General features: G+C 37.0%; 3 protein-coding genes across 7 annotated transcripts; 1 reads left to right on the top strand and 2 right to left on the bottom strand.

Moving 5' to 3' along the window:
• Positions 1-28,708: 28,708 nt before the first annotated feature.
• Positions 28,709-62,638, bottom strand: GABPA (GA binding protein transcription factor subunit alpha). 4 transcript variants are annotated; one of them, XM_081302867.1, is made up of 11 exons: positions 58,845-59,328; positions 52,818-52,920; positions 49,276-49,420; positions 47,850-47,934; positions 45,514-45,759; positions 39,977-40,171; positions 35,268-35,321; positions 34,035-34,175; positions 33,623-33,815; positions 31,266-31,342; positions 29,701-29,799 (listed from the first exon to the last, which is right to left on the bottom strand). In XM_081302867.1, exons 2-10 carry the CDS (start codon positions 52,892-52,894, stop codon positions 31,282-31,284), a joined length of 1,197 nt encoding a protein of 398 aa, XP_081158993.1. In that variant the 5' UTR covers positions 52,895-52,920; positions 58,845-59,328; the 3' UTR covers positions 29,701-29,799; positions 31,266-31,281. The 4 variants fall into 4 exon arrangements, with proteins under 4 accessions (XP_081158991.1, XP_081158990.1, XP_081158992.1 ...); XM_081302865.1 differs by lacking the exons at positions 31,266-31,342; positions 58,845-59,328 and adding an exon at positions 59,344-62,638 and having other exon boundaries at positions 28,709-29,799; XM_081302864.1 differs by lacking the exon at positions 31,266-31,342 and having other exon boundaries at positions 28,709-29,799; positions 58,845-59,326.
• A 127-nt stretch (positions 62,639-62,765) lies between these two features.
• Positions 62,766-67,470, top strand: ATP5PF (ATP synthase peripheral stalk subunit F6). The gene is made up of 3 exons (XM_081302868.1): positions 62,766-62,973; positions 66,129-66,253; positions 67,292-67,470. Exons 1-3 carry the CDS (start codon positions 62,810-62,812, stop codon positions 67,327-67,329), a joined length of 327 nt encoding a protein of 108 aa, XP_081158994.1. The 5' UTR covers positions 62,766-62,809; the 3' UTR covers positions 67,330-67,470.
• Positions 67,471-74,425: 6,955 nt separating this feature from the next.
• JAM2 (junctional adhesion molecule 2) lies at positions 74,426-126,978 on the bottom strand. Of its 2 annotated transcripts, XM_081302876.1 has the most exons (10): positions 126,117-126,976; positions 98,497-98,562; positions 92,451-92,558; positions 90,200-90,352; positions 88,075-88,277; positions 84,842-84,941; positions 81,368-81,475; positions 79,487-79,502; positions 76,578-76,620; positions 74,426-75,069 (listed from the first exon to the last, which is right to left on the bottom strand). In XM_081302876.1, exons 1-10 carry the CDS (start codon positions 126,181-126,183, stop codon positions 75,037-75,039), a joined length of 897 nt encoding a protein of 298 aa, XP_081159002.1. In that variant the 5' UTR covers positions 126,184-126,976; the 3' UTR covers positions 74,426-75,036. The 2 variants fall into 2 exon arrangements, with proteins under 2 accessions (XP_081159002.1, XP_081159003.1); XM_081302877.1 differs by lacking the exons at positions 74,426-75,069; positions 76,578-76,620 and adding an exon at positions 76,749-77,433 and having other exon boundaries at positions 126,117-126,978.
• Positions 126,979-144,179: the final 17,201 nt, after the last annotated feature.

The following is a 144,179-nucleotide window of genomic DNA, read 5'->3' as shown; positions in this document are numbered from 1 at the left end:
TAAAGGAGAGAGTTTGAATTTGGATTGGACCCTCTCATGGGGATTTTGCAAACTTCTCTGCACCTGCATTTTTCTCACCTGTATAATGAAGATGATTCCGGACCCGGAGGTGTCAATATTCTTTGACCAATGACAAACCCAGGAACTACAAGATGTAAGCTATTCGGAAAAAAATATGTAGGAGGATGTATGGATAGGAGAACAATGTTTCAAAGCGAGTTGAATGCAATGTAAACTAGACATCCAGAAAGACCTGGGCTTGTTACCTTCCTAAGAAAAGCAGCTTAGCTTTTTCAGGCCCAACACATTCCCACACAGTGTCTGAGCAATAGTGACATTTACAGTCATCATCACAGCAGCCTCGCGTCAAGTATTATAATGTCACAGGCAGGGAAACCAAGCCCTGGTGAATCTACCTCCAGGTATATAGGAACAAAATCAGTTTTCCATTTGTTAAAGCCCATTATTTGGCAGTATTCTCATTCCTCTAAAAAGCCAAAACTAAGTGATATAGTAATGTAATATCCTATATTTTCTAAAACCGACCTTATGCAGTCTACATGCTTCTTACCTTTCTTCCAAAAAAGAAAGAAAAAAAGAAATGCCTAGATTTCGTTCAACTAAGCAGTTTTTGCAAGTCTCGGGCCATGCTGAACTTTCACTTTTTTGATGCTGTTTCCAGTGGTAGCTCTCTGTCTTTTCTCTATGTCCTTTTTACTCGTGATCTGTAAAAGCAATAAACTTATTTATATCCTGCCCCATTTGGAAGTGGATAGGAGGCATCTGCTTAAAGATCTTAGACAATTTCATACTCAAGGAATCAAATATGCCTTGCTTGAGTCTTAGCCATGTCTGATCTCAGTATGTGGGTAGTCAGTGTTATTCCAAAGCTTTCTATGAGAGCAGGTTCAGCCAACTTGCTTAGTAATGAGTTCACCTGCCAAACCAGATATTTAGTTTTTTTTAAAACCATTATTTTATGACAGTTTTGGATCCACAGGAGAATAGCAATGATGCAAAGAGTACAGACTTCCACATGCCTCATACCCAGTTTCTCCTACTATTACCATCTTACATAAGTATGGTCCATTGGTCACTAAAATTTTTCAAGAGATGGGACCTTGCTGTGTTGCCCAGGCGGCTCCCGGACTCAGCCATCCTCCTGCCTCACCCTTTTGAGTAGCTGGGAATACAGATTCAAACCACTGGGACCAGTCATCTGCCACAATTATTAAACAAGTGGTGATACTCTATTATTAACTGAAGTTCAGCTTTTTATTTCATCCATTTCCTCTCTTGATTTCCTATTTCCCATTAAAATGATTTCTGCTCTAGTATTTATAATATTCTACCTGTATGCTTCAGCCTTAAATTATTCTTTCTCTAGTTTCCTAAGATGGAAGTTTAGATTGAAGAACTAGATATTTAGATATCTCTTTGCTTCTCATGTTGCATTTATTTCCCTCCAAGAAGAGCTTTCCCTGTAACCCACACACTTTGATAATTGTATTTATTTAGTTCAAAATATTTTTAGTACCTCTCAAGACTTCATCTCCAACCCATGAGTTATTTAGGAATATGTTAATTTCTAAACATTTTGGATTTCCAGGTCTATTTCTGTTATATATTTCTAGTTTAATTTTGTTATGATTTTAAAGCATGATTTTTATTTCAAAAAAAATTTCCAGGTGTGCGCCAAGATCCATGCTTGGTATGTATTACACCCTTATAAGGTTGGTGTGTGTTCCATGGAAGAAGAATTACCAATTAGATACAGCTGACAGACATTCAGATCACCTAAATCTTGACTGACTTTCTGAACTATCAATTATTCAGACGACTGATAAAGTCTCCATCTATATTAATAGATTTGTCTGTCCTCACATTTATATCAGTTTTTACCACATGTATTTTACCATTTGGCTGATAGGTGCATAAATGACGGTTTTGTCTGCTTGGAGAATTTCCACTTTATTGTTATACAATGTCCCAGTTTATCCCCAACATTCTAGACCAGCCTCCATCTAGCATGGTGGCTGGGTTCCAACTGTGCAAATATGCAAGCCGCTGCTTCTCTGGAGACCTAAGTCTGGACCTGGCACCCCGCATCCCTTGGACCACATTCCATTGGTCAAAGCACATCCAAGGGCAGCTCAAGTTCAAAGGAAATGGAAATAAACTGCTCTTCTCCATGGGAAGGTGGCATGCACACACAGGGATGGCAGGAGTTTTCGTGGGGATGTTTGTAGACAAGACCGCCTCAGCATGCTTAGGTATTCAACAGTGTTTTCTTTTCAGCGAGGAGTAGGACATTATTGGTTCAGTCCAGGCCTTTGAGTACTATTTGTACACTTTGGTTTTGAATTATGAGTTGTTTATAGAGAAAACTGCTGCGAACATTTTGAGCCAGAGCCAAATTGAGCAGCAGCTGAACATGATCATGTTGCCCATTTCACCTCCTTCCTTAGCATACAAAGGATATTTCTAATTTTTAAATGTTTGCTCTAAAGTACAGTACACATTTTTAACTAATCTAAGTCTACTGTCAGTGAACACTATACCACCTTACATGTAACGCAGGTATCTTATTATAGAGTATCCCTAATTCCTCCCTCTCTTCCCTTGTGATATATTTGTCATTCGCTATAATTATTTCAGTAATTGCTAAATTTATTGTTACTGTTATTACTTAAACCAAATTATTTCTTTTAGCTCAAGAATGTGAAAAATAAAAAATTTAATTTTACCTTCATTTATTCCTTCTCTGATAATCTTCCTTCTTTATGTCGATCTGAGTTTCTGACTTAATTTTCCTTTTCCCTAAAGAACTTTTTTAAACATTTCTTCCAGGGAAGATCTGCTGGCTATAAATCCTCTTAGGTTTTGTTTGTCTAATGTTAAAAAAAAAATGTAGGAGACCATTACTTTGGACTAAGCTCCTGCACCAGGAGACCCAGCCAACTAGACTAAAACTCAAGGAGGGTTGGGGGTATAGCTAAGTGGTACAGCATTTGCCTAGCACGCAGGAAGCCCTGGGTTTGGTCTCCAGCACCAGGATAATAAATCAAAAATGAAAATGGAGTCACCCATGCTGAAGTTCCATAACACCAAACCCAAGCTAACTTGTTATCTAACCGTCCAACCAATCAGGATTAGAGAGAGAACCGACAAATGTCATGAATTTTAGAAAACACAAGTATCAATTAGCATGATGATAAAGTTGCCTTTGCCTTAATCCTGGCACACACAAAAATAACCAAAGGTCACTTGATGCTACCCAATCAATTATTTTTCTATTCTGTCTCCCTGTTCCTGCCTTACAAGGAAAGTACTTTGAAACGACCATAATATACTTCTTCTTCTTGGTCTCTGCTTTTTTCAGGCCTTCCCTGTCTATAAAACCAACCTTCTTGCTTGATTCTTTGGAACATTTATTCTCTTTAATAGAATGAAGTATTGATTGAGTCTAGAATGAAAAATATAGCCAGTTAAGGGGCTGGGGGCATAGTTCAGTGGTACAATACCTGCTTAGCATGTTCCTAATTCCAACCCTAGCACCACAAAAAATCCACACACACACACACACACACACACACACACACACACACACATAGCATCTAGCAAGTTAAGATCTTTAAACTACATTATTATAACTTCTGACTTTTGCCATTGAAAAAAGTCTTTATTTCTCAGTCATTTTTGAGGAATAATTTTGTGATCAAAAACAATTCTAGGTTGGTGAATTTTTTTTCTCTTGATAAATTAAATATTTCACTCAAAGTCCACTATAATTCTGCTTCTTGTTCCTCTATAGGTGAAGCTCTTTTGTTTGAAGTCAGGATTCTTTCAAAATTTCCTCTTTGTTTTTGGTTTTCTGTTGTGTGAATACGACATTTCCTATAGAGATTTTGGGGGGGAATTTATACAGCTGGTGTTCTCTGAACTTCCCAGGTCTGTGGTTTTGTGTCTGTCATGAATTTTAGAAAATTTTTCTTTTTTTCTTCTGGTATTCTAGTTATGTGTATTTATAACTTTCAAAGTTGTTCTGCAGTTGTTAGATGTTCTTCATTAAATTCAATTTTTTTCCTTCTTGATTTTCAGTTTGAAAAGTTTATATTGACAGATCGTCAAGCTCCCTGATTCTTTCCTTGGCCATTTTCAGTTCTTGATAAGCTCCTCTGCATTATTGTTACAGTGAGTTTTTTTGGTTTGTTTGTTTTTTGTTCTCCAATCTGGGGGATTGAACACAGGAATGCTCTATTACTGACCTATATTCCCAGTCTTTTTAATTTTTTTAAAATTTTAAGACAGGGTCTTGCTAAGTTGCTGTGGCTGGCCTTGAATTTATGATCTTCCTATCTCGGCTTCTTGTTCAGCTGGGATTGTAGATGTGAGCCATGACACTGAGTTATTACACTAATTTTATTCCTAGCATTTATTTTTCATCCTTTCTTAGAGTTTCCAACTCTCTGTTACATTATACAGCTGTTGCTGAATATTGTTTACTTTTTCCATTACAGCCCTTCACATATTCAAAAGTCATTTTAAATTACTTGAGTAATAATTCCAAAATTTGTTTATCTAAATTTGGATCTGACACTTTTTTTCCTTTTAGCTTGTCTGGAAACTTTTTTTGTTGTTGAAAGCTGGCCACAATGTGCTAGATAATAAAAATTGAGATAGTAGGGCTTTAGGGTGAGTTTCTAAGTTGATGTAACCAGAAATTGAGCGGTATCTAATGTGTCTAATGTTTGCTGTAACTGTATGTACAAAAAACTTCAAACTCCTCCAGTGTCCTGTAAACTTTGGGTTTCTCTTGTAATGGGGACTGAGAGCACTGGCTCTTCACTTGGGTCTGCAGATGCCCAAAAGGTAACGAAAAGCAGAATAAAATCTTGCCTTCATTTTGCATCTCTCTGTCTTGCTACCTTAAACTTTTTTGGGGTTAGATCCTGCTCAGCTCTGCAGGTAGCCTTGTTAATCACTTAAGACATCTTCATTTAAACCTGTCGATCCTGCCCTTCAATACATCAAGATAAGACTAACTGAGGTATTTTCAAGATTTACAGGGACATCATAAGGATCAGCTTTTAGATTTCCATTCCAGATCACCTAAACAGTGCCTAGATATCTTCAGTCATTGACCTGGAACTGAAAATATCTTGCCCTTGTGTCTTGTCATTGTCCTTTTCAGTCACCCTGGATTCCAGGGGACAAGAATCAAAATTACCCCTAGGCAGGAGAAACTTCGTTTTTATTTTATTTTTTGGTGGTGCTGGGGATTGAACCCAGTGCCTCATACATGCTAGACAAGCACTCTACCACGGAGCTGTAGTCCAGCTCTTTTTATTTTATTTGAATTATTGTTATTATTTTTTTTAATCTCAGTCCTTTTTAAATTGTATTTTGAGACATGGTCTCCCTCAAGTGCCTAGACTGATCTCAACCTTGCAATTTGTCCTCAGCCTCTCAAGTAGTTTGGATTTCAGGTGTGCACCACCATACACAGCTCAGTGGTATTTCTCACCACTGATAAGACTCCAATGGCCGCCCTGAGATAATGATCAACTAGGCAACATAGCTATGCATACTTATTCCCATCCTCCTGCTTTTGTTCTTCCTATATAACTGCAAAGCTCTTGTTAGTTCCTTAAGGAACTAGGGATTCTCGGTCCCTTTGGTCCTTCCCAGTATGGTTATACTGAATAAATTCCTTTCCTACTTTACCATCATTCTTTCCATTTGGCTTTTTTGGGGGATAGTTGGAAATCAAAATCTGCAATCCACTGTTACTGTATTGGAGGTTATCGGTGTGGGGAAGAGAAGCTGTGTATAACCTTCTGATTAAATCAGGATTTTAGTGACCCTGTCCCTGGGCTGTCACCTCCACCAGTGTTCTTTTTAACCCCCTTCTGAAATAAAAAGTCCAGAAGGAGCTGGCGTGGAAGAAATGCCTTTCCCCAGTTGAGATAAGGCTCTGATAAAGACCTTCCACTTGCTTTGTTAAGGAGAATGTGAGAGAGGGCCTAGTCACTGACCTAACAAACACCATTTCATCCCTCTCTGATGACTCCATTTGTTTCGCAACTTTTATTTTTTTCCTTTTAAGCTATGTCTTTCTGCAAGTTACTCTGGATCTCAGGAACAACTGGACTGCTTGATAAGCATCTTTATGATAAGGGACTGAAACTACCCCTAACCAATGGTGAGTCTGGCAGAACCGGTCACCCCATGAGATTTTCCCCTTAAGCAGGAGCAGTCATCTCAGGACAGGAACCAAATCATCCCCTCAAGCACCCAGAGCTCCACAGAACCAGTCCTGGGGTAGTGACCAAGCAGACCATGGCCAGACCAGCATGACTTACTCTGCCAGCTATGCAAAGCCCCCAAACTTTGCCTTTCTTCCCCTTTCTACAACCTGACAGTTTTTGTCCGTCCCTTGAAGACAGATCTTTGGTCACTGTACCCTTCTATCTGTTCTTCCCAGAGTGCACACACTGACTAAAAGCTCCATTCTTGCCCTTCACCCCTGCTCACCTCTTTGATTGGCTTATTGGACTGGTGGCTGGGCTTGGTCTGTGGGGACCTCTGCCCAAGGGCTCCAGTAACAAATGTTCCAGGTTTGCTTCACAGCATGCTTCACAATGGTTGCTCTTTCTCTCCCTCTACCAGAACCCATGGGGGTTTTGTTCACTTTTCATCATAAGAACCTGATAAGATTCTTGGGGAAAAAACCTATGAAAGTGTGGGAGTCCCCATAAATTGGGCTCCAGAAGTTTTTCACTCAAGCTAGACCACAGGCAACCTTCAGCAGTTCATTGAAATTATCATATAAGTGTTCCTACCGTTTCCCGCTCTAACTGCTGTGTGAGTTGAGCAGATATTAGCTGTGACTCTGGATTCACTTGTTTCTCCGGATTTGGGGTGGTAATTTACCTTGTAACCTCAACTACTTGATGTTTCCAAGAAAAGTCATTGATATTTCAGTTTGTAGAAGTTTTCCTTGTTGCGGGGACAGGAGGGACAACTTTCAAACCCTTTACATGTCAGAGCTAAAACCAGAAGTCCCCCAGCTATTGATTTTAATTTCCACATTCTTCCAAGATCAAGAAGATGCCGCTGCAAATGTGACATAATATTCCCATAGTAATGATTTATCCCAAGTACAAGTAGAAATATTTTCAACTTGCCCTGGTACTGTACCAAAAAAATTAATGAAAATACATCACATCAGAATGCAGAAGTTTAGGGCAAGAACTTTATGCTGCCTGTAATTTTCTGATGTGATTGTCACATTTAGACTACTTGTTCTACCCCAAGGCTATAGTTATTCCTTTGCCCCTGCCTTCATTCCTCCAGAGCCAATGTTGAATATCACTGAGAAAGTTTATATATATATGCTGACAACTCTCAGAGTCATGAAGTACTTTTATGTGTCTTTTTGAACTTATTCCTACTGTGATATAAAAACCACATTGTTACATTTCTTACTCTACTTTCTTTGAAGTTCAACACTTAAAATTCCTTCTCTTATTGTAAAACAGGTCCTGGAACTTTTTAGAGTTAGGACTGATACTACAGTGTAAAATTTCCAGAGGCACTGAAAAACTCAGCGATTGAGAGAAAAAAATATTTTAGTGCTATATTTTTGGGTAATTAATGAAAAACTATTATAACAAAATATAATAGTTTTCAAGGTCCAGGATATAAGTCAGTGGTAGAGCACTTGCTAGTATGTGTGAGGAGACCCTGGGATCAATTTAAAGTACTGAAAAAAAAAGTTTTCAATAGCATCAGGATCAGTACATTATCTTGTCCAAAGATTACAGATCCTTCACACATGAGTCACACATGGAACCCGATCTTTTATTACAGCATAGCTGAGACAGTTTGAAGCCTTTAATTAGACTTTACTAAAGGTTCAGAGGTTATAGAAAGTAATTTCAAGGCAATACTCAGTGGTTTTATTTTAACTGTCAATGAAAATGGATACGGCTGCTTTCAAAGCTCTTCAGATAAAAAAGTTCTCTAGTGGGTATCTTAACCTAAACTGCATGAGGAAAGAGAGGGTCTTATTCTCCACCCATGATACCCTTGAACTTTTCTCCTGACATTGGTGTCCTGGGCTACCTGTGAACGAATTACATAGCAGAAAAGGCCTCTATCCAACTTCCTCCCTGCCAAGTCAGTACAAGGACTGAACTCTTAGTTCTAATTTTCTTTGGCATGACTTCCTTTCAGGGATGATTGATGGGAGACTAGCTTCTTGGTTCTGTTGTAGGGACAAACGAGGCAAGGCACCGAAGATAGCAGGAAACAGTTTTATTTGGCTGCAGCCAGGTTCAGAGGGCACAGCTTTTGCTGTAATCAATTAATCCCCTGAACCCCGAGTTCAGAGAGTTTCAGAATTTTATACCCAGCATGTAAGGGGAGGGGCTCAGAAGTTCACAGTCTGCAGAAGTTCACATAAAAGCAGCTTTTTCTTTTACTGTTCTGGGCAAGTTAACCCTTCAAGGACAACACCTGAGAAGGGGAGAGCTTCTTCTCCCCTTTCTTTCCTCCCCCTACCAGCTGTTACCATAAAGCCCATTTGTAACTTATCTTAAAAATGTAGACATCTCTGTGAAGTCCCAGCTCAAGGCCAGAGGCCTTATTTGCACATTTCTTCAAAGTACCATACTGGATATGTTTTGAAAAACTAGTAAGGGGGTGTCCAACACCTGGAGTGCTGGTATCTTCTCGGCCAGTGGCCAAGTAAACAGGGCCACGAAAATGGGAAGTTTATCTACATTGAACTCTTTTGCAGAGACTCTTTTGCTGACAGTCCTAAAATTAGTCTGGGTGAAGATTTCTGGAGAGACCCAGCTAAGATTTTTCAGTGGAGAAAGGGGGTGTCACTTCAGTTCAACAAAAACCTTCATTACAGGACTTTGGACTTGTAGGGGCTCAATTCGAAATCACATCCGAACATATTAATTCAACATCAAAGTGTTTCTCCAGGTATCAAGGATTCTGTTACAATAGCCCCACAAGCAGGAAATCAATGGTATAGATGAGGCTTGAGGCTGAATCCACCAGGGAAATTCCCATTCAAAGAAGAGCTGGCTGTTTCTACCAACATCTATGACTCAGCTCCTGATTGCTTATGGACAACTTCTGAAACACACCCACACACACCTCCAAAGAAAATCATCACTGATAGTGTAGTTTAAATCCAAAGAAATATGGTTTAACTGTACAATGCCATCCTACCTCTTTAATTCCCCCCACACCTCTCTGTCTCTCATTATTATCACATAGAGTCTTTGACCTTTCTAAGAGTTCCTCTTTCAGCTTAAGGTATCTATTTAATATATGCAAAGCTTAATAATCCCTCCTTTTGCAGAACAGAACCCTCAGGATATTTTTAGTTCTTCACCTCCTATAAGTTTTTCACCATCACAATGAAAGTTTTGAAAATACTGGAACCAAATTTTAGCTAGGACACTATGGTATAATCACTTTGTCCTTTATTTTGGAAGATCAGCACCTGTTACTAATAAAGATGTCAAGATTTTTGAGGTCCTAGAAATAAGGACAAATTTATGAGAGGTTTATAAAGTAAAATGTATTTGATTTTAAAGGATACTCCTTTATTCCTTGATTGGATCTTTATTACCTCTTTTTTAAAAAATAAACTGTTTTTATTAAATTATGATGATATCCTAAGTGGTCTTTTTAACTCTTGATTTGGCAAAATAAAAATTTTGAAACCACTGTTGTCTATTTAGCGTCATTGTTTTGTGGCTTGTTGTCTGCCAATGGATTGAGTTGTGTCCCCTCGTCCCGCAAAGTCATATGTTGAAGTCTTAACCCCAGTACCTCAGAACTTGACTCTATTCACAGAGCCAATTAAGTTGAAATGTGCTTTTGATAGTCGGCTCTAACCCAGTATAGCCAGTGTCCTTGTGAGAGGAGATCAGGACACACAGAAGGAAGAACATGTAAAGACACACAGAAGATGGCCATCCATGCACCACAGAGAAAGTCCTCCAGAGAACCTTGACCCCAGACTTCCAGTCTCCAGAATTATGAGGAAATGCTTCCATTGTTGGAGTCACCCAGTTCACGGTGCTTTGCTGGCAGACTTACAAAACCCAAACATTGTTGTTTTTGAAATTTTACCCTTCTATGAAATCCTTAAGTCTTGGGAATCTCACCTCAATCTATTATGGGTCAGTTTGTCTTGAAAATGGATGAGCAGGGGTCACATGTTCTTCTTTAGCATTTCTTAGCACAAAGTGGATGTTTAATCAATATTTATTGAAAGCCTAAGATATGGAAAAATTTCCCAGAAAGATCTCTGAGAAAATTCTAGATTAAGAAAGTGCTTCAACCCACACCCGGCAGACAGCAGACAAATTGGCTAGTGTCTTACTCCTAACACTAAAACCAAATTGGAAAAAGCAAGATTCATTTTGTCAGAATTTGCTTCACACGGACCATTTTTCTTTCTAGTGTTTATTCTGTGAACATGAATCAACATTTCCTTCCTTTTCCCCCCCCCATTCTTTATTCTACTCTTGTCATTACTACAGTCCTGCTAACCTGGGTGGGTGGGTGGGGGGGTTCCTCCCTGTCTCTTCCTTGGGATGAAATTATCTTGCATATCATTTTAGGTGATCATCTAAGGTCCAGAAAACCCATTCAAGGTCATTTACATTCATGTCCTAGTCAAGGCCACATGTCTACAGGTCTTCCATTCAGGGTTTTTGAAATACAGTTGATCTGCTGTATCCTAAGTTCCACATTAGAAGATTCAACTGAATCTGTAAATAGAAAATATTTGAAAAAACATTATACTTGTATTGAATCTTTTTTTCTTGTCATTATTCTCGAAACAATCAAGTATCACAACTATTAATACCTCATTTACATTGAATCAGGTATTAAAATCAATCTAGAGATGATTTAAAATATACAAGAGGATGAACATAGGTTACATGAAAATACTTTGCCATTTTATATAAGGGACTTGAGTGTCTGCGAGTTTGGGTATTTGTGGGAGGTTTGAAAACCAATTCCTGTGAATATCAGGGGAAACTGTACCTGTGGGAGTACTGAGACACTCATTTTCCCTCTTGCTGTCTATCTCAGACCTGAGTGCCCTCCCTGTAAATCCCCGTAAATTCTTTCTCACCACTGTCAGAACCGACCTCGTCCGCATAGTCCTTCAGCATTCAAAGTTGTTGGCAGAGAGGAAGGACTGAACATGCCTGGATTTCTCAGGCAGAATTTCAAATAAATGTTGTCCCTGTACTGATGGTTATTATTGGCTCCTAGGTTTAAAACAGAACAGAGATTCTTAGTTGACATGGTTTGAACTGACTGTAATACTGATGACATCTCACAGGCTTGCATGGAATTTCCTCCAGCTTTTTGAAATCTCCTCCACCCCCCCCCCACTTTCGCCTCCAGGAATCCAATATCTTTAACTTGGAAAACTGAAATTTTCCCTATTTAGGTGGGGGGGGGCGGGGGAATAGCCCTTTTGAACCCAGGGGTGCTTAACCACTGAGTAACACCACTACTCCTTTTTATATAGAGACAAATCTTGCTAAATTGCTGAGGTTCTTGCTGAATTGCTGAGGTTGGCTTTGAACTCGAAATTTTCCTCCTGGGATTATAGGAGTGCACCACTGTGCCCACAGGAATAGTCTTTTTTTTTTTTAATTTTTAAAACAAGGCTAAAAGGAAAATAGTGGGGAGTGATATTGGCCAAATTATATTGTTATATTATGTGTATGTATAAATATGTAACAAAATCCCACCATTATATACAAGTATAAGCACCAATGAAAAAAAAGTGAAAACAAGATTAAAATGTAAATTATCAATATGTTAATTAGAAAAATCACCTTTCACATAAAGTATGCCAACAGAAATGGTCTCAAATGAGATCCTCCTTGAAAGATCACAGTTCCATAGAGGCAGGTTTCATACCAGCAAACATTTGGTAACCTCAGTTCAGGCACTTTCCACTTGTGAATATTGCAATATACTCTGCAGGAGTGTTAATGAACACATCTGTTTGACGTATTGCACAGCTGAATAACATCTGAAAACAGATCTGCTTCTCCATTTCAGAAAAGTTCTTGCTGATGAACAATATTTAGTTACATAAGTTCCTTTGCCTTGCCATTTAAACAAACACTGAAAACATGAGTCCCTAAACAGCTCCTCTCACTCAAGGACATATTATTTACTTTGGAACCATAAAGTGTCCAGGAAGACATTTTTACTCTAACTTCTGTTAATTTTCAGACTCTCTGAACCATGTCTACTGCTTATAATAGGCAACCTGTCCTTGCTTTGCACTCCCTCTGTGATCTGTCCTGAGGTCCTGCAGGGAGAACCATAACACACTAGCCATGGCTGGAAATTTAGCTGAAGGGGTTCATTTACAACTTTCTACACAGCACAAAAGCAAGACAAAAGGCTATAATCGCTGTTACCTCCATGTACTGCTGCAAATCAGAATGCAGAAAGATTTACTGGCTATGTCATTGCATAGACAGAAATTTCAACAGCTTCCAAACTTATTATGACTTTGTGTTTATTTTGCTGACTCATACAAGATCAGGTAAATGCACTCACTCGGCCACTCTGATTCTTTCAGAGAATCCTGATGTCCTATCTTGTTTCCCTCACACATTGTGCTTCATCCCCCCCCCCCCAAGTACTGATGGGCGGATGATTTAGTGTTATAAATACCAAGGTGCCGCAAGAAATCAAACCCGTGCTGAAAAGTAGGTGAGCAAGGCAATCTTTCCTCCTGCCAGAGGGCAAGCTAAGGACCCTGGCTAGCAAGCAGCCTGGGCTGGTAGTCTGCCTGCTTTTATCCCTAATACAGCACTGCCCTTCATCCTCATTGGAGGAACTTAGGGTTAAAATCTACATGATTAGCTAATTTTAAAATTGGGGCATGCAAAGGGAAGGACTATAATTAAAATGGCTACAATTGGGTCTTACATCCCGACTAAGGCGAAATATTATATTCTGAAAATGGACCACCAGACTTTCTATTTCTCACATTGTCACATTAGTAAATTGTCTCCCCTGCCTTACTGTTTTATGTCTAATATTAGAGATACATTTCTGCCTCCCCCAGTACTATTTTTTGTCAGATATTTGAGATACCTTTGCCATAGTGACATCAACTGGAAAAAGTTGGAATTGGAATTTCCAAGCATCATGGAAACCCCCAAATTCATACTTTTTTTTTTTTTTTTTTTTTGCACACAAGTTCTGATAACCGTAGCCAGGCCAGGGAAACTTCCTGAATCCCAACTGGCCAAATAGACAATTAATACTTAATACTTTCTGAATTGAACTTTATTGGAATAGTCATTCATTTTTTAGGCAAATGTGCATTTTGAAATATAAATCTATTGATGAAAACACCAATAATGCACTGTAGTTAAGAAGCTTATACTGTAACAGTAGTCCACTTCATGCTTTGAATAGGGCCCTTGCTGCTCTGTCACTAAATTTTTTTTTAAAGGGACATGCTTCTTTCTCTTCCTCTCCCCTTCTTCCTCTTCCCTAATCTCTTCCTTTCTAGTCTTCTCCTAATGATACAGGTGTTGAGAATTATATTCGAGTCCCGTTCCTCTGGTGTTGAAGACTGAAAACCCGAGAAACACAGAGGCAAGCACAAAAAGTTTTATTTAAAGGATAGAACAGGGGAGGGGGAAATGAGGATAGGAATGGTAGTAGAATGAATTGGACATCAACTGGAAAAAGGTGGAATTGGAATCTCCAAGCATCATGGAAACCCCCAAATTCATACTTTTTTTTTTTTTGCACAAAAGTTCTGATAACAGTAACCAGGTACTAGAATGGTAGTAGAATAAATTACTACCCTATGTACACATATGATTACACAACCTGTACAATTCTACATTGTGTAACAACCGGAAGAATGAGAAATTATACTCCACTTATAAATGATGTGTCCAAATGCATTCTTCTGTCATGTATAGCTAATTAGAACTCATCTTTTTAAAATCAAGGAAAAATATAAGTCTTTTTTGTCAATTGGGTGGCTGGAGGTGCTGTTTACTGAGAAAACTGGGAAGAGCAGAAATGGGTTGGAAATGCAAGTATTATTTTTGCCAAATTTTAATTGAAATCTCCTATGATACACTCTTTTTTTTTTAAGAGAGAGAAAAATTTTTAATATTTATTTATTTTTTAGTTTTTGGCGGACACAACATTTTTGTTTGTATGTGGTGCTGAGGATCGAACCCGGGCCGCACACATACCAGGTGAGCGCGCTACCGCTTGAGCCACATCCCCAGCCAGTGATACACTCTTATAAGCAGTTAGAGATATTCTTGGAATCTGAGAAAGGTCAAAGCTGCATATTAAGACATTCAAGTTACATGCATGACTGATAAAGTTATACTCCTCTAATGAGAGGTGGAGGAAGGAAAGAAGGAAGCCTGGCCCTGAACCCCAAATTAGGGTCCAGTATGAGGTCGGAAGATCAGGTGAGCTAGTTCTAAAAACTGTGTGTTCATGGAGGGCCTGGCCAATTCACCATGGTAAAGGTGATGGAGGACCGAAGAGGCTGGACACCTGAGGAATTTTCAGGGAGCAGTTTTGTTGATTGCAGGATCCAGAGGGACTATCACCCAAAGCATTTTCTGGACCAAGAGTCTAGAAATTCTTGGGAATTTATACTCAATATATATATATATTTTTTTTTTTGGTGGGGGGCTTGGAGGTTTACATTTTGGCAGAATCTACATAAAAGTAATTTTTTTCTTTGAGTTTTCAGAAAATTTTGCTCTCTCTCTTTCTCTCTCTCTTGAATAATCAGAGGTTTTACACATTTTACCACAAAATCAGGAGTAAATCAGCAAGTCTAGGGTTAAACTTGGCTCTTGCATGGCAGAGCATTAGGAAATAGAAATTTCTAAACACACTGAGCTTTTTTTGCAGAAATCTTTGCTAATATTCTGTTAACAAGAATAATTATGGTGAGGGTCTTCTGGGTGGGGGTCTCTGGCCTGCTTCAAAGGAAGATAATTTGTGGAGGCAGAGACATGGGAGGAAAGAAAAGATGAAGACAAAGACACTTTCAATCAGAGGGAAGAGAACTGTCCCCAAAGATGGACTAATTTGATCTAGCTATCAACTCTTGAGGAATGAAGGAAACACAGAAAGATTTGTTTCAGGAAACATTAATTATCAATATTAACTCTTTCCAGTTTCTTAGATACTAGTAAGTAAGCAAAAACTGACTTTCCCAAAGGAGTATATGCATTATCCATACGGATCTAATTTATTCCCAGTAGGTCCCACAGGGTGATAACAAATTCAACCATAGTTCTCTGAGAGAGAACTGGAGGCAGAGATGTCGCTGCTGACTTGAGAACCAAAGAGCCACAGGAAATACTTGCATCTTCACAGATGAAATGTAAATGTCTTAACTTTGATTTATCTTCTCAGAGATACATGACATTGTTTGTTTCTCAGCAGGAATTAGATGTGCTATTTTTTCTTTTTTACACTAGAAGTAGGTCGAGAAACAACTTCTAAATAAATATCAGGGAGAGGTCCCCACCATACCCCAAAGGCATGAAAGTTTATCAAATATATTTCACGGACTATTTCAATCCCAAATCTACTCAGGCGAATGATTCTACCTTTGAAAGTTTACTGACTTGCCGTTTGCTTAATTCTTTTGAAGCTCACTGTTCCCAAATATTTCACTGATAGGTTTTTGTCCTGAGATTTTTGACAAGAACTTGTCATAAGAACTATTTTTGGCAGCTGCGTTTTTCAGCTTATGAAATAAGAAAGGTTGGTATAAATTTTGAGTCTTAGCTGGAGGGTAATCCTGCCCTTTCTAGAACTATATAACAAAAATCTTGACTCGAAAAATGAAATACCACAGGTGATCTGATCTTCACTTTTTCTAACCAAAGCATTGATATTAGTCAATATGTTCTCATAATGACATTTGGGATATGTAAGAAAAAGCTAGAACATAAAATAATTCCCATGAAGTAACTTCTTACTTTGATCTTATGCTATAATATATCAAAATCAATTATATTAGGGCTGGAGGTATAGTTCAGGAATAGAGTGCATAATTAGTGTTCAGAAGGGCCTAGACTCAATCCCCAGGACCAAAATAAATAAATATTTTATGACAAGGATTAAGCACTAGCCAGGTGTGGTGGTGCGTGCCTGTAATTCCAATGACTCAGGAGGCTGAGGCAGGAGGATCCTGAATTCAAAACAAGTCTTAGCAATTTAGCTAGGCCCTAAGCAATTTAGCGAGACCCTGTCTCAAAAGATAAAAAGGGCTGGGATGTGGCTCAGTGATTGAGTGCCCCTGAGTTCAATCCCTAGTATGTGTGAATAGATCGATCGATTAATCGATCAATCAAGGTCAGCATAGAGATACAAGCATACCCATGTTTATAGTGGTGCAATTCTCAATAGCCAAGTCATGGAACCAGGCTAGGTGTCTGCAAATGGGTGAATGGATAAAGAAAATCTGACACACACACACACACACACACACACACACACACACACACACACACAAAATGGAGTTTTACTCAGTCATAATGAAGAATGAAATTATGTCCTTTTCAGGAAAATGGGTGGAACTGGAGAGCTTCATGTTAAACAAAAGAAACCAGACTCAGAAAATCAAGGGGTGTATGTTTTCTCTCATATTTGGAACATAAAGAGAAAAAAAAAAAAAGAAAAAAGGTGATCTCGTAAAAACAGAAGAGAGATCTGTAGAGTAGAGGAAGGAGATTAGGGTGAGGGAGGAGGTGAGAAGGGAAGAAGTACTAGAATTTGAAACTGATCAAATTATGTTATGTGCATGTATGAACTTGCCACAATAAAATCTACTATTCTGTATAATTCTGTATGGCTTCAAACTTGTGATCCTTCTATCTCCCAAGTACCTGGGATTAGACGTGTGCACCACTGTACCCAGCTTTTTTCATTTGTTCTTTTTAGATATATATGATAGTAGAATGTATTTTCAATACATACTTGCAGTATAACCTCCCATTCTTATGGTTGTACATGATGTGGAATTATACTGGTCATGTACTCATATATGAACATAGGATATTTTTCATTTTTAAATGAAGTGAGACCAGTTTCAATGCACAAGACTGGATTCTTTGGAGGATACTTTTTTTCTTTCTCAGATCTTTGTGCCTATTTAGTGGTATATATTGTTAAGACGCTTACCCACAAACAAGCTTTACCTGATCCTCTCAACAGCCCTGCACGGTAGGCAAATGGATGGAGCTTAGAAAACAAAAAATGGAAGAACACAGAGGTTAATGACAAACCCCAAGTTTTTGCATTTGGTTAATGTCAAAACTACAACCACAGTTTGTTTCTGATCTTTCAGGATTGAAGGTGTGTAGTAAATGTTCTTTAATTAATTCATACATTTATGCCAACAAGACAGATTTTAATGATTAAACAATATCATTGAAAATAAAATGTCCTTTCTATTTTTGTGACCTCAGAGCTGAAGAAATAACCTTGTCATGGGGTTCTTAATGCCGAAAGTCCTTTCAACCATCCAGTGAAATTAACATTCTGGTTCAACCAACATCAATGTTAAGTTTATCAATGTACTAATAGGTATTGTAACCTTTCATCCATAAAGTAAAACCAAGAGTATAGATAGGAAAGCTGTATGGAGATTTTAAGAGCCAAACTTTTGCATAAATAGACTTATTAAGCAAGTGAAATAGTTATTATAGATGTATAATCAATAACTTATCCAAGTGTTTATTCCATTCATACATAATTACTGTGATGTCACCTATAAAAACAGCATAGGTGTTAATTGGGTGTCATTTGTATCAAAGAGTGAAAATACCAAAACTAACTAACTTGTTAGCAGACATGAGAAAGTAAATTCCTCAGATTACAGAGAAATTTTCAAAGAACAATGACATTGCCAAAATCAGTTAAAAAAGACATTCCTTGTTTGATGACAAACTATTTAAAGCAGCAAAGCCTGCCTGTGAACTGTGGTATATACACACAATGGAATATTACTCAGCAATAAAAAACAATACAATCATGGCATTTGCAGGTACATGGATGGAGTAGAAGATAATGCTAAGTGAAGTTAGCCAATCCCAAAAAACCAAATGCCGAACGTCTTCTCTGATATAAGGAGGCTGACTTATAGTGGGATAGGAAGGGGGAGCATGGGAGGAACAGGTGAACTCTAGATAGGACAGAGGGGTTGGAGGGGAAGGGAAGGGGCATGTGGTTAGAAATGATGGTGGAATGTGATGGTCATTATTACCCAAAGTATATGTAGAAGACATGAATTGGTATGAGTATACTTTGTATAGAACCAGAGATATAAAAAACTGTGCTCTATGTGAGTAATAAGAATTGTAATGCGAAAAGAACTTGAGGATTCCAACATGGTGGCAGGCCCAGAGAGATCAAGTCTCTGACCTCTTCAGCTGTGTGGGCATAGGGAGTCGTAAACAATCTAAATTCTGTTTGCTCAGGATCACTAGGCAATGCTGAGCTGACGTGGATCTGGGGCGATCAGTCTGGGCCTCTCAGAACACACACTGAGCCCGGATCGGCTGAATTCAAGCTCCCGTTGGCCTGCTTCCCGCAGACAAACAGCTGTGACTCAGCACTAATCCATCCGGCTGAAACAACTGGTCGGCCCTTCTGGCCTGCTTCCCGCAGACAAACAGCTGTGACTCAGCACTAATCCATTCGGCTGAAACAACTGGTCGGCCCTTCTGTTCCTACGGAGGTAAATGCCAACTGAGCCTTCATAGGTAGTGGCCACAGGTTTGAAACGGGGCTTGGGAGAGACAGTAAGGACCCACCCGTTGCATTGGTCACCCGGCAAAGGGAAACGAACTGTTGCCATTTGCAAGAGATACCACCATGGCAGAGAACTGACATCACCAGACTGTGGCGGAGGAGATAACTTCATTGAAACCTGCGGCTACAGGTGTGTAATTCCCTAGCCTTCCCTCTCCACACATCGGGGAAACCTTAAGGGCCCCTCCCAGCTCTCCCGTGAGCGCCATAGCCAGACTGAGGGAATCAGACGTGGCATGGGACCCGTGGTGCGGAACTCCCGGCTACCGCTCTCACCAGTGCTGACAACTGAGGTCTCTTGCACCAGCTACCGGGGGCGTGGCTACCGGAGGGCAAGTAAAATTCACTAAGGATTCTCAGCCCCAAGCTCTACAAACTTAGGGTCTGAGGGAATGGCAAACCGGAAGAGTGAGCCCAGTCGTCCATGAAAACAGGGCTCCTGGGAGCAGCAGACCTGGTGTGTAGCCAGTATTGTGGTGAGTGGCACCCATGAGAGGGGCCTGGCTAGAGGAAAAGTGGGGAAGTGACTAGACACAAGAGGAGGCCCTAGGCACTCAGGATTGGAGACTCGCCCACTGCTGCACAGTGATTGGTTCCCGCGTATTGACAGGAGAAACTTGGCCTGGTGGGCACAGCGCCACCTACTAGAAGAGAAGTTAATCAAACTGCATTTATTAATCAGACTGCATTTATTAGTTTTTTTTTTTCTTTTTTTCTTTTCTCTTTTTTTTGATTTGGGTTTTTCTTTCATTTTCATTTTTCTTTCTTGTTGTTTTTTTAAAATTTTTTTACACTTTTTTAAAAATTTTTTTTCTTCTAATTTTAATTTTAATTTTTTTATTATTTAAAAAAATTTTTTTCTTCTTTTATTTCCTATTTTTTTCTTCTTTTGTCTTTTCATTTCTTTTCAATTATCTTATCCCCCCTTCCTTGAATTCTACCTACTTACTCTCATTCTCTTTAGTGACTTCTTCCCTTCTCTTCTAATACCTTTCCTCCCAAGCATCAAATAAATTTATAGGAGTAAACAGTAACTCGGCAGTCAAACAGAACAAGAAGTAACATGAGCAGCTTCAAAAAGCAAGGAAGAAAAGGAGTACAAACAATGCAGGACAGCCTAAATACTCAGGAGGACCTAGAATCATCAGAAAAATGGTCATATAAAGAACTCAAGGAACACCTTAGACAGATGGAATGGAACCTTAAAGAGGATACAAGACAGCAAATTCAAGCAGTGAAAGAACACATTGAGAATGATTTACATAAACAGATAAAAGAAGAAGTTAAGCATCTTTATCAGGAGATAGAGATTATAAAAATAATCAAACGATAATTCTAGAAATGAAGGAAACAATAAATCAAATTAAAAACTCAATTGAGAGTATCACTAACAGAGTGGAGCAAGTAGAAGCCAGAACGTCAGATAATGAAGACAAAATATATCTTCTTGAAAACAGTCTAGCCAACTCAGAAAGGCTGGTAAAAAATCACGAGGAAAACATCCAAGAGTTATGGGATAACATAAAAAAAACAAACTTACGAGTCATCGGGATAGAAGAAGGTACAGAGAATCAAACCAAGGGAATGAGTAACCTGCTGAATGAAATAATTACAGAAAACTTTCCAGAAATAAAAAAGGAAACAGATATACAAATTGAAGATGCACACAGGACACCGAGCACACAAAATCACAGTAGACCAACGCCAAAACACATTGTTATGAAGATATCCAATATACAAAACAAAGAGAAAGTATTAAAAGCTACAAGAGAAAGGAGGCAGATTACATTCAGGGGTAAACCAATAAGGTTAACAACGGATTTTTCATCACAGACACTGAAAGCAAGAAGATCATGGAATAATGTATTTCAAACACTGAAAGACAATGGATGCCAAACAAGAATTCTGTATCCAGCAAAATTAAGCTTCAGGTATGACAACAAAATAAAAATCTTTCATGATAAACAAAAGTTAAAAGAATTTGCAGCCAGAAAACCAGCATTGCAAAGCATTTTGAGCAAAACACTACACGAGGAAGAAATGAAAAACAATAACCAAAACCATCAGTGGGAAGTGCCTCGGTAAAGACAGAGGGCGAGGGGAAAGATAATCATGGAGAAACAAACTAAATTTTTTTAAAAAAGGATAAATAATCAAACATGGCTGGAAGTACAAACCATATATCATTAGTAACTCTGAATGTTAATGGCTTAAACTCTCCAATAAAGCGACATAGGATGGTATCATGGATTAAAAAAACAAATCCAACAAAATGCTGCCTCCAGGAGACACATCCGATTGGAAAAGACATACACAGGCTGAAGGTGCAAGGATGGGAAAAAAATATACCACGCACACGGTCCTCGTAAGCAAGCAGGGGTGGCCATCCTCATATCAAATAAAATCGACTTCAAGATTAAGTTAATCAAAAGGGATAAAGAAGGACATTATATACTGTTAAAAGGAACCATCCACCAACAAGACATAACAATTGTCAATATTTATGCACCAAATAATGGTGCTGCGACATTCATAAAACAAATTCTCCTCAAGTTCAAGAATCAAATAGACCACAACACAATAATTATGGGTGACTTCAACACACCTCTCTCAACATTGGACAGATCCTCCAAACAAAAGTTGAATAAAGAAACTATAGAACTCAAGACCACAATCAATAACCTAGACTTAACTGACATATATAGAATATATCAACCATCATCAAATGGATATACTTTTTTCTCAGCAGCACATGGATCCTTCTCAAAAATAGACCATATATTATGCCATAGGGCAACCCTCAGTAAATATAAAGGGGTGGAGATAATACCATGCATTTTATCTGATCATACTGGAATGAAACTGGAAATCAATGATAAAAGAAGGAAGGAAAAATCGTACATCTCATGGAAAATGAACAATATGTTACTGAATGATCAATGGGTTACAGAAGACATAGAGGAGGAAATCAAAAAATTCTTAGAGATAAATGAAAATACAGACACAACATATCGGAATCTATGGGACACAATGAAAGCAGTTTTAAGAGGGAAATTCATCGCCTGGTGGTCATTCCTCAAAAAAAGAAAAAAACCAACAAATAAATGAGCTCACACTTCATCTCAAAGCCCTAGAAAAGGAAGAGCAAAACAACAGCAAATGTAGCAGAAGGCAAGAAATAATTAAAATCAGAACGGAAATCAATGAAATTGAAACAAAAGAAACTATTGAAAAAATTAACAAAACTAAAAGTTGGTTCTTCGAAAAAATAAATAAGATCAACAGACCTTTAGCCATGCTAACGAAAAGAAGAAGAGAGAGAACTCAAATTACTAACATACGGGATGAAAAAGGCAATATCACAACAGATGCTACAGAAATACAGAAGACAATTAGAAATTATTTTGAAAACCTATATTCCAATAAAATAGAAGATAGTGAAGTCATCGATAAATTTCTTAGGTCATTTGATTTGCCCAGACTGAGTCAGGAGGATACACACAATTTGAACAGACCAATATCAATGGATGAAATTGAAAAAGCAATCAAAAGATTACCAACCAAGAAAAGCCCAGGACCGGATGGGTATACAGCAGAGTTTTACAAAACCTTTAAAGAACAATTAATACCAATACTTTTCAAGTTATTTCAGGAAATAGAAAAAGAGGGAGCTCTTCCAAATTCATTCTATGAGGCCAACATCACCCTGATTCCGAAACCAGACAAAGACACCTCAAAGAAAGAAAACTACAGGCCAATATCTCTAATGAACCTAGATGCAAAAATCCTCAATAAAATTCTGGCGAATCGAATACAAAAACACATCAAAAAAATTGTGCACCATGATCAAGTAGGATTCATCCCTGGGATGCAAGGATGGTTCAATATACGGAAATCAATGTTATTCACCACATCAATAGAGTTAAAGAAAAGAAACATATGAACATCTCGATAGGCACAGAGAAAGCATTCGACAAAGTACAGCATCCCTTTATGTTCAAAACATTAGAAAAACTAGGGATAACAGGAACTTACCTTGACTTTGTAAAAGCTATGTATGCTAAGCCTCAGGCTAGCATCATTCTGAATGGACAAAAGTTGAAGGCATTCCCTCTAAAATCTGGAACAAGACAGGGATGCCCTCTCTCACCACTTCTATTTAATTTAGTCCTTGAAATACTAGCCAGAGCAATTAGACAGACAAAAGAAATTAAAGGCATAAAAATAGGAAAAGAAGAACTTAAATTATCACTATTTGCGGACAACATGATTCTATACCTAGAAGACCCAAAAGGGTCTACAAAGAAACTACTAGAACTAATAAATGAATTCAGCAAAGTGGCAGGATATAAAATCAACACGCATAAATCAAAGGCATTTCTGTATATCAGCGACAAAACTTCTGAAACGGAAATGAGGAAAAACACTCCATTCACAATATCCTCAAAAAAAATAAAATACTTAGGAATCAACCTAACAAAAGAGGTGAAAGATTTATACAATGAAAACTACAGAACCCTAAAGAAAGAAGTAGAAGATCTTAGAAGATGGAAAAATATACCCTGTTCATGGATAGGCAGAACTAACATTATCAAAATCGCGATATTACCAAAAGTTCTCTATAGGTTTAATGCAATGCCAATCAAAATCCCAATGGCATTTCTTGTAGAAATAGAGAAAGCAATCATGAAATTCATATGGAAAAATAAAAGACCCAGAATAGCAAAAGCAATTCTAAGCAGGAAGTATGAATCAGGCGGTATAGCAATACCAGATTTCAAACTATATTACAGAGCAATAGTGACAAAAACAGCATGGTACTGGTACCAAAACAGGCGGGTGGACCAATGGTATAGAATAGAGGACACAGAGACTAATCCTCAAAGTTACAACTATCTTATATTTGATAAAGAGGCTAAAAGCATGCAATGGAGGAAGGACAGCATCTTCAACAAATGGTGTTGGGAAAACTGGAAATCCATATGCAACAAAATGAAACTGAATCCCTTTCTCTCGCCATGCACAAAAGTTAACTCAAAATGGATCAAGGAGGGGGCTGGGGATGTGGCTCAGGCGGTAGCGCGCTGGCCTGGCATGCGTGCGGCCCGGGTTCGATCCTCAGCACCACATACCAACAAAGATGTTGTGTCCGCCTAGAACTAAAAAATAAATATTAAAAAAAATTCTCTCTCTCTCTCTCTCTCCTCTCTCACTCTCTCTTTAAAAAAAAATGGATCAAGGAGCTTGATATCAAATCAGAGACTCTGTGTCTGATAGAAGAAAAAGTTGGCTCAGATCTACATATTGTGGGGTCTGGCTCCAAATTCCTTAATAGGACACCCATAGCACAAGAGTTAATAACAAGAATAAACAAATGGGACTTACTTAAACTGAAAAGTTTTTTCTCAGCAAGAGAAACAATAGGAGAGGTAAATAGGGAGCCTACATCCTGGGAACAAATTTTTACTCCTCACACCTCAGATAGAGCCCTAATATCCAGAGTATACAAAGAACTCAAAAAAATTAGACAATAAGATAACAAATAACCCAATGAACAAATGGGCCAAGGACCTGAACAGACACTTCTCAGAGGAGGATATACAATCAATCAACAAGTACATGAAAAAATGCTCACCATCTCTAGCAGAGAAATGCAAATCAAAACCACCCTAAGATACCATCTCACTCCAGTAAGATTGGCAGCCACTATGAAGTCAAACAACATCAAGTGCTGGCGAGGATGTGGAGAAAAGGGTACACTTGTACATTGCTGGTGGGACTGCAAATTGGTGAGGCCAATTTGGAAAGCAGTTTGGAGATTCCTGGGAAAGCTGGGAATGGAACCACTATTTGACCCTGCTATTGCCCTTCTCGGACTATTCCCTGAAGACCTTAAAAGAGCATGCTAAAGGGATACTGCCATATCGATGTTCATAGCAGCACAATTTACAATAGCTAGACTGTGGAACCAACCCAGAGGCCCTTCAGTAGATGAATGGATAAAAAAATGTGGCATTTATACACCATGGAATATTACGCAGCACTAAAAAATGACAAAATCATGGAATTTGCAGAGAAATGGATGGCACTAGAGCAGACTACGCTTAGTGAAGCTAGCCAATCCCTAAAAAACAAATACCAAATGTCTTCTTTGATATAATGAGAGCAACTATGAACAGAGTAGGGAGGAAGAGCAGGAAGAAAAGATTAACTTTAAACAGAGACATGAGATGGGAGGGAAAGAGAGAAAAGGGAAATTGCATGGAAATGAAGGGAGACCGTCATTGCTATACAAAATTACATATAAGAGGTTGTGAGGGGAATGGGAAAATTAACAAGGAGAGAAATGAATTACAGTAGATGGGGTAGAGAGAGAAGATGTGAGGGAAGGGGAGGGGGGATAGTAGGGGATAGGAAAGGTAGCAGAATACAACAATTACTAATAGGGCATTATGTAAACTTGTGGATGTGTAACCGACGTGATTCTGCAATCTGCATTTCGGGTAAAATTGGGAGTTCATAACCCACTTCAATCTAATGTATGAAATACGATATGTCAAGAGCTTTGTAATGTTGTGAACAACCAATTAAAAAAATTTAAAAAAAAGAACTTCAAAAAAAAAGAATTGTAATGCATTCTGCTGTCATATATAAATAAAAAATTATTTTTAAAAAAGAGGTAAATAAGGACTAAAGTAAAGCTACTGACTTATGAACTCTTAAAAAAAGTGGTTCTTATCAACAAAAAGTTCTAAAAGCAATGTCCTAAAGCAACCAGTTTATTAGTAAAAAGCATTCTAAACATATTCTTGACCTGTAAATTATAACTGTAAAGCTATACACACCAAAAAATTAAGTCTTGGACAACAAATTTACCACATTGTCTTAGTTGATGATTTTCATCACTCCAAACTAGATAAATTAGATTGCATATTTTCAGACAATTTATTTCACAAAAATACTAGCTTCTTGTTTAAGCATGTCAAAGTTTGATCACTGTTTGATCATAAATAAAGGCACAAGTGATGTTCTCCTCTGAACCCTTCCCATTCCTCTATATTCTGGACGTGCCTGAAATATCCTATTGCTAGTCCGCCAACATGAACAAGTGATTTAAATTAAAAAAAAAAAAAAAACAAACTAAATTTGGGATTTACAGCTTAATAATCAACCTTCCTTTGGAAAAGTATTTAGTCTTATCAGTTCACTTGTTACTATTCCAAAACAGTTTGGCTTTCTGGATGAGATTTCACTCATTTTCTTAAAGACTACACACCTACTAACTAATTTCAGTGGAATCTGTTCTTCACAAATTGATAGTCCCCTTTCACGTCAGTATGTGCTTGCTGGGTGCTGGGTATCACCATACTCAAAGTTTTTAAGAAATATATTAGGAATCATACACACATCACATCAGAGGGACTATTAGACTTTCATCCAACCAAACATCCCAGGAATTTGAGACTATTGTTTTCATGAAAAAATATTTCAACAACACAGGAACATATTGTATAATAGTTTTATTTTTCTCATTTTACTATTTTTACATTTTATCCACAAATATTTATCTGAGTAAAAATAGAAAATAACTGTTTTATGTAAAATTACAAAAAAACCACAAAGAAATACATAATTGTTATTATGATAGTATAAGTGTCTATTTAAAGAGTAAAAATGTATGCAAAAATCTTCCTCCCTTTTACAAAAGATTGAGAATATTTTTTTCCTGGCAATAAGTGAAATATTGGAAGTGTTAATATTTTTATACCCTTTAGATCTGAAGACATTGTTAGTCACAGGTTTGCTTAGCAGTTATGAATTTTAAAACATTTTTGTGCTATTTCAAGGATATACCTGTTCTTTATATGAGGCAATAGCATAAAATGAATGCAAAAAATAGCAGACCTCACCAAAAATATTTAGAGGCACAACCCTTTAAAAGAATTTTATTAATGAATATCACCATTAATCTGGGGAGAAAACAACTAAAATTTTTTTCCTAACTAATTTACATGGATCAATATCAAATGGGTATGGGATCAGTTGACTCAACTGAAAATTCCACAGTTAGCAATTATGCTTAATTTGTTTGATTTTTCCAGCACCAACACATTAGACTTTCGGGCTTCAGGCTAGTAAGATACATATGAGAGTTGGCTCTATGCAAACCTCACATAGAATATAATTTTTTAAACACAAGTGAACATTATTCTTGTACTTTAATAAGGTACAGAAAAATGATCCAACAATTTTATGTCTTCCTTTGAATATATCTTACATATGAAAACTTCGTAAAATAAAGAATGAATAGCATGAATTCTATTTTATTTCATAAGTTGTTCTTTAACAGAGAAAAGACTACTTAATTGTTAACTTAATAAAGACAAAGGAATATTTTATATACAAGTTGACACAAGTAATGAAAGCTTCTTGAATCAGTTGGAGAAATCAGTCACATTACTTACGTTATGGTGCACAAAATGGTGCACAAAAAAGAAACAGCATCAGATCATGTATGAGACCTGTTCACATTATGATGAACAGTAAGAACTGCCAAAAGAAGACAGCAGATAGACTGTAGTTTTTAAACCCTAACCTCCAAATCTTATAGGAGACAAAAAATAAATCTGATTTTTGGGATCTAGAAAAATATATTTCCTGACTTTAAAACATACATATAAAAATGAGACATAAACAAAGTCCGTCCTCTTGGCTAAAAACTTTTAACATAATGTCTCAAAAATGTTTTAAATCTAAAAGTAAAGTTTTTAAGCTCCTAATTTAACAGAAGAGTATACTTTATATTTTTTTAAACAGTAAATGACTTGTCAACTCCCTAGGCTGTAAGACGAGACCTATTTGTTATCTGACATTAGGGCTTCTGTATTTCATTTTGTTATTCCACTCAGATATTCTTCAAATAATAGTATACAAATTGCAAGAATAACTTGTCAGTCTACTGTTTATAAAACAGTAAAAATGAAAGGTACAAATTTTACTATTTTTTAGGTATTTTTGCAGAATATTAAAGGACTTTAAACAAAATAAATGAATATGGGTTGCAGTCCTTTAAAACAGCTAAAATTGTGATTTAAGGTTACCAAAAAAGTAGAGCAAGAGATTTATCTTCCTGTCTCTAGGGTCCCTACTTCCTGACTCATTCCAAACCCTATGTAGTATTGGTAGTACCACCTGACCTGTTATTACCACAGCCCTTTCCCCCTCCTTTGTCAACAACAGATATTACGTGAGCTCTTCTGAGCCTATTTTGGGGGATGAATTTAAAGGAAATTTACAAGGAAGAAGGTGTATGAAGTATTTGAGGATCAACTTGCTCCAGTCAAAAAAGCTATTTGCCAGTCTCTCATATCATGATTCATGCATAATCCCTTAAAACAAACAACAAAAAGAAAAGAAAGGAGACTTTTCTAGCCATTTCTGTTTAGTGTTAGCCCATAGTAAGGAAAGATTTATTTAAACATTTTTAAATAAATTATTTAATAAATTCCCTTTTGAATATCTTTATGCCTTCATATACATGTGCATATGTCTAACGAAGTCAACTGGACATGTATATGGATATTTGTACATAACACACAAAAATTAAAAGTGGGAAGTTTCATTTTAAAGACTGCCTAAATAATGGAGGTTAAATTTTCCTTTTGTAACTATCTGCAAGTAATTTACTAACTTTTTAAAAGGTAAAGTACTGCTATCTGATTTAAAGTCTTCATTTCATCAAAAACACAGGAATATATAAGCTGCTTTACATAATAAATGAGCACTGTAGATTAATTAAAAAAAAAAAAAGAAAGTCACATCAAATCAAACTTTTATTTTCTGGTTGAGGTATACTTTCTCAGTTGTTTTAAATCTCTGACAGGAAAAACAGAGATCATTTCAGAATTTTTGTAAGAGTTGGTTTATTAGAATTAAATGCCTCCTTCAAAATAATTTAAATTCTTGGTCTGACATAATGAATAATCTATACAGAAAACCCTTAACAATGGCTTGAGTTAAGCCAGATTTAAACCTGGATCTCCTTCTTTAGCATTGCTCTTTGCTAGTCAACTTCCTATTGTCCTTTACTTGCAAATATATAAATTACCTTAATAACCTGATACTCTTAGCTTAGTAATTTATTAATATTATTATAATTTTATTTGATTTGAATATTTTAGCTCTGCTTGATTAGATGAAACAGGCACACATGCTTTAGCTGAGAAATCTATTTTCTGGTTCTATGTAAAGCAACATCTAAAGCAGCAGAGAGAGGAAACAGTTATATTTTCAAAAATAGTTAAGCCAGACTGCTTCCTGGAGTACTTCATTTATGTTTCATCTTCAGATGCTACTGGTTATTTTTGGTAGGGCTAGACATTAATACTGACCAGTTTAGCTTTCCTGTTAACAAACTATCCCACAATGAAGCTGCTTTCAAGCGTATAACATTGTGGTGATCCTTTAACATACACATATTCTAAAATATATGCTCAAAGTAAAAAGATCCAAATTCACAAGAGTATGAAATATTTATAAAAAAATCATGCATCAGATTGTACAATCTAGAAATAAAAGAAGATTCAAATTCAGTAATAAAGGTAAGAGCGATGCTTGCTCTAGATATTTAAGAAAGACCTTAGACTCCCAGAAGGTCCTGGGTCTCAGTTATCCTTTTCTGTTTGTAGAGAAGCAGCAGCCAGAGCTACTGCTGTGACTGGTTGGGCAATTCCATGGAGCTGCATCTTTGCAAGTTTCTTCTGTTCACATTCTGTGACCAAACGGTTCAATTCTGCTGCACTGTATCCAATAAGAGTCTTCAAGTCACAGACAAACTTGTACACAAATCTCTTTCCTTGAACTTTACAAATCATGTCCCCATCATAATAATACCTTTAAAAAGAGAGAAACACATTAGGACTATGAAAAAATGAAGAATTAAGACTTCTTCGAATTCACAGAATATTTCATAAGCAGAAGCCTAGAAGAGTTACTACACTTACCACAATAGTAGTTAACACTGAAGTAACACCAAACTTTCAAAGCAAATTTTCAACAACTGATCAAACACTGATTTAAATCAAACATAATTATTAAATACAACAAGAAAAACAAAGTCCTGTGAATGGCAGAAGATGCTAACAGGGTTTTTGAGTCAAAAATCAAGATTCAAAACCCAGCATTTGGACTTACTGCCTTTGGGACCACAGGAAAATCAAATTACCTCTAACTTTTTATTCCTCACATATAAAATGAGATTAAAAACAGTACTTACCGTAACAGAATTATTGAGGATTATGAGATAATCTTTGTTAAGTGCTTAGCACACAATGGCTGGCACATAGTTAGCCCTCTAAAAAATATATGCTATGTTAATAAGTAAGAATCCAGACAATTAAAAAACTGATTTACATATTCTACGGATTGTTGGATGTCCACTTCTCTTTTGTGAATTGTGTAAATTCTATTATAATGTAGATTTACCTTTAAATTTATCATTTTACTATACAAAGGCTTTCTCAATTTCAGAGAAATCATCCAAAACCAATAGGGGTTTCAAATGAATGAGTAAAAGGATTTGAAGATCAGAGAATACAGAAAAACAGGAAGTGAATATTATAAAGAAACAATGTTTCTAACCCCTTATATAAACAGATTTGAGGAAATCATTCTAGAAGTCTAGCTCACTGTTGCTTCCTATGGAGATGGAAAAAGGAGTGGATTTGTCTTTACTTTGGAAAACAAGACTTACCACTATGCACTGATAATCTGAACAACAGAGGGAAAAAAAAAAGAGAAGTCAAGCTCTTTTCTGGGCTGGCAGATTGTGAAGCCCTTATCTTAAAATTGCACTGCTCATTGACAAAGAACTATCAACAAAAGGAACAACTATTCGCAATGTACCTGTGACATAAGCTAATACAGTTAGCAGGATTTTATTCTAAAAGTCACTTAGGCTTAATTAATAATCCATTAATGAAAAGACTGATCTATATATAGCAAATTATGCCATCTCTCCCCAATTCCGGAATAGCAAGAGTGTAACAGTTAGCTTGATTTCCTAGTAAAAGATATTAACAGATTGGGCAAAGTCCTGTGTTTTCTTTTTTGTCATAGCATTAATACAGAATTTGGATCTCAGCCTACAAAACCACCAATTTCTTGTCATGCACTTTTAAATGCTGTAAGCATTTCAATTTAAGATAATTCCTACATTAATATACTAGGTTGCAATAACAGACACAGGAATAAAAGGAAAATCGAGAAGGAAAGTGGTTTCACCTAAGTGGAAAATGGAATTGATACCATATTTCCTAGAGGTTAAAGAAAACATGCACATGCACAGATTTTCATTTTACTTAATATTTCCTTTCTTCAATCTAGTTGATGCATCATAGAACTATATATAGTAGCATTCATTGCATTTGTTCTTTCCCTAAAACGAAAAAGTGGAAAGGTTCACAATACTTGTATTTTCACGGATGTGATTTTCTTTCTTTTTAAACTTGAGTTCTTTTTAAACCTTTTTAATTGTGAATTACATAACACAAAAGACACAAAGTTAATTGCTCAGTGATTTATTACAAAGTGAACATTCTATCAACCCAGTTCTAAACAAACAATAACAGCACCTAGAATCCCCCATGTGCTTTCCCAATAACCATCCCTCCTACTCTAAAAGGTAAACACAAGCCTGCTTCCTGAGAGTAATTTCACTGCTTATTTTTTTAATCACCTCAATATGTATCCCTAACTGTGATAGTTTACTTTAACTGTTTTTTTAAAACTGTACTAAATAAATGAGTTCATAAAGTATGGATTTCTTTTCTGAACATTATGTTTGTGAGTTTTTCAATATCACTCTAGCAGTAGTTCACTTTCATAAATGCACAGTACTTAATTGTATGAATATACTACAACTGATTTATCCCCTCTACTGCTGATAAGATATTTGGTTTATTTCTGATTTGGAAATATTCTAGCAAGCAGCTATAAGCATGTGTGAGGGCATTCATGAACACTTTTTTCAGGTATCTACTTGACAGACAGTGGTGGCTCAGTGGTAGAGTGCTTGCCTAGCATGTGTGAGGCACTGGATTCGATCCTCAGCACCACATAAAAATAAACAAACAAAATAAAGGTATTGTGTCCATCTACAACTTAAAAAAAAAAAAAAAAGCAACTGCTGGGTTATAGGTTATACATTCCTACCAAAGTGTGGCAGCATGCCCACTGCTCCATATCCTCATCAACACTTGGTACTGGTGATCTTAACTGTGACTATCCTGGCCCTAGAATGTGCTATACAATTTTATTGTGATTTCAAACCTCATTTCCACAATTACTAACAAAGTGGTGCATCTTTGCATGTATTTATTGGCCACCTGAATAATTTCTCAACTGAATTATCTCCTCAAATCTTTTGCCCATTTACAAAAAAATTTTCCTTATTGATTTTAAGATTCTTCAGATATTTCAGATATAATTCTTATGACACATACGAGTGGCTTGCTTTTTATACTCTTAATGATGGCTTTAAACAATTTTTTTTATAGTAGATGGACACGATACCTTTATTTTATTTTTATGTGGTGCTAAGGATCGAACCCAATGCTTCACACATGCTAGGCAAGCATTCTACCAAATGAGCTACAGTCCCAACTCTTAATAATGATGGCTTTTGATGACCAGAAATTCTTAATTTAAATATAGCCAAGTTTATTGATCTTTTCTCTTATGGTCAGGTCGGTGCTTTCAATTGTTTAAATATTTCTACCTGTTGCCTGCAATCATGAAAGTGTCTCTAGATGTTTTCCTATTTTGCATCATCAAGCTACATGGAACTGATGTTTGGTATGATACAAGGAAGCAGTCAGGTGTCATCCGGCTCCCTCAGTCCCCAAATGAGTGGCCAATTACCCGACCACTGCTGACTGAAAAGTAAATTTTCTTCATATGTTCCCACTGTCATATTTCTTTAAATCAAATGTAATATGTTCTTGGTTATATTTGGGTTTCCTATTTTAATCTATTGTATAATTTCTGATAGAAATTTTATACTAGTAAGTTGGGCATGGTAGCACACACCTGTCATCTCAGATACTTGGGAGGCTAGGGCAGAAGGATCACAATATAGAGCCCAGCCTGGGCAACATAAGGAGACTGACTCAAGAAAAAAAAAAAAAAGAGAGAGAGAGAGGGAGAGAGAGAATTCATACCACTATACCAAACCATTTTATACTCTTCCAATTTTATCAATGTAAAGGTTGGATATTTACATTTAAGCAGACTGTAGAAAAGAAAAATTTTAAAAAAGGAAACAATATTTTGCATCTAATTCTAAAAGAGACAGTAATTGTATATTTGTTAAAAAATTTATATTCGATCATTTTAGCTATGCAAATGACAGCATCTATCTGATATGCAAATGATAGAATCTCAAATATTAAAGACACTGGTTTTGAACAGCATACTATATGCTTTTAAATCAGATAAAAACGATTTTCAAAACATTTTATGTACCTCAAAGTTATTAATAAGATCTTTTTAAAGAGTCATTTTTAACATAACATACAAATTTTAGCTTTTTAAAAATACATAACATCTATAAACAAGCCAAATAATTAGTATCATTACATAAAATGTTTACAACTAGAATATGAAATTACCTTTTAGAAAGACTTGATATTGGAAAAAAGAAGCAATAAATGCTAACCTTAATGCACGACTAAGCTTCTCATAGTTCATCGTAGGCTTGTTTTTGCGTTGTCCCCATTTTTGTGCAACAAGTTCCGGTTGATTTAACTTAAACTCGCCTTCATCACCAACCCAAGAAATACAGTCTCGAGCATCCTTATCAGTAAGAAGTTCTAACAAAAACTGCCATAGTTGGATTTGACCATTGTTTCCTAAATTAATAAGACAGACAAGTTATTGTCCATAGTGTTACAAATTAACACAAGACACAGGCAACACACAGATGCCCTGGTTCCAATCTCAGGGGCAACAATACAAAATTTTTGTTTTCACAAAATAATGTGAAATACTGCCCAACAAATAGTCCATATTAACATTTTCATACAGTAAAATATAACTAATTTCATAAGTACCTGTTAATGCAAAAATACCTGTTCTGTTTCCAGGTGAGCTTCTATCTTCCCCTGAAATCCTTGGGGCTCTTTGTACTTTAGCTGCTTTTGCACTACTATTTATAACTTTAATAGTAGTTGGAGTAGCAGACTGCACTGATGCTGGAATAATCTGCACAGCTGCAAGAAAAGAAAAGGGAGAAATTTTTTCTTCCAATACAAGTAGTAAAAACAATTCTTGAATGACCTTAAATGCAATCAATTTAATTAATATTCTTCTAATTACATCAACACAAGGCTTCCTTATAAGACTTAATTCACAACAGTTTTGAATCAAAGTTATACAATTTCAGAGAATGAGGTATATTTGCATTAATATTTGCAAATCTTAACAATGAAGAGTCAGCCTCCTTATTTTTGAAATAACAGTACAGATATTAGGCAAAGAATTATAAAAACATTTGTTTCTAAATATTTATTAATAAAAATTGCATAACATGTTCGAGAAAATTTGGACAAATAACACACATTACACTTCTAGTAACAAGCCAAAGTCATATAACCACTTTGAGAAAAACTGTGGCACTACCTACTAAGGTTGAAAGGGTAGAAACCCTGTGACACTATCCTACAAATACTCAATTCAATGACGTTCATACATTTTAAAAAATACTATTCAGCAATGAAAATGAATGAAGTCAAGCTGTAACTATTCATAAAGATTAGTCCCATAAATGTTAAACAAAAAGCTAGGTTACAGAAGGATATGCACAATATAATACTACTTCACCTAAAACCTTAAAACTTGTGCAAAACAATGTTATAAAGTTTATGGTAACATAGTTAGTAGAAATCAAATTATGTAAATTGTAAACCTCAAGTTGATGATAGTTCTTTCGTTGGAAGAAAATGGAATCTACAACAGGTAAATTTGACATATTTTATTTCTTATGGGGTACACAGGTGTTATACTTTATTTTTCTGTATATCTAAAAATCTTTCATAAAAAATGTTTTTTTTCTTCTATTTGGTACTGGGGATTGAACCCACAGGTGCTTTACCAGTCCATTTTATTTATTTGTTTTTATTTTGAGATAGGATCTCATTGAGTTGCTTAGGGCCCTCGCTAAGTTGCTGAGGCTGGTCTTCAACTTGCGATCGATCCTGTGCCTCAGCCACCCTAGTCAATGGAATCATAGGTGGGTAGCACTGTGCCCATCAAAAGATTTCTTAATGATTCAGTGGACCAATATTATGGGCATGAATACTCACGTTGATCAATTGTAACTATCTCATTCATCTGCTGTTCTTGGCTTGCCAACACATCTGAAGAACACACACAAAAAAATTGTTTTCATTCAAAACTAGAAATAAAAATTCCAATCCAGTAAAATTCAACTTAATAAACAAAATCATTTTAAAGGGAGTTCCATAATTAAAACCAAAACCAACTAAACAAAAAAATCCAAATACTAAAGACATGAAACTTATAAATACTTGAAAAATTCCTGATGGTCATTTAAAAAGGCAAAGGTATCTTTTAAGGGAAGGATCACAGGGAGACTCAACTTTCTTATAGTGTTCAGAAAAGTTATTCTAAAAATTATGGCTTTCTAAGTACAAATATTTGTATCTAAATCAATTTATCTACATGAAGTCATGTAAAAAACAGTAAGAACACCAAGACAGAATATACATCAAACTGAAATTATTTAGATATACATTTCCACCAAAACTTGCTCAGAATAATCTATTAAAATATCTACCTTTGAATAAAATTATAGCAGTCCTATACATCACAATGAAATTAAATAATTTAACATTTACAAATAAAGCTTTCAAAATAAGAGTTATGTTACACAAGGCCCTAACATAGCCCTTTACAGAACCATACATTACTCATCTGTTATATTCCATGCTTAAATGTTATTCTTTATCTGTCAAACAATAATTGTGAATCTCAGTCTCTACTACCAGGTCCATTTGGAATCCACTGTAAACTATGCTGCTTTTAAAGCATTTCTTGGTTCTTTCTGGTTATACATGACAGTAGATTTTGATAGTCAAACTGAACTCAGAAATAATCATTCTAGGATCTCAGTGAGTCCTGGGACCTAGGATACCAACCAGACTCTACTAAGGGTGGCATGCCAAGAAAGGCTGAGGACCTAACAAGAAGTCTAAATCCCAAACTGAAAAGCTTCTTATCAGCAAAAGAATCAGGTAAACAGAGAGCCTACAGGATGAAAGCAAATTTTTACCACATGCATATCAGATAGAGCACTAATCTCTAATATATATTAAGAATTCAAAAAACTTAACACCAAAAAAACAACCCAATCAGTAAATGGGCCAAGGAACTGAACAGACACTTCTTGGAAGGTGATATAAAATCAATCAACAAATGTATGAAAAAATGTTCAACAGCTCTAGTAATTAGAGAAATGCAAATCAAAACTAATCTAAGATTTCAACTCACTCCAGTCAGAATGGCAGTTATCAAAACTACAAGCAACAATAAATGTTGGCGAGGATGTGGGGAAAAGGCACACTGGTACACTGCTGGTGGGACTGAAATTGATGCAACCAATCCGGAAAGCAGTATGGAGAGCCCTTGGAAAACTTAAAATGGAACCACCATTTGACTCAGCTATCCCACTCCTCAGTCTACACCCAACGGACTCAAAAATAGATACAGTGACACAGCCACATCAATGTTTATAGCAGCACAATTAACAATAGCTGAACTGAGGACCAAATCTAGATGCTCTTCAGTAGATGAATGTATAGAGAAAATGTATTATATATACACAATGGAATATTACTCAGCATTAAAAGAGAATAAAATCATGGCATTTACAGGTAATATATATGGAGTTTAGAGAATACTATGCTAAGGTGAAGTAAGCCAATCCCCAAAAAACCAAAGGCTGAAAGTTTTCTCTGATATGTGCATGATGATCCATAATGGGGAATGGGGGATGGAGCATGAGAGAAATGGAGAAACTTTACATAGGGCAAAAAGGAGGGAGGGAGGGAGGGGAAGGGAGGGGGAATGGGGGTAGGAAAGATGGTGGAATGAGATGGACATCATTACCCTAAGTGCATGAATGGTGTGACTTGACTTTGTGAACAACCAGTGACATGAAAAAATTGTGCTCTATATGTTTATGTTTATGGTTGATTCTCCCTAGAATTTTATGTAAGTATACGAAAGAGGAAAAAGTATTATTGAAATTCAAACTGTTTCATTTGTGACTAAAATGAATAGAGGTTCACTATCCTCAAAAGAAGTCAAGGAGAAAGTAACACAGCCTAGGTATGACCAAACTGTAAAATCAGCCCCTAATGCCTTAATTCTCATCCATGAGTTTGGTCCTGGGAAGACAGAAAACAGAAGACAGAAGACAGAACACAGAAAGAGAAGGGTTTTAGAAAGCTTAGTCCATGAGCATATAGATATTCTGAGTATAATATTTCCCCTGAAGCTTCAAAATCTTGACTGAGCACGAAGGAAACATATTCCTTAGAGGCAAAGCTCTGGGGAATATAAATCCATTTTATCAAAAACCATTATATACTAAAGGTATAAAGAATTCTTTTTCTTAAAGAACACCCTCAGCAAAATTAGACCGTTGCCTTGGGTGACATAGAAGCACATTAGAATTGGCAGTATTGGGACATTTCCTAATTAACCCCCTGCAAGTATAGAAGAACCTGGATAAAGTTTCAACACAAAAGGAACTTGCCAGAACAGTGGCACATGCCTGTAATCCTACAGGCTCCAGAGGCTGAGACAGGGGGATCCCGAGTTCAAAGCCAGCCTTAGCAACAGCGAGGCAACAAGCAACTCCATGAGACTCTCTCTCTAAATAAAATACAAAATAGAGCTAAGGATGTGGCTCAGTGGTTGAGTGCCCTTGAATTCAATCCCTTGTACCAAAAAAAAAAAAAAAAAAAAAAAGGAATTGCAGGAATGTGGTAGCTCAGGTGGGTAATCAACACATCAGCAAAAGAAGCTCTACCTCTCCAGCACGGCTTCTTCTTGCAATCACTGAGGAAGAACAGATAATAGGCTGGGTCAAACATAGTTTTGTCTCAGAGATATTCTGCAGACTTCTTTATACAGGAAGGACCAGACTGGTTAAAGAATCCTGGTTCTGAGAAGACTTGTGAATTATAAAAAGTCAGCCAGAATTAGCCTCACACATCATCCAGTTCATTCCATAAATTCTAAGCTGTTAGATTCCCAAACCACATGGGATTTCCCTGTCAAAGCAGAGCAAGAAAGATAAAATTCTTGGAGACACTTATCTATGCTGTAGGGATTTGCTGTTTTTGAAAACAACAATTCCAGAGCAGAACTTTTCTGTGGAAGAACCATTCTCTTTTAGACCAATTTCCATGGAAATGGAAAAATATCTAAGACTCTTTTGCTACCCAAACTAAGAAAAGTCTATGAATGAGCTTTATAGTTGAGAACAATAGGAGAACCAGAAAGAATGAACTACAACAAAGAGTTGATCTGGCAGATAGCAGGGAAACCTTGAGTTTGGGGAAAACTTAACTGTAGTCTAGGCACTATGGTTGTTGTGTCCTTAAGAATTCTTACAAGAAAAATATTGCAAATGAACATATTTCAATGTAAGACCCTGAAACAATTCAGAATTTTCCTTATTCATCTGAAAAGCTCTTCAGAGGAAAATATGAGAAAGCAATGACAAAGCTTCAACTAAGACATTTAACTTATTTATCTATAAGAACTGAAATTGTAAATAAACCCTATAAATGCAATAAATGTTGTCAGTATTTTAGTGTGATACCTTATTTATTTATTGGTAAGAAGGATTGAACCCAGTTTACCACTGAGCCACACCCTCAGTCCCTTTTTATATTTTATTTAGAGACAGGGTCTCGCTGAGTTGCTGAGACTGACTTTGATCCTCCCGCCTCAGCCTCGAAAGCCACTGGGATTATTAACGTGCCTAACTGGTACTTTAAAAAAAAATATTTAAAAAATCCATACAAGAGTAAAACTGTGGATAAACAATGAAGAAAAGCCTCCCTCCAAAGTTCATTTCTCATTCAACAGCAGAGAAAGCACCTCAGATGCAAAAGCTAAGCAGTACATGAATGTGAAAAATCTGTGTAGCAGAGCTCTTCCCTTATTTGGCATATGGCACACAAAATATTCACCATTACATTTTCACCCATAACTTATAAAGTCAGAATTTGTCCTACTTATGAACTGAAAAATAATGAAGGTCTGGCTAGCATCTCAGATATATAAATAGTATTAAGGATTGGCTTATTGCTAAGGTGTCTTAATAAATGTAATGTCACTGAAATATAAGAGATTAAAATTCAAACAAAACAATTTACATTTATTTGAGCTTTTTTTTTTTTCTTTTGCATCTACGCAGTTTCTAGTTTTCCTACAAAGTAACTTGACCGTAATGTTTGTGGAACGAAAGTGGAATCATTTACAAACTAGTGACTTCCAATTTATGATGGTGGGATGTACACTTCTTTCTCTTTAAAGACCCTATTCAACTATAGTAAATTAAAATGTTTAATCCCACTAATAATTAGAGAATGAGGTAGAAGCTACCTGTGAATAAATGATCTTAAACTTCTAGAAGATGTGCAGAAAATGGAAGAATTGACTGATAAAACAGCATCTGAGTTAAGAACTCAAATTCTAATGTAAGCCTGGGTTAAAATATTAGCTCTGCCTCTCCCTGTCACCTTGTGAAGCATTTTAAAGCCTAATTTTCTTACATAAAAAACAAGTAAAGTAATGCTTTATGGCAGAATTACAGGGATTAAAGAAGATAACACAAAGAGCTGTCAGCACTCCCATATGCAGTTAACAAAAGTATTACTGCTTAATTAACTTACTATTGTTATTAACAATTAAGACAAAAACAAATTTGTAAAGAAAGTACAATATAAACAGATAATAATTCTTAATTTTATACATTTTCGAAGAAGCTCCAGATGACTCCAGAGAATTTCTCCCCGAGGGACTCGCTGAAAAAAGTCTTCTTGGTTGAGGCTACATAAATCTCTCCCCGAAATGTTGAGGGTGGTGAGGTCAATGTCAGTCATGCTGAACTCCTTCATTACCCAAACCACCCAATGTAGGACTTGGTCTGTGGACCACTGTATAGGATCTAGAAAGAAAATATTACATTTAGTCTAGTTCCTTTATAGGTATTATATTTATAATTAACTTGTCAATACATAAACATACACAAAAAATCCAGATGTTTTTCCCAACAAAATAAAATTATATGAAAAGATTTTTATACTGTATTTCTCATCTCCTTTTTAATTTCTCAATCTAATTTTGTTGTTCTTGTTATTGACAGATTTGTTTGTTTTGAGACAGGGCCATGCTATGTTGCACAGGCTAGCTTTGAACTTGTCATCATCCTGTCTTAGCCTCCTGAGCAGCTGCGATTACGGGCATGTGCCATTTTGTCAGGCTCACTCTAAATTTATGATAGAATCTCTTGGTACTATATCAGCCTAGAATTTTATCAAGAAAAACAAAATACAACATACATGGTTATCTTGGAGAGAACAGAGCAAAATATCTAAGTTCAAAATATTGTTTTATAGCATTGTCTGATTTGGTGCCTTGAAAAAAATTCCAAGGGGATTCTAGGGAGTGACCTTTAGTCTCTAAAATGTGAACAATGTACCTTCCGCCTTTTCCCTTCTTGTAAAAGGTTAGTTGCTCCTGCATTTACCTTTATGGCATCCCTTACAATACAACATACTAATTACTTACTCACTCAGCTGCCAACATTAAAGCCTTATAAATATAAGGCCTTTGTCTTGTAAATTCTTCCAAGCCCTTATGTGGTATATTCAGATAATTTCATTTTCTCCATCATATTTTACTATCTAACTGAATTCACAAATGAAAAAGATGGTCAACTGCATAAATATTATAGCACTAAGTAGAGCACACTATCTGTGAAAGTATGGATAGCCACAGAATCTTTTTTTTTTCCTTAAAATTTTCTATATAAAGAAGTGAAGTGAAGAAGGATTATAGGAAATGGTAATTAATTTCTCTGAATGCATAACAAAAATAGAAAAAAATAACAAGGAGGGGGACCCAAAACAAAAAAAAAATCACTACTTATGGATGTTTACAATAAAGCCAGGGGACAAGATATCCCCTACTCTATAATAGACATGGGTAAAGACACAGCAAAATAGCTAGAAGACCTCCATGGTCCCTATATCTGTGCAACACCAAAAAAAAAAAAAAAAAAAAAAAAAAAGGTAGCAAAGGGGCATCTGATCCATTCTAAGTGCAGGAACACCAGTATACAGCTAAGAAGTATCCACTGAAAGCACAACAGGCCAAGCTGAAAGAAGCAATGGCTTAAAAATAGTTTTGCCTCAAACCAATAGCAGCTGAGTACAAGGGGTTCATGATGAGGTTTAAAGGACTGGTGCAGTCTGGGAGTTTTTCAACTTAGTCAAGGATTACTTTCAGGAGAGTGGCACTCACATAAGGAAGACTGGAAGTAGAAACAAAAATGAGAAGCACAGGGACACAAGAAAATGGAAAGAGGCGGCTCAGGTCCAAGCTAAGTAGAAAAAAAGAAACAACAACAAAGAGAAACCAAATGAAAAACTAAACAAAACAAAAAACCCCCACAATAACAACAAAAATAAGGCAGAAAGTAACTGAGAAAGCAAGCTACCTATTTCTGGAATACTACTTCAAAACAACAGAAGAACGGAATTCTGTTCAGCTAGAATAACCACCACACTTCTCTAAAGAGTCCAAGACAGCTCATTTTACATCAAACTAGAAAAGAAATTATTAAGATCAATAAAGGGGAAAACATTAGCCTGATCTTTTCTCTGAAATAATATCAGGACTTCTGGTTTAACAAGCCAAATTGGCAATGCATATTCTGTCTCTTTTCCCGCAGAGGCAGTAATATGACAGTGAAAGAACTTTCAAAAGATGAAAAAAATCAGAGGAACATGAATGTCCGTCCAGAAAGATACCACTGGAAATTGAGTGCCTTCCTTCTTGCAGAACTCCTACATAGGCTCAGTCATGGTGGCTCCAGGCAAGAGGAAAGACTTAAAGCTGAGGATTGATTTAAAAGTATATGGTTTTAGAATCTACATGGCCTCTCCTTCACTCTCGGGGCAAGTAGATAGGAGCATCGCACACATGTGGACACCAAAGCACTATAAATGAGGAAAAACATGAAGATGACATTGGGAGAATAGTTCCCAGTAATAAAAATCTACAAATGGAAGAGTAAGACCTCTCCACCTCCTCCCTGTCCCAGTTCTCATTCCACTTTTAGAATGCAGCACTCACATACATATCAATCCTAATAGTCATCCCAATCTTCTATTCCTGACGGGCATTTGGCCCATTCTCCAAGTTGAAGAAATCTAACAAAAAGATCCACACATTTCACATTTGAATATCTTTTAATGAAAAACCCAATACCTCTTTTTATCAGCATCTAGTTAACAATTCCTTCAGAACTTCAAACAAATGAGCTTTAAAGTTATTTGGTTTTGAATGTAAATACACAGGCAAGAATATTGAAACATTTGAGAAAGACTTAAACCAATAAATAAAAATAAACAGAAAAAAAAATTCAGAGAGAGCAGAACATTATATATATAAATAAACGTTATGGAAAAGAACAAACAGAACCAAAGAGACCTTGTAAATGAAAATTTAAAATCAGGCTAGGCACAGAGGTGCACACCTATAAACCCAGAAGTTCAGAAGGCTGAGGCAGGAGGATTACAAATTCAAAGCCAGCTTCAGCAACTTAGTGAGACCTGTCTCAAAATAAAAAATAAATAAATAAAAAGGGCTGGGTGTGATAGAGCATCCGGTGTTCAATCCCTAGTACTAAAACCAAATAAACAACAATCAGATAGATTAAAATTTAAAGGCAAAAACATTTGCTAGAAAGTAGTAGAGTTGAAAAAGAAGGAAGAAAAATAATGCAGAGAGGATCAATCCAGAACATTCAACAGAGTTAAAAAAAAAAAAAAAACACACAACAAAAAAACAGAAACACAGAAGGTAATAATCAAAATAATACTGTAGGAAACCCTCTAGAACTGAAGGCTACAATTATCTAGATCAATAATGATCAAAAGAAATATAATGCAAACTACTATGTAATTTTAGATTTTATAATGCCCATTAAACTAGTAGGTGAATTTCATTTTAATAATACATTAAATCTAATATATCCAAGTATATTACTGTTCAAGTATGTAATCAGTGCAAAAAAAATTGATTTAATTGGTTATTTCACACTTACACCCCATCTCAGTTCTGACCAGGCACATTTCAAGTGCATACATGAGACTATTGGCTATCATACTCAATAATATAGGGCCTGACTGAAACTTTACACCATAAACCATAAATCTATGATGAATGAAAAAGATTCACCAAACCAAAGTAAAGACTAGGCATTAGGAGCAGACAAAAAAAGGCTCCAGAAAATTTAAAAAACAAACAAAAGCCCAGGATATATAAAGGAGTAGATGAAAATACCCCTGGAATGTTTGACAATAATGGAACATGGTCATCAAAATTTTGAGGAAAAGTCATTTTTCAACTTTAATATTATATACCCAAACTATCAAAGAGAACATAATAAAGTTAGTTTTAGATGTGTAAAGCTCAACAAAAGAAAGAAAACAATCTATTTCTTAGTACCTTTTTATAAGAATAGTGCATAAACAGACTGAAATTCACCATGACAAAGGAAAAATATGAGATCCTGGAAAATGGGAGAAACAGCACTAGGATGACAGTTCTGCAGCAGACATAGAAAAGACTTGATCTAAAGACAACTGAGAATTTGGAAAACACTAACAACAGGAACAAAAATAGCTCAAAATGAGAGAAAGTGGTATTGTAGACAAACCTATAAATCAACTAAAAATAAATCAACTTTGAATTTCAGGAGAAGTAAGAGTTGTGTAAATATAATCATACAATAAACAAACACTTATAAGGCACACAAAGACTATGATTTAAATAAAAAATTGCATAACAATATTACAAAACGGAGAAGGGTAAGGTATCATTGTGTGCAATGGGGAAGGAAATGAAACCTTATCCACTATAATATGAAGTTAATTATGTTTAAAAGCAATAAAGTAAAAGACAGTTGCACCTGGGGTAAAGGGCTGAAGATTGGAAAGTTGGGTTAAAGAATTACTGTTTTTCCTAAGAGATTTTTTTCTTTCTTTAAGTGAAACAAGATATACCATAAGTGATGGATCTCACCAATGGGGTTAAGGAAGAACTATGGAACTGAATAGCGAGATATAAATCAATTGTTTCTGAAATACAGTTACAATAATTTTTTTTGTGTGTATATGTAATATTTAAAATGTTAGTATCTGAAAATTCTGAAGGCCAAAAGCATGAATCTGTTTTTTTAAAAAATTATTCAAACTGGAAGAAAAATAATCAATCTCAACATGTTTTAAACATTTGTATTTAATAAAAGAATAAATATTGACTGATTTTGGCTAGTCTTCTAAATAATATGTATCACATTAATGTGAATTTCATACTCAGTAGTTTAATGTGAAATACTGAAAAAAAACTATACACACATGTCAATACATACACATATACATATGTGTCTGTGAATACACAACAAATGAAGAAGTGGCCCTAAGCTGCTACTCCATATCAGACTTCCCTACTTTCCCAACAAGGATCTTAAAAGTATGCTCTGTCTCCTCATGCACCATCACGAGCCCAGCTTTTAACACCATGGCACACATATACATGAAAGCGTTCATTACACATATAATGAAAATGCAACTGATTTTTATCAAGATTATTGCCCCAATCACTTAATCCTTGAATCTCCCCACTCTGTACTCACACTCTCAGCTTAGTCCTAGCACTATTTCCTTCCTTTTCCCTTTCCTTTCTCTCCTTCTCTTTCTTGTTCTTTTCCTCCCTCCTCCCTTTCTTTCTCAGTACTAGGGATTAAAGCCAGGAGCACTTTACTGCTAAACTACACCAGAAGCCCTTTTTTTAATTAATGCTACCAGGCTTAAGCTTTACACCCAATGTTTCTGGCCTCCAATGTCCTTTTCTACAAAATCTTCCCCAGTTTTTTCTCAGGCCACTATGATTCCTTTGAGATTCTAATAGCTTGTTGTGTTTCTATAAGCTATTGACAACTTTAATATTGCCTTTCATAACAATTACCTATTTTCATCTTTCTTTTCAACTATACTGTGAATATGGTAAGGGCAGAAATTTTGTTTTATACTTTTTTGTATTCCCAGCACTAATATTCATTCATCATACACGCTTAAGTGTGTTACAGTTCAGAGAGAGAGAAATCAACATTCTTTTTACAAAATCTACAATTAAAATAGATTAAAACTTACCCTAATGTTCTCTATGTCAAACTAATTCTTATTAGTCTACCTAACAAATTATTATAAGTTTAATTACCATAGGGAATCCCAAGGCGTTCCTGTTCTTTCCTATAACCTTCCAGTGCAGCAGCCCATCTTGTCACTTGTTCTGAAGTTTCATCTGAAATGGTTGTGATGTGTTTTGTACCATCAAGAGTTATCACTTGGGCTTCTTCAACAAGATGTGCTTCTGCTTCAGCATGGTGGGCATCTGGATCAATTACGACTTCAACAGTTTCCGCAGTTTTAACAATTTCAAGGATGTTAAGTTTTGGTTCAATTCCTTAACAGTAAATTTTAAAAAAATATATAAATTTAAATTTAGATGATAACACACAAGGCACAAAAAATTGAAATTTAGTTTACATGTTCCCAAAGGAGAGGAAAAAATTTTAAAAATATATTTTTAGCAATATATCTAGAGAATTTAATAGATCCCTATTAACAATAAATACAAATCAGTAGAACTTTTGTCATAACAGTTCTGGATCAATGTTAATTTCCTGATGTTGATAACTGTACGATGATTACATAAAAGAATCCTTGTTTTTAAGAAAACACACACTAGTGATGAACTTAGGAACAAAAAGTGATCGTGTCTACAATTTGTAATTAAATAGTTGAGAAAAACAATGTGTGTGGGGAAAGGGAAAAAAAGCAAGTGAGACAAAAATGAACATTTGAGGAATCTGGGTGAATGGTATTCAAGAATTCTTTAACCTGTTTTACAACTTGTCTACAATTAAAACATATACACATACATGTCTTATCTACAAACATCATTAGGAAAGAAAAAAGTACCAGCTTTTAACTACAATAAAAAAATTAATGAATAAAAAGTATCAATATAGAATAAAAAATAAAAATTAAACTAGGAAGAATTTAAATGTTGAGTAGCAATACATCCTAAGATTAAAAAAAAAAAAAATTCTAAACACATTAAAATTACCGACTCTGCTCTTTTTTATAAAGTATAAAGAACATGTATAAAAACCATGCTGACTTTGTTAAATTAAGTTTACACCATTAAATTCTAATTTTCATTTTCAACTAAATGAAGAAAAACCCAAATTCAGAAGATACTTAAATCCTAGTTTAAAGGTATTAAGAACTGTAATTTCTGTGAAAAAGATAAAAAATAAAGATGAGTTAAATAATTTATTAATTCAGAGACTTTCCATGCACATCTACCCCAAATAAAAATGCCTAAATATGTTTCAGAAATTATAATTAAGCTAAGAAATTATACCATAAAGAGAGCTATTTTGTTTAGTGGTGTCTACATGATTGTCTATAAGATATACTTTATTTATTCAAAATAGAAAAAAGTAACCCTATATGAAAATAATCTCAAATACCTATATTGAAAAGACAGCACTAAGAAACTATAATACTATTTAACAGCAAAAGCTTATGGAATCTGTTATAATAATCTACATTAGAATTAAACTAAATGCAACTTTGAAAGAAAAACAAAAGTCAACTTAAATCCTTCATGAAAATTAGTATTATAAAACAATGTACTATCATTGACTAGATGATATACAAAAGTCACTTTTTCAAATATATATGATAAAAATAATTAGAATTTTAAAGAAGTATTTTCCTAAGATTCATTCTCTCATCCTTATCCCAATTTCACTTTTATGGCTTTAAGTAAGTCAACTTTTTGTAAAATCTGCATTGAGAGGTTATTGAGTTTTTAAAGATAAAAATGATGAATTTTTCTATTTGCAACCAATAATCAATCCTGAAAGAATGAAGTATCAGAAATAATAACTATCACTTTCAAAGTCCAAAGAAAACTATGCTTTGTGGACTACAACTGCAAGCAATACTTGTTCAGAGATTAAATAATTTAAAGATTTATATTAGAAATCCCCCCAAAACACCAAATAAAAATACAACTTCTTCCAGGGGGTGGGGGGGGAATCCCAATATTCAACCTACCAAATATTTTCTTCTATTTTTCTTTTTTTTAATTTATGTACTTGCACAATAGTAAAATACTGTGATAGATATGGTTACCTGGGTCACACCACTTCCTTTGCAAGCTCTCTGTGCTACACTATAGTGACCCGATTTCCTTGCAAAGAGAGTACAGATGTGATTTAGACTCTAGATTCAATGCTGTTAAGTCTTCTATTGGGAAATGAGTCAAGAAAGGGCAAGTAGGCACATGATATCCATTTTTTGACTTATGTGGCTCACTATAAAAGGCAGAATGGTTCCAAGTTAATAGAGTGGTAGCTTTCACACTTGCAAGAATATTTGGCTATAATTCACTTTAAGTTATTTAACACCATCTAAATACCTATGACTCACAAAAATGAGTTACCATATCAAAAAAACATAATGTAAACTTTAACTTACCTTGGTAAGAAATTACCTGTACACTAAGCTGTACAGTTCCATCTGTCTTTACTCCTTGGTCAAATAAACTTCGTTCTGGATCCAGCTAAATATGAGTAAAAAGAGTAAGATTATTTCAGCTAAACCATGAGATTAAGGATCCTGCCTCTGGCTTAGCAAAATGCATATATGAAACAGAACTTAATTACTGAGCATACTAATTAATTATAAGAACATGTTTAATTATCCAAGTTGTCATATCATTATTTGTCAAAATTAAAAATATCTTAACCACTTGAGGTAGTAACTGAGGACAGCATAAACCACAAAATTTATTGTTTAAATTTTATTTTATGTTTTATTTTTTGGCACCAGGGATTGAACCCAGAGGTGCTTAACCACTGAGAAACACCCCCAGCCCTTTTAATATTTTATTTAGAAACAGGTCTTGCTAAGTTACTGAGGGCTTTACTAGGTTGCTGAGGCTGGCTTTGAACTCGCAATTCTCTTGCCTCAGCCTCCTGAGCTGCTGGAATTACAGGCACAAAATTTATTTTAAGTGGTAGTTTTCTCTATCTCTAGTGTCTAGGTTGGTACCTTAAATAATGCCAAAAAGCAATTGTTCATTCTATAGATGTATTTAAAGTATAAGATAATGCAATGTCTGTCATGGATAAGCAAGAGTGAACAATTAGTGGTAACAATTTTCTAAATTTATTCATATATTCATTCATGTTATATCTCCCTTGTAATCAATGCCATAAACAGAAGATTAGGGTTCACTCTAAATCCCTGACCACAAAGTTAATAAAATTAAAAAAATTATGGCCTTACAACTCGATCTAACTATGAATATTTTTAATCATACTTCCTGTGAGCATTAGGTGCTCTTTTTCCTTCACATCTCGTAGAGTGAATGTATTTCACACAATGACCAGCTGATGAGAAAAGTAATTATAATTTTCAGACACTTTTTGTCACTAGCTTGAAAAGAGATTTTCACTATAATTATCTTGAATAATGTATATCTGCATGTGTCTGCATATCATATTACCGAAGGTTCAAATCTCTCTCACTTGAATAATTCAGTTGATATAGCATTGATGGAATAAATACATTTCTTAAAATTTAGACTTATATATGTATATATATATATTCATATACATGTACATATGTCTACATGCTGTACATATACCAATATATACTCTATATACACACACACTATATATACACAATTATGTATATATATATACACATTCTACAATTCTAAGTAACTGTGTTTAACCTCTTTATATCTCAACTTCTATTTCTTTAGAATATGAATAAATATTATTTCAAAGATTGATATAAAAGTTAAATGGAATAATTTAGAAGCATTTTGCAAATATTTTTTAGCTCAATATATTCTGCTCTTATAATTGGGGAGGAGGAGAAGAAAAAAAATTACCTGGATATCTTGCAGGCAAATTTCATGAGCATCCAAAGAACACTGTAGTCTTGGTTCTAATAGTTTCTTTAAATTCCCTATTGGTTCATTGATGTCTATGGCCTGGCTCACACATTCAGCTGGGGCGTAGGTCTGTTCTACAATGCTATATATTTGAGAATACAAAAGTTAGCTATTACATTGTTACCCTAGATATCAAAGTAACAATATGCTCAAAACAAAATTCAATACCAAACTCATTTCTAGCCAGGTGTGGTGGCGCATGCCTGTAATCCCAGTTGCTCAGGAAGCTGAAGCAGGAGGATTTTGTGTTCAAAGCCAGTCTGAGAAACAGGGAGGCACTAAGCAGCTCAGTGAGACCCTGTCTCTAAATAAAATACAAAATAGGGCTGGGGATGTGGCTCAATGGTTGTACCAAAGAAAAAGCAAAACAAACAAACAAACAAAAACCTCATTTCTTCTTACATACTGTATATCACCAATTATCACTGCCTAACAGCTAAATGGAAATTTAAAGCACTCTTTATTTCCATTTAGTTTAATCTGAACATTAATAATTATAATCAGCATAATTCCATATTAAAAAAAAAACATTTAAAGTCCTTAAAACTTTCTTATAACTCTTTTGTATTGGTATTTCACACTTTGAATTAGAAAAGGTTAAACTCTTTGGTAAGTAATTCTACATCTCCAGTAAATATTCATATGATGCCAAATGGAAGACAGACATCAAAGAATACTTGCTAAACTGACTGATCTAAAATTTCATTTGCAATTGTCAAAACAGTATATTATAAAATTTGTCAAGTTCCATTTTCACAAATTCCAAGTATAATGAGGAAAAATGTGATATTCAATGAATGTATATATATATGTATGTATATATATATGTATATACAATTCTTCCTAAAACATGCTTAGTTTATAAAAGAGACTACTAATTTTTTTTAAAAATTATTTAAAAAAAATACTTATTTTAAAATAGTAGTAAAAATATTAGGTATTTAAAAAACAAACAAACAACCCAACCAATAAATAATGGGCTAAGGAGCTGAACAGACACTTCTCAGAAGAAGAAACACAATCGATTAACAAATTTATGAAAAAACGTTCAACAGCTCTAGTAATTAGAGAAATGCAAATCAAAACTACTTTAAGATTTCATCTTATTCCAGTCAGAATGGCAGTTATCAAAAATACAAGCAACAATAAGTGTTGGCGAGGACGTGGGGAAAAGGCACACTCGTACATTGCTGATGGGACTGTAAATTGGTGCAAGCAATCCAGAAAGCAGTATGGAGATTTATTGGAAATCTGGGAATGGAACCACCAGTTGACCCAGCTATCTCATTCCCTGGTCTATACCCTAAAGAGTTAAAAACAGCATACTACAGTAATGCAGCCACTTCAATGTTTATACCGCACAATTCACATTGGTTAAACTATGGAAGCAACCTAGATGCCCTTCAATAGATGAATGGGTAAAGAAACTGGTGCTATATACACACAATGGAATATTACTCAGCCTTTCAGAAGAATAAGATTATGGCATTTGCAGGTAAATGGATGGAGTTGGAGAATACCATGCTAAGCGAAATAAGTCAATTCAAAAATCCAGGGGCCAAATGGTTTCTCTGATAAGTGGATGCTAATCCACTTGGGGGGGGGGGCAGCATGTGATAACTCTGGATGGGACAAAGGGGATGGGGCAAAGGGGTACGAAAGACAGTGGAATGAGACAGACATCATTACCCTAGGTACATGTATGATTGTACAAATGGTGTGACTTTACTTTATGCACAACCAGAGAAGTGAAAAATTCTGCTCCATTTGGGTACAATGAATCGATGAGCTTCCTACTGTCATGTATAACCGATTAGAACTAATAAATAAATAAATGGGTATTTTGACTATTAAGCATTTTACCAAATTTCTCAGTTATAGCATACAAGGCTACCATTTTCTCTCTCCATTTTTTGTTGTTGTTGTTTGTTCGTTTGGGTGACAAATTTTAAAGTCACAGATTTTTTTAAGTTTTTAAAATTTTTGGTACTAGGGACTGAACCCTGGGACACTTTACCACTGAGCTACATTCCCAGTCCTTTTTGAGACAGGGTCTTGCTAAGTTGCTGAGGCTGGTCTTGAACTTGTGATTCTCCTACCTCAGCCTCCCAAGTAGCTGGGATTAAGGCATGCTGTGCCCCAACTAAGACAGATTTCTAAATCCTACTTTATAAGACATGGATGATCCATGTCACTCAGCCTCAATTTCTGCAAAGCAACAATCTGCTACAGCTGAGTAGCAACTATTGCTTCTTACACAGGTCAACAAAGTAACTATGCATTTCCTACACAGACATGCACAAAGCGCCAGAGAGTAAATGCTTTAGGCTATATGGACTTGGATGCAAACTTCCATTTAAAACATACACGCATGTCAGGTTTCAAGAGGACTCCCATGATCTTTACCCCCTAATATTTATACCCTTTTATAGTTAAAACTGGAGGCTATAAAGAAGGGTTCTTATGTGGGAATGCCTAATAATAACTATCACAAAGGACTGTAGAGTCACTGAGTCCATTTGAGCCCGATCTCATAGACTTACAAATCTGCTGAACCTCCAACATAGATAAACGATCTGTTTTTCACTAATATGATTATGAGTTACTGTCTTCATAATTTTCAGAGACTGGCTAAAATACTAATTACTTGTATGCTAACTGCTTACAAAAAAGTAATGCTTTGCTCCTTTCTCATTGTTGTCTTAGCAACATAACCTAGTATGCCTTGTCCAGTTACCTGCCAACTGCTACCAAGGATCTCTGGATTGCCCTGAGGCTGTTCATGTCCTACCTAACAGAGAACAAGCACTTTAGGTCACTTCTCCTACAACTTAGCTCTCTCTGAGAAGAAAGTAGCTTGGAGATGTCATTGTCCATATTTTCATAAAAATGGAATATAAAAATTGACAGTGTGGATATATAACAGTAGTTCACTATGCTTTGAATATACTCTTTGCTGCCTTCACTGTGACTTATTTTTAAAAATGTTTCTTTCTCTTCCTCTCTTCCTCCTTCTCCCTAATCTTTCCCATTCCCAAACCTCAGGGGAAACAGGATTACCTTCATTCCCCATCCTAGGCATAGTTATCTATCCTGAGTACACACCCACCACAGGATTGAAGTAATTCAGATTTTGGGGATGGCACCAGAAGACCTCAGAAATGACTATCTCCCAAATTCACAAGTGAATTACAACTCCCAGAGAACACCAGAAATGTAGCCTTAGAATCACCTTTTTAAATACCCCAGAATGGGCAGAATCACAGTCTCTGGGACAGGAGTCAGTCCCTAGTGTTTCTTCTTTGCTAGCAAAGCAATAAAACTTCTTTTTCCCAAAAAAAAAAGAAAAGAAAAAAGAAGTGGTAGTAAAACCAGCAATAGATTATCCCCTATTGATGCTAATGTCATTTAAGAAAAACCTAAAGGAACTTAGGTATATTGATAATACACAAAAAATGGTAAGTTGAGAAAATACCAACCTTTCTTCTGTGCACTCTGTTTTCTCTGTTCCATCAATCTCAATTTCTATCAACTCCTCAGCTTCTCTTTTAGTCATGGTTGAAGTATTTCAAAAGCTCAGTTCTGCAAGTTAAATTTTAAGACACTTTAAAATTATCTGCATAAACTAATACACAAGCACAGACCAAATTAAAATAAAAGCAGAGTGCAAGTAGAAGAGTAACTGTTACGTATAAAAGAAAATCCACAAATGATATTTATATAAATGATTTATATATTTATATAAATGATTTATATATTTATATAAATGATTTATATATTATTTATAAATGATATTTATAATCCAGTTTTTGTTTAAAGGTGTTTATTAGCTTGACATAATGACTTCATTATTTTGTTGGATTTATTTTAATGTTTTTTGGCCCAATCTCAATGAGCAAGTTAATTTATGTTACTTCAAAATCAAAATATAAATGTGCAACTCAAATTCAAACCTGAAGCTTAGCAAGGAAATAAACCACAAATGATTAGCTAAAAGTTGTGTACTTTTTTTGGTACTGGGGATTGAACCCAGGTGTGCTTAACCACTGAGCAACACCCCCAGCTTTTTAAAAAATATTTTATTTAGAGACAGGGTCTCTCTTGAGTTGCTTAGGGCCTTGCTAAATTGCTGAGCCTGGCTTTGAACTTTCAATCTTCCTGCTTAGCCTCTCAAGCCACTAAGATTACAGGCATGTTCCACTGCACCCAGCTAAAAGCTGTAGATGATTAGCAATATTTTTTGCAAAGCACTGTACCAATATAAACTGAAGCTAGGACTTGTTACAAATTACTTAATAAACTAACAAATTATAGATGTGCATATAATTGCCTTAATTATACACTAGAATTTTTAAGTTGTTTTTTCAGATATAGTTTTAAACTATTAGTTCAATTTTTAATTATTTCATGTTAAATTATCACCTACTGCTTTAATGACCATTGCAACAAAAGTATAATTTAAAAATGCACTGTATTTTTTTTGAAAAATGTATTGCATAAAACAGCTACATATATTGGCATTTCTTGTGCTAATTTTTAAGGTGCTAATGGTAAAAATTCCAGGATCTACTACTCAATGTGGATCAATAAATTTGTCTTTGAATTCCATGTATCATCATCTCACAGAGCTTCAGAATTAGTTTTGGAGTTTACTCCCTTATCTGAAAAATACAAATCTTTTGCTTATAAGAAACACTCTCCTAAATCTGGTATTCCAACACTTTCAAAGGAATCTGTGCTCCCAGTTACAATATTTGACAAAGTGAATTCAAATATTCATTCCTGTTAATGATAACCATTATTTACTGAGAATCAGGCAACGTATTTACATAGAACAGTTCTATTCTGAACCCACCATCATATGAAAATTATTCAGGTCAGTGAAACTAAACTGCTTGTGGTTCTGTATTGTCATTTTAGATATATCAACCTAAACACACATTATTCCAGGTGGGGCCAAACTATGGCTTATTCTAATACAGGGTCCTGCATATACTAATTTAAAAGCCACCACCTTCTGCTACTTGGAATACTACCACAGCATGTTAACAGAATTCTGTCTGCCTTGCCCCCTACAGTCTATTCTCAGTCAATACAACAGTCAGAGTTGTATCCTTTTTAAAACTGAAGTTAAATCACAGCACATCTTTGATAGGTACCAGTTACTGTACAACCCAAAGATTTCACAATAGCCAACAAGGGCACCACATGATATATCTCCCATTTCCTACTCCCTCTCCCACATGAACTTTCTTGATTCTTGCAGTCCTATGGTCTTTGCTCCAATTTTTCAGATTGCCTGAAACCTAATACCCACAAATGTCTTCTTGGCTGAATCTTGTCTTTTCAGTAACCATACCCACTTAATTCTGTTATCTGTCTCTTATTTACTCCTTTTCCTTCTTTTCTATCGCACTTGTCCTTTAACTTATTATGTTAATATATTTTGTACATATATGTTATTATACATACCATAGTATGTATATCTATTTATATATGATATATACATACACACTTTGTTTCTTCCCATTGGATCTTCATTAAAGCACAAAGACCAGAACTGTCCAAAAATGACCATAGGAACTTAAACTGGTTTGTATGGACTAGGAACTTCCTCTACTTTTTTGAAGTGGGAAGGGCCTGACAAAGTCTCAAGAAACCAACACCTCTATGGTTAGGAATAATGATTGGGAACCTGGGAATCTATTATGAAGGTAAAGAATTAAGGTGGGAGGTGGAATTAAAAGTTATCAATCTTGACCTTAAAATACAGATTAAATTGGATTAAAAAGTGAGCCCAGTGAAATCATGAAGATCTTTAAAAGTAGAAAAGGAAACTTAAGAGAAGCCAAGGTGACTCAATGGGAGCCTGTGACTGGCTTTGAGGATGGAAGGCAGGCACCATAAGCCAAGAGATGCAGGAAGCATCTAAACAAACTAGAAGAGGAAAGGAATGATTCTCCTATAGAAGCTATAAAATACAGCCCTGCCAACACCTGATTTAATTCCAGAGCTCCATTTCAGACTTTTTACCTCCAGAACTGTAAACTAATAAATTGGCAGCTTTTAAAGTTAATAAATTTATATAATGTTACAGTAGCAGTAGGAAAATAATAGTCTCCCTTTCTACTTTAGAAAGGGTCCCAATATCTCCAATTGCTAGATAGCTGGTTTCCTGACAACTTCAATCTATAAAAAGCTGACACCCAAATCTAAACTGCTTGGTATAAAAAGACCTATTTTTTCCCATATTATTGAAGTTGCTCTAACACTTGCACCACAAGAAGGATAAACAGAGGGTAGAATTCACTACTCAAATAAGCTTGTATCATACCTGTCCTTCCATTATCTCTACTCCAGCTTCTTACTCTTTGGGATGATGAAAGGATGACGAATCTTTGTTTTCCTTTCTGACTGATATTGACCTGAAAAGAATTTCCTTTTCCAAGTAAAGCCTATTCCGTAACTAATACCATCTGAAAGTTTGTCGAATTCACCCTGAGCAAAATAGGTGATGACCCAGTAAAGACCTACTCTTTGTAGAACACCATAAACTTTACAAGGGCAGGTATATTTGTTCACAAATTATACAAAGTAACTTGAACAGTATCTTGCCCTTAGTAGGCACTCCATTAAAATGTGTTGAGTAAATTAATGATTTCGATTACTTCAAACCATAAATAATGGATTCCAGGTATCTTAAAGTTTTAAGTGAAAGAGAAAATGAAATAGCATTTTTAAAATGTGGTCTAAGGACAGAAAAGCATTTCTTAAAATTCCCAAAACATTAACTGCTACGGTTTAGATACGTGGTGTCCCCCAAAAGCTCCTGTGTTTACATATGAAATGACTGGATGAGAGCTGTAACCTAATCAGTCCATCCTTATCAAATTTAATTATATAAAGATTAGGTTCAATACATAAAAGAATGGAAAAAGATATTTCTGGAAAAAATGTTTCAAACACCTAAAAGTGACAAGGGACAAATAAATGGAATAGATGACAATCTCCAGGAAGTTAAGGGGGGGGGGGGGGAATGGAACAAACTAGTATAGAAAAAAAAATAGGAAAAGGAAATTCATATAAAGGGAAACCAAAATGGTTCATGGAAAAAATGCTCAAATTAAAATCTTTCAAAAATGCAATTTGGCTCATGATCCTTCTGCCTCAGCCTCCTGAGTAGCTGTAGTACCAGTGGTGCACCACTAAGCCTGCCTAAATAAATAAATAAATAAATAAATCTTAAAAACTGTCTGTTCAGAAAAAAAGTGAGAAATAATAAAGCTTACAGCTGAACAGCACTTATAAAAAGTATCCAGATGCTGTCAAACAGCCCCAGTGACTTAGTAAGGATACTTGGGGCTCCCCTTAATATAAGGACTAAAACAGGAATTATTAAAAATAAAACTTCTCCTTTGCGTTTTCAAAAATGTTATAGATCAGTCTCCTCCCAAATAGAAGAGGTAGAAATGAACCCATACACTTTTGGAAAATCCGTGTTACTGGTAGTCTTTGAATTGATCTTTCTCAGTGCTAAGTGCCCCAAAAAACAAAGGAGAGACTAGGAAACTGTCCAAATTCTTGAGAAGATCTTAGCTCTTTTTCTGGAACCAACTTCCCAGGATTCTACATCAATATTTAAGAAAATGAAAGAACAACACTTACTTGGTGCCCCTCCACCTACAAACTGCCCCTTGTCCTAACTACATAAAACAATTTCAGACTTTCATTGGCATCTTAGTTCTTCTAAATTAATTGTAACAAGGACTTCAGAACATTTTACAAAATGGATGCAAACTAAGCTTGAATTAAACTAAAAATCCTGGTGTTAGTGCTTTTTTATGTTTTGTTTTGTTTTTTACAAAGCAGATATCCTAAGATTCCGTTTTGGAACCACAGATAAATTTGAGGATTGTTTTTCTTCATTAGAATGAATTATTAGTTTAGAGAGCTTTGGATCATATTCCCCCACACAGGATAAAAAATTTAAGTGCAGTCTAGAAGTACTTCCATGATCAACTGCACATTTTCCCAAGCTAACAAATACTTTTAAGTACCTGAGAAAATTAAAAGACATTTTATTCTAAAGAATAAAATCAACATTAAGAAAAAGCACACAGGCTAGGATTGTAGCTCTGGGTTTGATGTTAGCACCACATATGTGGCCATCTTCAACTAATAATAAAGAAAAACACACAGGTGTGTATATACAGAGAGAAAGCACTGGGTTTAATGTTAGCACCACATATGTGGCCATCTTCAACTAATAATAAAGAAAAACACACAGGTGTGTATATACAGAGAGAAAGCAAACATGGTGAAAGGTTAACAGCTGATGACCCGCAGGTGAAGCGTATATATGGGTGTTCACTGCATGATTTTTTTTTTTTCAATTTGTCTATAAGTTTGAAGTTTTTTTTAAAGAAAGAGTTACGGGACAACTAAAGCCAAGAGTTTTAATTTAGTACTAGGCCTATTTATGCCCCCATGACTAGCTTTCAATTTAACATCTAGATCAGTATTTGTTATCTCAAGACCATACACCAGTCATGACATATACTCCCATATATACAATCCATGTAAAACAGTTCTAAGTTCACCCAGCATTAGGGTATGTGTAAAAATAATCAAGCTTGGAAATCCTTGATCAAATCCTTAGAGAGGATATTCCCTTAAAGTAGGCGCTAAAGAGATAACCGCTTTAAGTTTTAAGGCAACATAGTACCTGAGAATGTTAACCATAAGTAAATACCTTCTAAACTTTTCTCCTGCCATCAGTTATACTTACTACTGGTTGACGCTCATGCAATGGACTTTATTTCTAAATTACTACTCATCATTTTGCAATGCAATATTGGGGACGGTCCTCTCTACCCTTAACCTAAACAACTACATTCCCTAAATCCAAACACGCACATCGCATTACACAAAAACTAAAAAAAAAAAAAAAAAAAAAAAAAAAAAAAAAAAAAAATTGGCAAGCTACATTAACCCACTATTATCCCCTTAGTTCCTTTCTTGTTTAAAAAAAAAATGGTGCTCGCATAGACTAACAAATGGTTTTGGTGCAACGGTGAGACAATTCTATATTGACAAATGGATCTGAAGCGAAGACGAGAGCGGGTGTGCATCTTCCTGTGAAATCCTGGGGGCGTCAGGAATGCCCCCACCACAGAGACAGAGCACGGCCGCCTGCGACCGGCCAAGAGCGGACAGAAGCATAGGAAACCGCGACAGGCGGCAAGTACTGCCAGGGTCGCTGAGGCGCGCGGGATCCCGGGCCCCCGCGCAGCTCGCCCCCCGCCCCTCCCCTCCGCTACCCGCACAGCCTCTCCTGCCCCTCCCCGCCCGTCTCCCTCAAGTCTCCACGAACGGAAATGGGAGTCACAGCGCCGGGGACCAGCGGAAACAAAACACAGAGGCGGCCGCGGGGGGGCCGCTGTGGGGGAAAAGGCCCCGGAACGAGGCCGGCCCGCGCTCCCCTCCTCCCCCGCGGCCTCACTCACCCGCTCCGGAATGGGCCCTGTCGCCCTCGCCCGCGCTCCAGAGCCGCCCGAGAACGGCAGCAGCGCGGGCTCCACGTGCAGCCTCTCTCCGGGTAAGACCTGAAGCTCCCGCGACTCGAAGTGTGAGGTCCCTGGGCCCTTCCCGCGGAATAGGCGCTGAGAAACCCCGAGCCCTCTCCCGCCTCCCAGGCACCCCCGGGTTCAGGACTACAACTCCCAGCAGGGCATGCGAAGCGAACGCCCGAGGCAACGGAGGCCCGCGAGGCACAACGACCCAATCCAACTTGTTTTACACTTTTTCACTTTCCCTGCACTGTATACATCTCAACAACCTCAAGAAACAGGACACTGACTCGGGGTGGTGGGGGGGGCTGGAACTGGGGTGAAAGGCCAAAGTGCGCATGCGTACAGAACAATGTTTCCAAGAGGAAAAAAGACAGGTCAATTTAGGCGAAGGAAAGATGGCGGAGTCTTCGCCAGGGGACCCGGAAGCACTTACCCTTCACTTCCTCCTCCTGTTTGGCTTCTGTCTCACCTACAGCCGTCCGGTCGCAGACTGTCTCCGAGACGCTTCCTGTCCGGTGAGCGTCGAACGACTGAAATGGCCGCCCATAATGCATTGCGATGGCGGATAGGCGGGGAGGGGCGGAGCCAGGGCCGGAAGTAGAACTGTGGCGGCGTCGGTGGCTCTGGCAGCTCGGGACTGAGTGCAAGGTGACTGGGACTGTAGCTAGACCGGCTTGGCCCCTTGGGACTGCGGTTCTGGGTTTCTTCACACAGCCGGGGCAGCCTGTAACCTCTTCTCTAGTAGGAGGAGAAAGCAGTCTGTGTGCCTGGCACCTTCGTGGCATGGCGCAGGGTCACAACCGAACTCCGCGCTTCTAGGCCTTGAAGTTTGCCATAGACCCCAAAATAAGATCGATAATACCTTCCCCGCAGGCGAACGTGGGAGGAAGGGAAGCTGGGGGATCGTGAGTCTGAAGCTCGGTCGGGGCAGTCCAAGGTCAGGCAGGCGGGTCTCTGCTGCCAAACCTGTCGGCGCCCAGGGCACGCGGGAGAATCTTGAACTATGCACTGGGCAGGTCGTGCACCGTAAAAGGGAAAGAGGCAGTTAGTAATCCCAAAATTGTGCATCTCACCTAAAAATTGTGAGAGGGTGCCTAACATTTCGTTAGGCAGCTTTGTGAATTAGGTACTGAAGAGACAACAAATGAACTAGCCTTTGACTGGTCGGTCACTATAAATAGGCTACCCGTGCTACCTCCCATTGGCAAGGACTGCCAGGGCTGCAGTACCCTCTTGCTAATGCCTTTCCCATTCTTTTTACGTTAGGTCCTTAACATAGGCTCTGCTAGTACTTGAATAAGTAATTTTATCACATGTGGTATTACACCTATTTGTGTACTGATATGTCCTCGTGATGGTGGATTATGCACACTTATTATTGAATCAGAAAAATGAAAGGACGTGATGGAGGAGCAACAAGTTTTGATAAGAAGGATTACGGGTTCATTTTTGGGGTGAGGTAAGATTTAGGTCATGAGAGCTGTAGAATATGATTCATTATATGTTGTGAGGCTTCAGGAAAAAGATGTTATTTGGGAGTCATTGGTACTTAGGTGATAGAAATTTCACCCAAGTTGTTGTAGGAATGATGTCTTTGTGGTTAGCTTTAGAGCATATTAACTGTGAGGATGTGAGCAATTTAATAAACTTTCTTATAAATAATAATATCATCTGTAAAGCAGGGGTAAGAACACCTTTCTGTAAACTCTTTTAAGTATCTTTTTTTTCAGAGTTACAAGAAGGGGATATATGAAGTAGTACTTTGCAAAATACGGAGGGCTAACAGATGTTACATTACTGCTGGGTGTTAGGCATGTTCTTAAGTTTGCCAGAAGGGAAAGAACTTTGAATTGGATGATGTTTTTTACATATTTATGTTGATTCAGTTCTCCTGTGTAATGTTGGACCAGGGTACTTATCCTCTATGCCTCAATTTCTGTATGTATAAAGATGAAATGATACAGAGTACCTTATAAAGGCATTTGTTGTTGGCTTGTAGTCTTCTCAAGATTTTTTTTTTTCCTGATGGAGTACAGGTGTGATATTGTAGGGAATTCTTTCAGTTCTTCAATGGTTTACTTTCCTTCTCTCTAGTGAAGGATATCTTGCTGATCCTATGATTTCTTTGGGTAGTCTTTATTTGCTATTCCTGGGTTTGTCAATATTGGCACTATTGACATTTTTGGACTAGATAAGGTAATTGTGAGGTGGGGGTGCTGTTATTATAAATATTTGGCAGCATCCCTGGTGTCTGCCCACTAGAGGCCAGTAGCAGTCAACCTAGTCAGACCAACCAAAAATGTCTTCAGACATTGCCATGTGTTTCCTGGGAGATAAAATCTCCCCTTTCTTCCACTTTAAGAACCATTTTGCTACTCTAGTGTTTTCTGACTAGTGCTTCTCAAACTTTCATTGCGAAAGGCCATACAACCTAGTGGGTGTTTTTGAAGAATACAATGAAAATGAATTATTGGAAAAATGAGATGAAGGGGGAAAAATGAAACAAAACACACAGAATACAAATATTTCTTATTAAGTTCACAGCATAAAATAATTTTGTTGAATTGCTCTAAAAGCTTCTTAACTGCTTATTCAATTCTCTATTACTATAGATTAGTAATGGTTTGTTTACCATCACTGGACTTATCTATTATGACTTCTTATAAGTCTGGTGTCAGGATGAGGATAGTTATTAGTTTGGAGGAGGGCATGAGAAGCATGTTAATATATTGGAACTACACTTTTAAGTTTAGAAATGCTACCAAGCCAAGTTGAGCACATGGTATGGGCCTGTAGACCCATCTACTCAGGAGGCTGAAGCAGGAGAATCACTTGAGCCCAGGAATTCAACGCCAGCCTGGGGAACATTTGAGACCCTGTCTCAAAAAGAAGAAGAAATATCACCAGGCTATATTTGTCACCATTTCAATTTAGGGATTGGTAAAACCCTTCAAATTTATAAACTAAGTTTTAATCTGATGAAATTTTTCTATTAATTTGAAATATTTTTTGCATTTGGTAATTAAATCACAAAACCAGGTCTAAAAAGAGATCATTCTCTAATTTATCTACTGGAACTCTCTTTAAATTAGAAAATAATATATTTTAGCTATTGTTAAATTTCATATTTTTAAAATTTAGACGTTCAGAGCTGGACTTGTAGCTTGTCTAACATTGAAGGACCTTTGTTTGATCCCTAGCACCAGGGGAAAAAAGATCAGACTTTCATCTCCTTTGCAAATTCTGTTTCACTGATTAGGTCATGCTGTCTTATCTTACCTTCTGTTGTTACAGGGCTTACTTGTGCTGGTTGTTTTTTTTTCCCCCTCCTCTTTCTTTTGGATGTTGATTTGGTTGTTACAGTGTTTTTAAATGACTAGAAACCTACAGTTATCATAAGCAAAGCGGTTTCTTTCCCTGTGGGTCTGTGAAGTATGAATTTCCCGCTGTTGTCCCTAGCTACAGCAGCTGTCTACAGTCTCTGCCTAGTTTTATTTTGGCCTTTTGAGGAATTGGAGAAACCTAGCCCATTCATTTGGGAGCAGGTTTTCTTTTCCTGCTGGTGGTAGGTAGTGTTTTAATATCCTGCTTCTATTATTTCCTCTGGTCCAAGGCTAAGTTAGAAAAAAAATCCCATCCCAGATTTTGTACTTTCTGCTGTAATGCTGGTGGAGCCTCAAGCTTGAATTCCTAACTGTTCCTAGGTCCTACAGCCTTTTAGTAAGAAGCAAAAATCTTGCAGTGTGAATTGAGAGGGGAAGGGGACTATGGTTAGTTTTAGACTGAGTTCTGTAACAATTAGCAGGATTAAACACCCACCCCCATGTGATATATTTAGAAGTGTTTTGCAAGAAGTGCATTAACATTCCAATGCTTGTTTTTAGTACCATAGAATCAACATGGTTCTTCAGAGGCTCTTCAAGTTCTCCTCTGTCATTCGGTCTGCAGTCTCTGTCCATTTGAAGAGGAACATTGGTGTTACAGCAGTGGCATTTAATAAGGATCTTGATCCCATACAGAAACTCTTCGTGGACAAGATTAGAGAATATAAAACAAAGAGACAGTAAGTAGATAGGAAATCAACTGCAGTGTAAATACAGTGTAAATATAACTATTCAAAATATCAAAGTTTTATGATTTGAGTCACAAACTCTGTCTTCTTTATAAGGAATCCCAGGAAGAAATCCATTAAATCTATTGTCATTTAAAATATATTCTTACTGTAATGTCATTATTATGAACTGAGTCAACTCAGAAGTATGTAGAATCTTATAAATCATTTAGCAGCTATACTTGAGGAAAGCAAGTCCCTTCGACATCGATTAGCCTAATTGAAAGAAAACAAAGTATTCTGATTCTTGTGTCAGAGAATTATTCTGATTTTCATAGTCATATAGCTCTGGGAATGTCAAAGGACAAAAGACTAAAATGACATAAAAAAAAAAAGTCCAAGAAAAGTTTGATTACAAAACCACACAGTTTAGATATACAATTTAGCCATCATCAGCCATTTTTCAAATCTTAGGAAAAATATAAATTTATAGTTCCATTTCTCTCATTTAGTTGTCTGTTTGCAAAGTACAGGGTTATTTTAACTCTGGTGGGTAATATTGCATTTTTAAAATATTCTTTAATTAGGATAAGAAACTTTTAGACAAGTAAATACAACAAAAGGTAAATGGTTACGTGCTTAGGAAGTGACATATTCTGTGTTTGGAAAGTTCATAGGAAGAAATCCTCCTTTCCGTCTTGAGGCATTTGAAAGGCTTCTTGGGAGAGATCTTTTATTCTGTCTTTGAGGACAGTGTTTGGGGTCATTCATCCCTCTTGAGAATCTTATGAATAGCCTGAAGGTGAACATTGAAAGTCTTGATTAAAGGCTGTATTTAGAATTGTTCTATTTGTTTTGGCAGCCATTATCATGTGGGACTATTAAAATTCTGATTCATTGCAGGTAAGTATAAATAAAAATTCAGTTCTTCAGTCATCTTATCCATATTTCTTGTGCTCAGGCTAGGAGTCTAGCTCAGTGCTAAAGCATTTTCCTAGCATGCATGAGGCCCTGGGTTTGATCCCCACCCAGCATTCTTAAAGAAAAATACATAATATCTTTCCTAATGATCAATATCTGTTCAGATATATGTGGATATTAGACAGATATAGAGCCTATCTGGTATTACAGGAAGTTCTATTGAACAGTGCTGACTGAAAAGAAAATTGGGTCCATTAGAAGGAACATCATTATTGGGTTCTTAAGTTGGAGTTGTCTATATGTCTTTGTGTAAGATCTTTTAACAGATTTACCAATGCTTTGATAAGGGCATGTGGGAAAATATTACCCTTAAAAGAATTTTTGTAAATTTTTTGTTGATCGGGGCTGGGGATGTGGATCAAGCGGTAGTGCGCTGGCCTGGCATGTATGCAGCCTGGGTTCTATCCTCAGCACCACATACAAACAAAGTTGTTTTGTCCACCGAAAACTAAAAAATAAATATTAAAAAATTTTCCCTCTCTCTCTCTCTCTCTCTCTCTCTCTTTAAAAAAATTTTTTTGTTTATCATATCCATTAGTAGGCAGGTAGTAACACTTATGACAAACAGAAAATTTTGTTCAAAGAATAAATTAGACATATTTGCTTCTGCTGCTCATTCATGGTGCTATACTCATTTTCCCAAAGCCCAACTCTATTTTTTTCTCATTTTATTGCTTAGCAAATAAAATGCAAATCACCAGGCTTAGTGTTCCAGGCCTCACATGAACTGGGTTCTGCTGGATTTTAGACTGCTCAGTGTCCCCTCATTTAACCAGTGCTTTGCCACCTCCATTTCTTTGCTTTTTCAGTTTTAGAAGGTTTTGAATTAAAATCTAGCCCTAAATTCATGATTTATCTCAAATACCACCTTTGTTAAATTTCCCATGATTAGCTTAGTATAGGTGATCTTTTCTAAATTTGACTGGCTTTTTGTTAAATGTGTCTTCAAAGCTTATCATTTAACTACCTGACAGTATAAATTTTTATAAATATGTCATCTTTTTCTTCTAATGGCAAAATTGCTGAGGGTTTGAAACAGTTTGCTTCTTTGATAGAACATTATTGTAGAGAGAAAATTCCCAAGATCTTTTCTTTTTATTTAAAAATTTTAGATGCTGGGGATTGAACCCTGGAACTCTCACATGATAAGCATGTGCTCTATTACAGAGCTATACTTCTAACCTTAAGATCTTTTAATTTTAAAAAAAAATCTTTTTTATTTTTTGGTACTAAGGATTGAATCCAGGGGCACTTAACCACTAACCTACTCCCCAGCCCTTTTTTTGAGTCAGGATCTTGCTAAGTTGCTAAAGACTTGCTAAGTTACTGGGGTTGGCTTTGAACTCAAGATCCTCCTGTTTCAGCCTCCTGAGCCACTGGGATTTCAAGAGTGTGCCACCATGTCTGACCTAGCCACAAGATCTTTTTAAAGTTTGTGATGGCTGATATAAAGCAGATGATAATACATAACACTTATTGCATGCTTGCTATGTCCATTATCTCTTTAATTTTCTTAAGTTCCTGTTTCGTAGGACCTTCATTCTTATGTTGAAACTTAACATTTAGAATGCTTCCTGCCTTGCTCTGGTTTATGCATTTACTAAATGGGAAAGATGACATTCAAATGGAACCAGTCTAGTTTTGTTAAATTAAATGTTTTTGGTATTGGGAATTGAACCAAGGGGTGCTTAAGCACTGAGCAACATCCCCAGCCCTTTTTTTTATTTTATATTTTGAGACAGGGTCTTGCTAAGTTGTTCAAGGCCTCACTAAGTTGCTGAGGCTGGCCTTGAACTTGTGATCCTCCTGTCTGAGCTTCCTGAGCCACTAGATTTACAGGCTGTGCCACCATGCATGCATAGCCTGGAACCAGTCATTGACTCCAGAGCCTACAGACATTTTATTGCAAGTTAGACTCTGAAGAATTCTAACTTAATAAGGATCATTGACACAGACTTTGAGTGTTAAGAGATTTGTTTATTTGATATTACCTCATTTTATTTGAAACCTCATCATATTAAAATAGTTTGAATTGAAATATAAGTGGAAATACTTGTTTTTGTTTTTTTCCTACTTTCCCTCTATGAATACCATTACAAGGTCTATTAGAACTTGATGGTGAAGAATAATTTTTGTTTTTTAAAGTGGGACATACAGTTAGGTTTTTTTGTTCATTTACACAACAGAGCATCTGGAGGACCTGTTGATACTGGCCCAGAATATCAACAAGATTTGGAGAGAGAACTCTTTAGGCTTAAGCAAATGTATGGTAAAGTGGACATGAACACATTCCCTAGCTTCAAATTTGAAGGTAAGTCTCTTTGGTCGCAGATTCATTCTCACAGGAAACTATTATAAGTGGAGAATATTTACACTTTCTTTTTGTGCAGGGGAGGTATTTAGAGGATTAAATGACAATGACATGTGAATTTATTTAGGACCAAATAAACTCATGGGAGCTCTTCGACCAGCGTCTGCTGCTAGTGTAGGAAATCATAAAACACTGTTTGTTTGTTTGTTTGTTTATTTATTGGTACCAGGGATTGAACCCGGGGCGCTTAATCGATGAGCCCATTCCCGGTGCTTTTTATTTTTTATTTTGAGACAGGGTCTCCCTAAGTTGGTTAGGGACTCAATAAATTGCTGAGGCTGGCCTTGAACTTGTGATCCTCCTGCCTCAGCCTCATAAGCCACTGGGATTACAGGCATGTGCCACTACACCTGGCATAACATACAATTTAAGCAATGGGGTTCTGGAATCAAACTGTTTGATCTTGAATCCTAACAGTATTGCTTACTGACTGTGTGGTTTTGGACAGTTCACTGGAACCTGTTGTCCTCATCTTATATTTGAGGAGAATGATAGTATCTTCCTCTATACACAGTAGTTGTAGTCAAATGGCATACATGAAGTCAGTTAATAGCCTCATTCATAGAAAGTGTTAAATAAATGTTTATTGTTAAATTTCTGTGTAGATTTTAAAAACAGATGTTCAAGTTGGGTATTGTGGTGCACACCTGTAATCCCAGTGACTGGAAAAACTGAGGCAGGAGGATTGCAAATTTGAAGCCAGCCTGAGCAACTTACTGAGAACTGCCTCAAAATAAAACTAAATTAAATTTAGGAAGGGCTGTGGATATAGCTCAGTGATAGAACACTAGCCTAGCATGCATAAGATTCTGTTATTTAATTCTGAGTACCACAAAATATAGATTGGAAAATAAAGACAGATGTTCACTTAAAAAAAAAAAAATCTGAAGATTGATGAATTAAACCTTCAGACATTCTGGATGCATTTTATTCTAGTATGGCTAAGTTTGAACCTTTTTTTCCCCTCTTCTTATTTAGATCCCAAATTTGAAGCCATCGAAAAACCCCAATCCTGAAGAAATGTAAAATGAATCTGGTAATTCGTTATGAATTAATTGTACAGCTAATTAAAAGTTTCAAAATAAACAAAATTTCACAACTATCAAGTGTTGTTTTAATTCTGATTCCAAATAAATTATCTGCTGATGTTGAATGTATGTTTGAGTGTATTGAATTCTGTGTCTTGGGGTTGTTTTTAAATCCTTTCGTTTGACTATAATGAAGCAGATGGAGATGTTGGAGATTTTGGATACAGCTTGCCCAGATCCCTGCCACAGTCTTTTCAGAGTGCAGAAGAGGAATCTTTTCAGTGGTATGAACTTAATTCCCTCAGGGACTGATACACCCTTTCCTAAAACGTTCAAAAAATGGTTTATAAATCATTTGTCATAGATTTTTCAGGAAACTCAAGAGTAATTTTAGATTTAAGTGGGACCATCTATTGTGCTTTTAACTTCTATAGACTCAAAGTCCAGACTTGTTTGCAGATCACAGTCCTTTATAGCTCCTATAGATTGAAAAGGGAAAGGTTGATGACAAAGAGGGAGGAATGCTTCAAAACAGAGTTTACTTTGAAAGATTAGGGGTTGGGGCTATAGCTCAGTGGTAGAGCATTTGCCTAGCATGTGCTAAGACCCTGGGTTTGACCCTCGGCACAAAAAAGTGGCAGTAGGATACTGCTAAAATTTCAGTAACCCTAGACAACTCTCAAGGAAGTTTTTTTTTATTTTAAAAAGGAAAAATCATCATGACATTTTAGATCTGATAATATCTCCAACATGTCAATATAAACCTTTAAATATTTTCTTTAAAAATGTGAAATAAACACTTATGAGTTGTAGATAACTTGAAAGGGAAATAGTTTTACCATGTCACCATAGCTGGGGTCAAATCTGAGGAACATCTTTTATGGAAGATCTACAAATGTTTCTTAATGGTATAAGTATGATTCATGTGTGGAGAAGGAATTAGGAAGGGTAAAGTAGTAGGAAGAAGAGTCCATTTTTTTATATATGCAGATAAGCAATGACAGATCGGTTATTTAAGTAATCATAGACATTGAAATCAGCTGATGTTTAATGATGCAACTATTTAAAAGTAATTGAGAACTGGTGATGCCACTCAGTGGTAGTGTGCTTGCCTAGCAGGTGTGAGAGACTAGGTATAACCTAGCAGAGGGGGACAAAGTAATAAGTATATATACACACACTGTGTGTGTGTGTGTGTGTTTGAGGAATGCTCAGGGACTTTCTCCAACCTCCCAGGAAACAGCACTATTTTCCCCATCTGTGTTGCTTCCAAGCTGCCCCTTGGGTCAATTATGCAAATACCATTCAAAGTAGAGAACTAATTGATTCTGTTTTGCTTCTTCTTGTCTCCATGTATTTTAGTTGAATTTTACTTTTTATAATTTCACATCTATTTGTCTTATACATATGTTTTTTATCTGTCTTGTTTTCTTGAACATCCCAATCTGTCTTTCATTATAGAAATAGGATTTTGTTTGTGAATCACCCCACTCCCATTACCTACATTATAGGGCTGTATGTTATAGTTAAATTTTGGTTTGGCAAGTGTTCCCTGTCTTCCCTGTGAGCCTCTGTGATGGTGATGTAGGTCAAGGTTTCAGCTCCCCTAGGACCCATTTTCTTTCCAGTGAAGCTGCCCCAGCTCTGCAAACTTCAGCCTTTTTTCAGCACTTCAGCCTGCTAGGCACTCATTCTGCAGACCAAGGTAGACAAACTGCCTTTTATGTTTATAGCAAAGGCTCTCATCCAGGCATCTAGCCATTTAAGATGTTTTCCCCCTTGCCTAATGTTACGGACTAAATTGTAGTCCCTCAAAATTCTTTTGCCAAAGTTCAATACCCAGTACTCTCAGAATGTGATTATATTTGGAGATAGGGCCTTTATAGGTTATTAAGTTAAAATGAAAGTGTTAGAACGGGACCTAATCCAGTCTGAGTTCCAAGAGGAAATTTGTGATGAGGAAAATTAGGGAGAACTTGGAAGGGCGCTTTGTGTACCTCATCTATTGCTACCTTTAAGAGTGACCAAAATTGTCTGTTGTAGTATTCTAGATGATTTTACTTAAACCACTTAGGGTTCTTTCTTTTTTTTTTTTTTTTTTGTATGTTTTTTGCTACTATTGTTCCTCAGATTGTTGCTGTCCCTGGCGTTGAAGGTTTCCCAGTGCTTGTTCTCTGGTAAAGTGTATTTATGAGTTCTTGGGTTACCCTTTGAGCTAGGAAGTCTCCTCAATTGTATGGATTACCTTCAGTGGTAATCTCTTTCAAATTCTCCTCAGCTTCACTCTAATGGTAAATTCAATCTCTTATTTCAAATGTTTGCTTTAGGTGAGACATTGGCAAGAAGGCTTAAGGCCACCTGCTTCCAGTGATGCAGGAAAACTCGCAGGTTTTTACCTAGGAAAATAGGTGCTGCACCCTTCTCCACGTTTTTTCCCCAACTCTCTTTCACCTTGCTCAAATAGCTACTGTATCCTTGGCAGGCACCTTCAGTTTTTGCAAGTAATTCTCTCCTTGGAGGCATGTTGTTGTATAGTTCCCCTCCTAACTTTCATTCATTCTGAAACAATTTAGACAATTCATTTTTTGTCTACATCACTTTGTGTTTTCTCTTCCCTCACTCCTTCCCCTTCCTAATCCATTCATACACAACACTTCAGTTTATGTGTACTTCATGGTGGGTTAAGGATTAAAGGGATGGGGCTGGGGATGTGGCTCAAGCGGTAGCGTGCTCCCCTGGCATGCGTGCGGCCCGGGTTCGATCCTCAGCACCACATACAACAAATGTTGTGTCCGCTGAAAACTAAAGAAATAAATATTAAAATATTCTCTCTGTCTTTAAAAAAAAAGGATTAAAGGGAAAGTGGCCTGGGGCGGTTACTTCAAAGTAGCACTGTTCTCATGAATAGCAAAGAAAGTTTTCATATGCATTGTATTCATTTTCTTTAGAGAGCTGGAAATTTGTCCTCAGCCTCTAAACAAAAGAAAAAGTCCCAGTTAAATTCATATCTGTCTTTATAAAACCTCATCTCTGTGCTGTATATTACCCTAAGACTTAGAAAAATAAGGTTCTTTTATCTTCATATCATTCAATGGTAAAGTGAATTTAAGAATGATTGACCCAATACAATGGTACACCCCTGTATCTCTGGCTACCTGGGAGCCTGAATAGGAGGATGACAAAATCAAGGCAAGTATGGGCAACTTAGACCCAGTCTCAAAAATGGAAGGGGTACTGCTAGGAGAGGGCATTGAGCACATCCAAATTTTTTCCCAGCCACTTGGGAAGCTGAAGCAGGAGGATTGCCAAGTTTGGGTCCAGCCTCAGCAACTTGGTAAAACCCTGTTTCAAAAAAAAAAAAAAATAACATCTGGCTCAGTGGTAGAATACTCCTGGGTTCAAGACCCAATACTAAAAATAAGGAAAAAAAAAGGAGTGAAAAATTTAAAAAAAAAAAAAGGGCAACTATAGGAGTTCAGCTACAGATTTTAAAAAATCTACTTAATGGTTATCTTTGTGTATGTGTGTGTATGGTTCTGTGCTTCATACATGCTAGGCAAGAGTTCTACTACTGAGCTATGTTCCCAGCCCAATTTTTATAATACCTTTAAGTAGCCTTAAAAATAGTACAAAGTAGAAAATAGGTGATAAAATTTAGCTTTAAAAGAGTCTGCCTTAAGTCTTAAGTTTTTGTTGTTGATACATTTTTCACGCGTTTTGATAACATTTTCTTAACAGAAAGTATGGAGACATTTCATACTATAGTATGTCTTAGTTTGTAATTTTTTTCCCCAAACTTGGTCAGGTAAAAGTATGACAAGTATTAAAAATCAAATAAATATTAGAAAGTACCAACAAATGAAAGCTTAGTTTACCTTGAATCTCTTTACCAGTTATTACTACCAATTGTGTTCTGAAAACTTGTAGAACAAGCAACAAGATAAAAAATTAAAATTTTAAGTTTGAAGGAATTTGTAAATCTTATGATTAGGAGAATCAGCATTCCATGTAAAAGGAATATTATAAATAAATGTATGGGGGGATAGTTGTTAACATAAAATGACCATAGCTGAGTTTGACAAATGTATAAGGCAATTAAAGAGGATAGTGGAACACATGGCTAAATGGGTAGGTTGTTTCAACATGATATAAATGTGTAGGGTGCAAGGGGAACCTTTAATTCCAGGCCATGGAATTTAGACATTAGTGATAGATAGTAAAGAAAGAGTAAAGGTTTTTTAGCTAGCAGAAAGGAAAAGAGGGAGAAGGGAACTGAAATTATTTAGTACAGTAAACAGCAACTGACAGATGGTGTAAGGGAAGGGAGACAGGGAAAAGGTGGCTGTAGAATTGGAGAAATTAAAATGTAACTAAAACAGTTACTTGAGGGAAGAAAGGCTCAGAAATCAAAAAGTGAGATAATAACAAAAACATGAGATAATAGGATTGGTTAAGTAGTGACAAAATTCAAGCTAATTAATGATGGGATCGGTGAATAAATGGGAGGTTTCATGGAGAAATTTAGAGATAGGATGGTGGTAGTAAAATAGAACTTAAATGCATTCTTCATGGTTAGCATTAGTATTAAAAAAAAAAAAAAAAGATTATAGATTTGGTAACCTGGAGGGTAAGGGGAAAGGAGAGGGAGGATGAGCATGCAGTGTCCTACCACTACATTTAGACTAGTAGGAGAGAAAGGGAAGACAGAAAGGCATTACAAATTTGTGAAGCCAGAGATTAAGGAAGATGAAGATGAAAAAAAAAAATGTGACAGAAAATCAGGAGAATTTAAAAGGAAGGAATTCTGAGGGGGGAGGGGTAGTGGGGAGGGTGATGGTGTATGAAACATGGTGGATCGGATAGGTCTGGGTTCACAAATACCCAAATACTTACCAGCTCTGAACCTGGCAAGACACTAACTATGAGTTGGTTTCCTGGTCTATAAAATGATGACATTGGTCACATTATACTATCTTTGAGAGGAATGAAGCTTTACACACCCTCACCCCTATCCACCCCCAGCTCTGTATAATATATAAAGTGTTCAATAAATAAGTTTTTCCTTATTTTCAGGGACCGCCCCCCAACATATGAGATTCTGGCAAGCAACCAAACTGAGAGATGAGATTCTAATCATAAGCAGCTGAAGAGCTAGCCTTGCAGTTACAGATGGTGACAGGGTGTAGTTTCCTGGGTTTTGTTGAACAATAGGTGGGTGACTCTTCCCTTGCACTGTTAACTGGAGCTAAAACGTTTAAGTTCAGCTATTTTTATTAATATAGACTTTAATCAAACAAAACCAGCTGTGGACTGAAGGAAGTTCTTTGTAAAGTTGTATGGAAAAACAACCCATCGTTCTAGATTTAGTTAGGTTAAACCCCCAACTAAAAATAAAGTGAATCCAGTTACAACAGCAACAATATTAAAATAAAACAAACTATTATTGATTCTAGAGCCTCAATCTTCATACAATATAACTGCATGAAAATAAATAAAATTCTAAGAATTACAATGGGATTTTATCAGTTGTTTGTGTTCAAGTTCATAAAACAACAACAACAACAACACACACACACACACACACACACACACACACACACACACACGGAAACAGCCCAGATACCAGTGATCCACAGAGAGACAACTTTTTAATAATTAGAAAATTAGTGCTCACACTATATCCTATGTGTAGAAGAAACCATTTTTACATAATGATTTTGACTTAGCTGTATACAATATTTTAAGATACTGTACAAGATATATTTGGCACAAAGACTGTTAGATGTTTATACTGCATAAAGTGAATCGTTTGATATCTAACCTTTAATAGCTTAAAAAAGAAGCTTTTCCTCTATTTAGTGAAGTTAAGGCACTACTTAAGTTTCCTCTTATAATATGAATTTGTGTTATTTAAATTAAAGCAGCATTTAGAAAAATTTATAGATAGGTGTTTTCCATCGGTTGCCACCAGGAGTTGGGAAACTATGCCTGTAGGCCAAATCCTGTTTGTGCTTGCTACATTTCTATTGGGATGCAGACATGCTCATTTTTGTGGCTGCTTTTGGGTGACAATGGCAGAGTCTAGTAGTTGTAGCAGGAGCCATATGGTTTAAAATATCTACTATCTTGCCCTTTACACAAAGTTTGCTAATCGCTAATAGTGATAATTTGATTTTGGGGGCAGAACATGTTATAGAAACCAGAAAGGACTCTAGTGAGGAGCATCAAATGCCACAGACAAGTCAAAGAGAGCAGGCTGACAAAAGGCATCTTCCCAGTGACCTGGTGTCCAGGTCTACAGCAGGCATTCGGTGAGTACTTAATCCATTTGCTCAGTGAAAGCTGGGGCTCTGCTTTGCTACTGGGTGAAAAGAGCAGATTCCTCTGAAAATGACTTAATGGTGACCAAAGTTGTCAAAGGTCATGAATCAACTTTTCATCTAGATTTTCCTGGAATAACAGGATATGCTGTAGCCATATTTTGTTTTTAATATGGATTAAATAATCAAAAGCAGTTCTAAAAGATACTGCTTTTTTTTTTACACAGATTAATTGCTCTTACTATTAAGTGACCTGTTGGAATTTTCATATTCTAACACTAGTTGGAGGTTTTTGTGGTTAATCAGTTCAGAAAACAGATGGTTAGACCCATTTTTTATTTCAACCATCATTCCTCAAGTGCCTTTTATGACTCAAGCAGGTGCCAGAGGCAGGGAGTGGCAGTGAGTTCATTTACTTATATTTTATTTACCAGACAATCACTTATTTCCTAATCCCTGACTTGCCATAAAAAGGATTGGCAACCCCTTGGCTTTAACAGTGAAGGACTTGATCCAGCCCAGAATTTCAATGAACGATTTTTAGAGACAGGGATTTGAAGCCACCACTCATGCAGCAAAAGATACCTGAAAAGTTATGTGGGCTCCATTGTTGAGCCTTGATGTCAAGGTCATGGAGCCTCTTCAAAGGAGTCTTAGGGAAAGGAAATAGCAGCAAGCATCAGTGGGGATAAAATAAGCCCATTTAGGTTTGTATTTACTTCTCAAAATTTATAAATAACACACACCAGGTGAGTCCTATGCACACCTGTGAGCCCTGGTCATTAGCTATTTCTCTTCATGTCACTTTTGGTTCTCAGAGATGAAAGTAAATACAAAGTGCAAACCCTGGGGTATAAGACCCAACCTCACTGCCTCCCTTTTGTGGGTACATTAGTGATACATGAGCAATGGAATAAGGATTATATTATAAAGAGGATTTTGGTAGAAATGAGACCAGAGAATCCTTTTGCATCTATCAGTATTTTCTTAACCTCCTAGATAACACTCTTGCATACAGGGTGTCTGCAGGTTGTATTTGCTTGATTTGTGGATTAACTTCACAATCAGTATGATGTAATAACTTTCTCTAAAAGTTAGAGCATTAGTTAACATTTCACAAATATCAAAATATTTTAAAGTAATTTGATTCCTGTTCTTTAGTCCAGACAAAAGAAGCCAGATCATATTTTGGATAATGACAGAACTATTTGCGTAAAATAACAATTTTAGGTAAATCAAGTCATAAAAAACCATAATGAAATATCAATTTCATTTTGTTATGTACCTCTTTGCAAATTAAGACAAAGCAGAGTTTTATGATACTTTAATATCTGTAACAACTGTGGTTTTGGTGTATCTTAAAAGTAGAATTCTTTTAAATTATGAAGGATTTTGTGTGCTTGAAATCCTAGGGGAAAAAAAGAAAACAAATCAAGGTTAAATATAATATACTACTACTACATATTTAAGGAAATACATATAAGCCTTATGAATATCAAACTACATCCACTATAAGAATCATGGAGATAAAAACCATCACATATTTAATGAAATCTGTTTTATGGGGATTTAAATAAGTAAATACTAGGAGACAAGGTACTTGAAATTATGTCTAGAAAGTAAGGAAGCAGGACTGGAAGTTAGAAATAGTGTTGCTTAGGGGTATGCTACTGGCATCTAGCGGGGCAGAAGCCAGAGCTGTTGCTACACATCCTGCAGTATATGACAGCCTGCACAACACAGAGTGATGAGGCTCAGAGTTGTCAGGTTAAAAACCCAGCTGAATATAAGATAGAACTGAAGAGGACTAACTCTGAGATGATGACTGGCAACAGAGAGAAAGAAAGGGAAAAAGGAAAAGTCTTTCTTTTTTTTCAACTTAGATACAACATGCCTTTCAGTGTTTGGTGGTATGGGATTATTTCGTTCCATAAATTATAGGAATGAGTATGAAGTTACATATTGTTTATTCCCTAATTAAATAACAATATGCTTTCAGTGTAGCAAATTATATATAAATATATGGGGATTTCAGTAATAGATTCTGGAGTAAATGAATTTTAAAAATCAAAGTTTTATATTAAATTTGTGAAATTTTTATGGAGCAATAAATGAGTGTTAAATATTAGCGTCCATTAGGCTCACAGTATTTAAAATACTAATGTCCATGCCTCACCCCAAGCTCTACTGAAAGGAAATCTAAGAATCTCTGCTCTAGAGTGTTGAGGAATTCTGGGAACCCTCTGGTTTTCAAGCGGGAGTTAAGACCTTAAAAACATTAGAAACTCCTCTTCCCTCACTATATTCCTCAAAAAAATAACCCAGAAAGTTTAATGTCACTTAAAAACTATAAAACGTAAGCAATAATGTTCTCTAAACCATCAGAGTCAGATCCTTATTGTCTTTCTAGGACTTCTAAAATCCTTTTAGCCCTAGCAGAGGATATTTCATATTCTTAAATTTCCCAAGTGCCTTTGAATAACCAAAGGCAAATCCTAGAACCATAGATCTGCTGGGAGTGATCTACTTAAAGCATTAGGAAACAAGGTACCTGATTCCAGCTCCACCATTTTGTCCCATATGAATTTAAGCCTTAACCTCCTCATCTATCAAATAGAGTTGAAAACTGCAGGCCTAGTGATCTTAAGGAGGCATACTGATAATAGAATATACTATAAGAGAAAAAGAACGATATGAGAAAGATCACTTCCTATAATTGATCTACAAATGCTGGGCAACCTTATCATGCTATACCAGTGGGGGGAAGGAAGCTAATGTTCACTTACATCTTTCTAGATGCCAGTAGTAGACAGTAATACAAAGTACACTAAAAGTGAAAATTCACAACTGTCATATGACTGCTTCATTTCCCTTCCCTATTCATATGTCCTGTAAATATACATTTAAAATACTCACATTTTCACTCATTGTAGGAGCTTTAGATGAAGAACTACCCTTCCTGTTTGTGGAAAATAAGAGACAGGATTTACTGCATTATCACCTCCCATTCTGAAACACTATCCTCATTTAGTTAACATTACCTCCATACATTTTATCAGCAGGAAGATGAATATTTATCTTAGCCAATAACTATAACTGAGTTTCTTATATTTATAGCAGTATACACAAAGAAAGCCATGCAACAAAGTACCCATGAGTGAAGCCCTGTGCATCTAAATGTAGCCCATGGCTAATATACTAAAGATTTTTGTGCAATTATTGCTATGTAACTTAATATATTAACATTAAGCATTTTGAAAGCTTAATTATTGTAATCTCAAAAATTCACTTTTATTAATAGAAAGATTTACATGTGACTGGGGTTGTAGTAGAATTCCAATAAATTTTAAAAGCTGTAGACTTAATGATCAGAAGGAAAGGTGTCAAGGTATAAATATACTCCTTTCCAAAATATTATCTGGTTTTGTAGAGACATTAATTCAAGGAAACATTAAACTCCTTCACTGCTTATGTAATATGAGATCTCTCTGCTCAAAACCCTCCAATTATTTTCATCTTTCTCAATAAAGTGGAAGTCCTTGCAACTGCCTGGGGGTCAGGTGGGATGGGGTGGGGTGGTGGCTACACATTCAGGCTGCCCCGCTCTTCTGAACTCACCTCCTTTGCTACTCCTAGTCCTGATAACTTGGATTTCACCCTGGATTTGTACTGGGATATTATGAGGGATGGGGCCAGGCATCTGGGAACAGGAAATCAATGGTAGCTAAGTCTTCAAAAGATGTAGATGACAGTGTATCTGAAACCATGGCAGCTGGGAATAGAGGAGAGAGCCCTTAGACTCACAGTAGGGACTGCCATGTCCATATGTACAGGAAGGACAGTCACAAATCAAGCACACATAAACTGGGACTTTGGTGATCTCATTCATATCTCATATACCAATGACTCCTACATTTCCATCTCCAGTGAAACTATTTCCCCAAACTCCAAAATCGAATATTCAGATACTTAATGATTAGCTATACTTGGAAGTCTAATAAGTTTATTGAGTATTAAAATTCCAAATACTCCAAATACTACCCTACCACCACTTCCAAGGCCACTCCTCCTAAATCTTTCAAACTTCCATAAATGGAAACTCTATCCTTCTCATAACCTTGAAGCTACCTTCCATTGCTTTCTTTTTCTCACAGCCCATATCCAACAGATCAGCAAATAGTTAAACACACACACACACACACACACACACACACACACACACATACATATATCCAGAATTCTATCACTTTTCAACATCTCCAACACTGCTGCTTTGTTACCAACTGCTATTTTCTTTCTTTTTTTTAATTGGTACATTATTAGGCATAATAGTAGGATTCATTATGCCATATTCATAAATGCAATTAACATAATTTGATCAATCTCATTCCCCAGTACCTTCCCTTTCTTTCTCCTCCTCCCTCCCCAAATCCAGCTACCATTTTCTCTGGCCTTGAGTATTGCAGTAGCTTCCTAACTGGTCATGAGGTAATACCCCTTGTTACCTCATGGTTTATTCTAAACAGAGCAGCCAATTGGAACTTTTGAAGAATTAGGTAAGATCATGCTATTCTTCCACTCACAGCCCTCCAATGACTTCCTATTTTAATTAAGTACCAACATTTTTACTGCTCAAAACTTCCTGGAAAGGTCTCCATACAATCTGACCTCTTTTGTATACTCATCTCCTTCTATCTGTTTCCCATATTCTGTTCAAGTCACACTGATCTCCTTGATATCCCTTAGACATTTTAGCCATGTTTGGTCTTAAGCTCTACTACAGTTTGGATTCTGGATGCCCCCAAAGGTCCATATGTAGAAAGCTTGGTTCCTAGCATGCAAAGCTCTTGGGAGGTGGTAGAATCTTTAGGAGGTGGGGCCAAGTGCGATGCAGTTAGTCATTGAGGACAGGCACAAAAAGGAGATATTGGAAACTTTGTCCCCTCTTCTTCCTCTCTCTTTTGCTTTCTGGCCCCCATGAAGTGAACAGACTTGTCCAACCTCATACCCCCTGCCTCAACATGCTGCCTCACCACAGGCCCAAAAGCAACCAGGTCAACTGATCTTGGACTGAAACTTGCAAAACATTTTCTGTCTTTAACCTGATTATCCCAGGTATTTGTTATAGTAATGGAAAGTTAGCTCACTCAAGCTCTTTCTGTTTCCTGCCATGAACATTCTTTTCATGGATATCTGCATGACTTACTCTCTCATCTCCTAAGGTCTTTCTCAGACATCGCCTTTGAGGGAAGCCCTTCCTGACTATCCTATTTAAAATAATTTTCATTCCTACCTTGTGCATTCCCTATCCTCTTACTTGCTTTATTTTTCTCCATAGTGCTTAACACAATCTGACATACTGTATACTACACATATTTGTTGACTTTCTGCCTTTCTTTACTAGTATATAAGTTCTATTAAGCAGTATTTTGTGAACTTTTTTGGTCTTGTTTTGTGTACTACTATTTTGCCAGTCCTTAAAACATTGTTGTCAAATAATTAAATGTAAAAAATGACCTAGTAAAATTTTATTTGAAAAATTTAAATTTAGCAAAATGCAGTAAATGCATATATATATTTTAAAATAGTACTAAGGGAATGCTTATAATGTCAAATTAATGCCCATGATTCTTCTCTTGGTAATTACTCATCATTTACAAAAAGGCATGAGGCATGAGGCAGAATGTATTCTTGACATATATGAGAAACTCACTAGAAATACACCTACAGAAATACCCAATATTCCACTCTTGACTGTAAACAGATAAATAATAGAATAACAGTGGATATAGGGAGAGGCATGCATTTTAAGAAAATATACTTACTGGAAGGAAGTTTCTTCTACAAAAAGAATAAGTATATAAATCATTAATGCAAGAATTAATATAGGATGACAGATTTATTTAAATACAAGTTTTGCTTAATGTCTTTTTAATCTCAATCCTCACTTGCTGACATTCGTACCTTCTAAATCAAGGGTTGGCAAACTTTCAGCAAATATTTTAGGCTATGTTGTCCCAGAGGCAAAAGTAAGGATACTATTTAGGTACTTATAAAACAAGAAAGAAAATAAAGTTCCAAATTTTTATTGATTAAATTTAAAGTATAATAATAAAGTTTTATAATACAAGTCCTAATAGTTGGAAGAATAGAACTCATTGTGAGGGATAACATTTCTCTTAATTAGGATTCAAGTTAGTGTTTCCTATCATTAAATAATTGCAAAATTTTATCTTTAAAAGTTTTGGGGCCTCAGAAAATCAGGTGGGGGGCCAGATTTGTCTCTGGGTCAAAATTTGCCAACTTCTGTCCTAAACACAAGTTCAAGAGAATGGTTCTCTTAGGTAGGTTTTCTCCCAGATGAAAAAGTGAATGACATTATTAGCTAATAACCATTAATATACAAATTAACTCTTTAATTCAGTATTTGAAGAAAAATTTGTTTGCCAACTCCTCATTAAAAATACTCATACAAACAAAAAAAAATACTCATACAGGGTCTGGGTTTGTGGCTCAGTAGTAGAGCACATGTGTGAGGCACTGGATTAGATCCTCAGCACCACATATAAATAAATAAAATAAAAGTATTATGTCTATTTACAATGAAATTTTTTTAAAAAAAATACTTATACAGATATTAATTGCAAGTATAAATACAGACTACAAGAATTTTGAATAAGTAATCTTATTTGCAGTACTTTCACTGGTGACCAGCAGGGGGACTCAGTTAGAGTCCATTCATAAAATTACATTATGTGGGATTAAATTGAAGCAGTATAAACAAGAATAACTCTATTAGTTCACAGAACAATTGTTCTTATTTATAGGGAATGTCCTTGAATCCATGTTTATGGAAATACTTTATTACATTTAATATCTATTTATAAATATTATTTAAAACTCCTTTAAATTTAATTTTTATTTTGGTATAAATTATTTTTAAACTCGTATTCTAAAATTAATGCTCTTTATAAAATAGTGGGTCTAATATTTATTCATGCTATTAATTTATTTATTATTCCATTTAAAGATTCAACTTATACACTATTGCCAAAGGACCTAATGGAGTTCTACAGTTTTGAGATGATTTTAAAGACTGGAAATAAAGAAATATATTAGGAGAATAAAACATTATTTTTCAATCTCACCCACTATTCTATCATCAAATGGGTGCTGAAGTTACAACTTTCTTCAAGTTTAACTTGAACTAAAAACCTTGTATGGAAGCGTCTCCAATACTGTCGGTTTCTAGTTTTGATTAAACAATGATCTTCTACAGTTGTGCTAAACTCGACATTCAACATTTCACTGTTCAACACTGATAAAATAGTTCTCTGGTTTATTTCAATAAAATTGCTTATAAAAATTGAAATACTCAATTCCTAATTTAAAATAAGAGGGTCTAGCATGCACATAAATATACCACAATCTATATTGAATGTCTGTCTCTACACTATGCCACTCCAAGGATACCACTCACACATGCTATGGTGTTGCTTAGAATTTTGCAAATGGTTGCTTTGTTCTTTTTTCTCCAAGATGCTTCACAACCCACCTGCATATTACCTTGAGCATCTTCTATAGCAGAAAATCAGTGAAAAAAATATTCTCCAGAGTTTGTTAGGACTTTTTAGAAGAAACAGCATCTCATAAGAAGACTATATCCAAAGGAAATTGTGTATCAAAGAAGGGTGAAATTCACTTACTTGAAAAGTAGCCTTTTCTCTGAGCATAGCACACACCAAGGCCACACACAGAAATCACTAAGGCCACAACTACTACAGCTGCTATGATGCCACTTATGTTGAGATCATCTGGAAGTGAAACATACCATGCATAAATTCACATCACATAGATGGACAGACTTCATCATTAAGTTGAAAGGACTCAACAAACTCCACTTTTCAGCTATGCTAAAAAGCATAGTTTCAAGACTTTGAAGCCTGTTCAAGAATTCCAAGGCATAGCACAAAACTAATTGAAAATGTTGACAGAACTAAGTTTTGCAAGAGTCTTAAATTTTAAAAAGTCCTGTGGTCAAGAAAGAGAATGTATGACATTCTTTTGCATTCATTTGGAAATGCAGTAATTCAGAGTTAAATATCAGGTTAGAAACTATCTTTTTCCATATTTTTATTGGTTCATTATAATTGTACATAATGAGTTTGTTGTTACATATTCATACATTGCACACAATAGAAGCAATCTTTGAAGTTGGATGATTTGAAATATTCTATTGTGGCTCCTCTGCCACAAATTTTACTTTAAATTCTTCTATATCATCCTATGTGTCAATTTCACAAATAATGAAAAACTCCAAGAGAGCAGATTCCACTGCTCTTCTATAAAACTCTCAGAAAGACCTTCCTTCTTGAATTGACTGGTTGTGTTGTATGTACGTGTGTATCACATACATATGTACACTAAATTGTTATCCCATGGAGTTTAAAATAAATTAAACTCAATGAAGCAAACACACTTTTCTCTTTGCTATAAAGTTAACTCTTCTCTATCCTAATACAAGTAGATTTTTTTGGACTCAAGTTTGGAATTGCTACCATGTTACAAACTTATGAGTTTTTTTTCTGGATTGATTCTATTACCCAATAATTAAATTATTAAACTTCCAAGCTTAATACTTCTGCAAATTGGACACTGTATCAAAGATACCCTTTATTCAAGTCATTACTAAAATGATGAACATAACTGTTCCTTAACAATGTAACAGACTTATAGATACCTTCCTTCATATACCACAATTTACCAGTATGCCTGGAATGTGTGATTCAAGGAATGTATAAATCCTAACATTATTACATCACATTTTTCCATCCTGACTACAGGAATTTCATGACCCACACTCTTGTTATTCAAATACATTTTTTTTTTTGCATTTATTAAAGAAGCGATTCCTAAAGAGTTACACCCCTTGCCCAACGTTGAGGCTCAAACCCAAGAGACCTCGCGCATGCTAAGCAAGTGCTGTACCACTGAGCTATACCCCAAGCCCTTAAATTTTTTTTTTCTAAACAGGAGACATGATAGATGAATCTTCCAAAAGGCTAATTTGACCAGAGTAAAAAACACCAATTATTACTTGGTATAGATTCAGTTCATATTTGGTTGGCCACTGAGAGGTCAAGGTCAATGAAATTCTGCTATTTATTTACTTGATTAAAAAACAGAAAAGAGGGCCAAAAATCCACAGTAATCAGAATTAAGGTAAAATTAAATCAATAGCTAAATGAATTCCTGAGAACCAAACTGTGCCTACTATTTTTTATAGTAGCCAATAAATTTGACATCTACAAAGTATTCAAGTCTAATGGCTATTACAAAAACAAATCCTTTTAGTTTGCAATGAATTTGACATCTATGAAAGATTAACCTTAAAAGCAAAATTCTGACAAAAAATCCTCTTAGCCTGTAAGTGCTAAATCATGCAGTGGACTTTAAGTTGTTTTCTTCAATGGAATGGAAGATAGAAGAGTAGTAAGTTAGAGGTAAGCTGTTTTCATCCAATAGCTGTTTTCTGTGAGATATTGAGCAAGTCATACAACTCAGTGAAGAGAAAATGTAGCAATAAATATTTTTGTATTCTTGAAAATATTTTTGTATTCTTTCTCTGAAAAAAAAAAGAATTTTAAAAAGAAGAAGGCCACCATTAAAGGAAGGTGTTATTATTCTCACTGAAAGGAACCAGACTGCTAAAAGGCCAAGGAGGAAGCTGTACAATAAACCAGTCTGGGAATGATCAGCAAATCCATGTTTGATTTTCCGTCTATGCCTCAAAAAGAATTTCTTTAAGAGAGTTAACAGATTCTGGTTTTCATTACAAAATACCAGTGGTATGTCATGAAGAAAATGAATTTATATGTATTTCAGAAGAAGAAAATTAATAAACCAAAGTTGTGAAACACTGAGGCTCAATGAATGAGCATTAAACAAACTAATTTTAACATTTAAGCTAACTCACACCTAGAAAGAAAAGATGCATAGAAATCATGTACAAATTAAATCAGTAACCGGGGAAACAAACTTTTAAATTCGTGCACCCTCATATCTGCAGTGATCTATATTCACTGAAAAAGTGAATTTCTGCTCCATAAAGTTGAGGACAAGTTCCTGCAACCAGGCCAACCCTCAATATTCTGTTTTAGGGTGCAGCCATCCTGAGTGAACTTTAACCCCTTGGTGCCAGTTCTAGCATATCCCTTCATCACACACAACTATATTCAAAACACTGGCTGTTTTTAAAAAAATATATATTTTTTTATTTGTAGGTGGACACAGTGCCTTTATTTTTATTTATTTATTTTTATGTGGTGCTGAGGATTGAACCCAGTGCCTCATCCACACTAGCATTCTACCACTGAGCCACAACCCCAGCCCCTCAAAACACTGGCTCCTACTACAAGGAAGAATTAAGTCAAAATACTGAAAATTAAATTTTAAAAAATAATGTGTTTTGAAACTACTTAGAAAAGATTATTAAGTGCTAATTTATTGAACTCTAAAATTAAAAGTTATTTTGTGATATGTAGCATATGTGTGGCAGTTATGTTTTATAGCAACGTAGGTCTTTAGGTATCCCACGTCTTTTTAGAGAGACTACTCTGCCATATGTATAATTAGAAAAAATTATCAACAACTCTTTAACATAGCTGAAACTTATATAATGCTCACAGTGTGCAAGCACTGTTCTAACACTTTCAAACATGGAGTACTTTAATCTTCATAGCAGCACTGTGAAGAAGATATATTACTACTTCCATTTTTGGGAAACGAAGCATAAAGGTTGAATAACTTGCTTAAGAGGAGTCAGCTAATAAGTGGCAGAGCTGTAAAATGAACTCCCATACAGACTCCTGGATCCACAGCAATTTACAGTTTATAAGACACTTAGCTTTTATTTGAAAGATTACTCAGAAAAGTGTATTTTAAAACCATTTACCTGAAAAATTAAAACATTTGTTAAATATAATGCTGAATATTCTTGGCTTGATTGGAAGACAGATTAAAAATAGCATTTCTGCTTCTTTGCTATATCAAGATAATTTTCAACTTTACTACCTACTTATCTCTCAAATAATTCAACCCTTTCTTACCCTTTGCTCCTTCTACCCCCACTGGCACTCTGTGACTGCAAACCATTTCCTCTTCCAATATCTCATGCTTACCTACTTGCATTCGTTTCCCAGGACACCTGCTATATCCAACAGAATTTTGGGCTTCACAGAAGTATTCTCCACTGTCGAGCTTGGACACAGTGTTAAATTGCTATTTGTGGAAGGGAAAAAAATAAATATATACTTTAAAAGTACAAATCTCAAAGTAGGCTCTTAACAACCACATGCCTTGGATTTATCATTAAGCTAGTCTTTCCTTTTTAATGACTCAAAACTTTACATTTTTATTGTGGATTCAAAAATCTACCATAACTTCAAGGAGTAAATAGCTAAACCTCCTGTTTAATTTGACAGAAGAAGATTTAAATATATATGAGGAAGTTTTTGTTCTGTTTGCTTTCTTTTGTCGTACAAAGAAAGCAGTATGTTTAGGAAGGCAGTGGGCATTTTTAAAAGTTTACAGCATCCAACCGTAGCATTTCTAATTCCTGGGAAGCACCACTTACCAATGATGGCCTCTCTGTCAATGTACTTTCTAACTCAAAAGCAAATTCACTGTAGCAGAAAATAATGAATATTTACTCTGAAGAGCCAGAGTTACCACCAGGAAGTAGCTCAAGGCCTAGGAAATCTTCATGGTGCTGTTCACAGGATTATAAATTCTAACAATTGCAGAAGTCTTGAAAATTCTGTAAAGATAAGGTCCAGACCTTGCTCCTTCTACTTCCTACCAAAGCAACTGAAAGGTAAGACCTTTATATGATAGACTTAATGATTTGGAGTTTGTAGCCTTGGGGAATTTCTGGAAAGAATTGAAAGCAAACAGGAAGGAAGGAAGGGAAGGGAGGAGCGAAGGAGGAAAGAAAAAGGGAAGGGGAGAGGGAGGGAAGGAGGTCCTGAACACCTTAAAGGACCTTGCCAGGACCCCTACAGAGAGTGTGGGGGTACTCAGAATTATTCTTTCAGGACCCTCCTGGTCATATGCTCAGTACTGCAGAGGTCATTGCTGACCTCAGCCATGGGAGCCATGAAGAGGAGCACCTCCCCATTGTCTTGGATCTTTCTGGAACATATTTTCCTAAGTTAGCCAGGGCTTTGATCTGTTAACACCTTTCCTTTTTTCACATTTCTTTACCTACTTCCTATGTCCTTTTTTTTTTTTTTTTTTAAGAGTACTTCAACATGGTGGAACAGAAAGCCTTCCCAGGCCTGTTTTCAGAATCATCTCTCCATCCCCAGAAAGCCAGAATCCTTTTAGAATCTTCACCATAAACTCAGGGCCATGGTAATGGATAAATAATAAGGTAGACTAAAACCCCAAATGATCTTCCAGCCTATTACTGGTACATAAAAGGAAGTCACTGGCATCTGTACACTGGAGTCTTTGTTTCTCACAAAAGAGGCCATCCTAGTTCAAGCCAGGGCTCTCCTTTGGCCTCATAGGATATTTCAAGGGTTCAGGCTCCCTGAGAAAAGTGAATCTATATCATTTCAGACTTGCCTTGGGGCTTTTATCACCTGCTCTGAGAAAAAACAAATCTGAAATGTAAATATAGCACAGTGTGACCACAGGTTTTCTGCCCAGTTTCTCAGTGTAAAATCGCTGGGACCTGCTGACTGCTAAAAGGGCCAAAGCAGGGCCTTTTCCAAGCAGTGGCGGCATCTACTGATATACTTTATTATTTAGCTACTGCATCAAATTGGTTTATGTATCAGAAGATCTAGTTTTTAAATGTTATTGTGTGCTACTAGGTAGAAGGAATGAAAGACACTTTACATGCTGTCTTCAAAATTCACAAAATTGTTATTATTACCTCTCCTTTAAGGTTTTTTTTTTGTTTTTTTTTTATTTGTTTGTTTTGTTTTGATATTGGTGCTTGTAGTGATCCTGTGTTGCTAGAAATTAGACATTTTAAAATTGACATATATTATTATTTTGATTGGAAAAATATTTCAAGCTCATTGACTTTTTTTTTTTTCTTTTTGGTGGTACTTGGGGATTAAACCCAGAGCTGTGCACAAGCTAGGAAGCACTCTATCACTGAATTACATCCCCAGACTTTTAAATTTTATTTTGAGACAGGTACCCAAGATGGCCTTGAATATGAAATCCTCCTGCCTCAGCTTCCGGAGTAGCTGAACCATCATGTGCGCCACTTCACCTGGCTCAATGACCTTTCTTCTTTCCTACCACTAGCATCAAGTCACACAAAAAAGTAAAAATGCTCTTTATTTTAAATGTCATGAGCATTAAGGGATTACTTATAGATTCTCATCAGGAACCCTAGAAAGATCTTTCAATTAGAATCTTTTCAAGGAGGAAACAATCAAAAAATCTGGGGACTAAACAAAGTAATAGATAACTAAGTTACAGAGACACTGCTGATGAGCTAGAGTCATGGAAAATTTTAATGATGCACACATCCTACCACGGGCTAACTGTGGTCACTGTTTTTACAAGGTTAGTGCCAGGGTCAGGGTATCCCCAAGTGAGCTTTAGTTCATTGCCCTAGTGTTGTATATTGCAACTGCCCTTAGTAACTTTCCAGGCCAGAAAGGTAGCTATAAAGAACTGCTGGGTGTATCATCAGAAAGCAGTATTTGCCTGCCTCAGGCCACTTGTGTGCTCAACTCCCGGTTCCCTGTACTGTCTTCTCGTCTCACATAGCAGTTCTTTCCATCACTTCTTGGTACAGGTACCATCATCATCTTCCCTGCTACCCTTTCTTCTCTCCACTTACAAGCAATGGTATCAGTCTTCTATTCTCCATGTTATGGTTTGGCGATAAGGTGTTCCCCAAAAGTAGCTGTGTTAATGCAGAAGGTGAAGTGACTGGACTGAGAGAGCTGTAACCTAAACAGTCCATCCTAGTTTGAATGGACTAACTAGGTAGTAGTTCAGTAGTTCACCTGAGGCAGGTGGGGCATGGACAGAGGAGGTGGGTAGCTAGAGGAACACCTTGAAGGGTTCATTTTCCCATTGCCTGTCCTCCCCCGCCAGTCCTCATTTCCTGAATACCATGAGCTGAGTGGCTTTCCTCCACTGCTGCCCTTCCACCATGATGTTCTGCTTCACCTTGGTCCTACAGCAATGGAGTTACCAACCATGTACCCAACCTCTGAAACTGAGCCAAAATAAACTTTTCCTCCTTTAAGTTTTTCTTTTTGGATATTCTGGTCACAGAAACAAAAGGCTGACTAGCATATTCCAACATCTTAAGTTCTAATAATATTTTTATCCAGATGCCAGGTGGTTATTAGACCAATACTTGAAATGATCTTACCAGAGTTCCAGATTTTGTATTCATTGTATATGAGCTGTTGCTGCTTTGGGAGCCAAGTTTTGGATTTCCTAGTAAACGGTTACCATCCTTAAACCATGTATATTCAGGAGCTGGAATCCCTTCCTTATCTTGACATCGTAGCTCTACCACAGTTCCACTCAGAGCAGAAGTGGGTACTTCACAGGATGGTACTGCTGGAGCCACTGAACAATGAAGTCAAACAGTAATGGTTACATAAAAGCTGAATATGGATTTTAATAGCCAGTAAAGATGTACTTACAGAGCACTTGTAATAGAGACTGGCTACTTATTTAACAGATCCATTTCCTTTCTTCTTGGGCACATAGTAGACCACATTTGCCAGCCCCTTTGCTGCCAGATGGGGTCATATGCATGAGTTCAAGGCAATGGAGTGTGGATAAAAGTTATATAGTTGTTTCCAGGCTTGATCTATAAAAACTCCCTGTATGATTCTCCATTCATTCCCTCAACTTGTCCCATCCCACTAACAAGCAGTTGTCAACATCCATGTTAACCTTGGAAAGCCATGTACTGAAGATGCCAGACCTACATTCAGCTGAGTCTGTAATTACTCATGAAGTAGAGTAATTGGCAACACCACCACCCCTTCCCCAATCATTTAAGCTTTACTTATGTGAGAAGGAAACTTTAATTTTGTTAAGTCACTCAGAGCTCAGGGTGACTTTAATTTTGTTAAGTCACTCAGAGCATATTTCCCATGACTTTTTCAATAGCTTTCAGTATTTGTGCTATTTCTGTTACCATCTAAAGTGATATCACATGATATTATGGAAAAGCAATAGAACAAACAAAAAAGTAAATCAAGGGAAGAATTGGAAGTGGTTTAGTAAAGGAACAAAATTAGCTTTTATTTTGCAGCTAATATGTAGTAGGTCCTTTCATGAATGTGATTTTATTTAATCTTCACTGACAACCTGATTTTTATAGATGAGGAAATAGAAGTTAAATGATTGCCCAAGTGTCACACAGTTAAATAAATGTCTGGACTAGGATTTGGATTCAGATGGGGTTAACTCCATAGCCAGGATGTTTGATTAGTATGAGAATCACTGGTACACATTATTAGCTCATAACAGTGCTTTGTAGAGGAATAGATCATTGGTGTTAGCATAAGCTACCAAGTAAAGGAAATTAAATAACTCCTTTTCCTTTTTTTAATGTTGCTCAGGTTCCTCCTGAAATACTAGTGATATGCAAGTAGAAAGAAATTTTAATTCAGAAAACCTTGCAGCAGATTCAGTCTGTATATTCATTTTCTACTGCTGTGTAACAAAATATTGCAAACTCAACAGATCAAAAGAACACTCTTTTTTTTTTTTAAGTTCATAGTTCTATAGATCAGATATCCAGTAACAGGGCTGGGTTCTGCTCAAGGTTATCAAAATGCTGAAATCAAAGTGCTGGATGGGCTGAATTTTTGCCTTGAAGCTCTGACAAAAATCCATTTCCAAACTCATTCTTGGTGTTAGTTAATTTTATTTCCTTGTGGTATAGATCCCCCTCTATGCTAGTTATCAGCTGGGGGCCTCACTCAATTCTTAAGGCCACCTATACTCCTTGCCACTTGGTCCCTTTTGTTTTCAGTGCAGCAAAAGCCTGTTGAATCCTTCTTGTGCTTTACATCTCTGGCTTTCCTTTATGTAACTAGGAAGAGAAAGCTCTCTTTGTTCCTTTACTAAACCACTTCCAATTCTTCCCTTGATTTACTTTTTTGTTTGTTCTATTGCTTTTCCATAATATCATGTGATATCACTTTAGATGGTAACAGAAATAGCACAAATACTGAAAGCTATTGAAAAAGTCATGGGAAATATGCTCCCACATACAGAGTAGGACTTTAGGAATTATCTTTATTAAACCAAAAGAAGTTTTGTGATAAATGAGTTAATAATAATGAAATTTCAGCAAACAAACAGGTGTTAGGAAAAAACAGCCCAGACCACCTTGTTGAGATCCTGTAACTTTACTGGCTGTGACTCCCAGTTAATGTTAGTATTTTCGTGGACCAGTGTCATTGCCCCTAGAGCTGGAGGGATGAGGATGGAAGTGGGTGACAAGAGTCACACACACACATGCATATTACCTAGTACTTCCAGAGTGACTGTATCCTCTTCCAGGTTTTGGCCTTGCTCTGATGGGGCACTAACTTCACAACGATATTTCCCAGCATCACTTCTTGTCACATTTTTGATTCGTATACTGAAATCTATCATCTCAGCTCGATCTTTAAAATCACCTTCAGAAAATGAAGACAATAATGTTAGTAATAATGCAAGTAACTTTCTGTGCAACATCCTCCTTAAATCACTCCATTCAGTAACTAAAACACGCATTTTCCTACCAGCAAGTTCACTTTTAAACCTTAAAAATTGTACATGCATGCTGTTACTTTAAATTTCTTTATTTAGCTGGGCATGATGGCACACTCTTGTGTCCCTGCTCCTCAGGAGGCTAAGACAGGAGGAACCCAAGTTTGAGACCCAACCTGGGCAACTTAGTGAGATCCTGTCTCAAAATTAAAAACAAGCAAGCAAATAATAAAACGTAGCTGAGGATGTGGCTCAGTGGTAGAGCACCCCTGGGTTCGATCTGTAGTACTACAAAAAAAAAAAAAAAAAAGCCTTTTTTTGAAGGATATTTTCTTAGATTGTTCAAAAAATAATTAATTTGATATTCCTGTATTTTAAAGAATTCAACCCAAACACCTACTGACCTCATTCCTTTTATAGTACCCTTGCAGAAGTTTTCCTGTTTTCAAAACAAACAGGAGACCCTGGTTTAATTGGTCAGAACAGTCACTATACCTATGGTAGGTCACATGATAGAACCAGAGAAGAAAAGGTGAGGGGAATGTGTTAAAAGGATTCATTTAATTAGATTTTGATAGTAATTGTATAAAGAATTAAAATAGGATTTTGTGTAATATGCAACTACCAGAATCGGCACCTGTAGAAAATTCAGGTGAAGATAGCTGTGCTGCCAAAGTTCTGGGACCTACAGTCTTTTATCTTGAGAGATAGGAACCAGAGGGGACATTTATTTATTTATTTATGCTGAGGATTGAATCCAGGAATTCTCTACCACTAAACTATATCTCTAGTTCTTTTTGTGTTTGCTTTGTCCTCCATGCTTCAGTCTCTGAGTAGATGGGATTACAGGTATGCACAACTGCAACTGGCTAGAGGGGATACTTTAAAATTTCTATAAACTTTAAACATTTGTCCACTTAGTTATTTTCTCTCTCTCTCTCTCTCTCTCTCTCTCTCTCTCTCTCTCTCTCTCTCTCTCTCGCGCGCGCGCGCGCACACACTTGCTGCTGCTTCTTTTTTTTTTTTCTTCCTTTCTTTTTACCTTTCTTCCCCAGCCCCAACTCAGAGTTGGGGGAACAAACCTAGGACCTTACTAATGCTTTTCAAGTGCTCTACCACTGAGCTGAACCCCAGCCCTCCACTTAATTCTTTAAAATTAAAGTAATACATAGCATTTAAAAAATAATAATGTGTTTATTATCTGGTTAAATTGTATTTCCAACTTTAACAATTTTTATATTGGAAAAACTCAAGCATATGCAAAAGTACAGAATAGAGGAAATTGACCCTCAGTGTACTCATGCCTCAGCTTTAACTGTAATGGATGAATGGCCTATCTTAATTCATATTTCCCTTAACCACTGGGTACTTTTTTTTTTCCTTGTGGTGCTGGGGATCCAACCAGGGCCTTATGCATGCGAGGCAAGCACTCTACCAACTGAGCAATATCCCAGCCTACCACTAGATACTTTTGAAGCAAATTAACATCATAGCATTTCATGCATTATTATCCCATTTTTAGTTAAAAGTACATCACATATTCAATAGGAGAACAGAGTAGAACTAAATGTAAAACAAATAAAAGCACTTGCTAATGGTTGTAATTACCCATCCATCGTCCAAACTCCCTAGGCTTCTCAGTTCTGGCCTTGCTTTCCAGAGGAACTCAAGGAAAGGTGAGGGTATTATTAACTGAGCAGTGATCCCTCCATCTCAGGGCCATACTACTTTTTCTTCCCTTTTCAATCTACTGGGCCAGGAAGAACAATTGCATTCTGTATCCTCTAGGACTGAGCTGAGAGATGGAGGGTCCAGGAACCCCCTGGAATTCACCTTCACTGAAATTCTCTTCCTGTCCTTTATAGCTGTTGTGTTTTGGGTCTCAGACACTGTTGGTTTCATTTCACACTTACAAAAACACATTTTCAGTAATCAGTCATGTCCTGTTCTCATTTGTAATTTAAAGGATTTGGGCTGTACTTGGCATTATCTTGCTCTGACCTCATCAAGACCACAGCGTCTTACCTTGGAGAGCCTGTTGATAGTAGACAAAGGAGACACTCCGCCCCAGTTTCTTCCACTCTAATCTGGAAGAAATGGTCTTCTTTGGGGTTTTGCAGGCTAAAATAACCTCTAGGACCAACAACAAAAACACTGGTTTTCTAATTATCCCTGCGAATTTATGTTTTACTTAATTAACAGTTTTTAAGCATTCTTAAATTGTGACTTTACATTCTATTTATTCTTTCTTTTTTTGAGCTAAATTAATAGGATACCCATTAATAAGTTACATGAATAAGTTAGTTAAAAGTACATTAATAATGGGTATTCTATTGGTTTAGCTCAAAGATAAATTGGAAGCATTACAACTCTTTCACAATACTGTTTGACACTATTCTGCTTTTCCTAGTTATTGAGCCTGAGTTTCCATCAGTAAAATGAGACAGTACCTTATAGAGTTGTGAATTTTCAAGTGAAATAATATATGCAAAGCACACAGACCCAAACATAGTAAGCACTTAACAAACAGCAGCTCTGATTAATTATTCATCAACTTATCCCCAGTTTCAGTCTTTGAGGAGTCTACAGTCTGGCAGAAGAGGCAAACAAGGTAAAGGCATTTCAGTCCAAAGGGGATGAGTATCAGATTTTGGGTTTGGAAAGAGCACGCCGCCATCTAGTGCCTAAGAAAGGCACTTAGTCCAGCCCAGGCTGCATTGGGGAAACGCAAAGAAGTTCCTCCCAATTGGCTGTTACTGAAAGCTAGGACCTTGTCCCTGATGCCAATCCAACAATGAGGACGCGGTTTTGAGAAAAAGGAAAACCAAGTTATATTGCTTTACTAGCAAAGGAGAAACACAGGGGATTCCTATCCCAGAGGAAGAAACATGTCCATTTTAAAAATAAGTCACAGGGACAGAGCAGCAAGGGCTCTTATTCAAAGCATAAAGTGGACCACTGTTACAGCCACAGTCTCAATCAGATCCCTTGTGTGGATATGCCTTACAAATTACATTAATATGAACCCAAATGGCCCTCTAATAAATTGTTTATTCTTTCCCCTAAATGGCTGCCTGTAACCCTGCCTCAATTCAGATAAACTATTAAAAGACTTGATCTTGGCATCAAGTGTAACTACTCCAGTGTTGTTAAATTGACTTCATTACAGGAAATTTACTGCAGTTGCATCTTTAAGCAATTCCTGGAACTTCTGAAGGAGCCAACTCCTTTGACTGTCCAAACGAGATGATTGAGAGCAGGGAAACCGAGTGCTGGTCTGCACACTGTTTCAGCTTGCCAAAAAAGAAACCTCCAGTTACATCTTTCAAGCATGTTCCAACCAAGCTTCTAGAATTCCAACTTCATATTTCTGGGAGTTTTTTCTCCCACAAGGCAAATTAAAAACACAGTATCTCTGATTAGAAGAAAAAAGGTTAAAATCCTTTCTGTGTCTCAGAGTTTGATGCTAAACAAATCTAATGTCATTAAAGATATTAACTCAAGTTTTATTCAAAATTATACACATAGATATGGACAAAAAGCCTATAAGCATATATATAAAAATTATAACCCAGTAGTGATTTCTGTGTGATATAATGATGATTTTTTTTCTTTCTGTTATATGTAGTTCCATTTTTTTTAAGTTATATTCATTGCCAGAAATATAGAAGTAAAATAGAAGGAAATAGAAAATAGGGCAGAGAAAAGAAAGACAAGGAAGAAAAGAACCGAAAGTTGTTTTCAAGGATGCCTAAAGTTTCTAAAACACATTTTACATCACAAAGAGATGTGATTTTATAGAGGTGTTTACAACTGTGCTACAAAGACAAAACGTGTGCTGAGGGACCTGTCGGAGGAAACACAGCTCTTGCTCTGTTGATTAAGGAGACTGGGCGGTGACCTTCCGGAGTCTTGAGTTTTAGATAGGTTTCCTTCCCGTATTTTGTTGAGTTTTCCAGCAATTAAACACACACCCACACTCATTTTTTTTTTTTTTTTGTCTATTCTACTGTCTTATTCCCATGTCTTAGGAATCATGTTGTACTCAATCATGTTGTTTCCTATATTTAACTAAACATACAAACATACATACATACACACACACACAAAAACAAAACAAAAACATGCATTTTGATGAATTCTTCCTAATTCATATCCTTCTATGTTCTCAGTGCTCTGTGGGAAAACCTCTAAGGAAATTATGTTGGAAAATGTCACCAATGATTTTCCTAAGTCCAGTGACTTCATTCCAGCCTCTCTCATGGACTGTATAAAATGTAGAAAACAGGTCTATGCAATTTGCCCAAAATATGTTGAGTACTTACTATGTGCTCAGCATTGCTTTTTGAGTTCTATCAGTGAACAGAGCAATGATTCCCTGTCCTTTGGGATCTTACAACCTAGCAGAAGAAGTCAGGCAGAAAAAAGCAACATTATACAAGTGAATTCTATTGCATGTTGGATGGTGATGAGGGGCTGTAGGAAAAAGAGAGTACAGCAGAGTTGGGGAAGTTTGGGAGTGCCAAGGACAAGGATGCAGTTTTTAAAAAGAGTAGTCAAGGGCTGGGGATGTGGCTCAAGAGGAAGCGCGCTCGCCTGGCATGCGTGCGGCCCAGGTTCGATCCTCAGCACCACATACCAACAAAGATGTTGTGTCCACCGAGAACTAAAATAAATAAATAAATAAATTCTCTCTCTCTCTCCCCCTTTCCAAAAAAAAAAAAAAGAGTAGTTAAGTTTACCTCTTTTACAAGGTGACATCTGATCAATGATATAGAAGATGGACGGATATGTATTGTGGTAGGCCCAGGGAACAACCAGGGCCTATACCCTAGGGTGCCATGCCAATACCTTGATTTTGAATTTCTAGCCTCTAGAACCTAGAGGAAATATGTTTCTGTTATTTTAAGTCACCTGGGTTATGGTATTTTCTCATGGCAACTCTAGAATATGAATACAAATGAATCTAAAAGCTAATTCTCATGGAATCTCCTTTCTCTCTTTAGCCAACAGTCAACACTCAAGGCCAGGACAATTTTTGATATTCTGCTTTAGGGTTATTGTCACATAAAAATATAGTACTTTATAGCACAGGTTTTGGAATTAAACCTTTGCCCTATACTGGATATATGATGAGAAAATTACTTATTTTTTTTGGAACATTATAAAATAATGTTCTAAAACTATAAAATAAATAAAAATATTAGTACTCATCTCACAGAGTTGTAAAGATTAAATGAGATAATGAAGTTATATACTGGGTGTACATGGTGTATTATATATAGTATGTGGTACATAAATGGTCATTATTATTTTCACACATGGGGATGTTCTCTTTAAATGTACTTGCAAGCTTGACATGATAGAAACCCACATGTTATATCATCACAAATCTCTCAGATTTGAACTAAAATGTTATCTCTGTTTTGGATGGCAAAGAAAACAATGTCAACATAAATCACACTTTTCAATACAAGACATATTAAAACAGAAAAATGTGCCAAGTGTCTTAATCAAGGTGCTTATTTCATTGCCAAAACTACTGTTTCATTTAGATGAAGAAAAGTTAAATGTTTATTTTATTTATTTATTTAATATTTTTTATTGTTGATGGACTTTATTGTCTTTATTTTTATGTGGTGCTGAGGTTTGAACCCAGTGCCTCATGCATGCTAGGCGAGGACGCTACCACTGAGCCACAACCCCAGCCCAAGATAAATGTTTATTAAAAAAATTAGCAAAATAATTACTTATAGGAGTAAGAATCATTATGAATTTTATTTTTTCTAAGATTATTTATTGCTACCTTTTGAGTCTATTCTCTGTGGTCATGTTAAAAAAATATATCAAATTCTACATAGCACAAAAAGAATTGATACTACTAGAGTAGTTCTGAAAAATTAGCAGAAATTACTTCTGGGAAGACATGCTTCAGAATTGGATCCCCTCTATAGAAGTCCACTCACATAATTTATAAGCCTGACAGATCTGCCCTGGTTTCGGGTTCTTTCTGCTTTTGGTATTGCCCTGGAAAGTGATACAGAATAGTTACACTAAAAGAAAGAATTAATTCATACTTTTGACATTAGAAAAATAAGAGATTAGAAAAACTCTGAACAAAATGGGTAGGACACATATACAAACATACAAACCACCAAATATTACAGATCTTAAGTAAAATTAAGTCACTGCATAAAATATCATAAAAGGTGAAAGAAAATAGGAATTTATTTTTGCATTATTGAGAGCCAAATTGGAATAATCAGAGCACATATAAAATAGAATTGAAATGCAATTCTTAATTAGAAGGAGCAGAGGTGAAACAAGAAAATAGAAGATATTTATTTTGGAGTGAGAGTAACTTTTTTTTTCTTTTGGTGCTGGGGGTTGAACCCAGGGCCTCGCCCTGCTAAGCATGTGCTCTACCACTTACACCCACAGCCCTGAGACTAACATTTGATTGCAATAAATTATGGAAGGATTTTCTATATTAAAATAAAGCATGCATTAAAAAGTAATGTAAATGGGCACAGGATTTCATTTTGGAGTGTTGGAAATGTTCTGGAACTAGGTAGAGGGGGCACTGCACAGCAATGTGAATATACAAAGGCTTCTGAATTGTTCATTTTAAAAAGATGAATTTTAGGGGCTGGGGTTGTGGCTTAGCAGTAGAGTGCTCGCCTAGCATGTGCGAGATGCTGGGTTTGATCCTCAGCACCACATAAAAATAAATAAGTAAAACAAAGGTATTGTGTCCAATTACAACTAAAACATTTTTTTAAAAAAGGATGGATTTTGTTATGTGAGTTTTGCTGCAATGATTTTTTTTTTAAAGTAATGATGATTAAAGACTGTAACTTTGACGTCCTAATTCAGATATTAGGGCATCGGGCCTGAGGGTAGGGAAGTACAGCCACTGCGTCCAGCTGGACCCAGGAAAGTGAGAAATAGCAGAAATGAACTTCACTTCCTTTGTCCCTGAGGGACATGCTGCTCCATTTTTCCTCTCTCACTGTGCTCCCTCTTTTGGCCATTCCAGGCTGCTTTTTGGCATCTTACTCAACCTATTTATCTTTCTGCAAGTACTCCAGAGTCCAAGTTACTTCCAACCATTAATTTCCTCTTTCCACTTCTCCTTACTTAAAACTAACTCACAATAAAGGGTGTCTTATTAGCTTAGTCATGTAAAACATTGGAATTAAAAGGACTTAATTAGCCTAAAAATTATTTAAGTGACTTGTTACTAAGTGGTTTGTTGTTTTTGAATAATGGACTAGTTTTTATAACATTTTTTTTACTTGTCAAGCACGTATAACATGTGTGTTAGACACTACTGTAAGCACCACGTAAATACTAACTTGTGTTCCAGGTCTCTTCTCTCATCTTTGACCCCTTCCTTTAAACTGTCTCCAACTTCAGGAAGAAAACATTCCTGAAGACAAGAGAGTAGGTGTTTGGGACCTGTGTCTTAAGTGTTTACAATCTCTGACATAAACAAACATTGCATTTAAGAAAGACTAGTTATTCTGGTTTCTTTGTATTATTCATTGTGTCCTAAGGTCAAAAAAAAAAAGGATGGTCGATATTTGAAGTACACTTATAAAAGCCTCTATATACTATTTGGGGGTAATTATTGGTTCTTCAAGTATTTTTTTACTGTAACAAAATACATACTAATCCCCGAATTTATAAATAAGAAAATGGCACTTCAAAATAGAATACATTAATGTCATCTTAAATACTTAGTTGGGGTGTTAACTTCCATTAACCTTCTTCAACTGGTTAAAATTTTTCTTAAGATCTCTCTCTCTGTTTTGCAAAATAGATTTTGTCACAGATAATTTATGTTATAGGAGACCTTCTATGTACATCTGGCCTTTATTGATGATTCAGAATTTTTACTGAGGAGGTAGAGAAAGTGTTATAAATGTGGAAATGCATGGAATATTTCAGGCAAAAGAATTAGTGTGGGGTGAAAGAGAATATGCCAACAAATATAAAAATAATATCACCTGTTACCCTCATGAGTCATTTAAACATTACAGCCTGTAAGAATTGGTAAATACCATACCTTGGTACTCTATAGCTGTGACAACTTGATGGTCTTTGGGGGCAGATAATCCATAGGCCTTATGATCTGAAAAGTTAGAACAGATAAGATAATTAAAATAGTATAAAAATTAGTTTTCAAATGTTTAAAGGAAATACCACTTTAAGAACAATGACCTAGATTGGGGGATAGATTTATACATAATATATAGGTTTTAAAATATCAAAATAGAAAAATCAAGCTATACATGTCACTTCCATTTTATTATGGTTTTGGACTTCAAGCATTTCCCAAAGCTAAACCTATGAATGTATTCGCACCCCTCCACATACAAGCCATTCTTACCAGCCCCACTGAAAACAAGAGCTCATGTCTTTATGTCCTTAATTTATCTTAATATGCAGCCTATGTCCACCCACCCATCCATTCATCCACCCACCCATCCATTCATCCATCCATCTAGAAACCACTTTTCTGACTCAACAATCCCCTTTATATATAATCTTACATCCTCTCATTGACTCTACCATTAATACCTACATCCATATCTCCAACTCCAATCTCTTTTCCCATGGAGTCCCTCCTGCCATGTTTCTGCTGGACATCTGTATCTCCATTTCCACAAACTTGTGAGCAAAAGATGAACTCATCAGTTTAAGCCCAAATGTTATTTCTAAAACTGGTTACTCTAAGGTTCTTCAAACAAGCCTAAGTTCAGAGCGGTGGTTACCTCATTATAGTGAGAGGCATCACAATCCACATGGTCACTCTGGCCAGAATCTTAGGCACTGCCCATGATACCTCCACCCTCTCATCCATTCACTCTAAGTTTCCACCTATGGACTGAGAATTGTGCATCAATCAGGATAATGTTTTGAAAAATTGTCCTTTTTCTCTTTGCTCACTCCCACCTTTGTAACTGCTCTTTGCCCCAAGGAAGGGATACAGATAGCCAAAACCAGAGAGAGAAAAACAGGGCACTTCTTGCCTTGCCACATTAAAACCCTGACCTTGAAAGAAATGTAAAAAAAAAAAAAAAACATAGATCATGCAAAACATTTACAAGAAACCATTGTGACTGAAATATATCTTCTCCACAGACTTGGAGTAGAGAGGAGGAAGTGAGTTGGAGAACGTGAATGTTGGCAGACTGTTGAGAAAGAAAAATAATAGCAACATTTTTTATTAAGTACTTAGATGTCAGGCAACATCCCAAGCACTTTACAAGTATTAATTCACTTAGTTCTCACAAGAATTATCTGCGGCTGGGTACCATTTTCATCCACATTTTTTTTCCCAAGTGTGAAAACTGAAGCACAGAGAGAATAAGAAACTTAATCAAGACTCTATGAGTAGTACATGGTGGAGCTGGAGTTTGAACTCAGCCTGTCTGCACCCACAACCCACATGGTTAATTACTTTATTATACCTGTACTATACCCTGTTTCTCCCAAGCTGAACTATGAACAAGAACTGCCAATTAACAAAGATGCCACGTGGAAAGATATATTGGTCTAACGGAGGAAGGAAAGACTGGGAAATTGGTTATAACAAAGGCAAAGGACTCGCTCTGAAGCACAACACAGGTGGAAGATAAGAGGCTGTGACTAGGGAAGCCAGACACCAAAGGATTCCCAGAGGGGAGGCTCTGAAGCAGGGTTTCTCAATATTGATACCATTGACCTTTGAGGTTGGATCATCCCTTGCTGGAAGAGATTGTCCTGTGCACTACAGGATGTTGTGCAGCATCCTGAGCTTCTCCCCACGCAATGCTAGAAGCACCAACCATCTCCAAATCATGACGACTAAAAATGTCTGTACACATTGGCTAAGAATCACTGTTCTGAGCTTAGTTAGGCTGGTTTGAAGAACCAGTCATAGAAATAAGCCAATATACTAAAGGACAGCAAAGAACTATGAGTTCAAAGATTTTGAGGGGCTGGAGATGTGGCTCAAGTGGTAGCACGCTCGCCTGGCATGCGTGCGGCCCGGGTTCGATCCTCAGAACCACATACCAACAAAGATGTTGTGTCCTCCGAGAACTAAAAAAAAATAAATATTAAAAAATTCTCTCTCACTCTCTCTCTCTCACTCTCCTCTCTCACTCTCTCTTAAAAAAAAAAGATTTTGAAAGTTCCTATGAAATCAGAATTTCACAACTATGAAAGATAAATTATTATACTTCTGGGAAGGAGAAAAAATATCTTTCATACTAAATGGTGTTATGGTTTGGATGTGAGGTGTCCCCTAAGAGCTCCTGTGTTATTTCAGGGATATTCAAAGGTGAAATGATTAGATTGCAAGAGCTGTGACCTAATCAATGAGTGGTAACTATAGGAAGGTGAGACATGGATGGAAAAGGTGGGTCACTGGGAGCATGTCCTGCAAATGTTCATCTTCCCTGTAGTTCCTCACTCCTTCCCTCCTCCTCTCCCTCCTCCTCCTCCTCCTCCTCCTCCTCCTCCTCCTCTTCCTCCTCTTTCTCCTTCTCCTTCTCTTCCTCCTCCTCCTCCTCCTCTTCCTCCTCTTCCTCCTCCTCCTCCTCTTCCTCCTCCTCCTCTTTCTCTCTCTGCTTCTTGGCCACCATGACAGAGCAGCTTCCCCTCCACCACACTCTTCCACCATAATGTTCTGCTTCCCCTCCAGCCTTGGGCAATATAGACTTGGCCAACCGTGGACTGAATCTCTGGAACCATGAACCAAAATAAACTTTTTCTCCTCTATATTGTTCTTGTCAGAGAGTTTGGTCACAATGAAGAAAAGCTGACTAACAGAGAAAGCATCTTTTCTTTGACTTATTCATCTATATGTACATTAACGTGTAAATTAGGCTTTATACTCCTAAGGAACACATGCTGTGCTAGGGAAGTTTTCTTTTATTCCTTTCTTTCTACCTTAAAAGACTGCACAGAAAAAAAAAATCTAATTGCACATTAAAACTCTCAGAAGTCTGCAGGACTTGAACGTCTAGCTTCCCTGTCTAACTAGTCAGAGTTTGTATCTCTAAATTGTAAACATCTTCATTAGGGAAATAACCCTGGTGTTGATGTGAAAAATGTGGGATGCAACTGATCCCTTTTATTGACAGCTGCAAACATATCTATATAAAACAATGAGTGGGGTGATGTGATTTGGTCTTGTAGAGGTGTCAGAGCCACCAAGGAACAATTCAAAATAACTCTTTTGTTTCTGTAGTTTTAAGAACCATGAAAGGAGTCCACACAATCTTTTCAGATCTCCATTTTCCCACTTTTCCATACAATTCAGTCACATGCCGTGCATTTTCTCTTTTCACATTCCTCTGAAACCTCCTTCCATATGCCTCCCCAATACTTTTTTTCCCCAACGTTTTCCTCTCCTCCCCAAATTTTATTTCATAGAGTCCAAAGGCAGAGTCTGGATCTTCCAAACAGAGGTGGTCATCCAGAATTCTCCTAAGTGGTTGAGGAAAAGGCAGGAACTTCAACGTCCTTGTTGTATTATCCTACATTTACTACTTAAATCTTTGGATATTTTTGACAGTGATTACGATTCCAAACCATTTTTCTGTGAAACATTCAAAAGACACTTTGAAAAATCTTCTTTTCCCTTTTGAATTGGTGCCTTCAAAAATGCTCTCATTATGAGTGACTATTCTTGTGATTTTTGAAGTATTTTAGTACACTTTTTAGACAAAACAATGAAGACTCATATTCCCCAGTTGAGGGGAAATCTAGGCAAAAATAGGAAAAGTTAATCTTTGTTCCCTCCACATGGTCATGTCTTTGAACTTTCCAAACACCACACTGCTTACTGAGAATGTTTATTTTCTTCAGCAGACTTTGGCTTTCCTTCATGTGAGGCAAACTTTAGTAAAATGTGAGATTAGAAGATTTAGGAGCTGTGTTCCAGGAATCAATGAGAAAGTGAATCTTTTCCCTCTTTCTCACTTCCAGTTTTCTACTTGTTAAAGCTTCTTTTGAGAAATATTTTTTAAATTTTCAAAACTCATTAAAAATCCTGTGAAAAATAACATCAAATGTGATTTTAGGAAATTAATTTTTCCTTCATAAATTTTACATGCATATATTTGAACAGAAAAAATATATGTCCCAGACACTAACTAAAAAAAAAAAAATTGAATACATGAAGCTATGAAGGCAAAAAATTATAATAGAAATTGGATTTTTTGTTTCAGGTATACACTTATTTTAACAAACACTTTAAAAAAGTACATATTAAGAGGGTACCATGCAATGTTCTGTATATGTATACATTGTATATTTCTGAATCAGGTTAAAAATAGGTTTTCTCAAACATGTATAATTGTTTGTAGTGAAAAACTCTTAAAATTCTTTCTTCTGGCTTTTTATAATGTACAGTACATTATTGTTATCTATAGCCACCCTGCTGTGCAACAGCTCACCAGAACTTCCTCCTCTTTTCTAACTTACTAGGCACCCATTGATCAACCTCTTCCCATCCCTCTCATCCCTGGACTCCCTCCAGCCCTGGGAACCACCATCCTATTCTCAACTTCTGTGAGATCAACTCTTAATTTCCATCAGATTCTACATGTGAGTGATACACATGGTACTTGTCTTTCTATGCCTGGCTTATATCACCTTAACATAATGATCGATCCATGCTGTTGTCAATGACAGGATTTCATTTTTTTTATAGCTGAATGGAATTCCAAGATATATATGTGCCACATTTTCTTTACTTATTCATAGGTTGTTTCTATTTCTTGGCTGTTGTTAATAGTGCTGCAATTAATAGGAATGCAGATGTCTCTTTGACATAATGATTTCATTTCTTAGATATACAACCATTAGTGAGGAGAATTAGGTTTTTTTGTTGCTGTTGTTGCTGCTTGCTTGCTTGTTTGTTTTGCATTGCTGGGGATTGAACCCAAGACATCAAGCATGCTAGGCAACTGAGCTACAACCCCAGCCCCTAGGGGATTAGTGTAAATAAATCAATAAATGGGTAGTATTTCTTGGTATCTGAATATTTATTTCTGTGGTTTTTAAGCATCTTCTTCTGGTGACCTTGCTATCTCTAATCTACTTACTTTAAGGTTTGCTTGTAAAAATATGTAACATATAAGATCACTTATGTTGAACTTATTTAAACATGAAGTTGTGAACCTTAAAATTAAAAACATGCTTTATAAGATTTCTACTTTTTTATAGGCTTTCTGAGCCTTGAAGTTTACTTTTTAAAACTTGTATCTAAAAACTTATGAAAATAAAATATTGGATTGTATATAAATATGTCACCAACAGATGTTAGGAATAATCTGTTTGGAGATGCCTTCTTGAACCAATTTTTTTCTTTACTTTTCTAGAATAAATAAATATGAAAATAAACAACAACAACAAAAATCATGATGTGAGCTCAATGGTTGAGGTCAGTGATTGTTTTAAAGTTAGCTACAAAAACCTCTTTAATAGTAATGGATGTGTTCCAAAGTCACTGGCAGAAGTTCACAAACTAAAGTTAAAGATGATTATGTCCTTAACTGCTAACCACTCCAAGTCAAATAATTCCTGGTCAAATGAAACCCTTTGTGTCGTCCCCCCCCCCCCCCCCCGCCTTTAAGAATAAAAATTCTTACATTTTCTATTTTTCATCTAAGATAATCTGATTTAGCTAAGAATAAATACTTACTTTACACTACAATAACTTTTAAATTACTATACAAATATTGCTTAAGGCAACACTTTTAATTGAAAACATGATTGCGAAAAATTGAAGTGCTATAGAGGTCTTTTATTTTACAAGTACAGTACAGACAGCATCACCTATAAAGTCAAGTTATAAAACTAAGGACATAAATTATTTCATAAGTTTAAAAAAACAAAAGTTAACAGCCATATGGATTAGTACAATTCACATTAAATATACATTAGTACATTATTAATATACATTTATTATACTAATGAATATAAATAGTTGCACAGGGTTAGCAAAATAATATCACGCAGAATTTATTATGGCTAATTTGTATGGATAGAAAGTAATCCAATCAAGTAGGAATTAGAAATTAGATAATATACTCGTCTATCTCACAATCCATTCTAGATCTAGGGAATACAGAAGAAAGAAAAAGGGGAAAAGAGACAGAAACACAGACAGAATAACCTTCTAGTCTCTCAAAGGAAACATTCTGGCCCTTCCTCTTCATGAGTCATCCACATTCTATTTTCAGAGAAAGGGAATCCAAGCGAAAGTGCTAAGAGAAAGAAAAAAGGCTCTTGGCTTTATAACTAATGACTTGTGGTGATGTCCTGGTAAGTTAATGAAGACCTAAAGAATTTAAGGGTGATTTTTGACTATGAATAAAACTTCCCTTTAAGAACCTAACATCTAAGTAAGATATAACTCCACTGTGTTTATATCTTTGTTGACAGATGTGACAGTTGAAAGCAGTGAAATAAGCTCCTTAAACTTGCAACAATTTAGAAAGCAAGGAGGCTAAGATGTGCATTTAGTTAGTTGGCCTCTTTGGTCTTTTGAATCTCTCAAACCTCAAGGTGAGGTGAAGAAGTAGAAACAAATACAACAAATGCTGTGAATGGCTTCACGTCCATTTTCAAGCTTTAGGGTTGTAAAGATATTCAAGGAGTATATTAAAAATTATCATTTAACAAAGAGAGTATTCATGGATATTTATGGTGAACAAGCTAAATTGAACAAACCATGAATTTTGTCATCTACTTCATGAAGTTGTATGCATTCCCCTTTTCCTGGTCTTTAACAACTGAGTATAAATGGGACTACTGATGTTTCAGAGTAGAGTACACAGCTGTTTTTATGTAAGTTATATGCTTTGGTAAATTCAATAGGGCATTCCATTGCCTTGAGGAACTGTATGATTAAAATTTTAGGTGCTTGCTATTAGAAGAGATGCAATAAATAAGTTAATTTCTCAAAGTAAAATAAATTCTACAAATTTTCAAAGAAGTGTTTCTTGGCATCTCTTCAAATGTTTTAGTCATTGTGAATTTCTTACCAGGTGTTACCCGCCAGGACATGATGGAAATTATTTTATAATTCTGTGAATTTCCTCATGATATTTAACAAATGACAATCTCAGCCAACCACAATTTGTTCACCAGTGATGTCATCTATAGATATTTGTTGGATGGCAGCAGTGAAATCCAATAGACTCTCAAGACAAGATGAAGAAATGTCATCTTTCAAAAGTGATAGTGAAGCCAGGTGTGTTGGCACACACCTGTAACCCCTGTAACCCCAGAGGCTCGGGAGGCTGAGGCAGGAGGAACGACTGTTCAAAGCCAATCTCAGCAACGATGAGGTGCTAAGCAACTAGTAAGACACTGTCTCTAAATAAAATACAAAATAGGGCTGGGGATGTGGCTCAGTGGTTGAATGCCTCTGAGTTCAATCCCTGATACTAAAAAAAAAAAAAAAAAAAAAGAAAAAAGAAAAAGAAATTTATACTGATAGGAATCATATACTCAATAGAAGCTACAATTGTTGATCATTCCATGTCCTAACTGGTTCTCTGTTAAGATTAAGGTGCCAGGAAAGAATGGCCCTGTAATTTTATTAGTGTAAAATAGGGAATCACTAAAGAGGTCAGATATCAGAACAGACATAGGGTGTGATGGCAAAGAGGTAAGAATAACAAGCCCGAGTGTCTTTGCACCAATGGCATAGGTGGTCTGAAAAGTGTCACAGGTGCACTTCTGTAGGAGAGATGGTGCATGGAGCTTTAAGAGTTTTATTGATTAAAATTATTCATTGCCTTTTAATATGAAATTGTAATTGCCTGATACCTACTTTGGTTTTTAAAGATTAAAAGTCCAGAATGTCATCAGCATTTGGTAATTATATTTCTCAGTAGAAATGAATTCACTAATACAGTTGCAAATAAGTTGTTTTTGGAATTTGGTATCGCATATCACTTCTGTAGAGTTTGATCAGCTCTGAGAAAATTGCCTAAACCTGAGTTTCCAAACCAGACTTCAGAACCAGAATCTGCATCATCAATTCTGGTTTGAAATTCTGTATCTGGTAATCTCTGTACAAAATGTCCTAAAAGCAGACTCACATAGATTACTTAGGTGCTACTTGGGCCAGGGAATAGGGAAAGGGTTATCCCACAGTTATTTGACATTTTTAAAATCCCTTAAGTGCACATATGAGACAATAACTACCATCTCCTAAACTGTCTCTACCCTCCCACACAGTTACTTAGTATTGTTATAAAAAATCTCTTTATATCTTGGAGGTTTTGCTTCTGTTTTACTGAGTGAATTTCAGAAATCATTTGCAACCGTTTAATGTTTCAAATGTTTTCATTTTTTGGAAGCAGTTATGAATACAAATTATGTTTTGTGAGAATTAGCATTAAAGTGTCAAAAGGTTTCTCTGCTATCACCAATTTATTAACTTCATAACTTGCAAATGAGATTTATCTTTGCGTTTTTCAAAGACAGATAGCATTGCTAATGTTTTCAATCTTTTTCTGAAATAGAATATTTATAAAATGTAATGAACAGGCACATAAAAGGGACAAATGGACCGTGACGTTAATGAAGCTTAAGCTTTGGGGACCAAACTTGGGATTGCCCAAGGCCCTAGCAGTGGGATGGAAGGACCAGAAATGTGTGCCCATTTTGCAAAATGTTCAAAAATAAGATTTTTTTTGCTATTTTTTTCATACACAGAGTGCTACTGATCAAATAATCATGGTCTGCAAATAATCATGGACCTTTCCTTATTTTTTATTTTATTTATCTTTTGTAGTGTAGGGGATTTCCTTCTAGGCAAGTGTTCTTCCACTGATTTACACCCCCAACCCTAGCCTTCTCCTTATTAATGTGTGTATTCAGCTTCCCAGATTTGACCACACACCAGGCTTAGATAAAGAACATGGTCTCTGGGGACCATGGTCTCATAATTTAACCTCTAAAACACTTATGATTTCATAGGATCAATGACCTACTGTACACATGCTCTGTACCAAACTTCATTCCTCAAAACATAAGAGTTGTGTGGATTTTATTTTTCAAGTCTCCTGCTGGATGATGAGTCAGAAAATCTTACATTTTGTACATGTGTTATTAATTATACTCTATGACCACGAATGCTTATAAAAGAAATTTGAAAACCAAAGGAAACCTCCCAGCATATTGTTGCTTCATGTTTCCTTTGATTAGTCTTCAGGAAGCCAAAAGAATAAGAACCATTTATTTTGAAGTGCAGAACATGGAAACAATGGCTTGGCATTGCTTTACTGTCATATTTGCAATCGTCAGGCAAGATTGCTCAAATTAGCTACACTGATTTCTTGCATGCTCTAAATCCAGGGGCTATTATTGTCTTTTTCTTTTGGTAAAGGCAGTTCTCTGACTCTTTTATTTAAACTGGCCCAACACACCCAACTGCATGCTCACACAAACACGCACTTTCTAGGGTCAGTTAGAGTCTGATTAAAAAAAAATTGTTTAATGATATCTACATGTATTCAAACCCATGAGATCTTTGGAGCTGCCTCCTGGAATGTTCGGGAAATGAGTACAGTATATGCTATAAGAAAAAGGCCCAATTTTTAGAATACATTAAGTATTTAAAAGAGCAGGATTTTACTGAAAGCTTGGTCCTTGTCTCCAATGCCAATCCAGTGATGAGGACATGGTTTTGAGAAAAAGGAAAAAAGGTTTTTTTGCTTTGCTAGCAAAGGAGAAACACAGGGGACTACTATCCCAAAGGCTGTGATTCTGCCCATCAACAGGAACAGGGAGCTTTTAAAGAGGTGATTCAAAGGCTACATTCCACATGTTCTCTGTAGAAGTTGTCATTCACTTGTTAATTTGGGAGACAGTCATTTCTGAGTCTTCTGGTCTCATTTGGTATCAATAGTCTAGTTTACTTGTTCCAAAGGTGGGTAAGTACTCAAGGACAGATAAATCTTCCTAAAATGGGGAAGAAAGGTAATCCTATTCCCTAGAGATTAGGGAGGAGCAGGGAGAGAGGAAGAGAAAGAAACATGTTCATTTAAAAAAAATAAGTTGCAGTGGAAGAGCAGCAAGGGCTATATTCAAGCATAAAGAGGACCACTGGTATAAATAAATAAATAAATAAATAAGAGAAAAAATAAAACATCTTTGTTATTATAAAATTGAAAATAAGCTTAATAAAATATTCTCAATTTAATAACACAAGATGAATATGTTAAAAAATTAATCTGAATGTGGTAGAACACACCTGTAATCCCAGCAACTAAGGAGCCTAAGGCAGGAAGATGACAAGTACAAGGTCAGCCTGACCAATTTAGTGAGACCCAGTCTCAAAATAAAAATAAATTAAAATGGGTTCAGTGGTAGAGCATCCCACAGGGCCCCTGGATTCAATCTCCAGTAATGCAAAATAAAATAAATAAATAAATAAAAGAGAAAGGAAAAAAGAAAGAGAAAGAGAAAAGAAAAAATATATTATTTACTTGCTTAAAGCTTTGATAACCAAAATTACCAAAAAACAGTTTTGAAAATAGCATTGTGATAGTTTTTTACGTCAACTTGACACTGTGCCCAAATATATGGCAAACATTATTCTGTACATTCCTCTGTGAGGGTATTTTTGGATATGATTAACATTTAAATTAATACACTTAGAAAAGCCTTTGAGTCCCCCAATGTGAGTGGGTTTGATCCAATCAACAGAGTCTAAATTGACAAAAAGACTGACTTCCTTTCATGCAAGAGGGAATTCTGTCATCAGATGGCTTTTGGACTTGAACTGCAGCATTGTCAATTCTTGGGTCTCTCCAGCCTTCTGGCCCATTCTGCAGATTTTGGACTTGCCTGCCTCCACAATCACATAAACCAATTGCTTAAAATAAGTTCTTCTATATACACAAAAACACGCAGATCCTGTTGATTTCTGGAAAACTGACTAATTCAAGCATCATAATGGAATTACACAGATCAGTTAATTTAATAAACACACCAATACACACATCTGGTTGGTTTTATTTTTCTGGAGATCCCTGACTAATTCAAGTATCATAATGAATTACAGTAATAAATTAATAAAAACATTAATTAATTATTGATAAAATAAATACCATTTTATGATCTGTCACATTTGGTGATTTTTATGACATCATTCTCTTGATGCCTCTTTCCTGCATCTGTTCCCTCACACTGGGAACTGACTTTAGCATTTTATAGAAAGATGAGAGTACCCTTGTGATAAAGGTTTGAGAAACAGTGGGTTAACAAGTCAAACAAAGTTCTCTCTTATAGGAGAGAACTTATTAGCACCTTTAACATGCGAAAGAGCACTGCGACTCTCTAGGAAGAAGTACAATCTTAAGCATGAAACACTGGAGTAGAATAAGAAAGAAAAAGTCTAAAAGGAAATCATGAAGGGATGAGAAGAGACAATTGGAGAAAGTAGGGCAGCAGGATGTCATGGAAGTCAAGGATGGGCAGACTTCCAAGGAGGCAGTGTGGACAATAGTTCCCGTTCCAGAGAGCTTAAGTAAGGTTTTGGTGGAAAGCAAGGCATGGATTTAAGAACTAATAAATTTATTAGTGACACACTGACAGCAATTTCAATGGCATGGGAAAGAGGCAGTTTGCAGTGGGCTGAATGATCAGTAGGAAAATGGATACAATAAAAATAGGTCATGGTTTCAAGAAATGTGACTAGAGAAAAATGGTGGTTTTTTTCCTTTCCCCTCCAGGTAAAATTGTAGACTTGAGTGTGTTTTAGCCTGTAACTAGACAAGTAGTAATGAAGATAAGTTGAAAAGGGATAACTGCGGAAGCAAAGGACCCCAGGAGTCTGGAAGAACAGGAGCATGAGCACAGGTTAAGAGGCTGGCATTAGGTAGGAGAGATTCCCCTTCCTTTGATTCAGGAGGGAAACTGCTAAAGATGAATGTAGACATAGAAAAGTCTGCAATTCCCCCTCTTCACTCTTGCCTGAATTAGCCTCTTAAAAAACAATCTGATCATATCTAGCTTCCTTTAGAGCTTCCTCTAGCCTTCAGGATACATTTCCAATTCCTTCAAACGGCCTTTCAGAGATGGCTCTTGTCCTTCCAGCCTCACTCTCACCACTGCCTCCTATAAACCTTGTGTTCATGTCACATACTGTAGGGCTCTCAGTCATGTAGTTAACATAGCATTCTCCATTTTGCTTCCTGTAATCACCTCCCTTCCACACTCCCCTGCCACAAGGTGAACTCCTATGTATTCACAGGGTAACTCCTATCGACTTCAACACCCCACTCTGGTGTCAGGAAAGGTAACACCTTCCTCTATCTGACATAGTATGTTTGTTTGTTTTTGTTTTCGTTTTTTTGTCTAGTGCTGGGAATTGAACCCAGGGCCTCATACATGCTAGGCAAGTGTCCTACCACTGAGCTACATCCTAAGCCCCTGACATGGTACTTTTTATAAGCCTTGTTTTTATTTTCATTTATTTATTTTTTGAGGGTACTGGGGATTGAACTCAGGGGCACTTGACCACTGAGCCACATCCCCAGCCCTATTTTGTACTTTATTTAGAGACAGGGTCTCAATGAGTTGCTTAGCACCTCCTCATTGCTGAGGCTGGCTTTGAACTTGCAATTCTCCTGTCTCAGCTTCCCAAGCCACTGGGATTGTGGGTATGCACCAGGGCATGCACCACCACACCCGGCAATAAGCCTTTATTTTTAATACAAGCAATCTTTTACATATCCAGTCTTTCCATTGGATAGCGTTAGGAACATGGTGATGTTAGGAATCGTTTGATGCAAGTTTGTACCTATATCACACTTAACCCAGAATATAAGATGATTAAATGTCTATTGTAAACAAAAGTGAACATGTTTTATCTTCAAATTTATAAACTTTTACTATATATAATTTTGTATAGTATAAATTATATTTGTATATAAAATGCATTTAAAATATAGTATAATTATATTTTTCTAATCTACAACACCTGGCATACTAAACCCACATATTAAGTGAATTAAAAATAAAGTATCATTTTGCATATATTTTGAGTCTTGACTTAATCCCCCATACCCTGAGTGAACAGAGTTTTGTTTTATAAACTACTATATTCATGTTCATTATATAAGCTAATGTAACATGTCCATAAAGTTGTTTTTATAAAGTAAAACCTATGATCTACACTATGTCATATGTGTTCTCACAACTATAAAAGAGGTATTGGAAAAGCACAGGATTTATTCAAGACCTTCGTTGTCTACTATGAGGCTTTTCAGCTCTGCTGTGTTCTATCTGACCTCTCTAGACTTTTAATTCCTCACCGCTCTAAATCTAAGTTCAATGTAATTCTTCATACTTATAAGCTACTATATTTCAAAGGATCACATTTTCAACTCAGAATAATTTAACTAATTTTGATGCATCTAACTGGGAAAAAATTATTTAATGATATCTGCATGTATATATCTGTATGCCTATAATCCCAGCAACTTGGGAGGCTGAGGCTGGGTGGCCATGTCAGACACAATGTGACTAATGTTGTTTTAGGTAGAAGATGGGAGCCCACCGTCCTCTAAAAAGAACGGTGAGTTTTCAAAATGACTGGAATGATGTGTGCACCTGCTGCTGACACAGGCTTCAGGCTGCTTCTAATTTAGCAGCTAAAGGCCTCCACTTCCATTCCTTTCCTATGACCAGCGTCTCCTCTAGAGCATTCTTAGAGCTTGAGGGTCTTTAGTGATACAACTTTGCTCTGTAAAAAAAGTATTCCTCTAGCCCACTTCCAAAACTGCACTTTTTAAATTGTTTTTGGTACTGGGAATTGAACCCAGGGGTGCTTGACCACTGAGCCACATTCTCAACCTTTTTTTATTTAGCAAGATAGGGTCTCGCTAAGTTGCTTAGAGCCTTGCTAAGTTGTTGAGGCCAGCTTTAAACTAATCCTCCTGCCTCAGCTTCCCAAGTTGCTGGGATTATAGGCATGAGCCATGGCACCCAGCTGTACTTTTGTTTTCTAAAAATTAGGAATAAGTTTCCTCAAATACTCTAGAACACATAATCAAAAAGACTGGTCTTGATTGTTCTCATCATTACTTAGCAGATTTTGATATCTCACCACTAAAATAAATGGCTGAACATAGAAATGGTAGTAGCAAGAAAGATACAAAATTAGGCCTCTGAATATAGCTTCTGTTAAAGGGCTGTGTGGCAGTCTTGTTTCCACCCTAAAGCTGGAGGTCATGGAATAGAGGGCCAAGTGAAATCTCCTGCTCTATTAACATCCACATTCCCTTGCTGATGAATTCATAGTGTATTTGGGGAAAGTGTTCTCCAGTATGGAAGCAGCTTCTGACATAAATGGCTAGAATGACAATGTGCATCTGCCACTGACACGGTCTATAGGCTGCTTCTAATTCAGCAGCTAAATGCCTCTATTTCTTCCATTCCTTCCCCATGACCAGTGTCTTCTCGAGAGTTTTCTTAGCGTTGGGAGTCTTCAAAGCTAAAGGAACTATGGTAAATTAAATCACCTACTATGCCTACATGGAACTTAATATTGTTATCAATGACAAGGATTTGAATGTTAAGTGAATATTTTAGCAAGTATGAGTAATTTGGAAATATGCTTGGGTTGATATGTTAAATGCTGGTTATGCCTTGACCCTTTAAGAAGGATGCAATATTCTCTTTCTGTTGTTTCAAAGAGTCAGAGGGTTGACAAGAAAGGCTTGATCAAACCTGAATCCATTAAACCCATGTAAGATGAAGGGTTTTTTTTTTAAATTTTTTAGGAATATAATCAACTCTCTTTGATGTTCAACTCTTTTTTTTATATTTACCTTTCCTTGCTATCAGTATCTGAAGGGGACATGCATTATCCCATGGGATTTTTACATTTGGGGGATAAAATATTAAAGTTACTTTAAAAAAGAAATGCATTGAAAGGTCTATACTATGGGTTGAGATTGTAGCTCAGCGGTAGAGCATTCACCTATACATGTGAGGCTCTGGGTTCGATCCTTAGCACCACATAAAAAAAAATAAATAAATAAACAAAACAAAACCCTGTTATCATATAGAACTCCAAGACCCCAGGTTACATACATAGGATTGCCATTACTAAATTTACTGGATATCAGCTACATTTTTTTCCCCTGATGTAGAGCGGACCTTTCCCTCAAATACTGTAGACCTTGATACTATTGTAAAAAACTTAGTCTGGATAATGAACTACAGATATTTATTGCTCACAAAACCAAGGGGCTAGTAGAAGTGATGTCTGGTGAGGGCCCCACCCTCATAGATGAGGATAGTTGGTACCTTCTCTGTGTCCTCTGTGGCAGAGGAGTGAACAAGTTCCCTCAGGCCTCTTTTATAAGAGTACTAATCATCTCCCAAGGACTCATCTCTTCATACTACTGCTCTGGGATTAGGTATCAACATATGAATTTGAAGGATAGAAACATTCAGGCCATAATTCTCACTTTGGTCTATTTATTTTCTCTTTAAACCAATAGACCCTAAGGTAAAATGTACAAGAAAAATAGTTACATTATGAGAGCTGTAACCTCATCAGTGGGTTAATCCAGATGGTGGATTAATAACTTGAAGGATTACTGCCATGGCTGGTAACTGCAGGCAGGTGGGGCGTGGCTAGAAGTAGGTCACTGTGGGTGTGCTCTTAGGGATTATATTTTGTCCCTGGCTCCTCAGCCTCTCTCTCTTTTTCTTGGCTTCCAAAAGCTGAGCAGCTTTCCTTAGCTCATCTCAGACCTAGAGCAATGGACTTGGCCAACCATTAACTGAAACCAGAATCCCCAAATAAACTTTTCTTCTTATTTATTATTATTCTCTGCTATGTTGGTCACAGCAACAAAAAGCTGACTAACATAGATAGGTACTTATATCACACATATAGACATATCATATATGTATGTGTGTGTGTGTGTATATATATATATATATATAGATATAGATATATAGATATATAGATATATAGATATATAGATATATATCTTTAAAAAGGAAAACAATAACATGAGTTCATATTGCTATTTCCAATTCAATTATAATGTTCCAGGATTTTTACTTAAATTTTTAAAATTTTATACATATATCTATTTTTCTACACTAAAAAACTTGAGTTCTAAGTACATTAAAATACAATTACTGATTTGTAGTATTATACTGTAATACAACGATTAGAGAAAAATGTTTTAGTGAATTTTATCTTCTGAGGTAAAACATTTAAGTTTTCAACATCAATCTGTGTAATAAGCTATGGTAAGATAAGTCTGTCCCAACACTGCCCTTTCCACCCACTGTTGATAGTTTTCACTTAAACTTCCAGTGTTTCTTTCCTACACAAAATGTCATGTGCCTCATCATACTGCCTTGCACCTTGACCTCAATATCCTGGGATACAAGTGCATGGAGATCACCCTTATTCCTTTACATAGTTACACTGCAAACTATCATGTTAATCACTCAGTCAATCCCCTCCTGAGGGTATTTGATTGTTTTCAATATTTCTTATAATAATTAATTTGAAATAAATAACATGCATAAGACATACCCTATTTTTGCAACTACAGATTTAGACTAGGCTCCCCATAGTGAGGTTGATGGGTCAAACAGGAGATAAATAATTTCTTTATCTATTACTGAATTCCCCTGCCTAGCAGTTATACACTGCACAGCCCCATAAGCAGGATGTAAGAGCATCTGTATCCATACAGCTTCAAAAACAGAGAATGCAAATGAGTTATGTGCTTTTGTTAATCCAGTAAGGAAGTGATGCTTTCTTGGTGATGGTTTAATTTGCATTTTAAATCATATTCAACAGAGCTTCATCTTTGAAAAACCATTTAAATTTTTCTTCTGAGAACTGAGGTTTATTTTAATGCCATTTAAAATTTTTTTTGATGTTTGTCTTTTAACTTTTAGGGACTCCTTTTATATCAGTGTCAATAATTTTTCGAGGCTTAAATTGCAAATATCTTTTCCCAATTAATCATTTATCTTTTGATTTGTTTTGGGTGCTTTATTTATTTATTTGTGGTACTGGGGATTGAACTCTACCACTGAGCTGCATCCCCAGCCCCTTTTATTTTTGTTTTGTGATATTACCAACTAAGTTACTGAGACTGCTCTAGAACTTGCAATCCTCCTTCTGAAGCTTCCAAGTAGCTGGTGTTTTATTTCTCCCATGTGTATGCTCTTCTGGTATATATAGTCCAGAGGAACACATCCCTGCCTTATTTTGTCTTGATTTTCTTTGGCAGGGGAGGTGAAGGAATGTGGTTTTATTTATGTATTTGCTTACAAACATGTAGATCTCTGATCCACGTGGAATTTGTTCTCATGTACACTGACAGGTTCAAGTCTATTTTCTCCTCAAGTGGCTACCCCATTATTTTAAGAATATTTATTAAGCATTTTCCCTAATTTCAGATGCTACCATATATGTACACACACACACACACACACACACACACACACACACACACACTGAATTTCCAAGAAGATGGGCTAATTTTTGAATATTACATATTGTTGTTCCATTGGTATGTCTGTTTTGTCTATTCTTGTAACAATCCCAAAGGATTTTAATTCTAGAAGCTTTATAAAGTACTGTAATATAGAGCTATCATCACCTTCTTTCTCTTCTTTCTGTCTTTTATTTTTTATTTTTTTGTACCAGGAATTGAACCCAGGAGCGCTTAACCACTGAACAACATCCCCAGCCCTTTTTATATTTTTTATTTTGAAACAGGGTCTTGCTAAATTGCTGGCCTCGATAAGTTGTTGAGGCTGGCTTTGAACTAACAATCCTCCTGCCTCAGCCTCCCAAACAGCTGGGATTACAGAGGTATGCCACCACAACTGGCTCATCACCTCATTTCTGCCCCCACAGGGGTATTATTGTTTATTGATTTTTCCACTTCTCCATGTATGTTTTCATAATTAATGTCATATGTTGATACAGAAATGCATGTATAAAACTTATAACCAAAAGCCTATATTGAGGCATATGCTCTTTTTTAAATAAGTAGAATATGTAATCACAAGTTTGAATATCATTTTCCCAGGCAGTGTTTTTGAACATTCCACCACCTCAGACAGCTTTTCTAGGGGACAGTACAGGAACTGACATTCTCAGGATGCATCTGATCTTGGAATTTGCCTATACCCAACTGGGAGATCATACCCTTGGATGGAGGTGATGAATCACCTGGATCCAGAGGATGTTTTTTTCTGTGATAATGAGCAGGTGTCAAGATCCCACAAGATGGACAAGAGTACCTAAGAAAATTACCTTTGGTTTGGAATTAATCATCACTTTATCAAGCTCTATTTTCTCATTTCTCTTAATAAATTTTTGTCCATTATGGACCTAGATTGCTATGATCTCACCTAAGTGGCAAAGAGATTCAACCATGAGAGGCAAATCTGGAGTCCCCTGCCCCAAAGAGTACTTTTGTAACTCTTTAAAATCCTTTGTTTTGTTTTACCTCAGGCAAAGTGCAAGGGTTGTATTGCAATTGTTGTATTGATTTTTTTTTAATCAAGGAAACATCAGACAATCAGCAAAATTTTGTAAAACTCTATAAGACAGACCAGTCAATATATTCCCTTGTAACTCTAGGAAGGCACAGTTAATAAAAGGAGGTGAGAGTTCTAGAAACAGTAAAATTATGAAAAAAATTAATTATGCAAAAATCCCTAAAATAATGAGGTATTTTTACTTTTACATGTGTCCTGGTGTTTTTATTATTAAAAGGTAATAAAATTTTATGAAGTTAAGAAACAAGTAAACTTTAGGTTATCATCTTCTATTAACTAATTATTAAAGGACCACCTCAGGCCAGGTAAATTTTAGGTGCCAGAACACAAAAATATGTTGTCTTTTGGCCTCAACAAACTCAAAATCCAGAGAGGTGCCCATGTATACTTTATAACAGTACAGAAAAGTGCCATATGAGAACCAGGAATATGCCAAGAGCACCAGATTATAATATGTAACAGACTTCAGCTTTGATGGATGGACGAGTTGGAAAGTCTTAAGAGAAAAGGTAAAGAATTTTGGAGTTAGACCTTCCAGGAAGCATCAGACAATCAGCAAAATTTTGTAAAACTCTATAAGACAGAGCAGTCAATATATTCCCTTGTAACTCTAGGAAGGCACAATTAATAAAAGAAGGTCTAACTGCATTTGGCAAGGGGGAGAATATTATACAATGATCACAAAAACAGAAAATAATAGAGGTTTAAAGGAGATGTATTGTATCTAGGCTAAATCACATATATGTTCTCTCTCTCTCTCTCTCTCACATACACACACACACACACACACACACACACACGGCACAAAATAATCTGATTTGTTCTAAGACCAAAAGCATTATTATAAGGGCCAAAGCACAACCATGGATCCAATATAAATACATGTAAAATTTTAATATTTGTATGACATAGTGGCTATGTGTTCAGATTGTTGCATAAATAAAACACTTGAGTCCATAGCTTATTTTATTGTGTCAGTTCTGCAGCTGATCAGAATTCATTCCTATTTTAAAGTGCCCCTAAAAGCATCTTTTAAAACATAAACACTCAACTCCCTTTTCAAAATTAGCACTTTCCCAGTAGTTCAACATGTTCCCTTTTTATTTGTGGTCATTACTTCTTCTTTGGTCTCTTTTAAAAATAGCACCCATTTGCACTTGTCTGTGAATCTTAGCTGGTGCTAATGCCTGCCCTGTCTTGCTTTGGCCCACTTGCTCATCTCCTCTGGACTTTCTGATTTTTACTCTAAAGAAACTATATAGGAATGCTCATATACACCAGAACTGCTTTTTCCCCAATTTCCTGAAACTCTAGAAAAGCACCTAAGAGTGGGTTCTCTGTGGGTCATACAATAGGGGTCAGGAGGGCTGCAAAGGAAACCTATTTGTCTTCCATTTTATAACCTTTCTGCACAATTTAAATTTACCATAAGTATATTTTTTTAAAAAATATATAAGTGAATGCCTTTAATGATTCTTTATTTTTTTATTTTGTCCATATTAAAGTATTAAGCAGGCATTCGCAGAGTGAAGAAAGCTAAGACTAAAACAGCAGGTTCTGCTTGATAAAATGAGAGCAGGCAAACTGGACAAGCCTCACAAAAAGGATGCGGGGCAGGTTATGTGTTTTTACTCTTTACAGGTCGAGCATCCCTTATCTGAAATGGTTGGGACCACAAATGTTTTGCATTTCACATTTGGAGTGAGCATAGACAGAGATTTCTGGATGATAGAATCCAGACTAAAAACAAAATTCATTTTATGTTGCATACATACCTTATAACACAGCCTTACATTTGCTGCTAAAAGGATGGAACTGGAGACTATCATGCTAAGTGAAATAAGCCAATCCCCCAAAACCAAAGGCCGAATGTTCTCTCTAACATGAGGATGCTGACTCACAATAAGCAGGGAGTGGGGTAGAAGTTCTTTGGATTAGGATTAGATAAAGGGTACTGAAGGGAAGGGAGAGGGAATGGGGAATAGGAAAGATAGTAGAATAAATGGGACATTACTTTCCTACGTTCATATATGAATATACAACCAATGTAACTCCACATCATGTACAACCAGAAGAAGGAGAAGTTGTACTCCATGTATGTATTGTATGTCAAAATACACTCTACTCTGGGCTGGGGATATAGCTCAGTTGGTAGAGTGCTTGCTTCTCATGCTCAAGGTCCTGGGCTCAATCCCCAGTACCACACACACACAAAATCCTACTGTCATTTATAACTAAAAAGAACAAATAAAAACTACAACATAGCCTTAGCTAGGCCGTAAGCAACTTAGCAAGACCCTGTCTCAAAATAAAAAATAAAAGGGGTTGGGGATATGGCTCAGCGGTAGACAGTCCCTGGGTTCCATCTGTGGTACCAAAAAGAAAAGAAATCTAACAACAACAACAACAACAAACAAAAACAAAATACTAATAATGGTGGAGTGGAACAGAGAAAGAAAGACAAAACGCAAGACAGGAAGGTGGGACTCTTCAGTTAAGAACCAAAATTCCTGTCAAGCTCACAAGGATTCTTGCTCAGGCCTTTATGACTCAAACAAGTAACCAGCTGAAAGTGTAGCTCTTGAAACATTTTCACAGAACTAGGTCCAGTACAGTTCTTTGCATTTCTGCTCATAAACTGTGGGAAGAATTCAAACTGAACAACATTTCCTACCCACTCACTGACTTGAGGATATAAAGAGGAGGGTTTATGGTCCCAGTGAACTCCTAGGTATTCACTGGAGCATTCACATTCTCTTCTCACTCTTTCTCTCTCCTGCATTTATACACTTACATGCCTAGGAAATTTCAATCCATCAAATCTAGCAAATAACCCGCTTAAGGATGGCAACTCAGGGGATTCTGGGAACGGTTAATCCTGAAGGAACATAAACCCAAGGGTGGGAAAGGGAATAAGACTGAAAGAAGATAAACCGTACCCAAAAGAGCTAATGGTTCGTGTTTATATGTTGGGAGCTGAACAGAAACCCGGAAACACTTGCAGCAAACATTAATTTTAAAAGTTCCTTAGGGGTTAGGGGAGCAGCTCAGTGGTAGAGTGAATGCTTAGCAGTCAGGAGGGCCTGGGTTTAATCCAGCACAGAAAGAGAGAGAGAAAGAAAAATCCCTTAAAAAAACCCAAGAACAAACAGGGCAGGTGGCACATGCGTGTAGTCCAGACAGTCAGAAGGCTGAGGCAGAAGGATCGCAAGTTTAAGCAACTTAGTGAGATCCTGTCTCAAAAAGAAAAGAAAAAGAAAAAAAAGAAGGAAGAAAAGACTGGGGATATAGCTCAGTGGGTTCAGTTCCCAGTACCATGGGAGAAAAAAAGGAAGGAAAGAAGGGAGGGAGGAAGGGAGGGAGGAAGGGAGGAAAGGGGGGAGGGAAGGAGGGAGGGAGGAAGAGGTGGGCAAAAGTTTCTCATCAACATAATTCTCCCTACTCGGCTATGCAGTCAGCCCTATGATTGGGGTTATCACCTTTACAGTTGGTAATTGACACACAACAGAAGTCAAATAACTGGATCAAGGTCACACGGCTAGTGAATAAGCACTGAGTTCAGCACCTGAGGACATGGTTTTTAACCATTACTCTACAGTCGGATACAAAGTGAAAAATACCACTTTATCTCACTGGGAGTTAAAGTCTAAAGGTAAAAGTTATGGCTGCTGCATCAGATCTAGAATATTCTTGACCACAACACTGACTCCACTGCTGCTCTACATATCCTCATTTTAGTTGGTATGATAGGCAGACTAATGTCCTCCTCAAAAGTATCCACAATCTGTTCTCCAGAGCCTGTAACTGTGGTGCTTTACATGATAAACAGGAATTAAGGTTGTAGAGGAACTAAAGTTGCTAACCCGCTGACCTTGATTGGGGAGATTATCCTGGATTACCCATGTGGATCCAGTGAAATTACAAGGACCTTAATAAGTAAAAAAAGAAGAGAGAATCAAAGAGATGGCAGCTTGGGTTGCTGGCTTTGACCTATGGATGGGACATGCAAAGAAGATTCTGCCCTGGAACACTGTCTGTTGATACCTTGATTTTAGCCCAGTGAGACCTTACTTCACACTCCTGATCACTAGATCTTCAAGATAATAATTCGTGTTGTATTGCTTGCAGGCATTTGTTTTTGCAGCAATAGAAAATTAACTAGTTGGGTTGTTTTTCTCAGTTCTACCCTTCAAGAAAACAGTGCCCAGTTTTAAGATTTTTTTTTTTCTGCCTTTACCAAAGGAAACACCTGACCCAGGTTCTAATTCCCCTTTTCCATTCTCACCCTTACCTTCCTCTAGATGTCAATCTGTCAACAGGGGAAATCCTAGAGTATAGACTCAGTAGTGCTACCACTTTGTCACTATGGGATGAAAAGGATATGTTGTTTTTAATAAAAACCTATACAGGTGCTTTTTGACTTTAACAAAGAGTGTACCTCTTACGTATAGTCCAACATGGATTCTCCAGCAAAACGACCCACGGGAGAAAAGCATCAACGGTGGCAACCACCAGGGGTGAGCATCCATAGCAAGTGCTCCCCCACTGAGCTGCATCCCCAGCTGGCAGGCAACATCTATAAGCTCTCCTGGGGGCCTCTCATGACACAGTCAGGTGGAAGGGTAAAGGAATGTTCTCAGCCAAGGGAACTCACTGTTCTCTTTAGTCTGAAGTTTTTGTTTATGACCTTTTTCTAATGTCCGTTCTGTGATAGTCTTGAAATGGTTATCAGGTCCACCAACAAGCTCATTTTGACCTTTATATCATCAGCTAATGGAGGCCATGCCAGGATGGAACTGGTTCCCTTCAGCTAATTAATTAGGAAGCTTTGTTCTTAACAATGTTTACAGAAGGCAGAATTTTCCTGGCATGGGTTCCCCTCAAGTGCTGTTTTGGGTCAGTACTGCCAGAAGTAAGAATTTTGTGATTTTACAAAAGATCAAGACCTCTCCTACCTAAGTCCTTATTGGTTTATGAGATTACAGACTCAGGCCAAGTGGCTGGCATGTGTTCCAGTGCATATCTGAAGACCAGCTTCTACCAGCCAGCTAGTGTCAGGAACTGTTCCTGTTCACTCAACTCCTTGGCTAATCCCCAAAAGCCCGACAGCCCGTCCCCCGTACCAAACACTCATTCGTTCTCTTTTTGGATATATCAGCTTAACGGACACCTCCGGAAACTTTTAATACCCTACCTACTCAATATGTAGTTGGTGTTTCAGGATTTATACTGCAATTATTAAGTCTATATATTTTTGTCTACTGACCCTACCTTATTCCCTTCCATTTGCATGGTCTGAATGTTTTTGCAGCCTCCCCACCCCCTGGAAAAAAGCAATCCATATGTTGAAACCTAATCATCAATGTGATGGCATTAGGATATGGGGCTGTTGAGAGGTGATTAGGTGATTGAGGGAGAACGTTTGTAAATGAGATTAGTGCCTTCATAAAAGAGACCCCAGAGCTGGTGCAAACCTGTGATCCCAGCAGCTTGGGAGGCTGAGGTAAAAGGATCGCAAGTTCAAAGCCAGCCTCAGAAACTTAATGAGGCTCCAAGCAATTTAGCAAGACCTTGTCTCAAATTAAAGAAATAAAAAGGGTTGGGAAACCTGGCTCCAAGGTTAAGCACCCCTGGTTTCAATCCCCTGAACCAATAAATAAATAAATAAATAAATTTTAAAAAAAATAAATAAAAGAAGCTCCAGAGGGCTGCCTTGTACCTTCCATCACGTGAGGACTCCAAGAGAGGGAGTCATCTTTGAGCCAGGGAGTGAGCCCTCATTAGACACTGAACACACCTGTGCTAATTGTGGACATCCCAGCCTCCAAAACTGTTAATAAAAAACCAAGCTACCCAGTTTATGGTATTTTGTTACAGCAGCCTAAATGAATTAATACACCATTAGTGTATTAGTTAATTAATCAACAGGTACATGTTCACATCTACTATTAACTAAGTTATTTGCTCAGCACTGGATTATTGGAGTGGGAAAGAAAAATATAATTTAACTGCTAAGGTTTAAATAAATGTCTCCCTAAACCCTGTCTGTGTTTTAAAGTCTTGGTCTGCAGCCTGTGGTGCTGTTCAGAAGAGGAGGAGATTTTAATTGGTTAGCATAATGGGAGGTTTTCTAGTGTACCCTTGAGGGGACCAGTGGGACTCTTACCCTTTCCTCCCTGTTTTTCACATCTAGGCCATGATGTGAGAGGATTTACTTCACCATGTGCTCCCCACTCTGATGTGATGTGTTCACAGGGCCAAAAGTATAGGTGCCAACCCAAAATGGGTTGAAATCTCAGAAATTATGAGCCAAAATAAGTATTTTCTTTTTTTAAGTTGGTTATTTCAGGTATTTTGTTATAGTAACTAAAAGATGACTAAAACATCAACTAACCACAAAAATAAATATCCATATCAATAAAGACATTGAACTCATACTTTAAGTGACAGGAAAAACAATAAAAGATCCTCTAGAGTACTAAGAAATATATTTAAAAGGTTGAAAAATAGTAGAAAAAAATAGAATAAGCATGATATTATAATTAGATATAACAGGATTGGGACAGGGAATGGTACAATTACATTTGGGAGGAGTATTAAGAAGATGAGTACATAATTATAGCATAAGAAATCCACCAAGTCTTTAATAAATAAAATAGTATTAGATTACCAACCAAAGTATAAAGCAAATATGTATGAGCCCATGTGGATAGAAAAATAAGTGGTTAAATACACAAGGGACACATCCTCCTTCCCTAAGAATTCCAAACAGTTCATGAAGCTATTATACCTTCAAGCAGGTAAAATATAGCTCTCCTTCCTTAAGTGTGGATTGTGCATAGTGACTTCCTTCCAAAATATATAGCATGGAAATGAGGAAAACAGGTAAGCCACCTATACAGAAAGCTGATATACACTACCTCAGCCAGGTGAAGAAGGTCAACATCAACAGTAGTAAGTCATGTTTACAGTATGCTCCCTAAATATAATATGGTAAAAATGGCACTTCACCTCTGTGGTCCTCCTCCCCAAACCCTAGAACCCATTTGAGTCATGAGAAAAACATCAGAGAAATACCATGAGGATACTTGACTAGTATTCTTCAAACCTGTCAAAGTAATACAAAACAAGGGAAATCTGAGACACTGCCATAGCCAAGGGGTGCTCAAGGAGACATGAGGACTGGATGGAATGTGGGATCCTGGAACAGAAGAGGACACCAAGGAAAAATAAGGAAAACCTGAACAAAGTGTACTGTGTACTGTACTAATAAGATACAAACAGCAGGGGAAACTGGGTGTGGGGTATATGCCTGTAATCCCAGCAACTCAAAAGGCTGAAGGAGGAGGATGTCAAGCACAAGGCTAGTCTCAGCAATTTAGTGAGACCCTTTCTCAAAATAAAAAATAAAAGGACTAGGGATATAGCATCCCTGGGTTCAATCACAGTACTGTACACCAACCCCCCCCAAAAAAATTAAAAATGCAAGAAAACACTTGCAGTGCCAGACTTTTTGACAACCCAGGAACAATATGGAAAATGTTACCACAATACTTCCAAATTAAACCCCAAATAAATTAGGATTAGCAGAGGCCATATATTATATATTTATATATTATATATTTACCCAACACTTTAATCCTGCCCATTAATCTATTTATTCTATTTTATCTTATTTTTTGTGGACTGATTGCCTCTTGGTTGTTTCTTGGCTACAACTTCAAACTTAGGGTATATTGTTCCTATTTTGATGCCTAAATAGAAATAAGAGAGTAAAATGATTTTCACTGTTTTTAATTAACACATTTTACACTAAAATCACAATGCTTTTAGATATTTAAACTTTCAGTGGAATACATATCTTGCCCAGTAGTTTTGTTACAGTTCCTCCAGCTTGTGTCTTTGTTGCCTTTCTGCATGGGCACATTTTTTTTTCTTTGCTGTTCAGTGTGATACCAATTGATATTTCAAAATTGCACAAAGGTTTAATTGTGAAACTCTGCCTTCTTGGTTTGGTTTTCTTTATTATAGATCAGCACATGTTCCTTCCTTGAGACAATATGCACCCTCCTTCCCCTCTAATGAGATTGTGGGAAAAGTCATTCTATTGTGTAAGACACTCATCTGGCAGGTTGTTTTAAGTATTATACGTATTATATTACTAGGACTTGAATAGAAACAATAACTCATTTATTAAAAAAAAAAAGGAAAGGAAAAATAGAAAGAACGAAAGACAAAGACTTCATTGCTTAAGGTCTATTGTCTTTTTCCAAAAAAAAAAAAAAAAAAAAAAAAAGTTAACGCGAAGAAAACAAAAGGAAACGTTCCCAGGATTTTAAATCTCATGAGTTCAGAATCTGTGAAAATCCTTTTAAAAACCATCCCGTGAAATTGGCTTTGAGATGTCTCCCCTACTAAGCTACTCGATCATTCGGCTTTTGCATCTTTCTAACTATTGTCCCACTGGACGTCTCCTGAGGACACAGCAGCTGGCCAGAGTCACCAGACCAGACTTCTCTGAAGGTCCATGTGCAGGTGGAGAGGATAAAAGTACTTGTGGCTCAGCAGCCACGAACTTCCCCCACCCCCGCCTCGCACAAGCGCCTTGCATACTGTCCGCCGGGAAGGGACCCCCTAGAAGCCCTGTCCACTCTGCCACTGGCCCCTCCGCCTGTCGGTACTTAAATCGCGGCCGGCGCCTGCCTCCTAGTGATGCCATCTTCCTCGGGCTCTTAGCATCTTAGGAGTAGAGTTTTGCATTCTGATCACGTCCCCGGTGTCTTTGAAAACTTACCCCAACTTTGTAAGACGACGAGAATCTGCTAGTGGACACCCTTAATTTTTTCGAACTACAACTGACGAAATCGGGCGCTATTTACCAGAAACCCCAGCTCTCCGGCTCCCAGTACCTGCACCCGTCCGCCCCCGGCATTTCCCGCTGGTTTAGTGTAAAACCTGATGCCCCTCTACAGACCCCCCACCCCAGCCCAGGGGCGCAGAGGCGCGGTCCGCGAGCGCCGCGTCTGGGCGCTCGAGGTTTGGGGGAGGCTGGTCAAGTAGGAGGCGGTGGATGCGTGGGCGGGTGGAGGTACCCGAGCAACTTACAGCCCAGGGCGACCACCAGGTAGCGCAGCAACAGCAGGAGGAGGCGGTGGCTGCTCCCCCTCGCCATCTTCCCGGGGCCGGAGCTAGCTGCTGGGCGCGGAGGTCCAGGGTCCCAGCGGCAGGAGCGCGGGAGGCGGGCGGGGGCCCCGAACTTCTGGGGCTGCCGAGGAGGAGAGAGTCGCGGAGCCGAGGAAGCGGAGGGCAGGGGCGGGTCCTGAAGGGATGTCAGTTTCTCTTCCCCGGGCGCCTTCTCCGCAGGCTGCCAAGAGGCCGGTCTTCAATCGTCCAGTCCTGGGATGGGGGCTCCGGGCCGTTCTTTTTTTTTTTTTTAAGGAGGGGAGTGGGCTGGAGCCGTGGAAGCGACACAAGGTGTCCGCCGGGTCCTAGTGGTGGTGGTGGTGGGGGGGGGGCAGCAGTAATCTAGCAGCGGAAGGGAAAGCCTTGGCGGGTCGTTCCCCCACCCCCGCGCCGCCGGGATTGATCGGCTTTGTGTCTGGTCCGCGCGGGCTGCCAGCTGTCCCCAGGGCGAGGAGCTCCGGGCAGAAGGCGCGCACAGGGGTGGGGGGCGCGGGTGGGGGGGGGGGGCGGGCTCCGCCTGCCTCGCCCCGATCCCTTTCTTCTGCGCACAAAACTTCTTTTTCGGTTTTTCAGCTTAGGGCTAAGAGCTTGTTGGAAAAAAATTCTGCCGAACGAGCGAAACCGCGAGGGAAGCGCTAGGAGAGGGAGTCCGCGAGCTCCGCCTCGGACTTTAGGGAAAAAAAGAAAAGCAATCACGACGGTGCTGGAAGTCAGGTCTCAGGTTTCAGAATAGCCTTGGCCCCTTCTCAGTGTAAGCGTTTTGCTCCTTCGGGAGTTAAGGTGTGTTTTGTGTTCTTTGCTCTTTCACGTGTCAGAATTGGAAGTTCATCTAACGGTGTGAAATATTTATCATGTTTCTTTCGAGTTACATAACTGCTGCCTGTGGAGTTTTCCACATGTTAAAACTCCGCAGCTGCCTTTTGTCAGGTTTATTTTTGGTCTACTCTGCTTTTAAAAGGGAGACCCATTATGAATGCTCTGTTGCGTGCTTTTGAATTGGCCCGCATTTATGTTGCACATGCTTACAAAGGCTAAACAGGCGGTTTTTATGTTTGCTTCTAGGCACCAAAAATGGTGCCTTCAAGGAATTGGCAGGTCTGGATAAGGACCCTTGCAAGAGAAGAAATTTTTAAACAGAATATTTTTAAAAGGTAGACGAATGCATAAACCTCTGTATAAAAGATAGCTGATTCGGTGGTGAGCGGTTAAAAAATTCAGCCCACTCAGTGGACAAAGGCAACCAGCGTTTAGACAGGCAGAGCTTCAAGGAATGGGGCATCCCTGATGTTGCCTTGGCGACGGTGATGAAGGCTTAGTCCCTATGGGAAGGGAGGAGGTGGCAGAGAAATCAGGGACACAGAAGGGAAAGTCGAAAATGGCAAAAGCTCATACTTCACCCAAGCAAGAAGGAGAACAGGCTCTAGGACAGACTTTTGCCAGCTTTTCTGGGCAGTAACAAGTAATATTTGCTACTTTAAAGTTATTTGCATTCTTTTTTTTCTCATTCTTGCTATAACTGTATGATTTTTAGCCTCCCTAAAGATACATGTACATAAGATATGTGTGTGTGTTTGTGTGTGTGTGTGTGTGTGTGTGTAATTGGCTCATTTATTTTTCCACTCAGCCAAGGCATTTGTCAAATGGCTACAGTGTGTTCAATGCTGGGGGACCATAATGCACAAGACTGAGGCTTCATTGCTAATAAACTCACAGTTCTGATGGGGTGAGGTGGGGAAAGAATCCCATCTAATCCCATCTAAGACCCCTAATACCACAAGTGTTACAGAAGGACAGTAAATAAAAATAACGGTTTTTATTTCACGTTTTCTTGGTGGTTGTGTCTGAAAACATGAGATATCTAATAGCCCGGCAACTTTAAGAGAGTCAGGGTTATCATTTCCACTTGACAGAAGAGAAAATTGGGCTAAGACATGCCAAATGGCTTGCCCAAGGCCAAGGATATGGGGATGGGTCCAGGGCGGGTCCAGAGCTTTCTTCATTAGGCCTTGAAAATGGGTAAAATTTTGAAAGGAAGGAAGTCAGGGATGGGCATTCTAGATAGAGAGTAGGATCAAAATCTAGGAAATATAAAAATTATGGATTATTTATGAAAACCAAATTTCTACAGCACTAGAGTACATGTGGAATTGGGATGAGGGTGGTGGGTGGTAGAAAACAAACAGGAGGTTGAACTATGAGGATTATTCAATGTCATATAACTGACTCTAGATATTATTCTACAGCTTTTTAAAAAAATGGATTGGGTCTTTATTTTCCCACATTTTAATATTGATACATTATAATTGTACATAATGATTGCATTTGCTGTTACATACTCATATTGACACAAAATATAGCAATTTAATTTGGCCAATATCACTCTCCAGCATTCCCCCCTCCCTCCACTACTGACCCTCTATTTTAGGTCCATTTTCTCTACTGGGCTCCCTTTGATTTTTATGAGATCCGGCCCCCAACTTTTTTTTTTCCTTTTTCTCCCTTGGCTTTTGCATATGAGAGAAAACATATGACCCTTGCCCTTCAGACTTGACTTATTTTGCTTAACACGATGATCTCTAATTTCATCCATTTCCCTGCAAATGACATAATTTCATTTCTCTTTATGGCTGAATAAAATTCTGTTGTGAATACATACCACATTTTCTTTATTCATTTATCCATTCATGGAAACCTAGGCTGATTCCATAGTTTGGTTATTGTGAATTTATTCTACAGCTTTTTAGGACAGGATATGAAGAAATCCATATTTTATTTCTTATTAGAGCTTTATTAGAGCTTTATGTACAAGTGTACCTTTCCCCCACAATGCTAGTATTTATTGTTGTTTTTATTCTTGATTATTGCCACTCTAAATGGAGTGACATGAAATCCTAGGGTAGTTTTGATTCACATTTCTCTTATTGCTAAAGATGTTAGACATTTTTTTTCATATATTTGTTGGCCATTTGTGTTTCTTCTCATGAGAAGTTTCTGTTTAGCTCTTTTATTGATTGGACGTGTGTGTGTGTGTGTGTGTGTGTGTGTGTGTGTGTTAAATTTTTGAGTTCTTTGTATATTCTGGATATTAATTCCCTATTGGAGGAATAGCTGTCCAAGATTTTCTCCTGTTCATTAGGATCTCTCTTCACACTCTTATTTTCTTTGCTGTTCAGAAGCTTTTTAGTTTGATGATTCCATTTACTGACTCTTGGTTGCATTTTTTGCAATACCCATCAAAATACTAATGACATTCTTCACAGAATCAGAAAAAAATAATTCTTAAATTCATTGGGAAGAATAAGAGACCCAGAATAGCCAAAACAATACTAAGCAAGAAAAGTGAAGCAGGTGGCATCACAATACCTGATCTGAAATTATATTGCAGAGCTGCAGTAACAAAACAGCATGGTATTGGCATCAAAAATAGACATGAAGACCAAGGGAGCAGAGTAGAAGATGTAGAGAAAAATCCACATACCTATAGCTGTCTGTTGTTTGACAAAAGTGCCACAAATGTATCTTGGAGAAAAGACAGCCTTTTAAACAAATAGTGCTGGGAAAACTGAGTGAAATTAGACTCCTTTCTCTTATGTGCACAAAACTCAAATCTAAATGGATCAAAGACTTAGGAATTAGACCCTAAAGTTTACAAGTGCTAGAAGAAAACATAGGGTCGATGCCGCATTTCTATTCTCTCGACTAAAAGGCTCAGGGGTCACTCTAGTTAAACTGGGCTAACTGGGCTGCACGAAATAACCACACAAGAGACACAAATACCTTTTTCTTTGGGGTTGCTGTGACGGCTCCTCTGACCTTAAGGGTCTGCAGAAAGAGAGAGAGCGAGAGCAAGCGCTGACCCCTTTTATTGAGGAGAAGCTATTCAAATGAGGCCAGGGGTCAGGTTTCAGGGGGCTGAGTCTATCTTCATGATGTCCACTGTCAGCAGATTGACTGACACCTGGGTAGGCCACACCCAAGGGCACAGTAAGAGAAGGCGACACACACAAGGCACTTCCATGGAAGATTCTATCCTAAACAGGGCAAGGGGTTATATTACAAAGGAACAGGTGAGCATAGCTTCACCCATGGGGCTGTAGCAAGACACACCCATTTCTGTGACTGAGCGCCTCAGCACCCAGCTGGGGAGTGTAATTCAGTCACCCGTAAGGTTGGCCTCCCACAGGTCGACATTCTATCATATAGGTGCAGGCACTGACTTCCTTAATGAGAGCCCCAAAGCACAAGAAATGCAATATTCATATTTTAGAATTGTGCTGTGCCATATAGTAGCCTAGAGATTTGAGTCATCATATAAAATTGAATGATTGAAAAAACATCAGCAATAGGATGGTGAAAGGTGTAGCTGTCCTAAACACTACTTTGTTGGGGAATGGTTAAGAGTGGGTTTTACTATGGTTATGCTTATAAGAATCCCTTTCAGGGGATGTGGGCAATCTGTTGGGAAGAATAGGGAGACAATATCACAGAAGTCCGTCTAAACTCTATTCTCTCCAAGAGTATACACCCCCCACCACCTGTCATAATCACTTTTACCTTGACACTATGAATAGGTTTTTTTTCCTGGTAAATGTAAACGGTGATTTAGTATTTTAGGACGTTTCCCAATTTTTAGTCTTTGTACTCTAATTCTGAATTCAAGGTAACATTGAGGAGGTGTGGAGGCACCTTTCCTAAAACCAGCAGTGCAGGAAAGGACTGGGTTTAAACCCAGCGACTTCTCACCACATCTCAGATTTGGTGTTCTGTGTTGGATGGTCATTTTTCCTCATGGGTGTGGAGAGGGTGCTGGGAAGTGTGTTCACATGCTGCAGCTTAGAGAAAGGAGAGAAAAAAATACTTACATTTCTGGAAACACAGAAATGCTCAATTGTCCCATGTAGAAATTTTAAGCTCCCAAGAATAGAATTCAAGGTCTTTATTGAGTTCCTCATTACCTTGTTCCATTACCTCTCACCAGTCTCTCTTCAGCCCATTTTCTGGAACGTGGCTGATTTTAGTATCTCATCCTGATGTGCCCATCCACCCTCATGCTTGTGATACCCTGCTATGGTTTGGATGTTGAACCACCTCCAAAGATCCATAGGTAAATGCTTCTTTGTCCCCGGGGTGGTGGTGGTGGTAGTGGGAAGTTCTGTGGATCTTTAGCAGATGGGGCCTAGTGGAAGGTCCTTAGGTCATTGGGGGCATATCCTCACAGTGGATTGTGGGACCCCAAGTGCTCCCTTGCTCTCCACTCCTGATTCGAGATGTGATCACAAGGTTGCTCCTGACATACACTCCTGCCATGAGCACCGTGAGGCCATATAGCCCAGGCACGGCTATTGAGCACTTTGTCATTTGGATTTTCAGCCTCTGAAACTGTAAGCTAAATAAACCTTTTCTCTCTTTGCAACTCAACTGCCTGGTGTATTTGATGGTAGTAAATGGAGCTGACTGATACATATTTATCCTCCTTTCCAGTCAAACACAGAACCCCAGGTAGCTTTTTTACTCTCCCTAAGTGACACCGTTCAATTTTGTCTCAAGGAGGACTAAGAGAATTAAGAGAGGGAAGACAACTTTACAAGCTTCATTTGGTTCTAATATTTTTTTAATTTTTTTTTAAAGAGAGAGTGAGGAGAGAGAGAATTTTTTTTAATATTTATTTTTTAGTTATCGGCAGACACAACATCTTTGTTTGTATGCGGTGCTGAGGATTGAACCCGGGGCCGCACGCATGCCAGGCGAGCGCGCTACCGCTTGAGCCACATCCCCAGCCCCTAGTTCTAATATTATATGCAGAAACATACTTTCATGTTCTCTGTTCCTAAATTACTTAGCATCACCAAGTGAGTCCTACCTTCCAGTTAAGAGACATTCACTAGCAATCAACAAATAAATCATTACTATTTTCTTTTTAAAAAATGATATTTGTAACCAGACATGGTGGTGCAAAACACCTGTAGTCCCACTACTCAGGAAACTGAGGCAGGAGCATTACAAGTTCAAGGCCAGCCTGGGCAATTTAGTGAGATCCTGTCTCGAAAAGTAAGTAAATAAAAAAGGCTTGAGGATATGATTCAATACTAGAGGGCCTCAGGTTCAGTCCTCAGTATTGCAACAACAACAATTGATGAGGAGATCTCCATTGGGTTGCAGAGAGTTGTGCAGTTTAATTCAACATCACACAGCTGGTGATATAATCCAGATGACAGCATGTTGAAAGGATTTGGAATAGATTCAAATGATTCTTCCATTTGGTCCCTGCTGTACAGAGCACTCTGAAAGATAAGCTGATGGCTTCTTTTGGCTCAGCCGGAAAGGTAGCTATGAATGTTGAAGGATGTTGGCTGTAGAATTCATGACTTTGACAATGCTAAAATCATAACAAGTCCAGAAATTAAAACCTGGAAAATTCCTGTTCGGTGGTATTAAAAAATATTTCAACACTTACACTTGTACAGGTAGAATGATCTGTGTACAGGCCACATATAGAGGCAATGCTTTGATGATCTTATACTTCAAGTTAAGGTCTAAAAATTTCCATCTGTGAAAGTAACAGAAATGGATTCTGAATTGTCTGACCTCAGCTAGGTACAGTGGTGCACACCTGTATCCCAGCTCCTCTGGAGGCTGAGGCAGGGGGATCACAAGTTTGAGGCCAGCCTGGGCAACTTAGCAGATCCTGATTCAAAATAAAAATGTCTGGAGTTGTAGCTCAGTGGTAGAGCACTTGCCTAGCATGTCTGAGGTCCTGGGATCAATCCCTCCCACCAAAAAAAAAAATCATCTGACCCTCAGTTAATTTCCTGTGTCTGGAGAAGCTGATGTCAGATCACCATGTGATACTCAATTTTTGCAATACAGTATGAACCTAGGAAAAAAGATAACAATGAGGATTTTAATTGTTAACATTTATTTAGTGTAATAGACCACACTGTGCTGAGCACTTTACAGGTGTTAACTAGTAAGGAGCTCTGTGCAGAGATACTATTATTGTTTCTATCCTACATATGGAGTAACAAAGGCTTAGAAAAGTCGAATTTCTGACCCAGGATGTGGCAACTAGGAAAATAACTGAGCCGGATTTAAACCTTATCTGACTCCAAGAGCCACGTACTTTACCACTAAGATATCTGAAAAGATGGACCCCAATGCAATGTTTTTCTCCCATCTTACAGGAAGTAGAAAGAGTTATCCTGAATTTTGTCACTGTTTCCATAGTGACAATATCATCTTCTTGTGTTTGGCACTTTTTATAGTCCTTTCACATGCATTTTCTCTTTGGATCTTGGCAACAACCCAATGAAGAAGCTGGATAAAGGAATGGTTGTGCATTTTTGAACACCCTGTGTGTAATAGATGAATAAGCATCTAATATTCAGTAAGTACCTAGTAAACTCCAGATGACAAATCAATAGAGGCATCTTTTTTTTTTTTTCTGTTTAGTCAATACTCAGGATACTCTAAGTAATCATCCTGGATATGACATAGAGATGTGGGAAGCATGTGATTGGAAGTTTGCCTCCCTGGGACTAGGTTATATCTTTGTGGCTCCTCAAGGAGACTCAGAGACATGGTAACCAGCCCATGTTCACAATTCATGACTCCAAGCCATCTGTGTCCACAGACCCTGCTACTCCATATTCACTTGTTTCAGTCAGTGCCCAAGTTCTATTGCCTCCTTAAGACATCTATATTTCTCTAGCTCAGATCTTTCTATTTTCTCTGTTTTTAGAACATCTCTACCTAGATGTGCCACAGAAAATCAATGTCTAAAGTTGAGCTGGATTTTCACCTATGAACCCCATCTCATTGTTCTCCAGTTTTTCCCCTCCTTCCTCTCTACTGCCCTTTCCACCTTCCATTATCCAACATGAAATAAGTAACAACAACAAGCAAGCCACGGGGCTAATGGGGACACAATTATATGCACCAACGGTTAATGTCTCAACTCATGGAGATGTGCATGGAGGAAAAGGACATAAATCAGTAAGCATGACTGCTGGGGAGATATTAAAAATGAATTTGTCAGGTTAGGCAGTTGGGGAGGTTTCTCTGAAATCTAAAGAAAGTAGGAGAGCACAGGTAGAAAGAAAAATCTGTGAACAGGGATCACGATGTGCAAAGACCTGTGACAAGTATTAGAGTGGACAGATGGGGCTGTAGCACAAGTGCCCCTGCTTGAAATCCTTATGACTTCCATCAGCTTTTAGAATAAAAGCAAAGTGCACAACAGGGTTTCATTTTCTTTTCCTTTTTTTTTTTCATCAGCCACAGAACTTTACATATGCTATTCCCTCCTTCTCCTCCTTCCCCTCCTCCTCCTCCTCCTTCTTCTTCTTCTATTGTCTAGATTTCTTGAATATTTGGTAGACATTAAGCTAAGATCTCTTCATATTATCTAATTTAATTTTTATAACAGTCATTAAATAAGGTAAACTATTATTTCAATTTTATAGGTGAGGTAATTGGGACAGTGAAGTTAAGCAACAAGTCAGAGTCAGAGTAACAACAGCCTGTTGGTGCTTGTTATGGATTGAATGTGTCTCTCCAAAATTCGTACGTTGAAACCCTAACCCTCAAGGTGGTGATATTAGGGAGTGGGGCCTTTAGAAGGTAATTACATCATGAGGGCAGAGCTCATATGAATAGGATTAGTGCCTTTTTAAGAAGAGTTGGGAGAGCTGGCTACTTCTCTGTTCCCTCACCCACGTGTGAATGCAGCAATAAGGGCCATGTTTGAGCCAGAAAATGGACCCTTACTAGACACCTAATCCACTAGCTCCTTAACCTCGGATTTCTCATCCTTCAAAGCAGTGAGAAGTGAGTAACTATTTAAGCCATCCTGTCGGTGGCATTCTGAACTGACTCAGGCAGAATGCAGAGGTTTGGAACCACACCTGGCTGACTCAAGGAACTAAACGTGGAGCAAGGTCCAGTAAATTGCCCAGGTCACCCAGCTGGCCAGGACATGGGTGCAACCCCGGGTCCATCTGTCTCTGCCGGCTTTCTTCCACAGGTCTGCCATGTCAGTGCCACTCTTACCACCGACCTTCCAAGTCAGTCTCTCTACTGAAAATCAGCCCTGAGGGCACTACTGTATATTTGTACATCCTATGTATTATTTCCTCAGGATACCTGGTACATGTCTTAGCTTATTTTCTGTTGCAGTAAAGGAGTGCCACGTGAAATTTATAAAGGTTCATTCAGCTTATTGTTAATGGAGGCTGGAAATTTCAGGGTTGAGGGGCCACCTCTGATGAGGGCCTTCCTGCTGGCACTGTGTGTGGTGGATGTGTGTGGTACTGGGGATCAAGCCCACGCTGAGCAAGCACTCTACCACTGAGCTAGAAACAGATTTATAATAGATCCACTCTGGAGATAAACCATTGATCCATTAAACCATTAGTATACTAACACATGAGTAGATGAATCCATTCACAAGGGCATAGCCCTAATGACCTTCTTAGAGTTTCCATCTTGTGAAATTTCATATCGGGGATGCGTCTTCAACCTGTGATCTGGTGAGGACATTCAAACCATAGCAGTAAGATGTTAGGCAGTTCTAGAAGTTCTGGTGCATTACTAATACTTGAGCTTTTAGTAGTGGATTCTGTTACCTCGCCTATTTGCTAGGGGAATATTTATGCTGTGTGTCAACAAAGAAAAACATGACTTTAAAAATATCCTCTTCATTTTCATTAATTTTTCTTGGTATAAACAAAAGAGAAAAAGATGAAACCACTGTATCTCTTTTCCTTGGACCAAGTCCTCTTTTAAAGTACTGAATTTTGTGTGTGATACAACATTAGGCAGATAAATAGGACTACAAGTAGCAGAAAACAGGTGGCTTTTGATTTATTTAGTGTTTACTTTGTATCTTGAGACATTTTTCTTTAATACATCTGTATAAACATTCATTTGTCTTATCAACTTTTTAATGCAATAGAATTTTATGCCTAAAAGAACTTTGCTTACCAATGTGTCAGCTGTGTTCCTGTATCTTCAGAGTTCTTTAGAGAACATGGACACACTTCACCTGTTCTGTGACAGAGAGAGTGGGATGCAGTAGACAAGGAACAGAATGATGTTTTTTTAACTCCCAAAGATTTAGAAATTCCACTGTGTCCTTGAAACTGTCCAATCTTACCAGGTGGATGGTTTTAATCATTCCGAAATGGTTTTTTTTTTTTTTTTTTGATTCTGATGTAAAGTAGCCAACTGGAATATCAGCAGCAGAGTAACATTTGGTTCCAAAACTGATGAACTATTCAATGACTGTTCTGTCCATCATATAAGCCAAGATTTCGCTGTTGTCTGGAGAAGTGAGAAAAAAAAAAGGGGGAGGAGGATATTTTCTCATAAATTTCAAAACCCTTTCATTGTCTCACTTAATTTTACGGCCTGTCTTATTTTTTATGGACATAATACTTTTATGGATTAGATCAGTTTTGAGGAAAAAACTGCTCCAATTCCAGTTTTTTTTTTCACCCCCTGGAAAGGTAATGTTACAAAGAAGACCAGGCTGTTGATTCCTTGTGCTAAGATTCCTCACCCAGACAGGGTTCAAATGTTTCTCTACTGGCCTGGGGAAGTGAAGACTGAAAATATCCTTGGGATAAATGAAGTTTAACAGTAGGATAATTAGGGTTAGAGGCTGTAATGGAAGTCTCCTCTTCACTCCTTCCTAGGATAGGGTGAAACCTCCTGCAATAATGAAAACCAAAGGTGAAGATATACTGCCATCCCAGAAGCAACATTTTTTTTTATCTCAATACACTCTTATATATGCCAGCTAACACTTCTGGGCTTCGATTTCTCACATATTAAAAACGGGACTGAGAAATAGGATTTTGAAAATGTTTTCAAACTGCAAAACAAGACAGATTCTATATTTGAGTTTCAAAATTCAGAAATGAAGGCCAAGAAGTTCTTCTCATAAGAAAAACCATATTATTATGCTGGAAAGTTGTCAATAGGATAAACAGCTTGTACTCTACTACAGATTTTTTTTCTATTTCCTCTTGCCCCCAGCCATCGAAGACACATACACACTTTTTCTGTCTCTTTCTCATGCACCATTTAATGCACTTTTATCCTTGTAAGTCAACAATGTTGGAAGAGAAAGGGATATAGGGAGATAGAAGCTAAAGATTCCTTGATCATGGTATATAAATTGGGATTATAAAACCATCTGTTTCTTCTCTTTTCTGATCATTCTCTTATCATCAATTTTCTTCTCTGTATTCCCTTCCATTCTCTCTGCTTTCAGAAACTACATGTTGGCTGAGAGTCTTAACTGGGAAAAAGTTTCTGGTTTTAGCCAAATCTCTCCATAGCATTTTTCAATGCAGAAAGCTTTGGATTTTGGCCTAACTTGACCACTGTCTTCACCCACAGTTTAAGATTAAAGAGAACTTTGCTTTCTGTTGTCAGGGTCCCTCTGGAAACACCAAGATATAAAGTCTTAGCTGGTACTTGGACCTATTTTAACAAATCCAGGTTCCCCTACCCCCTCTACCTCCTTCTAGTAAAAGAAAAGTTGATGGGAATAATAAAGAGACAAGGACCACCTCAGGACACAAGGGTGAATAACTCAGAACCTACTATCATTAAGATCTTTCCCTAACCCCATCCAGACTCTTTCAACAATGCTGGAATGTGCCCTTCCCCATCTCCTATTTTTATCAGATTGACCATAAAGACCACATGCAGGATTGCGCCATGATGTCTCCAAGGATCTTCCACAAGGATGAAATTCCTTTAAAAAAAATCACCATACTCGTGACCAGAGTAAAAAATGCCAGACACTAGTGGAAAAACACCAGACCTTAGTCCACCCCCGCTGCTCAATAAAAACCAGTGCCTTCCTTTGTTCGGGGGGACCAGCCTGATTTCTCTCTCCATCAGCGCTATTCCCCTTCTCTCCCAGGCGAAGCTCCCTACATTTTCCCAGTTAAAGCCTTGGTAGTATGTTTGTGTTCAAGAGACTCCATTTGGTTTTTACCATCATTGAGTCAGATGTTCCATAATAGAATTATCTAACTTTTTTGGTACGAATGATATCTTTTTTTCACTGCAAAAGTTTTAGTTAAGTAAAACTCATCTTTTATGTAAGAAAATATTGTTTTTTTCCTTATGAATTTCTAGAAGTACTTTATATATTAAAGAGATTAGTCTTTTCTTATATGCGTTAAAAATAAAGAAAAAGAAAATATTGTTTTATAAAATAAGATAGACACTGGCGAATTAGTGTGTATACTATTTGAAATTCATATTAAGATACTTTAGAAAAATAAAGATACAGCAAAATATGGCAAAGTTAACCTAGGCGCCTTGGTTTGTTCAGACTACTAAAACAAAACACCATAAATGGGGTAGCTTATAAACAATGGAATTTTTTTTTTTCATAGTTCTGGAGTCTGGGAAGTCTATAATCAACTAATGGGCAGATTCAGTGTTTGGCAAAAGCCCAACTTTCTGGTTCTTGGAGGCTCCTTCTCATGACAGCCCTGCAGGTAGAAGGGACGAGGTGGCTCTCTGGGTCTTCTTTTACAAGGATACTAATCCTATCCTTGAGGTTGACATAACCATCTTCCAATGGCCCTGCCCCTTAACACTGCCACATTGGGAATAGGTTTCAGCATAATAATTATGGGGGACACAAACATTCATACCATAGCTCTGAAGGTGGGTATATGACATCTATTATTGCAATTTTTTTTCTTTTCTATATGGCTGAAATGTTTCACACATGTAAAAAAATAATTTAAAAATCATCCATCTTCATAAACAAGAAATCAAAGCATATTGAATTATTCTGTACCCTCTTCCCTTAAATGAACTTGCTGGCTCTTCAAAATTGTGAAACTGGCTGGGCATGGTGGCGCATGCCTATAGTCACAGTGGCTCCAGAGGCTGAGGCAGGAGAATCGTGAGTTCGAAGCCAGCCTCAGCAACTTAGTGAGGCCCTAAGCAACTCAGACCCTGTCTCTAAATAAAATTCAAGAAAGGGCTGGGGATATGGCTCACCTGGTATAAAAAAAAAATGTGTAACTGAAATTCTCTAAAGAAGCTGCATCTATGTTAAAACTTTCTGCAGACTGCCTTTGGCTCAGAAGAACATCATGATTGTGGGGAAATGTAATGATGCAGGTGAAAGCCAAAATTATCTTGGGCTATCTTAGGCCCTTTAATAGCCATTTACTTCAACTTTGGTATCTGACCTAACAATTCTCACAATTATTGGTAAACATCTTGGAATATACCCCTAAGCTTAGCAGATCTCCTGCCTCTACTAACCCTGAAGCTAAGAATACTGTGACATAACACCTTGTAAGGGGGTGGGGGTGTGCAGGGCAGACTCTACTTTAAAACTGGAAGATTTAAAGGAAGAACCAGACATTGTCTCTGATCTAACTCCAGTTTGTTTTCTGTCCCAGCTTCCTGCAGGCAATCATCTCATTCTGGGATGGAAATGAACAGAAACTACTCCCCAAGCCCTGGTATCAGTAGGACAATCTGAAACCTATGGAAAGCTTGCTGTTATTTTACCATAGCTGGCCTATCTAACGCCCTTACTAATGTATTTGCCAAATGTATTGATTTATGACTTTGTGCTTTGGCTTTAAGTCATGCAACCTCTTTCCCAGTGCAATGCATCACTCAGGATAACGTGAATCCATGTTCCTGGGCCTTGGTCACCCATATTTTGTGTAAAATAAGCTATTTTCTTAAAAGCAGAGTTGTTAAAGATGGGGGAATGAGGTGGACAACATTACTCTAGGTACGTGTATGTTTGCACGAATGGTGTGACCCTACTTTGTGTACAGAGAAGTGAAAAATTCTGTTCCATTTGTATACAATGAATCAAAGAGCATTCTGCTGTCATGTTTAACTGATTAGAACAAACAAACAAATAAATAAAAGCCAAAAAAGTGGAGTTGTTATTTTAAGTCCATAAAATAGCAAAATAGATAAACTATCTTTACTATGTTCCTGGTTCCATTTATTTACTGGATCTGAGGGGTGTGGATGGGATTTCAAGTTTTGACTCCTATTTAAGAATGTGAAGCCAGGTGCATTGGTGGAGCCTCAGGAGATTGAGGCAGAAGCATCACAAATTTTAAGAACAGATTACACAACTTGTAAGACTGTGTCTCAAAATAACAACAACAACAAAAAAATAAGTAGGGAATGTAGCTCAATGGTAGAGTATACTTAGGTTCAATCCCCAGTATTGGGGGAAAAATGTGAAATTGTGTTTTGTTCTCTGCCTATAATTTATGAACTGTTTAACCTCTGCGTCTCACCTCCCCTCTGTCTTCCAACCTTTTGATCTGAGAGAAATGATCACTACCAAAACAGCTTCAGTTTTACAGAGGCCTTGACTAAAAGTTGGAAGACAAATTAATTGGGGAGAAAAATAGAAACTTCTCTTCTTTTTTTTTTTTTTTCAATCTTGACCTCTACAACTAAATCTAATACCCTTGCTGTTGGGGAGAGAAACACACAAGGAAAGAAGGAAGGATTTTTGAATGTTCTCATATATAGAAATGATAAACGTTTGAGATGATGGATTACAAATATTCTAAGTTGTAATCACACCATATATAAATGTACCGAAGCATCACATTTTATCCCACAAATATGTGCAATTATTAGGCCAATTTAAAATAAGTTAAAAAATAAGAGTGTTTTTAAAACAACCAACAAGTAAAGCTCTAAGTTTCCTTTGTTGTTGTTTTTGTTGCTGCTTCACTGTCACACGACTCAAAAATTGGTCCATTGTGAGATGGAGATGCCTAATCTCCCTTGGTTTAATGTAGAAGGATGGCATTTGCTATAGACTGGACATGTTTGTGTCTTTCTACAACGTCAGAATTTATTGAGTAAAGCAGATTCACAAGCCACATCAATCTCATTGGCTTTAATTCACCCAAAACTCATGGTTCACTTGGTAATGGTTCATGACCAAGGTAATTGCAGGTGCTTTTATTCCATTCCAATCTTAATTACTAATATCTGTAACACTCAAATCAAACTTCACACAATGATATATGTAAGTAACACAATGGCTAAAAAATAGTTAACAGTGGTCACAGGGTTTAAAGAAGCAGAACTGAAAGCAAAGGCAAAGAAGTGATACGGATACAAGAGTCCCTGCAGATGGCCAGACAAGGTAGAACCCAGTCAAGTGTGGAACTTCTCAAAGTATGGAACCGTTCAGGGCTGGAGGCTATTCACCTCAAAGACACACTTTTCATCACAACTGTGAGAACTACATTTGTGAGAGAAAACATGACACTTTTGAAGTCCTCTGTGCTCACCTCTTCTCTGTAGGCAGTACTTATGGTGGGAACTGCAGCAACTGAATTGGAAAATTAAATGCAATAGAGATAACTGGATCCTTGGGTGGCAAAGGCCAAGTAGCGGCACTTAACCACAAAAGGTAAGGTGACAGGTGAGGTTACCATGATAGACAGCAGAGTCGAAGCGGCAATCAGAATAGTCTTGCTTACATAGGCCTATGGTGTTGTTGCTTGATCATGGTGTTTCTGGAAATAAGCTAAGAATCTGACTAAATTATGATTTGATCTGTATAATCACAGCATGTCTAGGCCAAGTGAATAGAAGTCTAATACAAATCTTAAAAAGAGTCATGGCCCTTCAATCAATTCCCAGACTTGAGCCAGTTTACAGACCCACAACCCTTTGAATGAAGAGGAGTCCAAGTCCCCATGATGAGGAACCTCTATACAATACCTAAGATTTATACTGTATATCTTTCTTCCAGTTTTCCTGAAAGTCTATGGCTTTTTGCCAGGGTAATTGTGTATTAGAAAAGGGAATTAATTAGCATTTGGGAAACTAATGGACATGGGACACTGGTTCTGCATTGACACTAATTCTACTGTGGTCTATCAAAAAAAGAGCAGGGTTTTATGGTGGTCAGTTGATCCAGAGACAGAGTTTAGCTTAGGTCTATATTATAGTGGGACTAGTGAGCTTCGCAACTCATCTTAAGGCTACTTCCCCAGTTCCAAAATGTATAATTGGAATATATTTACCCAGTTGTTGGCAGAATCTCCTATTTGTTCTCTGACCTTTGGAGTAAACATTTAGGAAAGGTTAAATGGAAACCATTACAACAGTCCTACCCAGTAAATAGTAAACAAAAACATTACCACACTCCAGAAGGGATTACAATATTAGTGCTACCATGAAGAATTTGAAAAATGCAGAGGTAAGCATTCTTAACACAACCCCCATTCGATTTGCCTATTTGTTCTACACAGGAGACTGGTGTATGTTGGAAAATGATGGTGGATTGCCATAAGTTAGTGGGGTGATAACTCCAATTGAAGCACTATATCACATGTGCTTTTATTGCTTAAGTAAATTAACACATTCCCTGGTATCTGAAAGGCAAATGATTTTTTTGTAAACTTAAAATAAAAAATACAAGAGATGGATCTTCAAACAAAGGATTTATTTGGTGATAATAAATAAAAAGTAGAATTGCAATGGGAAACATATACACAGACCAGGATAGATTTCTGTATGTCTGAAGAACAAAAGAAAAGGTTAAGATTTTGCTGAGGTAAGAGGAGGAAAAGCTCATTGTTTTGGAAGAAAGTTCATTGATGCTGGCAGTGAGTCACCGAGTCTGGTGATTTCTGTTTGGCAAGTGTGGCTAGTTACTAGATAAGGCTTATAATCTTGGAGTCACAGTTAGACCTACTTTGGGTCTGGACTTGTGAGATGATTTTGGTAATGGCATATGCAATCTTAATGCTTTTCTCCATGGCTTCTTGACTCCACTTTAGTTGAGTATGACATTAATGACTTCATTTTATATGAAAACCTTCACATTTCTCAATGTTTGTTAGCCAAGACCACAGGAAATTTCCTATCAGCTGGCAAGGCCAGCAGTACACCTTCACTGCCATGCTTCAGGGAAATATTAACTCTCCAGCACTGCATTATAATGTAGTTCATAGAAATGTCGGTCACGTTCCCCTGCCACAAGATATTACATTGACCCATAACACTGATGACATTATGTTGATCGGAACTAATGAGCAAAAAAGTAGAAACTACTCTATCTTGTTTGTAAGCCATTTGCCTATCTGAGGATGGGAAATAAATATGACCAAAATTTAGAGGCCTTTGACCTCAGTGAAATTTCTAGGGAACCAGTGTGGTGTGGGTATGTTGAGATGTCTTCTAAGGTGAATCCTACGCTGTTACATCTGGCCCCTCCTATAATCAAAAGAGAGGTGCAGTGCATAGTGGGCTTGTTCACATTTTGAAAGCAACTTGCTATCTATTTGGGTGTGTTGCACTGGCCCATTTACTAAGTGATCTGAAAAGCTGCTAATTTTGAGTGAGCCTAGAGCAAGAGAAAGCTCTGTAAGGAGTTCAGGCACTGGGAAAGCTGGTCTGATGCTTGGGCTATATGATTGAGTAGATCCATCAGTATTCAGAGCGTCATTGGTGATTGGGATGCTGTTTGAAAATGTTGGCAGGCTCTTATGGCTGAGTTGCAAAGCATGTCCTTAGGATTTTAGAGCAAAATCCTCTCATCCTCCACAGATAATTTAATTTCTCTTTGAGAAATGGCTCTTGGTCTGCTGCTCTGCCTTAGTAGAGATTGAACACTTACCTGTGGATCAGCAAATTATCAGGCGATAATAACCCAATCTACTGATCATGATCTGGCTGTTATTTGACCCAGCAAGCCATAAATTTGAGGAGCATAGCAGCACTCTCTCATTCCATGGCAGTAGTATATATGTTATTGGCTTGAGCAAGACCAGAAGGTACAAACAAGTTTCATGAAGTGTCCCCAAAAATACATATGGTCACCAGTCCTGCTATACTGTCTTCTCTCCCCTAACCCACACCTAGGGCAACTGGAGGAGTTACCTATGATCAGCTGACAGAGAAAAGGAAGAGTGGGACCTGGCTTACAGATGG

Source organism: Spermophilus citellus (assembly GCF_964194105.1).
Source record: "Spermophilus citellus genome assembly, chromosome: 7".
Classification (NCBI taxonomy): domain Eukaryota; kingdom Metazoa; phylum Chordata; class Mammalia; order Rodentia; family Sciuridae; genus Spermophilus; species Spermophilus citellus.
This window is presented reverse-complemented; position numbering and strand designations above follow the sequence as displayed.

Excerpts from the sequence above, each read along its gene's own strand:
- GABPA (XM_081302865.1), bottom strand. The coding sequence starts at position 52,894 with ATGACTAAAAGAGAAGCTGAGGAGTTGATAGAAATTGAGATTGATGGA. Across the intron at positions 47,935-49,275 it reads TTTGCCTGCAAGATATCCAG|CTGGATCCAGAACGAAGTTT; the intron begins GTAATTTTTTTT and ends ACTCATATTTAG. Across the intron at positions 45,760-47,849 it reads ACAGGTAATTTCTTACCAAG|GAATTGAACCAAAACTTAAC; the intron begins GTAAGTTAAAGT and ends TTTACTGTTAAG.
- ATP5PF (XM_081302868.1), top strand. The coding sequence starts at position 62,810 with ATGGTTCTTCAGAGGCTCTTCAAGTTCTCCTCTGTCATTCGGTCTGCA. Across the intron at positions 62,974-66,128 it reads GAATATAAAACAAAGAGACA|AGCATCTGGAGGACCTGTTG; the intron begins GTAAGTAGATAG and ends TTTACACAACAG. Across the intron at positions 66,254-67,291 it reads CCCTAGCTTCAAATTTGAAG|ATCCCAAATTTGAAGCCATC; the intron begins GTAAGTCTCTTT and ends CTTCTTATTTAG.
- JAM2 (XM_081302876.1), bottom strand. The coding sequence starts at position 126,183 with ATGGCGAGGGGGAGCAGCCACCGCCTCCTCCTGCTGTTGCTGCGCTAC. Across the intron at positions 98,563-126,116 it reads CCTGGTGGTCGCCCTGGGCT|ATCATAAGGCCTATGGATTA; the intron begins GTAAGTTGCTCG and ends CTAACTTTTCAG. Across the intron at positions 92,559-98,496 it reads CACAGCTATAGAGTACCAAG|AGGTTATTTTAGCCTGCAAA; the intron begins GTATGGTATTTA and ends TGTTGGTCCTAG.